A 126,267-nucleotide genomic window follows, 5' to 3' on the forward strand; every position below is an offset into this window, starting at 1 on the left:
GCTGTATATGCCAGCCTGAGAGTTTCAGATGACACCAGGGCAAAGCCATCTCTTAGGAGGCTCACAGTGTGTCCAAAGAAAGACCTTACAACCAGGAGACATCACATTGGCTTGAAATTACCTGCCTATTGAGTTAGTGCTGCAACCAAGCAAAAAACCCAACAAAATTGCCTGAAATGCACAGAATAAAATAAAAACTGGAATTTCAAAATATCATTTTAAATATTCACTGATCAAGTAAAATGGACTATAAAAATTTATTTAGAGTCGGTGTCTGGTTCACTGGGCAACTTAGAGCCCTGAGAGACCTTCATGGTGAGGAACATGGATTTAATTACTCCTTGCTCTGGCCCCCATCTCCCTGTGCCTTCTCTCCCTGCCTCTGTCTGTCTGTAGCAGGACTGCAAGTTCCTCAGGCCAGTGACTGTTTCTCCCTTGAGCTTTGCATATTCCCAGGGCAGTGAAGCTGTCTGGGTCGTTTCCCCATGCTGAGCAATGGCAGCAGGAGCAGCGGCAGCAAACCAAACCTTTGGGCATGCTCGACATTGACAAGTACTGTTGCTGTGTTGACGGAGCAGAGACTTTGTACTGCATCAGAACCCAGGCTGTTGTGTCTTTTCCAATTGTATTGTTTGGCTTTGGAAAAGAGGAGAAACACATGACTTACAAGGACATGGGAGATTCTCCCATGTTCCCACTGCATATTTCAGTCAAGCAAAATTAACCTCTTCACAGGAGGTGAAGATTTAGTGTGGGCAGAATTACGGTGAGCACGATGGATGAGGCAAGGAGGAGCGGAGCAGAAACAAATCAGTTCACAAACAGAGGAAACATAAAAAATTGCTGAGATAACCCAGTACAAAAAAATGTGGACCAGCTGCAGAGAGCTACCTGTGCTGGAAAAAAGCCTCAACTGCCTGTGCAGTACATGACAGATGAAAATCCAAACTGGTCTGAAGGATTAAAGAGCCACGTCCTTGTAGGTGCGTACAGCCAGATGTGATCATGGTGGTGACAGAAGTCACTTCAGCCTCTCAGAAAATATTTAAAGGAGGCCGGTGGTTTCCAGAGTGTGAGGGACAAGGGCATGGAGAACATATCGAGGGAAAGGGCTATGGATGAGCTGCACACGGGAGAGGAGCATTTAATAATACTTGTTTTTGTTGCAAAGATCTTGTTATCCATTTATTTTTCCTGAAAGAGCATTCAGCCTTAAAATACTGTAGGAAGCACCAATTAAGGCAAACGCCCACACTCCTGCAATGCAAGGAAACAGGCTGTCAGTAGTTAGAGTACCCCCGCTACATTTTCTCCCAAAGGCTGTTGTGTTAAACCATCCAGCTGAAAACCCAAACTCCTGCCCAAGAGTGGCGAGTGTTTTCCCACCTTCTCTTCCTGCCTGAGCATGCCCAGGTGCACGGCTGCCATCTGGGTCTTGCGGCGTGGGGAGAGGATATCAGCAGGCAGCCCAGGTGACAATCCTGGGGTGCTGCCGTAACACACCAAGAATTCAGCAAAATATCTGAACTCATTGTCAGTACTTTAGGGAATAAGCAATGCAAGAATTCGAGTTAAAAATGTCCCATCGGTCTTTCCTGTTTCTAGCCATATGTGGATGTGCTGAGATGTAGTACCTGACAGTGCCTATGTGAATGTCTGGTTTAATTTCTGCTGGAGTTCAGGCTGGAGCAACGACCCCAGCCACCTCAGGGGCAGAAATATCAGCAGAGTTTGACCAAAATTATGGCCTTAGAACCAAAAATACAGCTCTTTTCAACTGCTCATGTTCCCTCCGTTCCTTGCCAGCCCTGGCTCCGAAGTCAACTGCTGCAGAAAGTTGAAGAAAACCCTAACTCTAGTGCAAGTGGCAGTGGGAATTGGCACCCAGAATTAACCGGTTAATAATAATCTTTACATTTTTCCTAACTGCTGTGTTCTAGGGCACTTGAATTAACAATTCACCAGGCATGTTCTTTTTGAATGACTGCATTGAAATCAGCACAAACTCAAACAGAAGCCCTATAAAAAGCCAAAGCTTTATCGTGTGCTTGGTGGTGGCAGCAAGAAGGCCTGTGGGAAGGAAACAATACCCGTCTGAGCGGAGCAAGGGTTTATCTGCTTGCCATCAGAACAGGCCAGTCATGTTGTTTTTCCGTCCGTTCACCATGTGAGCGGGCTCCAGTGTACAGTACCAGGCTGTGCAAAAGCTTGCTCCTGGGTCCTTCTGTTTGTAGGGCTTGCTGACATAAGGTGGAGTTGAGGTTATTGTGGTGTGGGACATTTCCTGCCCCAGCTGCTGATAACCGCAAATCCCAGCAGCCTTACAGGCTCCCTTTGTCCACCGGTCCAGGACCTGAGCTATGTGTAGCCTATACCTGCCCAGCCCAGGGTGAGAACCCTCTCATCTCTGAGCCCGATGATGCTTCACTGCATACTGACCATTTCTCCAGCCAGTTGGGGATGCTGAAAACCTTTCCGCGTGCAGAGTCCTGATGAACTTTTTACCTCCAGAAGCAAAGGGTGAGACAGAGGAGGGGTCTGTGTGGGGCAGCCCCATAGTCTGAGCACACATTCCTTCACACCAGAAGTAAAAGGATTAAATTGACTGCTAAAACCTGGTGTCATTTATACCAGCTGAGGTGTAAATGAAGGCATTGCCATGAAAACAACATTAAGCTTACTTTCTGTTGTCTGTCTCAGTGTCAGTGTGGATGGTGGCAGGGTGATGCCTCCACATTAGCGTGTGTCCCCTGCCCAAGCGGTCAGTGCGGTCGTGCCAGCTGATGCATGTGACGACGTGACTCTGTGTGTGGCTCTCATGAGCAGAAAAGCAGTGCAGGGGATGTGTTTTCATAAAGAGGTGATACAAGAGTAGGTGTGGACAGTCAGCCAGGAGAAGGATGAAGTGTGCGGATGAAGGAGAGGGGAGCGCAGGAAGGTTTGAGCAGCAGCTCCGGGGACATGGGCAGCACAGAGGTGGGAGAAGGGAGAAGGATCACTCTGGGAAGACGATGGAGCAGCAAAGGGGTAATATCCAATGCAGCGTAAAACCAAAGGGTGTGGAGCCCTGAAAGAGTTTCCCTGAAACTCTCCCAAGCTTCTCTTCCAAGGCGTGCTGCCTACCTGCTGCAGGATCACCCCAGGGACTGAGCTCTGCCTAGTGCCGAGTGCACGCTGCAGCAGGGAGGTAAAGGGTGGTTACATCTCTGTAAGTAAATAAAATGTGCCAGGGCTGTCCCCTGGCCCCGAACCCTGCTAGCCCAGTGCTGTTCACTGCCGTGCAGCTAGTTCTTGTGCCTCTCAAAGGAGACTGGCCCCAACCAATGGGCTTGGTGGGCACAGCTGCTGCTGTGAAACGCTCTCATCTCATCTTGGAGGGGTAACTGGTCTGTGCCAAAACCATGGGTAGTGTTAACAGTTCAGTGATACAGAATGTCTATTTCCCAGCCTCATTTAATTTATTACCATAGATATTGCTGATGACCTGGAATCTTTACCTGCTAGCATGGAAAAATACCCTCTTTTCTTTTCTGATCCTTTGTTTGGGGGTGACAACCCAGACTGGATGCTCCCTGAGCTGCCCTGTACTGATGCTTTCCATGTCCAGACTCACCAGCCAAAGTACACAGACTGACACTCCCACTCAAACAGACTCTGCTGCCCTAACTCCTCTTACCAGTGGATTGTACTGGCCATGAGAGCCAAGGCTGATGTTAGAGAGATCACCTGGGTCTGGTTAACTGCTTTGGTGGAAGGCAGGGGGTCAGGGTCCCTCCCACCAGCTGGGCATTGGGACTGTGCTGCAGGAAGCACCAGGCTCAGAGTAAGCAGAGGAGCAGCACACACTCTTGAAGACTGGCAATGCCTTGCTTTCAGGGTTGGTGCTGATACTTGGCAGAGAGGTATTAACTAGCAGCAGTATTTTACCTGGATTCACATGAAACCCTGGCATACTGCGCCGTGTGGCTACACTGTGCTGCTGAATGGCAGTCTCCCCGAGCACCCTGAGGGGCTTATGAGGTGTCCCTGGTGCCATCCCTTCTCCCAGCATAGAGAGCCTCCAGCACTACGGCTGCTCACCAAAAACCGGCCATGCAATGGCTTTGGTGTGGGCCTGTGCACAGCAGAGCAGAGTGTGGTTCAGACAATTAATTCAAACCAGACATCACGGACCTTCGAGGCTAGACCTTACTATTCATGAGATATGCATCGCTCCTTGCCTCCACAAGGAGCTCAGCAGTTCCTGTTACTGCTGGTATGGAGCTACAAGCTGTGGGATGCTACATTCCTCCCTCAGCAAGCCAAAGTGGTGGAAGCACTGAAGACTTTTGCTTTTATAGAGTATTTGCTTTACTGCATTCACACCAGCCTGGGAAGGCAGCACTAATGCCAATGTCTGTCTCCATAATCAAATATCCTGCTCCCCATGAAACTCAGATGCTGGGAACCAATGCTGCTACTCCCATGGGGCTGCGAAGCAGGAAGATCCCCCATCTTCTGAGCAAATTCAAGTGAGAAAATAATCTGAATAACATGTCCTGCTTGCCTCTGCAGCCACAACGCCTCATACTCACAAATTACTCAGCCATGGGAATCAGACCAGATCTCATTTAACACAAATGTTAATTTATCAGGTGTTTCATCTCTTTTAAATGTTCATTTCACTGCCATTTGATCAGGTAACATCCACGTCTTCCATTTGGGTCAGTGTTTCCCTACCCCCTTGAATGCTCAGGTCTCCCATTCCTCTCCTTCCACTTTGTCAGTCAGAGTTCACCTGATCTGGGCACTGCCATCCTCTCTGAGCCATCTCCTTACCCCTTATGGGGACAGACCCCTCTGCCCAAGGGCGCTGCTTTGCACATGACAGTGAGCATGGCAACAGAGGTTGAAAAAGGCCACGGGAGAAGGATGTGGCAAATACAGGTAAGACAAAGCCACTCTTACATGAAGTCTGTAACTAATGGTGTTGTGAAATACTGCTGTGAACACCCGCGCTGCCTGGGCTCGACAGCCCCTTGCCACTGGCAGCTCCCTGGCATCGCCCCCAAACCTCAGAACTTGATGAGAATAATTTGCCTCCCTCTCTGCGGCTCACTTAAAACATTTATTTTGACAATAAAAGAGACTCAGAGAGTCCTTTTATCTGCGAGACTGTTCCCCATACCTCAGCAGTGGCCAAGCCATGTCATGGGCAGCGGTTTCTCTTCTCCCATCCCCATGGCCCTTCCATCAGCTGGAGGAGGTTCAGTGAGCATTTGGCATGGAGCAGAGACCCTTTGATTCCCACCTTGAAGGCAGTTTTTTGAGTGTTATCACACCAGTGAGGGGATGTCCTCCAGCCGCATTTCTGTCCCAGCTTTTCTAGAGTCCAGGAAGCTCCTCTGACCAGCCAGCCATGCTGACCTACTCACCAGCTGTAGAAGGTATAAACCAATCCGTAGAAAAGATGGGGAAATAAACAGGCAGAACACGCAGGGCTGCGAATGTATGGGCTGAGACGGGAGCAGATCCCTTGGCTGTGTGTGGTTTGGTTAGGCTCTGCCAGTAAGAGGGAGCACAGGTTCAACGCTGCAGAGCAATGAAGACTAGAAGGGAGGGAGAAGCCTTGGATTAAATCACATTGGAAGGGAGGGAGCATGGGTACAATAAGCGACCCAGGGTGACACCTCAATCAAGGCCAAACACTTCATCTGTCTCACTGCCCTAGTCAGTGCCTTTAACTTTTGCTCTCTGTGAATATTCTTCCCGGCTCCCCCAACTCGACCCAGATAATGGCATTTCTATTCAAGCTGTTTAAACTAACAGCAGCACAATTTGCAGCCAGTGGCTTCGGCCCTTTGTGTTCATTTGCTCAATCAACATTTGCCCCCTGGTAAGTGACTTGCAGAGAAAACTGTCACTGGCAGACAATGGGCTGGCAGTTAACAGCAGTAGTTTTGTGTTAAAATATTCGCAGACACTGGAGTAAAATATCTCAACCCAAATTTAAAAGGATAGACACCTCCCCTCAGTGCACGGGGCTGTAGAGGCAGCATGGAGATGAAGGTGGCTTTCCTTCATCCCTGTCCCTGTGCTGGGCAGGTTAGAGGAAGGCTTCTCACTGCTGGTGCGTGGCCTCCTGCCTTCTCTGCACACCACCAACAGGGAGCACTCTCTCTGAAGGACATGGTTTTGCTTTGAAATACTGCTGTGAACACCCGTGCTGCCTGGGCTCGACAGCCCCTTGCCACTGGCAGCTCCTTGGCATCGCCCCCAAACCTCAGAACTTGATGAGAATAATTTGCCTCCCTCTCTGCGGCTCACTTAAAACATTTATTTTGACAATAAAAGCGATCATTAATTCCACCCATTGATTTATTTTTCCTAAAGGCCCATTGTATCCCTTAAATGTGCATGATAACTTGCCATTTGAGATGCCAGCAAGTGGTTTATAGACTTGTCTACCAGAAAAAGCCATGTCAGTTTATAAACGGGCTGGTTAATGTGGCTCCCTTATGGCAGTGTCCTTATTTTGCTTTGACAGTAAAGCTTGATATTGTTTAAACTTTAGACAAATCATTACTGACTTAAATTGATACAATTTTCTTGTGTAGCTGAGACCTAATACCTTCTGGTTTTGATCATGCCATACAAGTACTATATATAAGCAGATAGCTGCTGTTGGATGACAGGTTTCTTGTCATCCTATCCAATGAGGATAAGGCCCCAAAATATTGTCAGGCATCCTGTGACCAAGATGGAGAACAGATCAAAAATTATGTAGCAATAAATGTTTTTGGTGTAACTGTTTCAGACATTTATGTGCCTATGTCTTTCCCTCTGGGCTGTGACTCTACCTAAGCTGAAAGAGTGATTCCTATCCTCAATGCAGCTTTTTGTGTACCTCGGTTCCCTCCCTCCTCTCATCTGGCACTCATATTAAAGCTTTGAGGACTACTTCTTCTCTCTAGATGGATGTGTGGGTCCTTTCATTTTCATCTTACCTTGCCAGCCTTCCTCTGAATCTGCCCAGGAACCCCCGTTCAAGAGGACCATCCCCAACAAGTGCAGAAGCCAAGAGAACAAGGTGGATGTCTAGGCTTTCACAGGACATTCACCATATACGTCACGGGACATCCACCACATACATATCTTCACTGTACTGTCCACTAAAATCATGATAATAATTGGAGAAAGCACTGTTGTTTGTAGCCAGCATGCCCCAACCAGAGTCCCAAGAAGAACTGTCCCTGGAGTACTGCAGTGAGGTTCGGTGCAGCTGGGCTTCTGCAGTGTTGCCAGTTGTCAACTCTTAGTGGACATTGGTATGTCTTCCCTAAAGATTTTATTTGAGTCTTTTCACCAAATATCTCTACTTTCACATTTTAGGAAAAACAAAACAACATTTGTAGCCTTCCTGTCTGCATAGCAAATCTTGACAGACAGATCCTCCAAAGATTCAAAAGTCAGAAGGAGAAAAATGAGGAGTGCCTTGGACTTTTTTCTGTTTTTTCAGATTTTCAAGAGTCTGCAGCTCTTTAAGCCAGACCTGACTGCTGCATGTGTGACGCTCTGGCAGTGCAATCTGGCAGCCTGGGCTCCTGTCAGGTGATGAAGCTCCAGGTTTTGCATAGCTTGAGAAAAACACGTCTGTTTTCTACCACCAGTGTTTCCCACATAGCGTACATTAAAATGAAAGCTAAGAGGCTATACCAACATAAATCACCTCATGCACCTTCTGCCTGCTCACAGATGCACAGAGACCTTGCCTACCCCAACAGCTATCGCCCTGCAGAGGCCCTCTCCCTCCCTCTCACCAGCCATGCCACCAAGACCCAGCTCTCCCGGGGGTCTTTCCCTGGGGATGTCCCAGGGATGTGCCCCACTCTGGGACCGGCTGGCAGATTGATCTCGGCTCTGCAACCTGGAACAGCGAGCCTTCCAACGCACAGTGCATTTTGGGAAGGTAAATACACAACCAAAATATCCAAGCTGCGGGGCGGCTTGACCTTCGAGCGACCCTTAGCCTGACCTAATGCTGGTCACTCTCACCAGCAGATTTGTTTATCTTGGGACCTCGAGCCTCCTAACCTGAAAGCACCGGGTTGTCTCCCAGCTCTGAGACCTGTTGGTGCTGGCTGCCAGCCCCTGTTAGGAAGGCCCCACGAGATGCAGATTTTAATTTTAGTCCCATCCCCAAGACCTCATGCTAGGCAAAAGGCAGCAATCCTGCCAGAAAAGCCCTGTTAAGTTAAATCAGAGCGTGAGCCCCTTCCCCAGCCTGCAGAGCAGCTGTGGGCATGCAGTCGGGAAATGGCTCTGAGAGGGGCTATTCCTTTCTTCAGAGCTTGGAGGAAATTTTCCCCAGGGGTTTCCCCTCTTTTGGCCAGAGAACTGCAGCGCGCAGGGGGAAGCAGTTAGAGTAGCAGATGCAGAAATGGGGGGAGACTTTCTTACCGTAAGAGAGCAGGATGCAAGGGGGTGGGGGGGCGGCAGCAGGATGCATCATTTCGGGAATGTCTGCTATCCCAGAAGTGAGTAGAAACAACCCATCTGAAATATGCAGAGCCATTATCAGGCCAGGGCTTAAATAAACTTTACTGTCCATTCAGTGATCAACCTCCCTGGGAGCCGCCGGCTCCATTCATCACTGTCACCTTTTCAAAGTGACTGTGATGACAGTTCATGATCATTAACTAGTAATGGTGTGCTTTGCATTAACAGGAGGGCACATCAAACAGGCAGGCTCGAAGCTCCAAAGTTAACTAAATTATATAATAAACATTCTCCAGCTAACCATGTACAGATGGTGACAAAAGGTGGGACAAAGTGGCAGGCAGGAGAAAGCGGGGATGGGGACTGGGGGGGGAGGGCATATCAGGAGAAGCAGCACTTCAGTACCATACCTATTGTGCCACTCGCCCACCCCTCCACTTGTTATTAATTAGGAATAACGAAACATGGCTCTCTGGCCGGAGTGACTGGAGCTGCTCGCTGAAGTTGCAGAAGTTTTACTGTCAGCAAAGTTGCCTTAAGACTTCAGAGATTTGCTGTGGCCGCAGGCTTTTCTTTGCGTTTTGTCTTTTTTTTTTTTTTCTCAAATGGCATTCATTGCAGGCAGAGCCGAGACACCCCCGGCAGAGTTTGGACTGGAAAGATTGAAAATTGAAAAGAAGAGGATGTGAGGAGGGAGAATTCAAACACGTCTTTCATCTCAGAGGACCAGGACAGCTCATCACCACTTCCTACTGGTACAGAGCAAAAGCTACAGGCCCCACGCATCCTTGGTGCATGCTTGGAGCCAGAAGGAACCATGCTTGAGCAGGCCCACCAGCTCAGCCAGCTCAGGGAAAACAGCCTTGTTTGGAGAATAGTTTGGGAGGCAAGACCTCCTAGCACAATTCTCAGTGCAATTCCTACTGACCGAGAAACATAAAAAAAAACACCCAACTTATTTTTTCCATCTATTCACTAGCAAAAAAGGCAAAAAAGCCATAAATCGTTTTAGTACAATTTATTATATTATACTTGTAACAAGATCTTTCACACAGATGAAAATGGTGCCTAGAGTCGGGTTCTTAAGTCCATAATTCAGCACTTTAGGGAAATGGAAAAATATTTTAACTGAGACTACAGCAGGAGCTGCCGGATGCTCAGGGTTTTTGCAAAAGTCCAACAAACCCACTGCAGCAAAGGGATATGCTGCCACAGGCTTCAGCATCCTCTCTACTTAAATGCTTAACTACAGACTTAAGGGATTTAGATTTAGGCATCCATTTTTTAACTGCTCATCTTAATGTTTTAGATTGTGACTGTGCACTAATCAGGCAGACTTTTGGGTTCTCATGACTTAGAAATTAAGACAAATCATCAGTCACTGACAATTTGTCTTCCTTCACTTCCCCACACCTCAGTTCCTTCAGCAATCTCTCAGATTACATACTTTTCCATCATTTACCCAACTTTTGTGTCAAAGTCTTCACAGAAAAAAAGTCTCAGAAAAGGTAACCTGGCCTCAGTTTTTATCCTAACCTAAACTGTTGCAGGGGGAAAGGAGAGGGAAAGAAGCTGGCCTGATATTTACAGTTCTTCTCCCCAGCAGTGCTTCAATCTGCACTTGAAGAGCTGACACCCCTGAAAGATGCAGGAAAAGTTTTTGGACGTGTGTTTTCAAAGACCATTGATTTCTCAATGCTCAGATTATCTATGGGGGGCACTGACTTTTCCTCTGCGCATGTAACCACCTGCCTCTGAGCACCATGGAGCAGGGTCACTTTCCCACTAGTTTGCTGTAACTGTGGGGCAAGTTAGAACTGAGATTTTCAAAAGAGTCTTTTAAATATGGGTCATTCACTCTTTGGGTGCATAATGTCGAAAGCCTGTGGCTTTACTTTCTGAAGTGCCCAGAGCTCCCACTTGTGTTAGGCAGGGACAAAATATACCAGGTCAGTGGGAATGCCATGGGGACTAAGTCACTTGTGCTCACAGGGAGCCAAGAGGCTTGCAAGCAGAAGGTCCTATCACAGCGTTTGAGCAGAGACACAGCAATTCAAAGCACACTCATCTGCTGCTGCCACCTCCCCTGCCCTGGAGGTCACTGGGTCCCTGCACCAGGGTGGCAGCAGAAGGACACGAACTCTCCCATCTCAGCAACATCCCTGTCAGCTCTGGCTTCTGGTAAAAGGAGGGCTGCTCCAATGCTGCAAACTGTGAACTGCTTCATGTGAGATACACCTCTACCCCTGCCACTGCCCCTGCACAAGGAAGCACCTCGGGGAAATGGGTAGAGCAGATGCCATTGACGGCTTCAGCCATCTGAGCTCTTTCCCTCCTGAGGCATAAGCTGGAGCCATTTGAACTCCCCTGCCGTTGTGGGGAGCACGTTCCACTTTGTCCCCAGCCTTCCTGGGTCTGTCCTGTGCTATAAATCCGGATTAAAGACTGTGCCTAGTCTGGGTCTTTTATAGCACTGCCTATCTGAGCACTCACATGCTCTATTCAAGGGTGACAGAAGACCAAAATAAACAGTTGTCAGACACTAAGGCGAAACATCATGTGAAGTTAACAATTTAAATAAGGAGGCACAGGTATGGCAACACCACCTTGTTCAAGGCTGAGGAAATGAGAGAGATTAACTTCCCATACACTTCCCTTCTCTCCTTTAAGCTGAAGGAAAAGAAATGCCAGTGTCCAAACACTAGCAAGCCAGCTAGGACACCCACTGTCTTTCATCCCCCTCCTCATGCCCTGCCAGGATGCCAGCTGGGCTCCGCTGCCTGCCCAGCACAGCCTTTCTCCTCGGGAACATGTTGGGACACAAAGTCTATACCATCCTACGAGGGATGAAAGGCTTTCAGGAATCAGATAGGATGAAGAAGCCACATTATTTTCTCAGGAGATTTATATTGCTCATGGGACATTGCTTAACGGATCTTTCTGTCCCTCTTCCTTGGTCCTAACACAATGCTTCTGACAACAGAAAGGAGTAAAACTGCAATTGGTTTATGATTTGTTCTTTTATACATGCAGATGTTTCACAAACATTTAAAATAACAATTCACCCTGGGAATGTAGTGGGTGAGAGAAGCAACATGGCCGAGGACTTCTGGGTCCTATTCCTGGTCCCGTCAGTCATCAGCTGTGTCATCTCACCCAAGTCACCACAGAATTAGTTTGTGCCTCCGCCTCCTGGCCCTTTCTCTGCTGCGTTTCTTTAGATGGTGAGCACGTAGAGGGGCAGTAACTGTTTCTTTTAAAATGTTTGCACAGTGCCCAAAATAATGAGAACCCTATGTGTGACTGTCTTGCAAATGAGATGCTTTGTATTGTAGTATCGACACAGTCTTTCAGGCAGCCCTAAAGCTGATACTGAATGGGAGCTTATGAACTCAGATGTAGTTAAAGCAAAAACAAACAAACAAACAAGACCTAAGCCATTGTGTAATATTAACCATATGCCCCATGCAGGATTGACAAAGATTTTGCACTTATTCCTGAAGGCCTGTGCTGGGCTAAAGGTTACCATATGCTGTAGGAATGCTCTGCAAACACCAACGAGTGGCCATGAAAGTTGAAAACTTGGAGTTACTATACAGTCAAAGGTGGTTAATTGCAGCTTCTACAATCTGTTTGCCAAGGTATATAGAGCATTCAACTGCTTGGTTACAAGGGATGTTAGCTTTTCTCCTCACACATGACTGACTAATTTTCTACATGCCATTTAGAAGAAAATGCAAATAGAAGTGGTTTTCAAAGAGAACAGGATTTCTTCTCCAGAGTGGCCTCTACAAACCTTTATGAGTTCTACAGTGACCGGTAAGGAAAAGATCAAGAGCCATAGCTGAGTGGCTTAGAAAGGAAACTCTTATATTGTCAGGTACTGTTTTTTGGTTATGCTGCGAGGTCTCCAGCTACTTTGCAAGCAGTTAACTCCTTCCTTACACCTCACGCATCAGGCAAGGTCCTTTGGCCTCTGATGTGGGCAAAGGTATGTGATAAAGACTGTACTTTCCAAAAATGATCAACTCTTTTAAGTGCTATGGACATTTCATCCTAAATAAAGAGCAAGAATGCAGATGGACATCAAGGAATATGGATCCACAGAGGCTACATTTATACTGACAAATGGTGTCTGTTGTTTTTCAAGGACAGTGAAAGCAGGGACAAGAAAAATGGGGCACGCAAACACATCAGAAGCATGAACAAGATCAGGTTCATATCACCATATTGTGGAACCCAACTATAACCAAGAGAAAAGTAAAGAAAACAGCTGTATTGGTCTGCCAACATCAACCAAATGGAGCAGCGTTCAAACTGAGTGATTGGTGTCCTTCTCCCAGGCATGACTCAAGCTGCAGGGGAGGATGTTCTTCTTCAGGGAAGTGCCTCATCGTTCACAGAAACTAAATGAAGGGAGATGAGGAATGGAATCATCATCCTGAGATGAGGAATGCCAAGCTAGAACGCAATAAGAAAGTGCCCCTAAGGCACATATGAGACTTCCTCTGCCATTGCTAAGTGTAAACTCAAGAACACAATTACAGAATATATGGAGGTGCAAAAACCACTGGACATCAGTCTGACATGGAGGTTTGAGGGATGGCACAGTGGGAATTAGAACTTCTGACAGTATAATCTAGCTATTCTCCTATGGTCTTGGTTCAAATGTTCAAAGGCAGGTGGTGACTTATGTTCTTTAATTGCACCAGAGTCCACTGAGGCACCTCTGTCCCCACCATCTAAGCAGCTGAATAATCTGTCATGAAAGGCCTGCCCTGGTATCTCAGCAAAGAGCTACTCCAAACCACTGGCTTCTTTGCTAACATTTGTCCCCACTCACACTTTATTCCTTCTTCACAAAATTTAAAAAAAAAAAACAAACAAACAAAAAAAAGCTAAAAACCTAGGAAAACAAAAAATGGCGAAGCCATTCCCACCTAGAAGATATGAGAGAGATTGCTAGTAAAGTGACTTGAGGAGGAAAGTGTGTCAAAAGTTATTTTATTAATCCAGACAGATAGGAGAAGACAGGGTACAGGATTCCAACACTAAGCTTTGCCCTAAAGGTATGGGAAGCATAGGCTGCGACTGAACAAAAGGGAAGACAGGAGAAACCCTAAATACTGATGGCTTAAAGGAAAGCATTATCCGCAACTGAGCAGACTAGATCCCTACAGCTGGATTACCACTTCCCACTTTCAGGAAAAGCACTCCAAAAAGACAAAATGGCAAGCTCAGTGCTGACTAGGAAGCAGGTCTGGTTAACATTATGAAAGGAACTGTATTTCCCTTCCCCCAGCCTCTTCAAGGGCCAGAGATTAGTGTGCAAAATAGCTCAAGTTTTTCCCTGTGGTCAAAGACTGGTGTTTTATTTATTTGTGGTCAGTAATGTTGGACGTCTGTCATATTTTGCTGTGGTACTCTATTATTTAATAAAGTCCCATGGACACTGGCCAATGCTTTTGCTTGACGGGGACTACTTTCTGACATTGCACCTGGCTAACAGAATCATTGTTTTATTGAGAGAGGAGGGGAATTAAGGTACAACGAGAAACTGGTTTATAGCCTGAAGGAAGGGGAGTTGTCAACCCTTGCAGCGCTTTTTTTCCTTAATGCGTTAGATGAATACAGCTGCTTATGCCACAGAGCACTTGTGTGTATATATCAAGCTGCTTTTAAGTCCTTCTAAACAGCGCATGCCTCCGTGATTTCCCACTGCAACCAAAGCAATAATGTGCCTGGCCACTGCTTAAGAAAGCATTGGGGTTTATCCTTTCTAAAAGTCTGGAGTGAGATCCCTCAAACAGCTCCGTATTCCCCTGTCCGAGGGAGCTAACTCAGATGTTGCAGTCCCCTGTGCTGATAGCCATCCACAATAATAAAATTTTATAGCATTTCCTCAAGGCGAGAACCCTTATCATTGCTCACCACTGGCCCAAAGCCTTTGTTCCCATGCTGCAGACCTGAATCTTGAACATTATTAGACTTTTGGGATAGAGGCATAACACGGTGACACCGTAATACCAGTCCTGCTACTGCAGGGATGAAGACAGTGTGAAAACAGGGATCTCTCTGGCTTCTCAGTGAGAAGATTTCAAGACAGCAGCTACTAGGCCTGGGAAAATAAACCAGACAAGTTAGACAAGAGAAAATTATAAACGAAGTTCTGGAGTACTTCCAGGTATTCAAACAGGTAATAGATTTGTTTAAATGAGTGGAAATAGTTTCAAAATGTCAACTTCACCACATTGTCTAGCTTCTCCTTTCTTGTCCAGCTCCAGTCCGGGAGGTTCCTTCACACATGAGCTCAGAGAAAAGCACTTACAGCAGAAATATATCAAAACCCCACAGCATTTCAGGGCAGGATTTTCAGCTGGCACATGTCTAATGCTTTCATGATTTCCTGTTGGGCAGATAGCTTTGGGGAAATGCTTACATGACCTACTGCCCAAACAGCATCAAGGAACTATCCACAGGACTAAATGAGCAAGGTAGATAAATGCAACACTTGTTACTCTCCTTGTTGCCAGAGTCCTTAAGGCTGTTGGGTTCATTATAATCCAAACACAAATTTCGGCCAAAACTTTACAGATAGTTTCAATTAAGTAGGTGACTCTACTGACTTCCAAAAGAGCAGAAAAGAGCAGTGACCCTACTAAAGACCACCAACTGAAATCAACAGGTATGTCAGAAATAAAAAAAATACAACGGTATTTCATCTAAGACACAGCACATAAGTATATTTGCTTCTCACAGGAATGATGGCATTTTGAATCAATGTCGATAACCCATTAAACTCCACACACAGTTTATTTAAAGACCTTTTTACCTTCTCTATCACAAATAAGTGTTGGATATCAAGACTGCTATTTGAATCTTTTAAAAACTGTTCTTTCTGTCTGCAGCCCTGGCTAGGACAATAATAATATATTTATGTAGTACAACTGTCTACCTATAAATATTTTATAAATATGAATGGACTATAACTTCAGCATCTTCTAGGTTCTGTAGATATTGTTCTTCATCCAGAGGTATGGGAAACAAGCAGATAGTGATTAGTGGTTACTCACGAGAACTGTTGCTCGTTAGGAGATGACACAGATTTTCCAATTCTCATCAACATTCACAGATTTCAAGACAATCCCCCTTATTTATGTTAATGAACACAAATTAGCTGCAAGATTTACACCATGTTGCATTTAGCTCAGCATCATACAGAACTGAAACTTGGGAAAACCAACTTTGACAAACTGAACTCAAAGCTACCAAGTACAATGAAGCTTGAGAAAATTATACAGCTGCATAAAAGGAAATAACAAGGGGGAGAGGAGGGCAGAGAGCAAGAGAGAGAGACCAGGAGAGACCAGCGTGGTTCACTCATGGAACAGCTGAAGCTCAGAGAATCCACTCCAGCGAAAGCTGATGAAAATCTGACTCAGTTCACTCCATTGCTCAGAGAGTGACTTGTTCCTCCATATGCTCCATAACAAAAGCACTCCCGATGTCAGTAACATGTGGAGAGAGCAAATATTTCTCAATTGCAAATGATTCATTGACTCAATAAGCATCTGGCCTAAACATCTGATATATATTTAAAATTCAATCTATTTCCTAAAAATTATTCCTTATTTTTTGAGTGATCAAAACCAAACGACAACAGTAAAAAGGTAACAGGATAGTCTTTTCTGATGCCATTTGCGATCAGAGGCAAAAGCTGTTTACCATTGGTGTGGACCAGATTGGGAGCAATTCTTTGCTAAAGCCCTTCAGCTGCTCCTTTCTCAAGCAGAAGAAACCGAACACGTGCACATAACTCTGGGCAGTTAGCGACCAATGATGCTACTGGGGTCTGTGGGGAGTAATTCGGCAGGAGAGGTGCTGATAACATTCCTGTGCAGAGGGCTCTTCCCAAAGGCAATCAGTGACTCAGGCTGCCATGCACACACCCGCCCCAGGAGGACAGGGCTCCTGCTCCAAGTCACACCCTGTACCCCTGGTCTCTATCAGATGACTTTTGACATGCACGGAAACCAGCAAAAGTTACAGATCAATTTATCACTTCAGAGTTGGATCAAATACTAGCCCTCCAGCACACTGCAGCTCCAGTGAATCAACATTTAATACGGCATTAAAATTCTCTTGTGATTGCTTTTAACTTCTGCACAGTGTGTGCCCAGGATTGCAGGGTGCACAGGGGGTTCTCCTGTGCAGCCAAACAACTGCATTTTGTAGGGTAACTTCAGCTGTGTGTCTGGAGTCACATTCCTCCTCTCCTGGATGATCCAGTGCAAGGCACTTCAGCTCCCTGCAAACATTTCCCTTCTCCATCTAGAAACAAAGCAACCCGGTCACAGGGATCACTGCACACAGCATCCCTCTGTGGTGTGCAGCATGATCGGGATTTGAAGGAGCATGACACAAAAGCAAATTATTATCATTCACTTCTCCAGTATTTTAATTTTTCTTCCCCATTTTTGCTGGGTTAAGGTTTTCTAACATAACAGGGCCGACTCTGGGTGTCTGGGCTAGATTTAAAGTTCAATAAGGTTCTTTATTTTCCAGGAAACATTCTTCCTTCCTCTCCTTCCGTGATTGTTCCCACAGGTTTTAAAGTTTCTTGTCGGGGTTTTTTTCCTCCCTTTCTGGGTTTGACCTTTGTTCAGTTGCTCTTTTAGCAAGAGTCCTGCAAGTCTCACAGGTTTCTCCACAGTTGTGGTCCCAGTCTAAAAGGGAATTTAGCTGGGTAGATTGCAAGTCTCAGAGCTTCAAGCATGGGCTCAACCTTGGTTCTCACCTTACTCCACATGGAGATTTACACTTCCCAACAGACTGCACAAGGGGTGTTGCTCTCATCAGCTCAAGAGTTCATTCCTGACCCTGCCTACTGCAAGAAAGGATGGCTACAAGAAAGGCAAGGTGTTTCACCTGTGCTTTGCAAAATTTAAGGCAGCATTTCTGGGAACTGAAGTCCCCTATTGAAGCAGGAATACATCCCTTGCCAGGCATAACAAGACTGTTCATGAAACCTTTATGTATGTGTGTGTGGGATGTGTCTAAAATAATGGAGAAATAATATAGAAATAAAATCTGCCATCTTCCTCCATCACTTCCCACAAGTGACTCTTCTCCACCACCAGGTAAGCACTTAACATCCTAGCAAACCTGACTACATTTATTCTGAGCTGCTTAATACCACTCTCCTGGCAGAGAAGACAGTTCTTCAGACGCGTCAACTGACCTAAAGCCTCCACATCTTTTCTGTCCTTCCAGCATAGTTCATTTGGCTCATGACTGCTCCTGCCCTTCTTTCCTAAGGATCCCTCTAACACAGGCCAGCATTACAATGAGCATTGCCCTGCCCACTGCCTGCTTGATGCCTGCTGTCTTTGCCAATCTAATAATGTATGTACTAAACACTTTAAACAATCATCAGGTTGTCTAAGCTGCTTATCTTGGAAGACTCGTCTAGAACCTCACTGCTCAAATGATGGGAATTTTCTCTTAAATATACAGTTCAGGGCGCTCTATACTAATTTATACTCATGTACACCTTATACTAACTTACATCAATTTTTTCTTATACTCCCTGTCCTTCAGTTCCAGTTACTCTTTGCATCTTTCCCCTTCTGTAGTTACTGAGTGCCAGTGAAGCTGGTTTAGCCTCTCACAAGACAGGTTTTCCAGCCTCCTGGTTATTCTGTTAGCCCTATGCTACACCTACTTTCAGTGCAGACTGTTTCTTTTTTTTTTTTTTAATTCTTTCTGTGAAGGCAGCTGTTCAGAGCTATACACAGCATTTCACACAAGATCTCTCTTGACAGCACCTGGCTCGGCAGTACGACTACAACGCTCCCCTCTCCACTGGAAAGGGTTGCACCGATACTGCATCCAACTCAAACTTCCTATGACTCACTAAAGCACCCCAGTTTTCACCTCCTCTGAACCCTTCGGCTTCAGTTCATTGCCAAAATGTTTATTATTTCTCCCTAAATGCTGTGAGATCTTATCTTCTGCAGTATTACATTTCACGTCACTTCTGCTACTGTGATTATTTCATTCTCCTTGTGGAGATCCAAATCCCACTCTTTATGAATAATATTTCCCAACTCCAGGTCATCAGCATGCTCCTACATTGATGCTTCATGAAAATACTAATGCAACCTGGTCGCCAGATTTATTCTTATTAAGCTGTGGCAAGAAAAGTCCCTCAAATCTCTAATTTCTTTTTCCCACATAAGTCCCTGCTGTTACCTTATTAGCCAGTTCCTTAGCCATGTTCACTAATACTTTTAGAATAATTCAACCATTAAGAGAAATGAAAATGTTGTAAATACTTTAAAAAGTTGTGAAAGATGAAAAACCTGTGTATTTTTTATCTATAAATACAGTTACATTACAAAAGGAAATAACCCCGCTAGTCTGTCATGTTTTTGAGCTTTTTTTTTTTTTCTCTTGGTCACTTTCCTGCACATATTTAATAATTCCTTCCCTTAAAATATTTTGAGGGAAATACTGAATATTTTTTAGTATTTGAGGCTGAGTTGACAAGGGGCTAATCATTAAAATCTCCTAACACTGACTTCTTAAATAGAGGTACTTATATTTGCTGTTCATTAACCACACACGGAACTACCAAATTCAATAGTTTGAACCAAAGTACTAATAAAAATCACGACCAATAATTTAATATGTTAATTTTTGATTTTGTGAGATAGAAATGGAGATGAAACAGCTTCTTTCTATAACTCTTCTATTGGTGCTACGTGTCCCAGCTCTGCCTTCATTAATCAAAGCAAAAGGAATAGGCACTCCTAATTTGAGCTAGCTGAGGTAAAAACTTGTGTTTAAAAAATAATCAAACTTGAAAGTCTTTATGAGCTAGTAGGTTTTAAGTTCTAATAACCCATTTCCCACATTCTTTAATTCAATCTGCCAACAATACAAAAACTACAGGGTCCTTTACTTGGCTAGACTTTACTTTGAGCTGATGCTGCATGAACACTCCTCTCCTGGTAGTGAGAAGACCTCAGACCAGCAATATCTAACCAAGGCCCTCCAAGTCTTCCTCAGTGTCTTTCTGGCACATTTGGCACGTGACTGTTCCTGTCTCCCTCTCCAAAGAATCCCTTAAATACAAGCTGTATTAATTGCTTTGCCAGATGCCAGTTGCAATTTCTCCTGGGAAACACACAGGTTGATGTTAATCTCCCATGACACTGGGAGATTACAAATATAATCCCTCTGGTGATGACAAAAATAGAAAATACCCTGATTTTCCTCTTCTATCCTCATATAAAGGCAGTTACACGGAAGAGAGCACCCCAGAGATCTGTTGCCTACTGAGTAAGTCTGTTCAATCCTCCTTCTGTATCAAATTGCCCTAAATTTATGACTAAACAGCTAAGGATTGTCCATGTTTCCTTCATTCCCAAAGAGGTTTATGGGTTTGGAGACAACTTACTGCCCAAACACAGCAAGAAAAATCTTATTTCCATTTCTTCGATCAGATCTAATGCTGGAGACTAAATTCAAAGAAAAGGGAAAAAAAAAAAAAAAAAAAAAGGTAGGAAAGAAAGAGAAGCTGTGGCAGCTGAGGACAGAACTCCAAGCCAGGATTTATCCAGTATTACCACACGCAATTCTGCTAAACTAATAAAATCTGCATGAATGCTAGGTAAGGCAAAGACTCACACAACCTATCAATCAACCCGCTGGCACCAATCCACCTTTCTGGTAACCCACCACACAGCCTCCCCTTCAAGCTCCCGGTTCCCTGTCAGGACAAGGTGGTGGACAAGGGCACTCAGACCTTTCTCCTTTCCTGCTGTTTTTCCATGATGGCCTCATCACCCAGGAGCAGGCTGTTAAAGACAGGCACACACATGCTCTGCTGCCAATATTCATTAGCAAGGACTCAACACACTTGCAAAGTGAGGAAAACCAGGGTCTCAAAGTCAGAGAGCTCAGCATCCCTTTCTGGGGGTGCCCAGTGCCTCTGAAGATCAGGCCCTCGGGTACTCGCTATGTGAAGACATGAATAGACCTTTCTCTCTGCTCTTACTGGAGACACTGGCAGCATTGTTAAAGCACAACCGAGTCTAACGTGGCTGAAAATTTGGCAGCGCTGGGCTGGCCTTTTTTGCTTCAGCGTGATCAAATGGCAGCACTGCTCACCGAGTGTGCAGGGCATGAAAGGATTAGCCGCCCTCCCCCAGTAAGCAGGTGAGCCGAAACCCTTTTCCAATTCACTACATGTCAGTTTACAAGTAAAACATAAGGTATAAATGCAGCTATTGTTAAGGTGAAGCAGCCATCCTGGCTGGGGAGTTAGATTAGCAATTTACCCTTTGTAAAAGGATTAGCAGAGCCCTATTGTTTCAGTGTTTATTTATCAATTTGCATTTTTAAAAGGGGTGATGTAGCTGACAAGGGCCCACGTTCTCCATGTACCCTGGGCCACACCGTTTTCTTCCAACTACCCATTGCCAGAACCTACCAGAGCATTTTATAGACCAGAAATTGAGGAGAAACCAAATCTTTGGCACTGATGCTGCTCACAACGTTCTGTTGGGCTGGTTGGCATTCGTGAGTCTTTAGCTGAGAGCAACTGCTGAGTTGCTGCTAGCCCTGGAGATTAAACACCAGAACTGGTTTCCCACTTCTCCTCAGATAGCTGAGCTGAATGCACAGATGTTTACAGCCCATTCACTGTAGTGTCTCTAAGCACAAGGGCTGCAGCACCCAGTCTGTGGCAGGTCACTCCCTTACATGAATCACTGGCTCCAAAGCAATGAAGCCTTAGGCTGAAGCATCTCCCTAATTATCACTGATTCCACACTTGAAGTCTTCAAAGCCCCTCAAATAATTCATACAGCCTTCACTGGCCTCACAAAAGCTTTTTTTTTTTTCTTTTTTTTTTTCTTTCCACTGACTAGGGTGGTGGTGAAGAAATTACTTGGCCCATTAAGCACAGAGGTTAGCACCAAGGCAGCAGTTCTTGGCATCCCAACATCTCCAACGGGTTCTCAGCTTAGGTTGTGTTGGGCGCTTACACGGTCTTTGGGCGCCTTGTAAATGAGTATTTATTGCTGCAACGACCATTTTAGTCTCCACACACCGCAGGGACTCCTCGCCGGAGTTCAAGTTGAGGGAAGCAGTTTCACACCAAGCTGTTCGCAGCATGGGAGAGGGGGAGCACTGCTCGCCCCGGCAAACTCCACTAGGAGTGCAGGCTGGCCATTTGGCAGACAACAGCTGCTTGCTCGGATTAGGTAAAAATTCCTTCATTGGAGGGAATGGGGATGTTTTGGAAGGTAAGTGAGAGAGCAGATTTCTTAATTAAAGTGACGCCGGTGTGCATTTGTGCTCTGGCGCAGCCCCACACCCCACTTTTTCATAAGACAGCAATTTAGGAAGCTATTCTTTTAAACCATAAAAACAGTTCAGAAGACGAACAAGCAACCAGCTGTGCTAAATTACTTTCCTACTCCCCCAGGACCCAGCAGCAAACTACAACATGTATTTTACAGGCATATGATTTATTTATATGGAATAACATACAGGTATTGGTTTTGACCCGTAAAACCCCTGTATGGCCAAGACCCTACACATCCAAAAGCCTTCTCCCAGCTTGGGCTTCACCGCCACAGCTGTGCTGGAGCAGGATCTCCGTTCATGAGAGGGGGAGAAGCAACTGCAGGGTGTTCTCTTGGCTTTTTGTAGCTCCCTCGGCCCACCCTTTTTTTTTTTTTTTTTTTCTTTTCCCAAACAATTCTAGTTTGTTGATCATCAGGCATCTCACACAGCCAATTCATTTTTTCCTGGTCGTGGGGGAAATGAGGAGGCTCTGGTGGGACACACTGTAAAGATCTTAAAATATGTTCTGCGCTGCTGGTTTATTGCAGATACTCTGATTCATGGTTGAAGAGGGAGGCCAGGAGTGGTCTCGATTAAGGACATGAATTTTACAAATGATCAAGGAGCACACAGGGCAAGCGATTGACATTCTGCTCTGACGATGGTGTGCAAACATTTAATAGGAAAAAACCCCACACAAAAGGGAGAGCGGCATTTCAAATGCAAGGGACAGACCCTGTCCCACAGAGCTTACAATTTACATTTAGATTAGCACAAGTAGCAGTAACATTACAGGGGAGGCAGATAAGGGTTACAACAACAAAACTTTGTGGCTGGCCTGCATTGTAATTTCACTAATTAGAAAAAATGAAATGTTTCTAGTTAATAAATCAGTGCTATTGACATTTCCATAAATTTGAGGGAGGTACACAAATACCTGTGGGAAAAACTCTGATTGGATTTAGCCATTCTACTCTCTAGAGTAATAGTTTTCAATCAACAGTCTTCGAGGTCTGCTTTAAAGATATGTGAAAGGTACCTTAAGAAGAAACAAGCCTATTCCCTAAACTTATATTCCCTGTATATCCCTGAATATTTCTGGGGGGCAGGAAAGAACAAATCATGTAATACTGCAAGCAATTCCTCTAGAATGACAGATAGGGAGAAAATTTCTTCCTATTCTTTCTCAACCGAGAAAATCAATTACCACATCCTCACAGACACGGGCTGGCAATCTCCCAGTGCATGGAGCTACTAACCTCTCTATAGGAGATGGACTAACATGGCTGGCCATTGGAGAGCCTTCAAGTGCCTGTAAACACCAACCTACATATGAATGCCACAACTTGCAAGCAAGTCTTCTCAACAGATCTGCAGAGGCCTCAGTCATCTTTTAGACTGGATTAGCATAGCTGTTACCAATAAATATCTAATCATAACATGGCAACCACCCACACTGATCTACAACCAGGTGCCATGGCTACAACACACCACAGCAAAGCAATGGCACCACCACCACTGTGCTTTCATCAGTGTTGCATGCTCCTGTCTTCACAAAGCTGTGGTAAGCTCTGGGAAGGCAGTGGTGGTGCTGGCACACACAATTACTCAGAGCTCTTCCCGTAATAGGGCCCGTCTTCCTTCTGGTTTGCCAAGGTTTCCCCTCTGAATATGTAAGGGAAAAAAGATTGCAACCCTCCAGTACCTCTTGACACTCCTCCACAGGATAGTGTTAGCAGCCTAAGATCCCTCTGTGAAGACAACTGCCAATGCCAAGAACTGCAGTGAAGTATAATTTCTGTCTGGCTCAGTGTTCAAGGTTTGATACTGTAGGTGGAACAACTACCAGGCATGGCTGAAACGAGAGCTGTATGAACATGACTGAATATATTGCCTGCCCAGAAAAGAGTAGAAGGAAAAAGTCAATTAGCACTGAGAATGCCTTCCCATTTGGCTAGCTAGAAACAGACCAGGGATCTCTCGGTATTGTTAATATTAAGCCAGTTTATTTTTCTATACTGGATTATCACCAGATTCTCAGACTAATACTCTGCTCTCATAAACTTCCTGGATTTAAATGAGGAAATAGAAATCAATATACATTCAAAGCCAGATGAGCTTTTGGATGGCAACCACGTTCTGGCAATTTAGCAGAATTTGAGTAAGCACATGTGTCTGGGGCGGGACTTCAGCACAGAAACTGGACACCCTTCCAAAGGTATCTTTCACTGCCGTACTTCAGATTCCCCTTCCACACCCTGCCAAAATTGTTCGCTGAGTGAATGAGGCTTCCTGAACACAGCAATTGGCTGGAATCAAGACTCTTCCTATTTTAACTCCAAAAACACCAAAAGGCAAATCAATTATGGTTTTAAAATGCCCACAGTTGCCTGTTTTAAGCAAAACAAGAGATTGAGAATCACTTTGTTTAGTTTTAAGGCAAGCAGAGGGAAGATATATTGTTAGAAGAAACAAACAAACAAAGAAAAAAATATAGAAAATCTTAAATATGAATAAAGGTTTCTTAGCGATACCCAAATCAGAAGATGGAGTTATCCAAGTACTGTTCCTCCAGAAAAGCAGGCAGGTAGATAGCGCTGATGTGTAGAGTCTTCAGCAAAAGCTGTATTTTTGCTATTTGTCTGCACAATACATTAGTAAAGTGGACTCTTAATCTCCTTCTGGAGCCCACAGATGCTCTGCATAAAGAACAAAACACAGAAAGCAGTGTTGTGTTTATGAAGCACTAAGGTGCAACACCTAAGGGTCACACCAGACTCTTCTCTGCTATATTCCAGAGATCCTATTGGCACAAATCAGCAATTCTGCTTCAAAAAATATCATACTACTGGATGACCAGAGAGTATTTCATGGTTAAGACTAAACAGACACCAGTGCACCAGGTAAAAATAGCTTCATCCCAGGCAAATATTCTGGAGAGTACTGTAACTACTGTTTAAAGGCAAACAGTGAATTGATAAGGCAGGGGTCAACAATAGGTTCTGATATAAAACATTTCACAAAAAGCAGACCAGATCATGCTACAGTAATTTTTATTGCAGAGATCAGTAGGCCAGCACAGCTATTCATAAGTATTATATATACACACAAGTGCCTCATGCTTAGGCCAGCCAGCATAGCACTAAAATGGAAACATATAACAAATCAGTGTTAATAAGCAAACAGTCATTAGAAGTGTTAACAAGTGATGGTGGAGAGGCTGTGTTTTTCATTTTATTACTGATCTCTAGTAAGTGTTATTATCCTCATAGAATAACATTTTATTATGAAATGCACATGCACAGCGTTAAAACCTTTGATAGTCCAACGCTTGCCAGCAGCAGCAAAATGGTAAGCAAAGTGAAAGAATAACTTCTGAAATGCCAACAGCCATTAGTATTCAATAAGTTTATAGGATGCAGAGAGGGCCAATATGCTGCAGCGTAAATAACAGGAATTTACTATGACCTGGGGATCTAAGGAATCAATTGAATATTCAGTTTCTTCTCATTTTTCAAAAGATCCTAAACATGCATGCTTCATCTCAATTGATTTGTGCCTGAACTGGGGTCTTGAGTCTGTCAGATATTTTCAATTCTTTTTAGCTAATAGATTCCTTTGACATTTCCCTCTTTTATAATGCAGCAAACAGCTGCAGCTAATAATTTTTCACTACGGTTTTGTATACCTGTTTTGTTTTATGACAAAGTTTACTTAACAAAAATGCAACTAACTTCCTTCTGCTCACTGTAGAAATGAGATTTTTCTAAAGGTTGGCAGAACTGTATGTATTAGATACAATTAGGACAATGTGTTTATTTCAAACTATAGCTGAGAAAAGGACATGGATCAAGAAAAAACCCACTTTGAAATAAAGGAACTTACAGGACAAGATAAAGAAAGACTTAATCTTTAACTCCCTTGTATCACTGTTCATCACAACCAGATAACCTGAAAAGTATTGATGCATTTTATATGACTACCTATTTATTGCAATTTCTTCAACTTTGACATACAACCAAAACAACAGGTCAGTGAGGCTTACATTTCTGTGCTGCAAATACAGTCTCCATTGATCAGGAAGAATGGCAACGGGAGCTGAGCCTACAACATACTGTATCACAAACGAGTAGCACCAAGCCCCTCCTGAGGAAGCTTCAGCAGCAACACAGCACAGCAAAGTGCACACAAGTCACTTTACTGCCATGTGTAAGCTAAACTTTGGAAAGTTTACCGAATTATTAAGTAAGCAATTATGATAACATAAGATATTAAATACAGATAGGGTTGTGTCAACCAAGCTACTAATTTTGGTTGGTTTTTTAATTCTTCCCCACAGAAGTATTAGAAATACTAAAGTAAGCACGATGCTTCCCCCTGCTACATGTACCTCTTTCCAGAAGATAGCCAAAAATCGGTGAAGAAAAAAAAAAAAGAACATAATACAGCAAAGTCCTACTGGGGAATAGAGTTTTAATGAACACAGAAAGCAACTAGGTGACATCTTTATCAGCCCTCATAAACCTTGATTGAATACACAGCGATAAGGCCTGTTTAAACTGTCATCCTCATGATAACATAGGCAGAGACAACGCGGGCCTTAGCAACGACCTGTGTAAGAGAGGCCCTTCCAAAAGTGCAGGCACCGTTAGGTAATGTATATCATGTAAACAGTTCAAAGCTTGCGCAGCTGGTTTGTTTGTGCGAGGGTGGGAGGTGGAGGGCTGGCCGAGAGGGTATATGCACATCTTCTCGCGGCAACTGCTTGAAAGGGCATTTGCTTCAGAGCTAGTCTGGTTTTGGGGATGGTGAGCTGTCTGGGGAAGATGGGTGCTTTGAGTCAGAGTGACCTTTAGCATTTAGACCTGCAAACACCAAGAATTTCATATAAGTGGTTTTAAAGGATTTAAGGAAAGCCTGCTCTGTTGTTACAGTTTGGTTTTTATTTGGGGGGGGGGGGGGGGGGGGGGGGGGGTGTTGGGGTGGGAGGGTAGTGTTGGTTGTTTTTTTGTGGTTTTGTTGTTTGTTTGTTTTTTTTTTAAAACCAACATCATCAATAAGGTGCATAATATTCAGCACTAGGAAGCAAGTGGGCATTTGGGACCCGCATGACTATGCAAAGTTGGCAGTGACACGACTTCTGTAAGAGGATCTGGCCATGGCCATCAGGGATACTTATTTTAAAAAAAAAAAATTTAAGCATTTCAAACCCTTTTTAAGCATCTTCAAAAAACATCTTGGTCACTGTACAGTTAGTAAGCAATGATTTAATTTATCTATTTTTCTGTATTTACTTCTAGCTTTAAAAAAAAAAAAAATTTACACTTGAACTTTTATTCTTTCTCCCCAAAATTGATATTCCCTCACTCCAATGCTTGCAGTGACACCCACTGGCTGTGGCAGGTCGAGTTTCAGTAATTACTAAAATGATTCAGTGCACTAACAAGATGACCACGAGACAGAAACTCAGAAAAACATTGCCACCAAAAAGCTGCATTCTATCAGCTCGCTTAATGTTATAACTCAGTACCTGTATTCAATACAGCTTTTTTCCATTAACAGATTTAATAATAATGATCAATGGTTACTTGTTAAGTATAATAAAACATACATTTGTATATAATGACTAGTTTATTACCTAACTCCCACTGCTTGGGTAGTGGAAGATGTTAGTTCATTTTTTGCCGATTCATTTTTTGGCAAGACTATGAAGTAACACAAGTACTAGGTTTTGGTTTTTCATCAGATAAACACTAAAATGACCTGGTACACCACTGTGTGCCTGCTGGCAGGGAAGGCATTTCAGTTACTTAGGAACTCATTTATGCCTTTGTAGGCTTCTTTGCATATACCAACAGATTTCTTTTAGTACCCCCAAACAGTATTTTTCCCATTTCACATACAGGAAAGAGGGGAAACACAGAACTAAGTGACTTAAGACTCACAGGAAACCCATGGAAACCAAATTAACAAATCTGAGTCTAATGGCCTCAGTTAGAAGACGGCTTTTTTCTCCAACTCTGTTAGAGCAATTTCTCTGTAATACATGTAAGTTCTTAATGTTTAAACAAAATTATCCAAGTTTAAAGCTGGAACACAAACAAATAGATCTTGCTACACAAAGTGTTCACCAAAAGAAAAGGCTAGGTTTTAATTCAACTGAAACCTCATGGCTTGGAAAGGATCAAGGCAAACTCCAGAAATACTTGGAATTAAAAATTAGAAGAATAAAAGAAAGAGAACCACTTTTTGCTTGCCCTATGGTATGAGCCAAGAGCAAATGGCTCCTGGCTGTGAGCATGCAAGGTGTGTTTGCTGACTTACTCGGACTAAAAGCATTTTAGTCAACTTTACGTTATTTCCCACATCTACAGCCACAAACGTTCTCTCCAGAGGAGGGTGAGGAGCAGAACTATTATATTCATGGAAAACACATTTATACAGGACTTCCCGCAGAGCTGAAGAAGTTATCCAATGCCTTCCCAGCCAAACTTCCTCCTGAAGTGAAAAACCCTTCCCTTTGATAAGCAAGCTGTGTCAGACCACATTTCTGTCCCTGACAAAAGAACTGCTTTCCTTTGGCTTGCTCCAGTTTTGGCAGCTGTGCTGAGCAGAACCATGCTGCTCTTCCCAGCTAGTCACCACATTTAACAAAGCCACCAGCTTATCTTTGACCTGAACAATAAAATAAAAAATGAACTATGCAGAAACAAGCAGTAACTGTGGGCAACACTACCCACCTCAGCTCCAAGGCAGGCAGTTCTCCTCTGAGTTAGAAATTCCATCAATAATCTAACACGTCATTAAAGACCTTTCTCTCCTCCCCCCCTTCTCCCCCTTTTTTTGCCTGTCCAGACTCACAGCTATCTACAGAGGTCTTCAGTGCTGCATGTATAGTTCACAGCAAAATAAGCTAGGCTAGTTAGCTTCTCTTCCTCCCTCAGATGTTCTTTCCATATCAGGAGGAAATAAATTAATAAAGTGTGGGGACGGACACTTTCCCTCAAACATTGAAAGTTGGAGTATTTTAAATATCCTTGTTTCTAATCCACTGACAACCAATCCAAGGATACACACAGCTTCTTAGCAGCCTTGTTTTAGAGTTTTGGGGTAAGTGTACCAAGCACCATGCAGTGGTCTATGTCCAGGTTCCCCATGGTATTATTGACCTCCTCTCAGGCTAGCTAGCCTTCAAGACAGCCAGATGTACTAGCTTATGAAGATTATGTTATCATGGATGCCCTGTACTTCTGCTCTCACTGCTAGCTACCACTGACACGGTATTTGTGTCACAAAGATATCTTAAGTTATACCTACCCTTCAAGCAGAGGTGTAACACTGCAGTTCACGGAGCATTGCCCAACTTAGCACTTGGCCATGACAGGGAAGAGCTTAACCTAGAATGAGCTAAGCCCTTACCTATATTCCCTAGAAATCCTGCCAGCCCGAGGCCACCTCTATTAATATTGCTATGAGCATTCCAGTTCGCAACTTAATGGTTAGAACACCTGATAAAAAAATCAGGCCTCATTTTGTAAGAAAGGATGGTCCAAATCCAAGAACTCCAGGGACAGTACTGATGCCACCATTCATTTCCTCTCAAAATTATATGCCATCCGAAAAAAGTAAGGCAGCCCCTACATTTGATAATTGAAGATGGACAAGACGAAAGAGAAGAACCAAATCAACATTAGAGAATAAAGTCCTTTCCTCAGCCTGGAGAGTTATTGAGGATAACACTAGTTCTCCTATAAGCCCAAAAGAGTATCCTCACACCCTGCGGAAGGGTGCTCTGGGGAGAGGTAGGGTGGTGGTCAGGAACAGATGCGACAGACACAGGGGATATATGTTTGATTTCAAACAATCCAGACAACAAGAAGCAATTATGGCAACAGTCTGAGCTAAATGAAATGGAAATGAAAACTAGGCAGTTCCCATCCAGAAGAGGCGGAAAGAAAGAAGAAAAATTTAAATACTTCCCTTGTTAAATCCTCCTGTCTAGATGCCTCCCCCCCCCCCCCCCCCCCTTTTCTGAAGACTATTTAGCTACCTCCTCAAAGTTGAGAAACTCACAAAAGAAAAACTATGAAATCAGCCAATGACTAACTTTTCCTGGAGGGCTCAAAAACAGCTTGCCAAACTCAGCATAGCAGATAGAGCCTAAAATTAAATGTCTACTATCCCAATCTTGTAATTGAAGATATGCTTTTCCTATCTAATTCATTTCCATGTTACTTACCAATAAAGCAATGTCAGCTCAGGACAAGTACATGCCCAGAGGGCTTGGCCCACTCAATCCTACTTGGCTGCAACATTTTAAAAGTGTAAGTGGCCCCCAACCACTGGCTGCTGCAGGGCAAGCACCTCACACAGCTAATTACTAAGCAGCTGATCTGCAGTAGCTTTTTGTACACTGCTGCCTGTTTGAGGACAGTCGCAGTTCACAGTAAAATCCAAGTCAAGATCATCCACTCCTTTACATCCTGTGTGCGTGTCGTGGGAAAAGAGTTGTACTAGGAAGAACAACAGATCCATAACTTCTGCATCAGAGACTGTTTTTTACCTCCCACACCTTCCTTCTCCACATGTGGAAAAGTTCCAGTTTAACTATAGGACATAATACTCCAGGGAAATTTGGTGTGGAGGGACCTATCCAGGGTGGTGGCGCATGCAACACAAAGGAGATGGCAGGGTTAAAAGCAGGATTCAATGTATACATGACACAAGCTCTCAGGAGAGGGAACAGAAGAATCTAGAACTTTTCAAGAGATAACGCCACTCTTAGTCAAATTTGCCAACTGAGTTTCTCACCTCACAAAATTCCTAAGAACTAGGCCTATGACCGTAGTTTAGTTTTAGGTTTCCCATGCCCTTATTCAAACACATTCTATCCCAAAAAGGTGTGAAGTACTTCCAGACTCTATGCCCCCCACATGAAGTGGTGGGAGGATATTTTAAGAGGACAGCAGTTACATGAACACTGGCTCAGCCTTACACAGAATCAGAATCACCTGACTAAAACCCAGTCATATTATGATTAGGTTCTTTAAGTGCCATGTGTTATAGATAAGACAAATAGAGTCAAAAACCCTGGGTGTTATGCTTTGAATTGTAAGGCTATACCAGAAAGAGCTTAACTAAGGGCTTTGTGTTCAGAAAAGCAGCTGTGTCTATAAAGATTTGAAGTAGTCTTTATTTTACAGGTCTCATCACAAAGAAGGAAGAAGAGAGGAAGAATGATACCATTGTATTTCAAAGCCAACAAACTATATAACATGCCCAGTGGGAAATAAATGCTGTATAATTGCTATTTATTTTATATAGCTTTCATACAGAATATCACAAGATAACTTATGATCATATACACAGTAGGGATTACGAAATCTTACTAGAAGAGTATTTCTTGGAATGTGGTTTCAGATATACTTTATTCAGGGGTAGAACTTTTTCATGCTTCTCTACAGAGGCAGCAAGAAGCCCAATAACAGAACCTTTCTCTTCGCAAACAACCTCTTCTCTTGCAAGTGATCCTACTGAACAGACTTCCTCCAAGCAACTTAAGTGCGCAAGATACACACAACTGGGAGACAGTAACTTCCACCCCGAGTGAGTTTCTCTGAGAAGCACTTAAATTGTCACTAAAAAACAAACCCGAGATACAATAACAATGAAAACTTCAGGCAGCCTATGTGAGGAAAACAACCCCAAAACAAACCACAAAACCAAACAATCCCAAAACATTTACTTGTTTCTGATTTTCCTCATATGGTTGAGAACAGTTGTAGCTAGAGCAAAAGAAGTGCCCCATCCCTTTCCTCAGGAGGTAGTCAAAAACCTCTTTCTTATACTGCCAACACAGAGAAATAAGGGATGTTGATAAGTTACTGTAAAATTTTGCTAAGACTAAATTTAGGAATTCCTCCTGTCAGTACATGCAACTAAGAGTGGAGTCAGACACAAGGACAGGGCCCCACTGCGCTTATGGCAAAGCCCTGTGTCAACCTCAGTGTAACAGAGGAAACAACTACACTGAGAAGGGATTTTTATCAGGAAAGAAGGGACACACTTCTGCTATCAAAAAAAAAAGATGCAGAAAGAATCAAAATGGAGGACTTGAGTAGTGGGGGACGGAAGCACTGAAGATATAGAATGCAAAAACCGTAACAGATGCAAAACGGAGAATGAGTTGCAAACATGAAGGTTAAGGACGGTCCTTTGTTAGTTCAGCAAGCATGAGAACTTGTGCCAACCTGAACAACACTGACCATCTTGGATTACTACTTGTGAAATACGACTTTTGTACAAGGGTTGGAAATTTTTGTCTAGGGAATAGCTGTCTGGTCTGTTCAGCCTCTTGGTAGAAAGATAATGAGTTACTTCAAACTTCTGTCTCCGAGTAACTTGCATACTCAGGGAAGCCTTGAGAAGCTGGACATTCCTTCCACTGAGCAGACTGATAGGCTTCAAAGCATATTTAACTATAAGCTGTGCTACTACAGGGTGGAAAATTAATCAGCTCTAGCCATCTAGGGAGACTGTAGTTATCACTAAGAATATGTGGGACACTCATACAAGAATTCTTTTCTCCTGCCCACTGGACAAGCTCTCTCATGTAGTTTATCTGCTCCAACTGCATGCTTTTGAAAAAAGTTAGACTAAATGAATACTTTCAACTAGAGCTAAAGGTAAACACTCCACTGGAACTTTGCCCTAATCAATAGTAGCTATGTTCATGTCACATGAGAGTCAGAGGATAGAATATGGTGCTTACTGAAGTCAGCAAATAAGCTAATTATACTTAGCCTGCTTGAAGAAGGGGACAAGTGAGGTCTGGTCCACCCACATATTAATGCAATCATCACTATCCTTATCCCCTGTTTGCTTTGTGCTTATATTACAAAAAACCCCAACTTATCACAGAGGGTGCTACTGACCCCTTGTGGAAGAAATACATTTTAAGATGCACAAGTGTCACGGGAAATTTGAGGCTCAGATTTCAGTTTGTCTGCTTACCTCCCTCAGATTTATTTTTAAGGAAAATTCAGTGAAATGGTGTTAGCGTTGCAAAGGGTCTGTACAGTCTCACAAGAGAACTTTGCGGATTTTATGCAATTTTGCAGGCACTGAGTTTTGTATTAACTTCTTTAGGGCAGGCAAGTAAGCATCAACAAATCCTGAGAAATAGATTTTGCACTAAATTTCCTATAACGAAGTCTTACACTGTTACAGAATAAACCTTATACATTACCAGCTGGCACAGTTCTTTATTTCTAATGTAATTTAAACTACTTCAGTCCATCATAGCATCACTCTCCAAAGACTGCGCTTTTTTAAAAAAAGAAAACCCAACTTCTTATCTCCTGAAGAGCCTGGACATACTACCATCATAACTCCAAAGGGAACAAAGTATTTAGAACCCTAAAGTATTTTTCAGCCAAAATCTTTTCATAAAGTATCAAGAACAGTTGATAGGCTTCATTCTTTAAGGTATAAGCTTTCCAGTGCACGCTACTTTGTTGACTTGAACAGGGCTGCACAAAGCATAAGAACAAGATCTTCAGTGATACTGTTTCTAACTCAAATTACCCTTCCATTTTGTGGAAAACTAAGTCAAAAAGGAAGGTTATTGCTTTTTATTCAAATACTGCTGCTAATTTTTCTGCCCTAAATAAAACAGAGTTTACTCATGAAGAAGCACCCTCTGCATTCAATCAAATGTCAAATCCAAAGGAAATTTCCATGGAGTTCCATCATCCCTGTCACAAACGGATGGCTCCATACTAGATAGAGCTGGAATTAGAACATCAAACTGCATTATACAGAGAATAATTATATTATACAGTAATTATAAAGTATATTATATTGTACAGTATGAAGCAGCCTTCTCAATCTAAAAACGTTTGTATTAAACACCAACAAAACCAGCAGCTTCCATTGTAACCAACATTAGCGGCTAAAACCCTAGAGACCAGAGACCAAGTCAAACCTATGCCAACGCTGTTCCCATCACTTTCAATTAACAGGTATGGAGAAGTACATGAACAGTTTCTAAGTTCCAAAGCAAAGAACAAGTGGCTATTTTGTCAATTTGCATCGTTTTCAAATAAAAAGTTTCAAAGAACATCTCTGAAAATACTGTTTTTCATACAAAGTGGTTATATAAACCAAAGTTCAAGTCTTGAAAAAATGAAAAGAAACTGAGAAAGAGACCAACAGCCTTTTATTCTGTCTATCCGTTTTTTACCTGTACACTATGATAAATTAAAACACTAAGCCATTGAATTTTGTTACTTTTGTTGCCTTTCATTACATGTATTTTTGAATGCATTCATTAAATTGAATCCTGAAAGTATAAACTATGATGCAGCAACTGTTGTGTCAGAATATGGAGTTACTGTATCTGGAAGGAGATTATTAAATGATGACATTCATGTAGCCAGATCTGTAAAGGCTATTCAATTATAAGTACACTCAGAGTCTAACATAAATTTAAGAGCAGCTCTGATTGGTAATATGAACTACGAATTTACAGAAAAAATCTGCACATATGCCATAGATAGAAATTTTAACTCAATCTTTTTGTTGTTACAACATGATTCACCCTTCATACTTCCACTGTGCTACTTAAAGAACATTCGAGTATGGGGGAGATTCAGAGGCAAGTAGCGTTTCTGATACAAACTCACTCTTCAGAGACACTTTGTAAAGAATCAGAATTTTTGAAGTTTGGATTGCTAAGTTTCTCAACAAAGTCTGGTGTGCTTCTAAACATTGTATGTCAACAACTAACAGTTACCAAACATTTGTTCAGGTATACAATTTTCTAATTCCATGGTGACATCTAGCATCATTACAACTAAGGAGGAAGTCAAATAAGCCACCAGTCCCTTCCCAACGATGCGTGCATAAAAATCAGTATTAATTCAGTCCAATTACACTTTTAAATCAAAGCTTTTGCAAAAGTCAATATATCTTTATATACGTTTTATTAACCATACAGTACATTAGCATTTCCTTTGAAAAGCTTAGACCTTGCTAAGCAGTTTTAATGAAAGCAATTATATAGTGCTATCTGCATACAGAAATCCACTACATTCACACAGACAACCTTAAATTTCTCCAATAAACAGTCATATCAAAATCTACAATTTACTGAAGATACAAAGTTGGTTTCAACAAAAGCAAAAATGTTCCTGTGGTTGAGTAAAACCTGTTTTCTAACATGAATAGTTTAGTTTGAAGTCATGAAGACACTAAGCTTGGGACAAAGAAAGTATTTCCTAGAAGCTCAAAATGAGACTTAAATTTTTGTAACTATGAAATGGCATGCAAACATACAGATTTGTTGCCGATTATTCCTCCCTCTCTCTCTTATAAAAGACTTACTGGGCCAGAGTGAAGCAGGTATTTTTACATGTTTGTTTATACAATGACCTCTCCCCTCACACTAAAAATGTCACATACAGAACATTTTATCAGCTGTTTTTGCCACAAATGCTGCTTCTTTAAACTTGAATACTATACCCTTCAGACCCCCATGACAGGTGCAACAATCAAACAACTTTCAGAAAGCTTAACAATACCTATATTTGCTGGTTTTCCTTTACAGAAAGTATATACAAGTTTATAAGTCCACGGCAGGGATATTACAATTATATTAACATCAACTCATTAATTGGATTCAAAAGGTACTTGCATTCTGTAAGGACTCTATGGCTGCTGCCCATTCAACAGTTCTATCAAGGCACTGTACAGTCATTAAATCTCTACTATTCTCCAAGATGTGCTGAAGAATATTGTGAACATGTTAAGTTGTTAAAAAGCCCTGAGTCAGAACTTTCATATTTACCACAGGCTTAGGTATAAAAATGGCACATACTAAAACTTCTGCAGATAACAGTTTTGCTTTGTCAACACAAAAAGTTATGAAATGCATGAAAAGACAATAGTATGAATTCCAGCAACTTATGCAAGGATGATATACAATGTACACTGTGGCAAATCACACACTTCTATTGTATGTAATTTATACAGTCAGTAAAAAAACCTTTTGCAATGCATTCAGACATCAAAATTGATGAAGCAAAACAAAACTGATGTGTTCCCCATCCCTTCCCAAAGACAAAGAACAGCTAGAGAAGAATTCAGTACTTTGACAGAAAGGAGGTAGCACTGCTAAAAGTTAGATTGTAGTGTTGTTGTGTTTTTTTGTTGTGTTTTTTTTGGAAGTGAAAACTTGACCCATGTAGCACAAAGAACAGGATAGGCTCTTCAGTTCACCAGCTGCTACTGGAAGAGTAAAATTAAGTTTCTGACATTTTGTAGAGGAAGCTTAGATCACTAGCTCAAAGCAGCTGCTTCAAACAATTTAGTGTTTACACAAACTGCAATTAATACTGCTAAAAATAATTAGGCATACATAAAACTTCATCTCTAGAAAACATCTACACAATAAGTACTTAAATCAGATTGTTTTTGAAAGACCATTTCATGTATTTAAAAGAAGCTAAAATACCGATTGTAAGACTATGCTAACAAGGCACAAGTACTTGTGCAAATCTGCTATATCCTCACCCAGTCCAAGTTAAGAACAACACCTCCGAATCAAACTTTGACATTTACAAAGTAACTTGTTTAACATCTTGCCAGTGTAAGTTTCAGTATCCACTTCAGCAAAAAAGGGGTTCCTCCAAACCACGACAGACAAGTACACAGTGTTTCAACAAATGGAAAGTAGGTAGTAATAGCCCAAATTTTGAGAAGTGCCATAGAGCTCAGGGTAAGTGATAGACAGTAGGTTTTGGAGAAAAAAAGTCAAACATACTTATACAGAAGTTAAGAAGCTACAACTACTTAGCATATTCTGTTAGCCTCTTAGCCTGTCTTTATACTTTAAATCACTGTGTACTGATGTGACCATTTATATATTTTACTAAATAGAAAAAAATGAAAAGTATTTTACTTATAAACATCTGGGCATGCCTCACACCTGAACAATACACATTATTAGGTGCCTCCTTGATTGTTTCAAGGAACAAACTGAGATACTTCATTCAATTTAATTTCAAAATGGCTATTAAATACTGGGGGATACTCATAATCAAAGATTGCAACTCTAATATTTTATGGTTTTACAGTATATTAAGAGATAAATGCCTTACTAACTTTTTTCTAATTTTCACTTTGCTTCCTAATAATAGTAATGAGATTTACACTTTCATCTTTTGCTGAAGACAGAGGCACAATGACATATCCTGAACTCTCCTACTTGTTACAATCCCTTTGACTTCCAACTGAGCTTCTGTTTTTCATCCTTCGATTACTTGTTATCCAATTAAAATTCACACTCTGTGCACACTGCACAGATGATACCAGACTAAATGGAGTGAATGAATTTACTAGCTACCTCAGCAACACTAGTCCACCTTCTACATCAGAATCCAAAGACAGTGTGTGAATCTAAGTATTTCCATAAATGATACTGGATTCGCAAACATTTTTCCTCGTTAAGTTTTTTGAAAGGCAAGCACTGTATAGCCTTTCCAATATAAGACATAGCTCTTTTACCTGTTAATAAGTGGACCATATTAATAATTCAAGCATGTTGGTTAGCTTACTTCGTTTTTCCAATTCAGCTGTTTCTTGTGGCATCATAATAGCATCAAGTTGACATACTTTAATTTCAACTGGCACACAGCAATGCTGAACAAATCCAATCACAAACTTGTATACAGTCACATGCATGTGGCATAACTACAGTATAGATGACTACAGCTTCTCCTGAACACCACCTTCAGTTATTGTCTCTATTTCCATAGGACTGTGAAGTCATCCAAACACTGAGTGTTACAGAGCAACTTGCAGCAGTGTTGAAAAGCACAAGCCTAACAGAGCACTTACCTATCTATACTACCATATGCAGCTCTTGCAGACAAGGACTATTTAACATTCAACTCCAGTTTCCCACCCAGGATGCTTTAGGTCAGTTTTTACCCAGCTGAATTATTCAATTGATGCTAAGCTGGAATACTTTCAAGTATTTCTGGCTTGTTCCAGCAAAGAATTAGGAAAATGCCAACTGCTATACTGAGGTTTCAGTTCTGAGCTGCATTATCAACAAGAAATCTGCCCTGCCTTTGTGCTGACAGCAGTTTATAGAGGTCCCCTTAAAAAATAAATAGGACACAATATTCAAAATGTCTACCAGAGCCAGAGGAAACCAAGGTACAGATCTGATACATTACAGGCTAAAACCTAGAATGGATTTCCAAATGGCACATCCTATTACAAAATTATTTTTCGAGGAAGACTGACAGGAAACTGAAGCCTACTATAGAAAGTTCAGCTGTCAAACACACTACAAAAAAATAATCAGACCTAGTGACATGCATATTGGCCAAATAAAAATTGCAATGAACACTCAGGTGCACTCAGAGTTTAAGTGGAGATAGTGAAGTGCTGAACTGAAAAAAAGCCTTACAACACAAACTTTCCAAAGCTCCTCATAATTTTGGTATTTTAGAACAGGGACCCAAGAATTAAGACAAGGGAGGAGTATTTCATGTGGCGAAGGCAGACACACAGATTACCTGAGAACAGATGACTACTAGTATATAAATAAAACAGACTACTATATCGACTCCGGATTGAGATTGTATCCAATGAAAAATTACTGAAAAGAATGACGAACATTTGCAATTCTGGATCAGGATTAAAGATGGCTACAGAAAGGCTGTGTATTACATCACTTTGCTATGTTAAAAGCCACTCTACATACATTTTTCCCATATAACACTGTAGTTGTTTCCTGGAAAACTCTATTCAGCATTTAAACCTTACCGGTTAAAAGTTCACCTATCTTTACATTTTACTAGTAACATTCTTCTGAGATTTCTGCCAATGTTTGCACAATTCTGGAATATCAACATAAGCTTCAAAAGACTGAGAACATTTTATCTGAAGAGATCACAATTTTATACCATTATCCTTACTTGGATCTTCCTCTGAACTATCTCTTTTTCCACATTTTTGGCATACACAATGAGAATTAAATGATAAATTAATCTTAGCTGCAAGTAAGGCACCTAAGTGACTCCAGCATGGATTTTTTTTATAGTTCTGCAAGGAGCACATCCAAATGAAGTCTGTACAATGGCAAAAGGCTACATAAACTATGCACTCAGAAAACTGTCAAATCACTTAGGAGTGAGCACACATTCCTTTTAGCTACAGGAGATCCTTCTATCAGCGTAATTTCTTCCATGCAAAAAGAGGGAAGGATGTACTTGTTATCAAAATTTTAATAGCTTGCAGTTCTTGACAGCAGCATTTCTGAAGTCAGGAACACCTCTTTGTCACATCAGTGACAGCTAACTCCTTCAGCCAACTTCAACTCACCCAGGCATGGCTTACAAGATTCACTGCTCTGTCAGCAATATCTTCATTTGCAGTATTACCCAGTAATGTTCACAGATAAGTCCTAGTGTTAACATCCAACTTAGATGAATGAGCAATATTAAATCTTCTCTTTTGCTGTTGATACTGTTTGCGTGGAGACAATAAAACTAATTTAAGAGAGGAAATCTTGCAAAATCTCTAGTTTTTCCTAAGCCACAGACCCAGAATTTTTAAAATAGCCCCACATATATATATGTTCCTCTACAAATGATCAAATTCACTCATCTGAAATGGATAACTGACCCACTGCTCAAATGTTTTCCTTTCCTTTCCAGTCAAGTTAAAAGCAATTCCATACAAAATTATGTGGCTAGCAGAATGAAGAAGTTCACTATTTAAGTTGGCTTGAACCTGTTAGACTAAAGTGCAGTTTGGGGAACACAATGTTTCTAAACTAGATTTTTCTTTTTGTCGTTTCTTTCCCAATCCATCTTCAGCAAAGGGCATGATAAAGTTAGAATTACCATAACATCGTATTTTGAGGTCCAATCTTATGGGAATAGTATATTTATTACTACTATGTATACACTTTGTATTGGTTTTGCATTACTGTATATTTCAAGACAGAAGTTATTGTGAATCATAACTGTCACAGGAAATTTCAATATTCTCCAGAAAAGCATAAACCAAAAAAATCCTAAATATTTATATTTTATATTAACTGACAATATAAAAAAACCCCTTACATCACTTGACACCTGATACATACACTAAAAAACATGAACAAAACCAAAATAAGATTGTCCCTTTAAACTTTAAGGGGAAGAAGAAGACAGAAAGAAAAGGAAAAAGACTTCTTTAATAGCTTCAGGCTTAGATGTTTTCCGGTAAAGCTAAAAGCTGACTGTTCCAATACTGTTCTCTTATTTGGTGTGTTCACAGTCTTTAAACAATTATCATGTAATGAACCTATGCTACAGTATTAGAAATGTTTTCATTAGAACCCTTTACTGCCTTTCAAACCAATGGAGATTTAAATCATCAAAATGTCCTTACTATTTCATAAGCTAATAAAAGACACTGGTTCCACTACTTAATACAAAAGGATCCTTCGTTCAATTGCTTTGCGGCATATAGGGCATTCACTCATTCGGTCTCCACAGAGTTGACATGTTCCATGGCCACAAAGAAAGATCATATTCTTCAGACGGTCCAAACAGACAGGACACATAGTCTGTAAAAGAGTTTGACAGGTTACACAGTCAATGGCAGTAGCAATACAGTATCAAATATGCAATATATAAATTACTGAAATTTAACAACAAATATGCCTTCTTAAGCGTAGCAGATCGTTGCCATAGCATAACCCTGCCACTAACCTGAAAGCTAAGTATTTTTTTTTTTTTAAATCACATTTTTACTTCACATTGACTTAAAATATTTGGGCTTCTCCTACACCATCATGATGAAAGAAACCCTATGTATCTTTTTTTCCTAATATGATCCCTTTAAGAAAGGCAATCCAGTAGTAGGTTGACATCACATTCTCAATATCATTACCCAAGTTTGCAACATTAAGACATTCTTCAGCAACATTCCTCTTTATGTCATGTAATCTTCCAGGGAACAAACACCACAGTGTACAATGCTTGGGTAATGATTTACCAATTTCTTCTCAGGCTACCTAATAATTCATATACTTACCTTTAAACACCAAGCACTAAACACATACAGAAGTAATAAAAATGCTGCATAATCAATATTATATGCAAAGATTCAATGCTGGTAATTCCAGCCTTTGTTCATGGGAGTTATCCAGATTTTCAACCAAAAGAACACCTCAAGTTTCAAATGAAGAACAATGTAATAGATCTGTGACCTTCAGTCATAACACTAGCACAGCAAACTTTTAAAATCAGTTTTAATTGCTGAGCATTAAAGTGACAGCCAATGCCCCAAAAAGATCTCCTAAAAGTTCTTCAATAGCAAAGTTCATTTTGTACCAATCCACTAAGGAACAATGTCCTTCACCTTTTGTCACATGCAGAAATTGAAGTTTTGGTAAGGCATGTTCCTTCACCATAAACATACTGCAGCCACATTAGGATTTCATTTATAACAGTTTGTCAAAGGTTAGTAAATGAATAGATGTTATAACAGATAACTGTTAAGACCATTCTGTAGTCCAACAAATAAAATCTAAGATGCCCTCAGATCTGAGACACACTACTTACATCTAACACTTATAAATGTTGATCTCACATATAATATGAAATACTGACAGGGTTTAGATTTCAAATGCAAATTCATTTTATCACCACCTTGCACCTGTGACTTGTTTCCATACTCATGATCAGGGGTTTACTTCAGTTTGTTCATCTCATGACAAAGAGAATCCATAGCAGGAACCCTATTCAGTATAACCTTAGAGCATCAATCAATAGGTATTAACTCCTAGGGTAGATAGCTTAGTTGAGGACCAAAAAAATTCACCAGCAGTCTGCTTATACAGAGTTTAAATTGGCATGGAATCTGGCCAAACGTCTATTTTAATCTCCAGGATATCAGTATAATGGACTAGCAGGAATGTAAAACTTTCAGATAAAACCCTATGTCCATTTATATTTAAAAAAACCCCTTCACTCTTCCCAAAAATGCTGTGCTCCAGCTTTGCCAGAATTCCCACAGTAAGAAAACACTCAAACTAAAAATTTGCAAAAGATCAACTGTCTCTCAGTCAGCTGAGCTCATTTTTCCATTCACACCAAGTCATCAACTTCACATCCCACTGGGACAATCAGAGCATTATTCCTTCAGTAACCTACAGTCCTCAAATATCAAACAGCCATTTCCAATTAATATATAGCTGTCCTGCGACAAGTGTCTATAACCTGGTAGTACTGACATGACACCCTTTGACAAAGGATTGACAAAGCAAACTCGAACCTTACCTTTGGAGAAAAAAATTTGTAGCCTTTATTCTATGTTTTTAGCGTAACTATTTGCTTTTTGTGCCTAAATATAATGTCAGAATTACTGAAGTTACAAGGGTCTGTTTCTCTCCAAATGCCACACCATCATTTGAAAATGAAAACATCCATCAAGGGACTCAGAACTAATAAAAAAATAAAATCTGTTCAAGCATCATTACTTTTGATTATTTCATTCAGTGAAGCACAGAAAACCTAACATTTTCAATTTTTACAGATCTTTTCTGCAATTGCATGCAGCATTAGTGAATTGCTAAATTTTTCCTGCTTAGTACAAATGCAGAGCATATAAAATACATCAGCTATTTAATTTCTTAATATGATACTATTTTAACATTTAAGTTACTTCATACAGTAGGAGAGTTCAGCTGGCAGGAACAACCAGACTTCCTGTTTGCTATGCAATTCTATTCTGACAAGGATTTTCTCGATTAGTTCAGCAGCTTCCCAGGGGGATAGAAGCCCAAATAACTGAGTTTTACCCAACTTTTAAGGAGCTTTCATTACTTAAGCCCCAGCTTATGCGCACTTCTACAGTGGAAGAAAGTTCACTGCATGTCTTATACCCAGTTTGTGCCAGAGCAGCCAGAAATAAGCAATGTCTGTTTCTATTGTACTATTAGTTCATGAGAACATTCTCTGCATAAAACCACACTCTACTTTTCTTACCCACATGAAACATTGACTCCCATCTTTTGAATGAAAGCAAATGGCATAAAAAGGCACTATACTTGTTCTTTGCAAGAATTACTACTTTGGATAAGTAAAAGTAGTCTGAAAAAGTGCTCATTATACCTTTAAGTATAACTAGGTTTGCAATTCAAATCAATTTTTACCACTAACAAGGCATTTTAAACTGCTTGAAACAGCATATCCATATTACTAAAAACAGTTTTTCCAACAATATACAGGTGCACAGTGACAAAATAAATTTATTTTTAAGGGGAAAGAGTGATCTAAGTATGGTGAAGGAACATACGTAAGATATCAGACAGATGATGGTGATTATGTATGAAATGGAATGAAGGTATTGCAATTACAGTCAAAAGGGTTCACATTCAGGGAATCCCTGAAGAATGGTGTGGTCATCAGATGTGGGAGATTCTGTTGACATCAGCATCACTTCTGCTTGGCACCAGAAATGGTTTTAAAAGCTTGCTGCACTAACATATTAGATTATCATTGAAGGTATGAGTTGAAACATAGGATTATACCTGCTGAAAGAGAACAAATTTTAAGTACAAAAATATCAATGTAACATGAAGATTGAACTGTTAAAACACAAATCAAAAGAATATACAATTATAGCGGAATGCTGTGCATCATTTCCAGCACAAATTTAAATGATTTGTAACTTGCCCTGTCACAAGACTAATCAGAAAAGACACTAAGGAAAACATGAAAGACCCGCAAATGAAGATGCACACAATGACCAGAATCACCTCATCGTAGTCAGAGGCATTGAACAATCTTCAGTTTTATACCAATTTAAAATAAATTACTGGACAAAAGGGTATTTCAAAGCAAAAGAGTGCACTTGAATTCTCAAAGAATTCCAGTATTAGATCTTTCTTACTACTGCAAATATGAAAACCAAATATGAAAATACAAGTAGAAAGTGACATGTATAAAGTAGTCCCTTCTCCCTAATACAGCATAACTTCCTGATATTAGAAAGCTTCTGGCTAGCAAAACCCCAGGGTTTTTTCTCAGTTTTCCTTAATCAGGAAGAAAAACTGTAACAAAGTACTTTTCCTTTCACATCCCTATACATAAAAGCATTAGCTTTTTACATGCCAAAGAAGTAGCCTTATTCTTTCTATCCTTTCATCCAGTGTTAAAAAGTGAACCAGTAGATTAAGAAGGCAGAGATATCTAGAAACTCCCAACGTTATCATCAAGACAGACATGCATTTTTCAAATGACAATTTTTAATCTGCATGTTCTTTTGCAGACAAAAGAATCTGCTTTGAATTGTATATTTGAATTTCTGTTACTGGGGTGTTGGCCAAGTTCCCATACAACAGGAACAGTTCTTCACAGACATGCCACTGAGGTTAGAATTTGGCAGCATATCAGTTCACAAATTTAAGGCATTTAGAGATATGGGCTGTAAAACTGGTGATCTACACGCTTGAGTCTTAGCTTTCACACACATGAACAGCTGAGAACAACAACTACCAGGACTAAATGTGATGCTGGCATCACTGAAGTATTACTGACTGCTGTAAGCTACAAGAGGAAAAGACAAGTACCACAATAAGAACACTACTCTGTTTCCCGTATCCATGAAAAGTCTCTTCCAATTGTGTTATACATAAGGAAGCCAAAAATCACACTATCGGGGTTCTAAGAGAGTGAGTTCATACAATAGTCAGATACCCAGGTCCTTTACTGCTGAAAAAAATCTCAAAATCAAGTTTTTCTTTGTGCAGGTGGAAAAGCAAGGAAACAGTTTAGTAATTTAACATAGGAAAGTTCTGCATGTAGACAACTGCTTGAGCACTTCTAATGGAACTAGACTTACAGATGCAACAAAATCAAACAGGTAACTGTCAGTTATCCAAAACATTAATTTTTCGTTTTTGTTAGGTTTCTAAATTGCATGTAACTCAACCACGAATAATCAATACAATCTACAGTCAACTTGTATAAATTCCCTCCTGCAAACACTATGCATAATTCCAAAAGACAAACCTTACCATTTACATTCCAAATATCCAATTACATGTACAGTAGTTTCAAAGGTTTTAATTTTGCAACCACAAAATTTTTTGAAGAGTACATAAACCATAGCCTTCATACGACAGGTAACTGCCAGCCATTATTCAAAGGCAGTTCATGAAAGTCAAGTAAAGATTCAGGTAGATACAGAATAGTGAAGAATATCTACTTTTATTACTGTTCTGCGAAAACAGCTTCTGCTGTACCTGTACACTCAGGTCAGCTGAGCAGGCAGAGAACATACTGAGCAGAGTACCCTTTTTTAGTCACACCAACACAGATGCTCTAATAGGTGGATTATCAAATATGGCCACTTTTTTTTTTTTTTTTTAAACCTGTACATAGAAGATGTACAAGCCACATCACACACACAAGATATTGGTAATTTAAACTGAAATTTAAGAACTGAAGCACTTTGCCGTGTCATTTTGTTTTAAGTAACAGAAGATGCATTGGCTTTTTCAATTTTAGTGGTCCATAAAATTTTTATCCAGCACTTTTACCTGTTCCTTGATGTCTTGTAACTGTTGCTGCAGCTTCTGTACGTCCGCATTGACATTGGTGTTGTCTTTGTCTTTCTGCAAAACTGGAATGTTTCCACTTGCTGTAATTTGGAGAAAATAAAGATATGTGATTATGCATCAATCTAACGAAACATGAATGATTATTTCCAGTGTACTAACTACATTTTTCAGTTATCTGAAATGTTAGTCAAACATATTTGATAGTCTCATTACATTCACTATGACAGCACTGTAGCTCAAGTCATAAGGAACTTGAGTTCTTTCACTTCTCTGAGCAGCAATGCTGCTTTGACAAATACTTCCTCAATAATGATGCTCAAAATGCCTGCAGCCCCTTAATGTTCTCAGAGTTCTTACTTGGCAGTGAAGTTCCTGCAGTCAATTTTTTTGCACATGTAAAAAGCAAAGTCAAATTATTTCACATTGAAAAGACTTATTTATATAGCCAATTCTATTTGGTGTTCAAAACTGCACAAGCATCTTGGAAGTTCTTTGTGCAAAATTTGAACAAACTCAGATTAACATTCCTGTATTTGACTGACCCAGGAAGCAATGTTACTGTAAGAAACAGAAAAATTGAGAAGTATTTCAGGGTATTAAAAACCTGATTTTAAGGATTATTCTTGTATTTATCTATTTAACAACAGTATGACAAGAATGACCTAAATGCCAATTCATATAAACTCAATTCAAAGACTGCATACACATACACACATAGAGTAAATGCAAATAATAGAAATTATTCAGAGAAGTCACAAGAAGTTTAAAAACTAGTCAAAGCAAGAGAAGTCAAACCAAACAATCTACCATTAAAGTTGTTTGTACCTAGAAGCAAAATATTTACTATTCCTTCATCAGTCAGAGAGTTTCAGGCAGGGAAAGAAAAAAAAAAGCAAAGCAAAAAACCCAAAACATTTATTTGCTCATGTGCACAGTTACAGACAAACTTCAGCTTTTGCTTCAAAGGACATTATTAAGTGGCTGAGAAGTCGTATACGTTTCAGCTTCTGCTCTGGATTCTGGAAGCAATCCTTTAGTGAAGTAACTGGTGTTACCATTGCTGCTGCTACCAATGCAGAAACAGAAAATGGACACTTGGCTCAACACTGTTTTTATTAAACCTTTCTTTAAAAAGGAGAGGAAAGATTTAGGTCATTCAAAAGAATGAGAATAAGAAGTTGGTGGGGGAAGGTGAAAGAGTACAGGTTTTGGAGTCACTCACAAATATCGTCAGTGGTATCTTCTGTACCTTTCCCTCCGCAGCACATTATGAAAGGCACTCTTCGCTCAACCACTGCCCGACACTGTACACACTTCTTCATCAAGCTTGCACAATCTGAGAGGACAGAGAAATAAATCAACTCTGAATCCTGATATTTCATTTTTCTTCTTTCCTATCCATGAACTTGTTTATTTACAGCAATGCCATTAACAGATACTTGTAATACAAATAACTACTTGCATTCATCTTTGCATCGTTTTCTGCAAATCACACCTATACACAGCACCTTGGTTGGGAACTGAAGTAAACATGTTTATCTTCTTTTAATGTATTTCAAGTGAGCAAGTTCCTCCTTCTCCAAATGGATATACATTCCACAAAAATTAGAGAAGTTAAAAAAGTAAAATCACACGTATTTCAGACCAGAGCTTCCAAGAATGTCTTGACTACCTGTTTTTAACTTTAGAACAAAGATCGCTCTTACTGTGCTAATGCTCCAGAGGCAAACAAGTGTGGCTCCTTGCCATTAAGAGTAAATCTGTATCTTTTGACATAATCCTAGAAAGGAGGCTGTAATTTTTCTACAAAAGGCAAATTATGTCTCATAAATGCTGAATGTTACTGTGAATCAACAGAGTGAGTCCTATAAACTATACAGACTTGAAGACTCTCATCCTGCTTGAACAAGACATTCAGAGAATAATCTGGAAAGAAATCATCTACATCTCTGTTAAACCTTTTGCTGTCCTTGTTACAGCTTAGACCTGGTGATGTGTATTGCACTGCTGAAATCCTTCACCACAGCAATCAATCTTTTTGCTGTCTTCTTCCTGGGAAACTAATCAAAAAAACTTCTCTCATCATCTTTCAACTGCAGACAGTGAAAGAGGCCAGATCAGGATAAAGTCAGTGATTCAATGTCAGGTCTCTCAGCCAGAACAGAGGAAGAAACCAGACTTCTTTAGTGAGACCAAGCAATCAGCTGCTTATGGAAATGATTACCGTACCTCTTATGTAGATTCTCAGCAACAAGGACTGCTCTTCTCTAGGCAAATGACCCTTCAACAAAGCCCTGAAATGCCTGTTGACAGGGTAATGGCTGCATTCTCACCCATATATTCTCAAAAAAAAAAAAATATCTGGAGATCTATGTCTTTTTTTGCTACATAAGATAAATCAGAGTGAATCATAACCAGTGCTATTTGCAAAGATGTATGATGTGTGTTTTAGGGAAAAATATAGCCCATGTGTAAATCTGTACATTAGTAATGAAGATTATCAAAGATTTATTTACAATATTCTTTCAGAACACCTTCTGCACACCTGAATCCGAAAAACTCCACAAAGCAGCAATAAAATTAATTCTAATTACCTTCAGAAGTTTTAATGATATACAGCAGGCTTCTATAAACTATGCAAGCCTACTCACAATTAAACAATTCAGACAGAAGAGCGCTTGCTTTCTGAATGTTTGAAAATCTCCAGTTTGTCCCCCAATTATTTCATTACCAACATGCCAATAACGCCAAAATTCTGACCAGTGCACCAGACTATCAAGTAAATTGGACCCGAAGTCAGATTACTGATGAGCTTTTAGCAATCTGATTAAAAATATTCTGTTTCAGGATTACTTCAAAAAGAACTTCTGTCAATTTTACTTACTCTCACAGGCACACATATGACCACAAGGCTGGAAAAGCACTGCTGCCTTTTTGTCTGAACATACTACACATTCTTCAATCTGTAAAGAACAATAAGCACACATGAGATAAAATTTTATCTCCTGCTCTCTACATTAATTTGCCTTTACACTCTCTTTGGCAAGGTATGTGAACTTCAAGTAGCTCCATCTAGTGTTATTTTAACTAACTCAGCACCTCAAAATGCAACTTAAATGAGTTATCACGCTGACTTCTAAGAATAGATATTTCCTGGCAATATTTATACGTTCAGTACACTGACAAGCACAGAGAAGTAGCTAAGACAGTATATGTTCCTTTATTCTTTTCCCCTCCTTTGCTCTACCATATATACTTGAATTGAGACTGTTCAGCCTGGAGAGGAGAAGGCTCCAGGGACACCTTATTGCAGACTGTCAGTACTTAGAGGAGGCCTATAAGAAAGATGGGGACACACATTTTGAAGGGCCTGTTGTGATAGGGCAACGGGTAATGGTTTTAAACTAAAAGAGGGTAGATTTGGACTAAATATAAGGGAGAAATATTTTACAATGAAGGTGGTGAAACACTAGAACAAGTTGTGCCCAGCAAGGTGGTAAATGTCCCATCCGTGGAAACATTGAAGGTCAGACTGGACAGGCTCTGAGCAACCTGATCTAGTGGAAGGCGCCCCTGCTCACTGCAGGGGTGTTCGACTAGATAACTAACTTTAAGGGTCCCTTCCAATTCAAACTATTATATGGTTCTATGAAATTCACTTATAAGAGGCTTTTACAGTAATCTGTTTTAATATTCTGTGTTAGGGTTTCTCAAGTCCTTTAATGTGATGAACTGTATACATAGTGTGACCGGAGATACCACATACCACTCCATTCAGACTGGCCTGGACCACCTCTTCCAGTTCATAGAACTGTTGTCCAGGTTCATTCATTTCTCAGCCTTGCAGATATTACCGTAAGTTTTTATATAAAAAAGTGTAAGAGAAGTATTGAACAGATATTCCACACTCTCATTTTAATTTACCAGAAGAAATCAAAGAAAGGCTATCCATAAAGGTTAACTTTCATATGGGAAAGCTGATTTCCATAGATTAGCTTCTTTAGATGCATGAGTGGAAGTAGAAGTGCTCTGAATCACCCAGTGGCAGAACCTTTCCACTGACTATGAAGAAAGTCTGGAGAAGAGGAGCTTACACTGTATGTTAACATTCAGCCTTTGAAAATACGCACTGCACAACAGTGAACAGTATAAGAATTAAGAATAAGAGAGTGAATAGTAGAAACAGTAAAAATTAATATTTACAATTCCTATATTTGCTCGCAGGTAGAGGAAAAAACCATACCACAAAAGCAGACTAGTCAAAGATGGCTTGGAAGAGATAAAAAGATTAGAGTGGGTTTTCTACAGATCAGAAAAATCTGTGTGTGGAACACTGTATTTTTATTTTTCTTTTTTTTTTTTTAAAAAACAGCCAAAAGGCAACAGAAGGGCAGAAGGACTTGGTGGTTATGGGACTAAAAGAATACTCAAATAAAAAAGCAACAGGGGTGCACCCATACAGTCACAAATACTTGGGATCAACCATTTGAGAAATCTGAGGACCCTACTGGGATTAGGTCTCCAAAACAGGGCACAACTGGTTGATACTCTGAAGGAGTAAGACAGCACGAGATTCATGATTCCAAAGAAAGAGAAGGTGGAAGCCAAAAGTAATTATTATCTTAAAAAAAGCAAGCACATATTGACTAACTCAGTTTACAGACAAATCATCTTTCCAAGCTGCCTTGAGGAATAAACGAACACTGAATAAATGAATATTGCTGAAAGAAATTATACTTCATGAAAAGCAGGAATTTATTTTAACAGAAAAAAAAATACCAGGGGGCGGGGAAGGGAAAGGGGAATAGCATCTATTTAAATAAAGCATCCTCAGATGACTGTATTAGGAACTCTGAGAACCTGAACAATAAAGACACTGCAAGGTGGGGAGAGAACGAGGGGAAGGTGGGACATGAGTACAGGCAAACAGAAGAGAGTAACATACAATGTTGGGACAAGATATCATTACAATGCAAAATGAATTCCATCCAGTGAGACACCTGTAGGACAAAGTACCACTTAAAATACACTACACTTTTCCTTGATCTCCGTTTTTACTTTTCCATTAAAACCACAGAGAACCAATAAACATTGGAAGTTTTTACCTTTGTCCTAGACTGAACTTGTTCTTTACAGATGAGGCATTTTTTCACCCGTGGAGAGCACAGAGAACATGTGGCAATGTGTCCACATGGGCCAAACAGAGTATCTCTCTTCATGTCTGAACACACCATACATTCTTCTAAGGTTTCAGAATCATTGTTGATCATAGATGGACTTCGGGAACCAACCTGACCACTACAAAGAAATCTTGTAGTCAAACTTTAAAAAAATTTTAAAATTCTTAATTTAAAATGCACATCAATTGGCTGTTTATCTATATACTCCTATGCATTCAAGCACCATAAAGCAGCCTGAACTGCATTTTCCCAAACACACAGTTGATACCAGTGTGCAAGGTCACATGCTCAGATAAGACATTGTACTGAAACAGGCCACACAGAATAGTATCTTGTGAACGTAAAAAACCCTTTCCTCCCATCCTAAGAGTTTATTAATAGAGACATACCCTGTAGATTCAGAACTGCACAGCTTAACACCTTAGTCTTCAATATACTTCCAATGCTTAGCAAATGACAGGCTTGTAAAAGAACCCCCAAACTCCCGCAGTGAATTCACCTCGGATCTTCGTCCTATGCTGCTGCTCACCCGGCAGAGGGAGTGCGCGTTGAACCTAACCAGCTCATTCCTACAGCCCTCACAAGCCCATAAAAGGCGGCAAGACAGAACAGCCATAGGCATGAGGCTGAGACAGATGGACAGACACAGACAGAAAGACACTGAAGAAAATAAGCCCCTTACACACCAGGGCAGCATCAACAAAAATAGTCTCTCAGTGATATTTTGAAAGTATATTTTTGATTTCCATACAGGAATTAAGGAGGAGAATAGTAGCAAGCTGAAACTTCCTATACTGCATGCACTTGATAGCAAGACATTTAACTGAAATCGTAATTCCTAGAGAAGTGCTTCTGAGACATCAGGCCTACCCCCTCCTCTTTTTACAGAATCATACAATCATTCAGATAGACAGGTACTCAGGAGGTCACCTGCTCAAAGCAGTGTCAACACTGAATTCACACCAGGTTATATTGGGCTTTGCCCATTCCAGTTTTCAAAACTCACATGGACAGAGATCTCACAATCTCCCCGGGCAACCTGTCGCAATGCTTAGTTATTCTTTCAGTGACTTCCCCCTCCCCATTTTTTCTGGGACGGTTTGAACTTCTACCAAACTCCACTTGCACACTGCCACCTTCCCATGCTCCTCCCTCCTGTATTAACATGTATGACAGCCCTATAAGACTTGTGTAAGTTTCTACTAATGTATTTGTAAATAGCATTCAACGTACCACAGAAAATAAAGAACTGAAAGTCAAGAAAAAGCTTGTATGTGTTAACACTATTGCTAATAAATGCAGAATGTTTTAAATACATCAGTTAATCTACAGAAAGCAGAGATTTGGGAATTGTGTACTTTATGAATATACAAACCTGACTTTTTCTTTGTGACACTTAGCCAGCGCTTTGCAGAGACTAGGATCAGGGCAGAGATCGAGAGGAGACTGACCCTTCTTATTACGAATGCTGAGGTCAGCTCCGTTGGCTGCCAGGAAGCAGGCAATTGATGCTGCACTCTTCTTCTCTGCTCCCTGAGTGCCAAGTCCCATTATTAACTGAAAGAAAACAAATACGTCAGCAACTTGAGAGACTCTCTAAACAGTTAGGAACAGTCTGGCTAAAGGAAAACTACTTGACATGCACATACAGACACACATACATACAGATCCGTAAGCCCAAGGAGGCATGTGTAGAAAATCAAAACAATCATATGGTTGCTTAATTTTGAGTCAACTATACTCCACTCCCCTTTAAAGGAACTAAAATTCAGCGAGGAATAGTTCAACTATTGAAGCATTCAATCTCCTGCACACTCCTACTCACTTGTGTAGTGGCTTTCCTTCTATATAAGCACTGTAAGGGGCAAAGTCCCAGTGGGTATATTCAGAATACACTTAAAGTATACAGAAATTGCTGGGTTCAGACAAAATACTACCATCACCACACTGGACTGAAAACATAGCTAAGCAGAGAAATGAATGCACACTTACTTTTTGTCTAGTGAGTAAAGGATTTGCCTAAGAAAGACACGATTTCAGTTGCCTTCTCAGCCTGGAGGGATTTAAACTCACGTACTGTCCTAGTCATCTAGTGCTCCTTTGCCCTTTTACAAGTATTACTGTATTTCTGAATTAATGTACCTGTTATGCACAATTCACAGGGGCAGGTACAAAAACAAAGAGAAAAGGCTTGCTACCATAGCCCAGCAAGGAGAGGATTCACCTACTCTGGAGCATTCTGGGCCTGCTCCCAACATCTTTTCGTATTAAAAGTTGAGCAGGTAAAATGCATAAGTGTAATGCAGACTACATATAACATGAAACTGCTGGCACCACTAAAAATCCCTCAGCAAACTACACCAGACTATATTCAAAGAACAGCTTTGGCACATCTGGGTCAGCTCCAATTCAAGAAGTGTTAAGTGCTGAATTCCAGAATTACAAAGGCTTCAACACTAGGATAAAGGCAGGATTTTGTATGCACCTTTTATATTAATCGATTTAAGTGCCCAAATTGACTGGTGTACATCTTTCTATGCCACTTTCAGTTTGTACAATGTATCCCTGCAGCTGGTCTTTTAAAAGCTGGGTGTGGTATCATTCCTAAAAACTGGATGAACTACCATTCTGTATTTAAAGAAGCAGATAAGCTATTTTAGACAAAAAAGCATGGAATTATTTTAAAATACCAGGTAAGTGTCACTGCAGCCCTAAATGCTGCATATCTTGAAGTCTGAACTGCAAAGAAAACTGTTTTCAAAAACCATCTAGTTATTTCCCCCACCCCTCAGAGGTGACTTGTCAAGAAAAAGGCTTGGTTTGGGTCCATGACTTGCAGCACATAAAGTATATATTAGATGTCTTTACCCTGCTTTGATAACTGTAAGATTATCCTTTTCATTGTACAGCTACCCAGTTCCCTAGGGAAGCAATTTTTTAAACTTCAGTCTATACATTTGTTTCTAGCTAGGAGTTCTTATATAAGTAAGTATTGCTGAGCTGGTACAAGACTCTTGAAGGTCACTTCACGAATTCACAGATACTCATGGTCCTGCATTCTTTCCTATGATCAGGTACAAACAGCACCAGTTTGAAAGACTTCATACCAGGAAAACCAGTAAGTTATGGAGAGAAATTGCTTTGTGGCATTCAGATCACAGAATGCTTTTGTTTATAAATTCAGACTTTTTCTGCACTGCAATTACAGCACTGGCTCAAGTGAAGCAGAGATTTTATCTAGCTTCAGTCTGGGTACCTTAGGCCATGTCAGTAATCCAGCCAAGTAGCATAACACCCAGTGAAAGCTGGTTTGCTCTGAGGTAGGCAGAGTAGACATTGTTTGAAAACACCTACACCAAGCAATTTGCTGTAGTTCTTTCTTATTTGCTGGGACAAGAGTTCTCTTGCCACCCACACTCGCACCTTATGGGCTCTAACCTGTTCCTGTAAAAAACAGCTATTGTGTCTCCAAGAAGAAAAATCAAACACAGATCATTTGCTTTGCTTGGTGTGAACACTATGCCTAGACTGGCTCCTCCACCTGAAGGAGTTGTCAAGATTATTCAAGAAAATCTTGAGTTCTAAAACTTGAAAACACCAGGACAATACTGCATGTCATGACACTTTTTTGGTAGTCTGCAATATTTTAGACACATAGAATGAAAAAAAAAAACAACCTCCAAACAACAACCCAGGCACAAAATCCCCATTATGTTTTAGTGCCTAGTATGGTTCCAACGAGCCCCTTCCAGAGGGTGCCACCCCTGAGGTGCATCAACACAAGCCAGTCCTAGTCAATTCACCTGTGAGGAAGAAGTCTCGGTGTAATCCACACAAACAGTAACTATCTACTGAGCTATCTTTGAACCTGTAAACACCTAAGTGGCTTCCATCAGAGCTTCTTTCAAGTCAGGATTTAGATAGCAGCATCATTTTGAATCCTAAAAGCATTTTACGGGTCTGAAAGATACCTGTTTTAAAAAAAATTACACTAGATGAGCATGGTGAATAATACATTTATTCAGGATAAAAAGTATCCTAGACCAAGGAACACTGTGTCTATAATAAAACAACTGAAATGACCTTTTTGTGGTGGTGGGGACTGTACTTCATAAAATTCCTCCTCCTCCCAGCTGTACAATCATCACAATGTGTTGGATGAAAAACTTAAATTTACAGAAATAGGGTTCACCACTCATAGCATTTGAACACAGGAAGTTTTTCAGATGGATACCTAAAATATGTAGGGCTTTGTGTACTATCAAGATTGTTCCCTACACGCATTTTAAACAGTCTATCAAAAAAACAACTTGAAGAAACAGAATTTAGATACTGCAACAATATCTAAACAAAAATTGGTTTAGATATTACAACAGCTTAATTCAGCATTCGGAAGGAACTACTAAAAATCAATGCTAAAGAATTCATTCCATATAATTCCACTTATGAAGTTCACAATACTAGTAAAAACTATTGCTTAAAAAGTTGTTTAAACTGTGCTCAAAGCAAAAACTAAAAAATCGTTGGTCCCACCAACTTCATCAAAATAAGAAACATCTAAAATCCTGCAAGAGAAACTTTTGTTCTTTTTCAGTTTATTAAACTGAAAAAAACAGAAATCGTTATTTGTTGAAATGCTAGAGGCACCCTACAGGGCTCAGTAGGTTGGTATCTTCAAGACAGTAGTCCAAGTTAACATTTAGCCAAGGAAAAACGAGCTCTAAAATACTTATCAGATTTTCTATCACATCACCTAATATGACACATTTCCCTATCTTTAAAGTAATTAACAAAAATTAATAAACCCCCCCCATATTCCATCAATTTAACTTCAGTCATCATATTCACAAAAAAGAAGCCTTACTGTTTCCCACACTAAAGTATTAATCCTACTTGTCTTGTATTATCCATCACCTGTTTTGCAGTTCTACACAACATAAATTACAAATGTGTCCGTGGATAGCTTTAAAGGTCCAGATGCCTGCATGTATTTTAGCAGCCTAGATCCTGTCTTTTTTTGTGGTATGTTTTGGGCCAAAGGTGGCTTACTATTAAAACTGTTTACCAGCACAATCTAGTTTACAGCATTTTTACATTACCCTTATTTAAATAACAGTAGATAGGTTCAGGTATTTTTCTTATTTGCTGTTTTCCACAAAACAAGATTTTCTAGATAGTTTGATCTGCTGATCATCTTAAAGAATTTTAAGGTATATTTTAGCCGGGCTTTACGCCATCTTTTATATTTCAGTTGCATCTTATGTTGCTGCCACATAAAATTAAAATAAGCAAGTTTTCACCTCTTCTCTGAAGGCACATATCTTCTCCACACTACTTAAACCTCCAAAATTTTTTGTTAGGCGAAAATTTTCCCTGCAGCTAAACAAAGTGCAAAAAATGACTGATAGCTTGATCAAGCTTAATATAGGAGGTACTGGTTGGTCGTGATTTTTTTAAACATTAGAACATTTTTAGGTGATCAGAGATACAATCATAGAGGATTTTTTGGTTTTGTTTGTTGCAGTGTCCTCCCCCTCGCCTTTTAAAAATTATTAATAAAAATAAACTAGAAGTGTAATTAATTTTTTTTTAAACCAAGGATACAACTCAATTGTATCTCAATTGTAACTCAAAGAATTCTTTAAAACATAAAATCCCCCCCACTAATATTTAAAAAGGTGGTAGAAAAAAAACTCACTTCTTGTGTTTAAAAAGTCAAAACACAACATCTCTAGTTTCATTGTGGATACCACTAATAAGATAAGCAACAGAGAAACCTGTCATGAATGGTGAATCAGAGAAAAAGTATTTATCTCCTGTTCATTCGTTTCACAATTAAATACATGCACACAAAGTATTTTGGCCACCTCTCACAGAGTCCATTTCAGATCATGGAAACAACTGAGCTGTAATTGCTTTCCTCCTCTCACTTAAAAGGACACAAGCATTTTCCTACATATGCCAGTCATTATTTTAAATCTCTTTTCAAAGCTTATTCCAGTGTATTTCAGTGAGCTTAAGTAACCAGTCTGAAAAACATTTGCTGAATTACATTTTGAACAAAGGCTTTTTAATAAACTTTGTGGGGGGTTTTTTGAATGAAGTGCAAAAAAACTTACCACCCACAGTTAAAATTAGAAAAATATGATGACACTAGTAAGTAGTGATTTGGCAAAACATTATGTTATGCATCATTAATACTTGAAGAAAACGCTGTTATTTGTTTTTCTCAATCCCAATCACTCCAGAATTGTATTTCTCCTTTGCCTATCAGCAAAACTATAAACTTCATCTTTGCACATGGGGTTCACACAGCTTTCTGGGTGTGAACATTAATTTATTCAATAAAACATTTTGATCTTTATTACCTTGACTCTTTCCCTACTACAGCACAATTTCTGAAGTGAACTCTGTCAGAAAGATACATAAGAAAATTAAAAATGCCTTGTTCTAGCAGAACAAACTTTCAGGTGGTTATAGAAACAGCTAAACAATTAAAGCTAAAGACATGCAAGATGCTGAATCACAGAAAACAATTCTAGTCTTATTCTGTACTGTAATACCATTTATTTCTCTTTCCTGAAGAGCTACTTTTGATTTTTTGGCAGCCATACAGATTCACTATGAAGGTAGATTTGCAGAAATATTTTGAACTAAATAACGCTATTTTTCTTTACCAAGGATAATGGTAACTACATATGAAAAGCCACATATAACAATATGATTTCTGCCTACACTGCAGTTTAATACAGAATGTCTACATAAACTTAAGCTGCCAAAACTAAGTTCAACAGTACAGAACTAGACAAACTAGACAAATAAAGAGACAAATGTACAGGAAAAAAAAGGAATAAATAAATGCATTTTATTTACTGTGTTCTTTGATGGCTCCCAAGCAGTATCTACCTTGCCCACATCTTGCATGTCTTGGAGTTGGCGGAGCTGTGACAGGGTGTGGTGTCTCAGGGCTTCATGCAGGGGAGTATCCCCATCTTTATCCTGAATATCCAGCTTAGCACCTGCACGGACCAAGAGCTGAAAAGAGAGAGAACCCAATTTAAAACTCAAAAAAAGCCATTTATTCCTTTTTAAACTAATTTCAGGAAACTGTGGTTTAGGATGCTCTAGGAGGTCCAGAAAGGTTATTCTTTTATCTTGTTACAATTCACAGTTGAGTTTATTTTCCATACTTGGAGCTGAGCCCTCATCTGAAGCATTTATTTCTTTCAAATATCAATCTTATTTCAGCAGAAGCCTAATGCTTGCCTGTATTCTGAGGGAGTGCTGCAAGAGATGCTATTTTAGAGGATTCCTTTTATTAACGAAAATCTTTAATTCTTACAAGATAGCCTCCAAACAATATATTACAGCAAAATAGTAGAAAGAGAACAAGTGGGCAATACTTTACATATGCATATATTCTTCAATATTAGGTTTTAATGATGTCAAAAACTACCACTTTCACACCATGCTAAACTTTACAACTTAATTTGCAGTATCTTCCCATTTGCAAAGTAGTTAAGCATGTACTTAGGTCTACCCTTATTCAGAAGAAGACATAAAAAATAATGACACTCATCTCAGAACACTTTGGAAAGCAATGAACTATAAGACTCATCTCTAATGCTAATTTTAGGCATGGGTTTGTTGTGGTTTAAGCCCAGGTCACATGACATGAAAGCAAGCATAAGGCTGCATAGGCCAACCTATTCATACTGCCTTTGCATACAGCCCTCCCATAATTCAATGCACTAGAAGTTTCTTAAATACACTGTTAAACAAAAAAATTCAACACATGCTGACAAATAACAATCGCCCCTAAAAATTAAACCCTGTCACTGTTGTTATTCAGAAACCTGTAGATAGCAGCTGAGGTTTTAACTTTAGTTTTGAGCTTTTGCTACTCTGCAAAATCCGGATTAGCAGCAGAGACAAAAGGCATAGCCTAGAAACAGGAATACATGAAGGGGGATCTCCCTCTTCAGAACCCACATGCTTGCAAGGATTTCAGCCTCTTGGAATAAAAGAATCTCAGATTCTAGAAAAGTCTAAAAGGAAAAGCTTAAAAGCTTAAAAGCAATCCAGAACTTAATTTTCAAAGAAATCTCTGCCTGTAATTGGCTGCAGCTTACCATTTTCCTCCACCTTTTCTTCCATAAGTGAAACCAAGAAAACCAGCTAATAGTTGCAACAGTCTCCCCCCAACTTCTTACATGCTCTAAATAGACTTACTCTGGCCTATTTTTTTTTCCTCATACTTGTATCTCATGTCTGCCACTATTTACTGCTTAAGTTTCTGCTGGAAGAAAATCTGTAAGAACTCTTTTCAGAGCAACCTGGAATCCTTGGCTACCATGGAATTTCAAGGACTCTGCCGAAATTAAAAAAAAAAAAAAAAAAGGAAGGGGGGGAGGGAAAGCAAACCACCACCCTCTGTCATGGCAGCAGAGCTTTTAAAAGAACCCTGCTACCTTTGACCACTATTCCACAGATGCCTGAGGGTACAATCCAGTCCTGGAAGATACCCAATAGGAATTAATTTTGAAATACGCAGCCAACATGTTCTTTGCATGGCTGCATGAGTTATTTTAGGATTTCTCAAAGTTAATCCAACTCTGAAGTATGGATACTCTACAGGGTCATTCACTTAAACATTCTCAGATATAAGCATGACAGTCCAATACACATGCCGGTTCTTCTACATGCCTACCTTCCTGCTCATCTGCTACATTAGTATTGTATTCCCAGGTACCGTGTCAGTTCACAAGGGCACAAGAGCTCACCAAATATAGCTGCCAAACAGCTTGCAGGATGCAAGTGACACTGACTCTAGGAAACCATTCTTTTGGTAGCAAGCAGTTCCAGTCATAGAGCCGTATCACATGTTTCACTGTAATGGGATCACATCCATCAACCCCATGAGATGGGAAAACCTTACAGTAAAATAATGCTAAACAGAAACACAGATATAGATCTGCATAGGGGGGACAATTCTCTGTAGGCCTGAGTAAGAGACAGATTTTAATGTAAGGTGCCTCTCTCTCCACAAAGACAAATGAAAAAAATTTAAGCAGAGGGCCAAGGCCAGGTGGATGTAGTCACTCAGGGAACATCACCTACAGCAGTTAGTGCACTCTCTGAGCCTCAAGAGCCCACACCAGCAATCCAAACACTAAATCACATAGGTCCCGTACGGACAGTACGCACAGCCAGAAAGGGCAAGCTCTGCCAGACTCCTGTTTCCTGTGCCAGTAACAAAGTTGTGTTAAACTGAAGTATTAGCTGTTGCAACCATGCAAGGAAAAACCAGAAACAGCATTACTTTTACTGGCAGGGTTCTTCTGTTATGCTTATAGCTCTCCCAAGCTAAGAACAGGGAAAGTTACACGCTCAGGAGACTGAAAAGTAGTTAAACTCATAAAAATATGTATCAGCTACCACTTGCAAAAGCTATGAGCAAGAATAATTACTTATACAGCAAGAGGCATCAAAAAATGCAATCTGAAGGTCCCATTACAGGACTGCAAGACTCAGACAAGTAACAGAGGAACACAGGCTCCCTTATTCAACAAGGAGGAATGCTGGAATTGGCAACCACAGAGATACGCGTACAAAAATTTAGCATTCCTGAAATGTCCTTCATATTGCTGACTGACCTTCTGAGCAAATTGGCAGGTTCCTGAATTGATCAAAATTTATCATACAAACATTCAACGGCTCCGTATTGCTAAATCGTTTTTCAAATGTTCTTGAAGTACCCATGTCTTAACAACTACAATCAGCTTGAGCCACGTACCATTAACCATATGGCTTATTGCAAATGAGATACTTACCCTAACAATTTGTGTATGTTGTCGTTCAACGGCAAGGTGCAGAGCAGTTTGCTGGTTAACATTCTGGATATCCAGGTTAGCATTGCCCTGAAAAATATTCAAAGCATTAGAGCATTATCATCACAGTAACTGGCAGTAATTACAACCTAACTAGGACTCCCTGTTTGGAGATAAGACAGCAGAAGTGATTAAATAATTCATTCGCTGTACAGATGTTGATCTCTTGAATCAAACTAGGTATCGGATTTTTCAGTCCCTCTACACCATCAGGCCATTGTAACAATCTCAAAGGCAAGTTTGACCTTTAGAGCTCACCACACGTCCTTCCCTGCTCCATTGCTTTTACATTGCCATTGCAGGCATAAGGCAGCAAACTATTTTCACATCAGACGTTTAACTGAAGTGTGACATTTAAATCCTCCTGAGAAAAGAGTCCTTACCTGATGCACCAAAAGCTCCGCCACTTCCACATGATTATTGAGAGCTGCCAGATGCAAGGCAGTGTAACCATCATCTTTTTTCTCGTCAACAATCCATGGTCGTGGTAACTTGGACAACAGTACACGCATTGCACTGAAATAAACATGCGGAGATGGCATAAATGTATTTCTTGAATGACAACAGGGCAACAGTAGAACAATATTCATTCTCGAAACTACAAAGCAGTAGCAGCTGAAGTAACATTAGTACTTTTTCAAAAGGAGAAAGTGGGTAAAAAGCTATACCAAAAGTTCCAAAGCATAATAATTTCATGTTCAGTTCGTTCTAGTTAAAGCATACAAACTAATCAGACAATACCCAAGAGTGTGGGAATCAGATTTTTTCAGAAGAATGTTTTCTAGCAGTAAAAATTACCTTAAAAAAAGAAGTATTCACACAAATTCTGAAACAGAGGTGACAGAATTGTTCTCCCTCAAAATCCTTATAGCATCCTTTACTTAATTATTTAATGAGCAAGTTCCACTACATTACATTTCTTTAAAATCATCACTTTATAAACTAATGCCATGAGCTGTAACAGTGAAGACTTTCAATTTCTAAGATAAAACTGGAGTAAAGCAAATATTAGTGGAATATTTTCATAACAGATAGCGGCTGAGCATAATATACCAAGTCCAGTACTCCATCCCACTTCTGTATGTGCTTACCAAGATGCCTACCAAAGGGGATTTGTCATCTTACACCTCAAATTCAAGGGTGGAGAAAAGCAACTGGATTACTAGAGTATTAAAGTAGACTAAAATTCATTAAGTCCAAAGACTGCTGTATTAAGGGTATTAATACCACAATGCTAGATTGCTCAAATTGCTCAATCTTGTATTCTCTTAGGAACAGACTTTTCTGAAGTTCACATGTCTTCACTTAGCTTTTGGAATAGGTAAGCAATCAAACTTAATTCCCTTATTGTCTTATTCTTATAAACAACACATGCAGCTCCCTTGCAACAGCTCCTCAGAGACATCAGAAAACCAGAAACTGCTATAACCTTGTGTCAGTGAACCTCTTCTGTCAATTGATCTTCCTCTACTGTTGAAGTAGCATGCTATTTACAGGAGAAACAGAGATTCTTCACAAAATTCAAACTTTAAAATCCAAGTAACATTAGGTAATGCAAGTCGAACTACTCAGTCACAGAATGCCCTGCAAGGCATATACTATAACTGAATGAAACAGTTCTTTGTTAGCCACCTGATATTGAAAACGTGGGATCTCATTAAGCCTCAGAAATACCTTCATAAAATAAGTCTCTCAGCTTTTACTTAAATATGTTCTCAGTAGACAGCAATAAGATGACTGTGCTGTCAAGTAATAACTGAGCTCCTAATTCATTCCAATAATCTGTTACCTTGAACATCCACACTGTGTAAGTGCTATCCACTCCTAAGCTCTCCTTTAAGTCAAGCTTCGTACAAAACAAACAAAAAGCTGTGGTTCTGGGGATAGCTCACTCCAGTAAGTCCTCTGAAAAGCAGAAGTAAGAGTCCATGAGGTAGACTACCAGTAAGAACATGCACTCCTTCCTACACACTGCTTGGACACTACCCTAACGGACCTTGACTTCTTAAGCATCTCCTCATGTTCTCCTGCTACCGCACTGAGTACGCAACATAAATCCTCAGTTTCACACTTAACGCACCATCCTGACAGTTGCAAGATAACAGTCCCTTTTTTCCTCAGATGCAGAGTGTGGGAAGGAATCACAACTAAGTGACTGCATCTGCAGGCCGCAGGATCACAACAGGCCCACAAAAGACCCACAACCAACCACTACGTGAATCGTCCACAGCCAGGCTGCTCTGGAGGTTTGCCCTCCACAGAGTGGACATAAGCACCTGGCCAGGAACTGAATGCATTTTGCAGTCTGTGGGTTATCTCTCTCTTTTTAGACTCCCACCATAATCATAGCTTGCTTAAGATAAGCAAATAAATAAGAAACCATTCTCAACCTCTTAGGATTTTGTTTTCCTGGCAGGACTGAACTTCTCACTTCCTCACAGTCGAAATCACTTATAACACGGCAAAATAAGAAGGCACACTTAACAGATTGTACATTGCTCATTGTGAACCATTGCTCAGCTTCTATTCATAACGCCTTCTACAGCTCTGTCACATGCTAGGAAAAAAAGACTAGAATATCTGGAGGAAAAAACCCACCAACACTAATTCTTTGAGAGATTCACTTACATAGGAGTTTCCAAAATTAAGGATATAATTTAGTAAAACACAAGTTACCAAAGCTTTATGAAACGTGGCAAAACAAATTAGTATTAGTTGCGTTGATAAACATAATTTATTTTGTGATTAAATTATGTATTTTCAAACCTAGGACATAAATATGTCTCCGGTCTGCAACACCAGAACTGGTTCTAGCTGCCGTAGAGAGGGAGCAAGTCTGGAGCACTGTGGTTCACATCATATCTGGACTGTACCAGAATTCTGAAGAATTCTTTTCTCTTCAGAAAGCTGGGCTGATACAGAACACATCTCAGGAGCACAAGGTAACAGCAGCACAACAAACCAGTCTACTTCCTACAGTGGCTTCCCACAGGGTATCATGTCATGTAAGCTCTTTACCTTCACCTGCCAGGCTCAGTGCCTAAAGATCCCATAAAGCTCTAGAGTATTTACTGTGGATCATCTAAAAAGCACAACAAAAGTTACCTGAAAACTCCTTATGACTGACAAACACTACAACCACTGTGAGTGACCAGTAAAAGGTGGGGCAACACTAACCTAAGAAAAAACCCAAGGTCAAGATTTTTTTTTTTTTTTTAACAACTGCAACTACAACTTGATGAATGCTATGGGAAGGCACCAACCTTCAAATCTCTATAATCAGATTGTCTCCAAAGTAGCTCTAGTCACTAAACAAGGAACAATCCTAACCAGATGATACTTTATATCCTTTTCTTCAGTAAGGAAGTAAGGAAGCTGCTAACTCCACAGATAAATAAAATAAAATGTAAAGCACATTCACACACTTTGGCAGATGCATCGAGAATGAATGTACTTCAGAAATATTATTGTTGTTGCTTCTTTAACACCTCTCATCTCTGAAAGAGAAGTAAGAAATTGACGTTATTTTGTATGCTACAAAAAAATGTACTCATCCTAATGTTTTCAAGAGCACTAGGCTTACCAGATCCTCTTTCTAACCTTTTCCTATTTAGTTTACTGTCAAATACTAGGAAAATTTTCATCTGAAGTTGAACTGTAAAATATTTGGGGCCATCGTGCATTCATATAAATGAGATGCCTGCTACGCTTTCAGATACTTTTAAAATGCGTTGATCCTACTGAAAGAACAGAAGGACCAACCAAACGAACAGCTTCTGTGTCTAATAGACTTTTATCCTAATTTTAACAGCAAAGCACCAGAGGGCCAGTAACTATTCCTCAGTTGCTTCTGCCTATGCAAGCTGAGACCACATCCCCCTCTCTTCCAGGCTGGGCTAAATTACTAGACAGCAGGATGGAAGGATGGTTTTACAGACATGACACCTTAAAATTCTCATATTAATATGGTACAAGTGGCAATTTTTTGTGATGCTCAGTGGTTGCATCCTCCTTCTCATTAGCAGAGTAGTTTCTTTCAATGCGCAAGATCCTGTTCCTTCACACTGCAGCCTTCCTTCCTACAGCTATTCTATTTTGCAGGATTTTCTAGAGCTGCTGCCAAAATTCTGACAGCGAAGTGGCTACCATTCAGAACAGCACTCTCTGGAACAGGCATGCGTTGTACCACAAAAAGTCGTGTTAGTGAATTAATGTTGCATGCCAATTACACAGTAATTCTTGATTCACTTTTCCACACGGAAGTATTAAAGAAGCAGCTGAGTTGTAGTGTTCCGTTTTCAGGACCACAACACAGATGTCGTTCTGAAAACTTGCTTTCATCTTGTATACATTAAAACAGACCACAGACTGACTACTTTCTCTGTAATTGTATTGAGAAGATTAAGGAATCAGCAAATCTAATGGTAACCACAACCATGAAATCAGCTGAAAAACTCTTCGGGCTATCATCGTCAGTGTATTCAACTATACAGACTACGTGGTTAATTGAGTAGCTTCAAAGATTATTGATAAGATACTTAAAATCTTTACAAAAACACTAAAATTATGCCCTTGCTATGTAATTTAAAGATCATTACAGTAAAGCATTACTAACAAACAAACAAAAAAAAAGAGTTAACAGGTAAGCTTTGGCATTTGCTGGCCAGCAGTTTTTCAGATTAGCAGGAATCTGATGAAGATTTGGGTCTTTTTTAGTTAGACGATCCTCTGCAAGTTCTGAAATTTTCTAGATGGGACAATGGAAAAAAAACTTCTGTGAAGATTTGAGGAAGTTGTCTGTAAAGCTTTGAAGAAGGTAAGGAAACTAGTTCTTCTTTCATATGAGCTAAATACCTGCCTAGTGAAAAAGCACATGTGTATAGGGGGCTAAGATCAAGGCATCTGTTGCTTTCCCAGACCCAGCTGTTGGGGGTACAGTGACTTATAAAACCCACCATAATTCACGTAATGTGTCCCCATAAAACGACAGTCCAGGCTCTAATAGTTAGAAGTGATTTGGTAGAAGGAACACCCATTTATACTGTGTCACATTTAATTTGAGATGTAGAAGAATAACAGCAAATACTGCTGCTGAATGTACTTTTAATTTGACCTTGCCGTGTGAGCTTTTTCTTTAATTCAGGTTTCTAGAGAGTCTGGAACCACGACTTAAAATATATATGATGTATTTAAGTTATAAATAATAGCAGAATGCAAATTCAACAGCATTAATTTTGTATTTGCAACATAAACTGTATCACAGATCTGAACAATACACTAATTCATTATAGAGCAGTTGTTTCAACAGCAGTTACAAACATTAGACATACAGAAAAAAAATCATTGTTATGACCAAATTTTAACAGATGGTATATTATTACCAACCTACATACAAAATATTTTTCCTTGCGCAGTATTTTACTCAAAATTTTTACAGATGCTCATCAGCATTACCTGAGAATGCTACACACAATAATGAATTTATCTGAAAAATCTAGTAGATAAAAGTACTCGTAGCAAGATGAAACCAGCACCTCATTGTATAGAAAAGATTCCAGATTTAGCATTCTTAACTGCAAAGGCACCCTTCCACCCTAGTTAAAAAAACATATAAAGAAAAACTACAGAAGATTCTATGGTACCAACTGCAATTTGACTGCAGAATGATTCAAATGGGTCAGGTAGGGGGGTTGTGGGATTGTGGTAGAGTGGTTTTATTTGACCTTTTGGTTTTGTTTGTTTTTGTGTTTTTTAAATAGGCATAAAAAAACCACAGAGGCTACTTCACAATCAGCATAAACACATTTTAACTTAAATGGCTACTGAAAGACACAATTCCACTTTTCCCTGCACTTCAATTCCTGCATTATGTTGGCTCTACAGACACATTGCTGTCTAGCAAGTGAAGCAACTTGCCAGACTCTTGATTTGGCAAGTTTGCTTTCAGACAGATCAATGAGATAATCCAACTAACCCTGAGACTTGACAATCACTAGAAGCAATAGGAAGAAGGAAATGATGAAGCTAGAATTACAGGGAGGGCAGACTGAGCTTTCCAGAAGCAAAGGCTTAGATCAGCATAAATTTATCAGGAATCGTATCTCCGGGGATTGTAATGATTCACTGCACTTTCTACTGCAAGTTTCTCTACTCCTCCCTCAGGTCAGCTTTCCACTGTCTCAGTGTGACATGGTTTCATACTAGAAAATATTTTACAGCAATCCTGGCTTGAAGTATTTCCCCCCAACACACACCCCTCTTGTCCACTTATTCCCACCCCTGGCTCAGCTACACTTCTTGACCTGTTTCCTGTTACATCCTCAAACAAGTTGAAGGAACAGATCAAATTTAAAGAGAGTTTCCATGGCACAGTTTCCTTTAAGGCTACGTAGTCTGAAATGCATTTTACCACACACTAGAAGCAAGACTACTTTTTACTAATCCTATTCTTCCCAGCTGACTAGCACCTCTGCTCACCCTCCGTGCCCCTCCCCCCCCCCCCAGTAGTCCCAACAGTGCATCTAAAAAGTCACCCCTTCACTCTGCGTCTGCTCACCGCGAGGCCAAAGAAATGTTTGTACCAACATAGTGCAAAAGTAACACAGGAGCAGGACAGTGCTATTTTTGGCAACGATATGATATTAAGTGCACGTCAGCACACAACTTCAAGCCAAATCAGTTCCCTGATCTGGTTCACACTACGCTCGCTGTGCAGTACAGGGAGTTACGCTGGAAGAAAGAAGAAGGAAGTATCCCTCAGGAATAGATTAATACCTTAGACTAGTATTACTGAGCAGGCTGTATCTTGAAATTAGGATGTAATACTTCATATTTGCCTGATGGCTCAGTTGGCACAAGTTTAAGTAGGCAGGCTGTTTCCTTTTTGTCTCTCAGTATTTGCAAAATCAATTTCAATATGCATGAAACTAAAGAAACAATGAAGTATAGAAATTCACATGGAATTCACAAAAACTAATATTCTACTCATATTCTGTGTTAGCCTAGGTCTTACACAAGAATTTTGTCTTCAGTGTATGATTGTGAAATTGAAGAAAGATAAATTTTAAAATGTTGACTTTTACCAGAAAGCTACACTGCAACAGAAGTTACTGGGTAAGCAGCTGTCAAGCACAGGACAAGTCACACAAAAAGAGACAGCAAGGAGAGTACAAATCCTAGACAGTGGTCAGTTCAGGACTCTGCAATTCACACTCTACTCTAGAGTACCGAACTTTAATAAATTAGTAGCTTTGAATAACATCAATATTAATTGAGATTACGTTTTTATTTAAGAAGTTTGTTTAATTTTAGATTGAGATATTTTCAGCATTTTCACTCTTGCTCCTGAACATCGTAAAGAATTTTGCTCAAAAAATACAAAGTCTTTAAGTATTTGTGTTCATGAGTGCTGCATTTAAATGGCTACATTTCGGCTACTTTATTATTTTCTGAAGGAAACATTACATATAGTCCCTACGAATAAGAGAATCCCCTATTGTGAATGTGTAGTTATCGGTCTTTTTATAAGCCAATTGTGTGCACTGAGCTGTTCACTCGATTTCTTTATTTTTTTTCTAAAACATTTGAGTTTTTTCGAAGAACATCACCTAATTTACACGTGCATTTATTTTTTAAAAGTAATTTTATAGCTAAGCACTATAAACAAAATACTATGGAATTATTAAACTTAATAGTGTGGAATTATATGAATTTACTAATTAAAGCAAAGATATCTTTTTCAAATAATTTATAACTTGAAGATGGAAATGTGGGGCCACGAATCAACACCAACTTATTTACAAAACAACATTGTGATTTGGAGTTGAACTTAAAACTAGATGTACACAAGGCCGCTTAGACCGCAGGTTAAATAGCTTGTTGTTATTCGTGACATTTTTCAGTGATCAAGCAGCCAGGTTACACAACCTGGGGTGGCAGCGCAGGATATTTATTGTTCTGTATCTGAGCGAAGTCCTTGCCTTGCTACTAGCAGGGCTGCCTTTTTTTCCTCTCTCCTTCCTCCCCCCAACCTCTCTCCTCCCCCCGCCCCCCCCAATGTTTCTAAGTATAGTGACAATCTCATCAGGGTTTACTAGTAGCAGCGCAAGCTCAGTGAAAACCTGGGAAATCTAACTGGAAACACGAGAGAGCGCTTTATTTGGCAGTGCTAAAAAAACCTGGGGACAAATGGCTAAAGCGGCGGTGGAAGTGCAGGCTGCACAATCAATAGGCAGAGAGCCGGATAGAGGCTCCCTCCGCCACCGGATCGACAATCGACAGCTGAGAGACTATTTTTTGCAATGGTTGACTAAATATGGTCAGGGAAGAGAGAGGCACAAGAGAGCCTGTTTGCCTGGGAGTGCATGTTTCAAATGCTTAGCTGCCTATAAAGCCGTAACAGTTTTGCTCGTGCCCTCTAAGTGGGAAATACGGTTAGCGTCTTCTGTAGGGTGCGTGCGGGAGCCCTGACCTCGCTAGCAGACTTGACCTCTGAAGATGGAAAGTAGCCTCAACACAGACCTGCCTACAATTAAGCCTGGAAACATAACCTCAAGCAAGAAAAGATGCAGTGCAATATCTAAGGAACTAGAAGAAACCAATATTTGCCGGGGGAGGGGGGAGACGATCGCGCTTTTTTTTTTTTGTGCTATTTTTTTTTTTGGAAGCGACTCCAACTTTCGGGTGCTTGGTTTTGGTTTTTTGTTGGGTTTTTATTTTTCTTTTTGCCTGTGATTATTTTCATCTGACAGTGGGCTAAGTTCACCTTCCCTTGGCTTCCTAGCATCTATCCTTGGAGTCTTAACTCTCAGTCCAGCAGACATAAGGTATAATTTCTATACAACATCATCCATATTTTAGCATTCCAAGAAAGGCAGCAGGTGCCAATTAGGCACCCGTCTTCATGCTTTTTTTTTCTTTTAAGTTTTATCTATTTAAGGTGGTGAGGTACTGTATGCACCGACATTCGCCCCCCCTTGCCTCCCCCTCCCATGTAATGAAGAGCTGAATCAGCGAATAGAGTGAGAGAGCACTCAGGATGAGATGGCTGCTGCTGATGTGTCTCTAGGTCATTACCTCTCTTCCAACTGCAAATGCTGCATGATACTAAGCTTACAGGTAATAGAACATCAGAAGACCTGCATTATTCTGCACGTTTAAAGGATGCCTATGACTTTCTGCATGTATATCTTATTTACTAGAATGTTTTTTATTGTTATATTAAACCCTCTACTCTGGGAACAGCTTAATATTGAGTGTGTTAAAGTATCAAGCATTTGTAGTGTAAAGAGCAGGTTGAAAGAGAACAACATTAGTCCAAATTTCATAGCAAAAACAAAAACCCAACTTGCTTGGTAGACATAATTCTTTTTAAAGAAGATAAACTCAAAAATTGCAATGACATTAACCGGTTGTTCATTTCGGTGAAATATATTCTTATCTTCCTATGCACAACTAAAAATTACCAACTTTAAAAAGAAAATCTAATAAACAGTGTGGTAGTGCAATGCTGAGTTGTGAAGTAGGTCTAAGCAAAATTTTCAAGGTGCTTTATCTCAGATGTACATGAAAACAACCTACTTAAAAACTAGAATGTGACTGCTGTGATTCTAATGCTGCATTGCTGTTTCTCCTTGTAGTACTGTGCTAGCTACTGCTACACTCTGATTTGCTCTCTATCAGCTGCACTAGGTTTTTGTCATGAGCTGCAGAAATTCTTACTTCCTCTGCTCTCAGCTTTCCTTACAACTATTACACTTACTGATTGCTAAGCTTATGTCAAATTTACCTTCTAATGCTGTAAAGACAAAGCTTCCTCTTTACTGTAACCCCAATCAAGTCCTGAAATACAAATTAAGCAACTGTAAGCTGTATCTGACAGCCCCTTAGAAGTCAAAACCATACTGTACATCAAATATTTAACTACTGTTCTAAATCAAGGTGCACAGAGTTTGACAAAACAGGGTTAAATCTGGGGTCTGTTTCTTTGAGGTTGGTTTTTTTTTTAGTTGTCAAAAATATTTCAAGTGTGGACAAGATTTTGACTGAAGCAGGTGAGTGCCAAATTTAAAAAATGCGAAAAACTGCTTGTAGAAGTGTTGAATAGGTATTAGCTTTCATATGTGACCTTTGGCCTAACAATCCAAGTCCTGTCACAGCAGTTAGAGGTTGTTTCTTAATTCAGTGTCATCATCTTTACAACAAGCAGGATCACTAGCGGAAGGTGCTGCTGCTGTTTTGTTTTGGTTTTTTTAAAAAAACCACTCTGAACTAGAGTGGAAATAAGTATAAACTCTGCAAAGAGTGCAGAGCACTGGATGGGATGCAAAAAACATGGAAGTGGGATTGGGGAGGGCAGGAATATAAGCTTATGACTGCCGTATTAGATGAGTCTCTACTTCCCTTCAGGACACTAGATGCAAACTGTACACCAGCATGGAAATCAGCTAGAAGACCTGGGAGGAAGCTGAAGTTTTTACAGTGGAATACAACTACGAATTCCAAGACAACACATTGCAAAGCTGCCAGCGATTCAACTCTCCACTCAAACGGGGTTACTCAGAATGAACAGCAAGAGGCTGCAAAAATCTCGAAAAGCACCTCTAATCTCTATACCATCCCAGAACAATGAGCTATAACCGGCTTTAAGCCACTGTGCAGGTAAATTGCATTGCAAAGTTCAGTTAGAATAGTAAGTTTACTTTCTACCATCCATTAATCATAGCATTGTTCTTCCAAAGAATTGTCAGCCTGAGTTTTACCTAATGACAGCAACAGAAATCAGCAAACTACTTTTCAGGCTCATCTGACAGGTAGTCAAGCAACTCTGTGTGTACCTGCTCAGAGTACATACTTCTTTATGTACCCATATGAACATACAATGCTATGGAATGTAAAGAAGTATGTATTTTTGGCAGGCACCGAACGACCAGTAAGAGGAAACTAAACAGCTGTTGGAAGAAACAGGTTTCCCTCTTGTTTGAATGACATTCATGTGATAAATTAGCTTGCTAAGGGTCAGCTGGTATTGCCAAAATAACTCATACTTGTTAGTAACAATCACAAAACATTTAAGTAAGTGACTATAAAAGTGGGTAGGAAGAATTGTTAACAGCTGATAAGCAGAACATTAGTTGTAAACAAAGAGTTCAAAACAAGGCTGGAAATGAACCCTTGAAATGCACTGATTGAGACTGTGGCAAAATTTATCATTAGTGCTCCTCACTTAATAGATTCTAAACTAATCTTAAAAGCCGCATTATCAGAATGTATCTCATTAAAAACAAGCCATTGTTCTATTAATCACAGCCCGTTCTGTGTACTTCAGATAGTAGTATTAAGATTTACATCTATTATAGAATATTTAATCTACAGGTTGCAACTAAGACACAAGTAGACACAGCTCAGAAATTAAGGCTGTGATTTAAAGAACAGCCAAAATATGAGCATGATAACTTCTGTAATTCAGCATATGAGACTTAAGTTAGCATTTTCTCCAAATCAGCACTTATTATGCTCACTGAGCTCTTCGATACAAAGTGCGGTGTCAGGTTTATGCACAGAAAGTGACAATACAGAGATTTCTAGGCCACAGTTGCTAGTCAGCAGATTAGTTATTGACAGATTCCTAAATGAAAACACAAATGACAACTACAACCTAAAAGGTAAGTTATCTTAAATACTATTTTTAAATAAATTTGGATTTTAAATTAATTCATCTTAAGAAAATTGGCCATGAGAATATGACTTTGTAGCATCCAGAAAATTCTAGGAACTACATAAGAAATAGTTCTGCAACAGTTTCAAGTTCTAAAAGTGGCATTAATTAAAATATCTGGGTGCATACCATCCCTAAGACACTCAACATCAAATTCAGGAACAAAGAAAAGTAAGAGGAGAGACCTCCCAGCTCATCACTCCAGCCACTCCTATTCGTGACAGCAGCCTTCTAAAAGCAGTTATTAAATAGGATACATCCATGCTAAGTAGGCACATTTGGCCCAGATTAAAGATTCTAACTGTAGCCCTGCGCTTACTAAAATGTGCTTACAAAAAAATCAAGAAAAATAAAAAATGGCATTGCAAGATTTTTAGATGGAGAATCTTAGTTTTAAATACTCACATAATTCTCAAATAGCTAATACTATATATAGCCTGCTATTTTTATTATCTGAAACTACAGAATAACATATATACAAGAAGAAACATTATCTTACCAGAACCATTTTCTTAAGTAAAATATTAATATTTGGTTTATAGCTATTTCTCTTATAAGCAGATATTTCGGCATGAAGACTACAGTATCTTAACATCTAAATTAAAACCTGGCTTATAGTGGAAAACAAATCAAATTGTAGTAGCTTTTCTAAATGGAGCAATGCTACTGAACTCAATCATGCTCACATAAGCAATTTAGTATTACCAACAGCTTTACATAGGGGTTAATTGCTATATGTTTACTTCTTTTCCTGAAGAGTTCCTGTCCTCACCACCAATTCATTTGGCTTCCACTACGTAATGAGACCAACTTTTTAACAGCTTAAATTTATTTTGAAAGGTTTCTGGTAACAATTCATCATGTTGTGTTCCTTCTTGTCTTCTTTGTATAACATTGCAATGCTATTCCAAAACAAAATGACAGTTCAGAATGATACAAAAGTTAAAATTATATATTGACATTGCTTCCTGCTAGTTCATGTTAGCATATCTCTAAGAATACATATCCAGTCACTCTAAAATGTCACATCCATCACTTAGATCAGCTGTTCAATTTTAACCAAGCACACGTTGAACTTTGGGCATCTGCTGACACAGTTGTAACTCAAACATTTCAACTGTGTGACTGACAGGGATAACAGATGCTGACATTATCAAATGCTACACGGCTTTTTTTCCATGGCCGTTTTTTGTCCCGATATGGCCAGTACATGAAACTGTATTGCCATCCAAAAGCGCACTTGAGCAGCTGTATCTGTAAAACAGTTCCTGTATAACTGGTAAAAATAGAAACTAATTTTATAGCCATCTTAATGCTTAAGTCCAAGTGACACACCTGCTATGTTTCTATTAGGATACATGGTGTTGGGAATATATTTACAAAAATCTTCTCACCAGTATCAGACTATGCAACAAACAGATGTAGACTATACTTGACATACTCATTACTAGTGAATGGCTTGAACTAAGGTTGCCCCCTACTTCCCACTGCAGTCAAAGCTCAAAGAGTTCAGCATACAACATATAAAAGCTATGTGAGCATGCACAAATGTAACAAGGACCTTAATTTAGAAGAAATCAGATGCAACCCCAGATAATAATCTCCTGGGTATTTAAAGTTTTTATGTATGCTATCAGGGTAAAAAAAAAATCTACCCTGCTATATTATATAATCATTCCTAAAAAGTTAATACTAACCAGAGATATAGTAATGGAATTGAAAGCACTTGACATTTCTACTTGTGCTAACCAACGACAGCATTAAAGCAGCTGCAAAAGGGAACCTGCCAGAAAATGAATGGGGGGGGTGGGGGGGGAGGGTGGCAGGGGGAAAACCAAAACCACCTTCCCCAGAAGAGTTTAAGAGGCAAGGGAGCTTTACATGAATAGAAATTGTAAGACTACAGTTTCTGGTCACTACTCTAGAATTTCATTAGTGCAGAGAGAAAAAAGTTAAAACCGTAACTGTAAATTGATTTGAGATTCATTCAAAGATCCTCAAGGAAGTACTCAAGGAAGGAACAAACCTGGACACTGTACAGGCCTTCTTGGTATACAGCTTTCTACTTTGCTGTCTCCAAATTAGTGAAGGAATTTAAATTTGCACTGACTAGAAACAAAACGCGTAACATGGAAGAAAGCCACATGTTCTTTGTGAATTGTTCATGTACTTAAAAATGTGTTACTGAATTATAACCTTCCCGCACTCCAATGCTTTGCTAAAGCTGGTAAAATGGAACCAAATCACCTCTTCAATGGATTTGGTCCCCTTCAACCAGCTGTAGCTATGCATTGATCACTACAGGATTTCTTATGGGTTTAAAACTGGACATTAAGTCTGCTCAGAGTAATTATGCAGTCCTCTCTGCAGTTGAGTTCAATTATTCCAGACAGCTTGAAGATGGAAGGTAACAAGGAGTGTAGCAAATTCTGTATTCCAAAATTTCAAGGTTTTACTTGTAAATAAACAGCTGTTTAATGTTCTGTCCACATTCAGTGAAAATCGATCTCTTACAACATTAATAAAGAAGACAGGTAAACAGTGAAATAAACACATGTTCCAACCATATAGTGTCTCCTGTATTTTTCCTCAAGTCTGTTGCCCTTTGTAACAGAACTGACCAAAACCCAAACTTGGTCAAAAGGAAGCAATCATGAACTGCATTGGCTATGGAAGGAAAGTCTGCTTTCTGGGCACCTGTCTTCCCATGCTGCCCCCCCCCCCCCTCTTTTTTTTTTTTTTTTTTTTTTTTTTGTTGCACAAGGGAGGAAACTCCCCTGTATTTACCATCTTGCACATGCTGGGCATATTATTTACTATTTAAAGATAACAAATTTGTCACTGACCTCAACAGCTACAGGCTAATCTGCTATCTAATTATAGGTCTGCTCACAGAGATTATATTTCTTCTCCAAATCAGCTTGAACAAAAGTCTTCTTTCAAAGCATTTTCTGACATAATACTTTAATAAGAGGTTTTAGGAGCATGCTTTTTTTTCACTCAGCTTCAACTAAGCTTCAACCTACACTTACTGTCAGAACTGCAAATACGAAAGCAACAAAAAAGTAATTGTACAACTCTATTACCTCACAACTTGTCCCTGAGAGCCTCAACAACAATACAAGCACTGAAGTCCTTGAAACACTCCTTAGCACTGAGTACAGGTGAGAAAACCCACCTTTCAAATACATGCTTAAAACATGTAAAAATTTAAATGCCAACCAGGTCAAACCATCTGCAAGTCTAAAAACAAGGGAAGATCTACCAGTTAAAGACAACCATGGGGAAAAAGTGTAATTCCATTTTAAAACAGTCTCCTATTTGCTAGTTTAAGGACATAAAGATGACTTACTCCTTGCTATTGGACAGCAATATACAAAAATCTGCATCTTACCCCAATTATGTTAATTTTTTGATTTAAAGTCCAGCAGAATTTATTGCTGTGAAAAACTAGTCCTACGCATGTGCAAAGTCAGGTCAGCTCTAAAAGCAGCCTCTATTTAAGATGCTAGATGCAGTGTGAATAAAGCTCTCTTCACAAGATACAATGCAAAGCTAAAACTAACTGGGGCAACGGATATAAAATACGCCTACACTTCACAGTCATGTCTTCAGCTCAAAAATCTGAAGTCACAGGTATGAGAGTAGATCAAACATAACCAAGAGTTGATAACATGGAAAATAACCAATCTGTACAGTATTTTCAAATTTTACTCTCCTTTTTTCTGTCTGAAAAAATCTCATTAACACTGAAAAGGCAAAGTCTGCCAAGCTTTGAAGTTCACAGTACTTTGAAAAAACTCAAAAATAAATGCACTTTTAATACAACCAACTCAGTTAATCATGAAGAAGCGTTCGATGTATTAAACACAGCCTTAACTTCCCCACACATAATTTCAAATTTCTTTTTAGCTCTCCCATGTACAAGTTTAAAGCTACCTACAACATAAACTGAGTAATATCCAATCCACATTTCAACATTACACATCAACATGAAAAACGAAAGTTCCGTTTCTATACCAATTCACAAGGTGCAAACAGAAGCAAATTATTAAAAGGAAAAATATTCCACTAATAATAGTGAATAATAGGATGCTCTCCAAAACACACTATACCTTAGCTTCTGAAAAATACTACCAAACTGTCATGAAAGGTTAAGTGCTGAGAAATATCTAAGGTATCTGACATAAATATTATAAGAAAGATAGCAGTTTATCTAATATTCACATCTTTAAAATAGAATACAAGTATTAATTTTCATATGAAAAATTTAAAACTTCCAAATGTTCTCCTCAACACAGTTTGTGTGGGTTTTTTTCTTAAAGATCTATCTCCCTATTGTTAGTAAAGGCCAGAACTGAAGCAAGAAGCAGAATAGGTTTTTCACTGAAAATGAAATTAGTTTCAAACACCTATTTGATATCAACTATAAAAAATTCTATAGAAATCTAGTTCACTTTATTGTGGTATCCATGCTCTTAGCACAGGCATTTATTTTATCGGTAACTAGAAAGATGGATGTGGACTTTAACAATGCTTACATACATAGTAAGTATTTTATTTTTATAAATGTAGATACACTACACAGATGCATACACGCTTACATACATATATGAATATATGTTTAACTTCTATAAAATAACATTTCTGTATATATTTCTGTATTTGGCCTTAAGGAGAATTTAGTGCACTATATTCCATATAAGGCACCAACAACTTGAAGCCACAAAAACTCCAGTTTAGGTGCAACAGGGAAACTGAGATTATGAAAGATAGGTCCTTAAGTAAGGGTTCAAGCAGAATATATTATGTACTGCTTGTGACCCACACTAGCTACAAGCTAAAGTTCAAGCGGTTATTTTTAACAGTGTTTTAAATAGCTTGTGCTTAGTGCATTTGACAGATTAGTAATATCCATCATTCTGTATCAGATTAGAAAAATGAAGCAGCAAATACGAATTCTTTGGTTTCATTCAAAAAGAGGTCAGTGGTAGAACTACAGAATCAAGAATGAAATAAATGACCATCACTAAAATCTTAAAGAAAATAAAACTTAACTCCTAAATGAATCAAATTATTATCATTTTTTTTGTCCTGGCCAGAAAAAAAAGTTGAAAATTTTTCAAAATAATTTTGCTTTTATTTTAATTCATTTTTTCCCAGGTCGATGTGTAAAATATCTAATTCGGAGAACAATGAAACTACTACTTCTCAATGAACAAATAAAATGATACAAGATTCTCTCTCTCTTTTTACATGCTTCAGAAGCGCTCACAGTTTTAGATGCAAGTGAAAACACATGTATGGGGTCAGGGACCTACACAGGGTTCAAATCACTAATACTAGAAAATATTTTCCTGTTCTTCCAGTAAAAGATTTTGTAAAGGAGAGGGGACTTTGGGAAAAATTGCACTATACCTCACATTCTGCCAGCTGTCAAACTGACCCAGTCTGAAATACAACTTGTATCCCTCCATCAAATAAAAAACTTCCAGCTTCTAAAGCATTCACCCACAGAAAAATCTTCAGCATCCCAATTAAGAGCTTTTTTTCTCTATACATTTTTCCTGCATCTCACAACAGCCTGATGAAAGCATTGCAGAAAAAAAACTAACAAAAACCCCAACCCTATTTCAGTAACTGGAAACAGTACTCCTGGCAAATGCAGTTATGTAAATATGGAGAATTTGCATGAATTGAATAAGTTACCAAGTCAGACTTCAAAGAATTGCCTCCTGAATTACAAAAATAAGCTCCCTTCACTAGGTCCTCGACAAGTTCTCCTACAGACCTTTTATGAACACTGTAGAAAACTGTAAACATTTATTGTTCCTATCAACACTTCCAATCCATGCTTCTACTTTGTGAAGTGTGCTTCCATTGCATAAACATATATAAAAGCTTATGTTTACATTTTAACTATCAGTCTTGATGGCCATATTCTAAAAAACTTACCCAGATTTTATTCCCATATATTAATACATTAATATATAGCCTTATTTTCAGTTTCTCTCAACTGAAAAGTAGCAGAATTTAGTGAAGTTAAACAAGTTAACACACACATCTCTTCTTTCATGGAAGCTATCCCAAATTCTCCACCACACAATTAACATATCGAAATCTTGCTAGACTGACAGCTCTGAAGAATACCATTTATCCACAACATAATAAGCAACCAGCAATACAGCAAGTTTTCCATCAAGTTCTATCTATGCAATATAGTTTTTGAAAGCTGTCTTAACTGAAAATTGAATGTAGATGTATAGCATGCAGCTAGCACAACAAAAACATACCTTAAAACTAACTTCTTCAGATAAACTGATATATAAAAGCCAAAATAAGAAGTTCCTTCTACACATACTTTTAAGAAAACAAAAATTAAATGTTTCTTATACTGACAAATACAATTTAATACAACAATCCTAAAATCACTTTATTACTGCATGGTTTCTTTATTATTCACAAATATTTTTTTCTTTAAAACTCAAATCCCTTACCCAATTCCAGTATCTGAAAAGGGAAACGGTTTTACAAATCCTATCTTAAGATCTTACTTAATAATTTACTTATAAAAACATTTTTTGGCAAAATTTTACAGCCACCATATGATATTTCCCAGGGATTTGGAGTTACCTGAATACAGCATTAAACTAAGAGGACTAATAGCATCATTGTAATGAGAGCTTCCCAGGTATTAGAAAGACGCACATCTGAGCAACGTCAAAATTTAAGAAGTAACCGCATGTAGGTTTAAGGATGTTTTGGAAGAACGCCGTAATTCTACCCTCCCATGCACTTGTTTTCCTTTTATGGTAATAAAATAATCTTTAAAAACAATTTTTTACCTAGGGTTTCCTCTTAGTGCAGCATGGTGAAGAGCATTAAACCCATTGTTGTTGGTGATAGTAACATCTGCTCCAGCTTCTAACAACACAGCAAGGATGTCATCACGCTTTTTACTTATTGCATCATGAAGTGGAGTGTCACCTTCAGAATCCTAAAGCCAGAAACAGCTTTCATCAATTTTTACATTAAAGAAAAAAGATGCTACAATATTACTAGGAAAACTGACTACACAAACACAAAACAGCTCTTCAGACCTAAATGCACTGCTGTAATGTAGAGTTCAGAGCAAGTTACTTTCTGATCTTGCTCTGGGTTTTGCAAACCCTTCAGTGGATTATCCCACCCAGGGCTCCAGTCTTCTGTAACTACGTTGCTACCAGAACTCAAGCATGCCTTGCATCTGACTGTACTGAAGGCACTGGTGCAGACATCAACTTCTCTAAGCCTCGTATCCAGAGGGAGTTGATGTCTAAGTTACAATTTGTGAGTAATAGAAGGACATCAACAAAAATTAACATGAGTTTGAGTGATGAAAGCTAAGACTGAACCAGCAATTAACCATATAAAAGACAATACCAAAAAGACAGTGTGAAATAAAAGCATAGCAAATCAAAATAAAATGCAGTCCAAGTAATAAACTTAGGCACATCTGTTGTTTTAACTGAAGCAGATCATTTTCCATGAAGCAAAGGCTAATGTCATAAACAGTACTAAGCTTTTAAACTTGTTATGGCCAATACCAGATTACATTACACAAGGTACGTGAAAATATTTCATAATTGAACAGGCAAAGAATTTATATTTTTAGCTTGACATTTTTCAAATATCCCAAATAAGGGAAAAATACTTTTTATTCCTAGAAACATTTTGTACATTACTTATTCAAGGACCCAAATGGTTGGACTGAAAAGGAATGCCCTAGACTAACAATGAGAAAACACATCCATTTAAGCTTATTTGCTGCTATATAGGCAAACTCTAGATTTATGCTTCCAGTAAAATTCTAACACCATATAAGTCAGGAAGTCTTTTGTCCCTGACACCAACTCAACTGCAAACTAACACAGGAACTGAACATTCTAGCAGTACACTAGTATGAAAATGAATCTTTACAGTGAGAATCCAAAACTGCTAAACAAAAAGTGCCAGAACACAGAAACACTTGAACCAGTGTGAACCACTTTGCCAAAACTAAATTATGTAGCTCTTATTTAGTTTAATTGATCATATTTCCTGAATTTACAATTTAGAGACTAACATATGTTTCTGTTTACACAGTAAAATGGCTTGAGTAGCAGAGGGCTGGCCAGTTAAATTCCAGTCATGCCTCAGTCTGACTCTCCTGTGCTCTCATCCACCAAATCAATCACCTACTGACATTTGCACATTGGGGTTCCTCAGCACAAATGCAGGATCTGAAAGTTCATTATCTTCAATGACAATTATATTTTCCAGATGGAGTTTCATGCACCATTCTACTGAATTTTTCAATCCAAAAAGACTTCTATAATTTCAAGTCAGACAAATCCATTTTGGCTACCCATGTATCATTATACGCTACACAGTCAACCTTTATTGGGCTCAACACATCAGACCCCTTATTATATCTACTGCTCAACAGATACTATACTGGATGGATGTTACCTGGCTAACAGCTCAACCTTGGCGAGATAACACAGTACCTAAAAAGCCAAGTGGAAGCCAATAAAGAAACAATCGCTGTATTGACTAATTTCAAGTCTGCTCTTTTTTTTTTATATGGATATACAGCCTGGAAAACAAAATAAAAATCACTGATTACTGACACGGCAAAACAAGGAGGTAAATGTGTTACTACTGCATATCTTGATTTGCCAAGGAGATTACAGATTTTATTTTCTGTTGCAAGCCTCTTCAAACTTAGACGTTCTGACTTGCTTTACTAATGCACTGCATGCGACTGCATTCAGCTCATGCAGAATGTGGATGTCTGCTTATTTGATAGCAGGTTTCTACTTTACCTTCTCAACAGGAGGTTGCACTCACATATCACAACTTCCACCACGTTCATTATAGATAAAACTCCCTGTGAAATTATGGTACTTGAGGTCCTATGCATGAGGGCTTTTTTAAAATGTTCTGCCTTTTATCTAAAAGAGAATCTGGCTAAATAGTTCTAACAATATTAGGTCAATTCTGAAAAATGGTCTCTTTTAACAAAACATTCCACAGTATCACCAAGCAAAAAATGCAAAGCTGTGCCTTACAGAAGGAGCAAACAGCTGAGGATTCAATAGAGGAGTTAATCTGGAGAGAAAGTTAAAAATTACAGGTAACTAAAGTCTGAAAATACTTATTAATATTGACTGGCTAGAATAAATCAGGTGCCTATCTAGTTGTCAAGAAAACGAGATTCAATAACATTTTTTTACAGCTGATCACATGTTGGTGTAGATGCTGAGACAGATAACCTCACAAGGTCCATTCCTTTCAAATCCTGTTTTCCATTATTCTTCTGTCATCTACACACAGCATCTATATACAGCAAATCATAAGATTCAGCAGCTAAAAAGTGAATCTACATTCATATTTACTTTACCTGGAGACTAGGATGGCAGCCAAAGTCCAGTAAAGTCTTCACAACTTGCAGATGACCTTTGTTGACAGCGATATGAAGTGGAGTCTGCCTGCGTTTGTTGCGAGCATTCAAATCTGCACTGCCTCGGTGCAAAACCTCTATCACAGCGCCTTCATCACCGAAGGCTGCATGATGGACGGCCCTGTCTCCATCTTTGTCCTAAAGTAGAAACATTAATTTGACCCAGGATGTCACACATTTCCTTTGCATTTAAAAAAGATTAAAAAACTGAAAAATTGTGCATATTTGATTTCTTTAAAGAGAAAGAAAAATTAGACAACTATGGTACCATTCAAATATCTAATTAGAACAATTGCTTAAACCACAGTAATAGAGGATGAAGAATCTGTTCATAAACATCTATGACCTATTATATTCTATACCATATATAACTATCGCCCTGAATCTTTGTGTGATGTGTTCATCAGAAATTCAAATAGATTCAAGTGAGTTTTTACTACAAAATAACTACTGTCAAAAAAAAAGCCACAACAAAAAAACCCCGACAAACAAAACACAACTCCCAGAAACCCAAAAAATTACACTCAGTAACTGAGGGTAATGCTTCCTTGTAACCCAGAAAGCACGACAGATTCCAAATCACAGTGTAAGACAAGAGAATTTTCATGTTCATACAATTAAGCAAGTATTTATTAGGTTTTATTATATGTGTCTTAGTTTTCTGTTAATAAAACTTTTCCAAAGGAAATTTTTGATTGAAATTGAAATTAATTAGAAGTTCTGGTTCTATGATGATGATTTACAGCATTAAAGCTCTGATTACATTCAATTTGTTTCAGTTTCATCCAAACTGAAGGTATGAAAGTCATAAATTTGTCGGTCTGGATTATTTTAACATCCATAAAAGTGGACTGTACTACATGAAAAATTTTAAAATATTAATCAAATATTTCAACATTAATGACAGTAAACAAATCTCAAAGTAGAATGGGAGGTATAGAACAGGTTTTGATGAAACAACAACTTCTGCAAGCTATTTTCTAACTAAATTTTTGTGCACAGGGAAATATGTATTTGTAGGAAGTTTTTTTGACAATAGAGAAATACTAAATCTGTACGGAGAAAATCATGACTGATCAAGGGTGAACTGGACGTCTCTTGTATAAACTTAGTCTCATCAATTTGCTTCCCCTTCAGCAATGTCTTTCAAAAGCTACTTTTATGTGTAACAATTCTAATATACTTTACATCAATGCAAAAATGAAAAGTTCTTAGAATAAATTGTATTTACATAATTACAAGATAACAATGAGACTATTTACAGCATTTAAAAAAACCCTGTAAGGATACTTATCTGCTAATTATGAAATATATCTTTTTGGAAATACGAATTACGATTTTCAAGACGGCCAGTGCAGTAAACATCAGTTTCAATAGCTTTTAAAAACAGTATCCTTTTTATGCCTTCCAAACCAACTCATGCTACAAAATTATTTTCTAAGAGAGCAGGATGCCTTCTCAGGCTCATCAACACAAACAGTCAAAAGAAGTCAAAGTTTGCCCATTTGGAAGGGGAAAGGATCAGAAAGGGGAACTTCTCTGAATGTCTCATCTGGTTAGAAGGATCATCATGATGTAAAGCTTATCAAGAGCATGACAGTAGTGTTATACTCCTACAACATTTATATTCAGAGAGCACTTTGTTTCACAGGTATGTGGTAATCTGTCTTTTCATATTTGCAGTCTGCAATGTACATGGAAATACTTGCCGATCAAACCCCATATAATTTATTAAATATTTTACAGTCTTGACATATTCCAATTTTGGGACACAAACCCCTGATTTTATAAAATATTAAGGTATAGAACTCCTGCTTTAATGAGCAGAGGTCCAAGAAAGTGTGCCTTTTTTTTAGCTCAGCATCAAACCAAGTAATCTCAGGAGCTAAATCCTACTGTGTAGTTTCTACACAATGGCATATTAATATACTTAGAAAAAGCTAGCAACTAATTAAGCGTCTGTACTAAGACTTAGATACACATCTAAATATCAAAAGCACTATATTTCTATACATGCCAACAATATAAGTCAGTACTGTCAACGTAGTAACTGATACCCATTAATTTCTGCAGACTAGAAGACTACACATTTTACCATGTAGTATCTACATCAGGCTTTTTGAGCTCCATCAGTAACAAATTGTCTTCCTACTAAACAGAGGCCCCTTGTACTCTACATTAAGCTGACAGACACATAAGCACAGAGGAGACAACAATGAGAGCATCCCCAGAATATGTGATCATGAATGTATAGGCTCTGCAGCAGAAACTATAGGTGTAAATATATCCAATTTAACTATAAAGCAAGCAAAGTCAGAATTTTTTATCCATTGCTTCCACAATATGGACCACAACGGTGAAGTAAACGGACTAATTGTTTTGCTCTCTGCTTAATGGGATGGCTCTGCTGGGTCTTCACATCATTAATTCACAGACAGCTGGCATTTTTTAAAGCCCAGAACATATAATCATTACTCTAATCATATTATATATGATTAATATTATAATAATGAATGCAATTATACAATTGAGTAGGAATATCATCTTCACAAGCAACTCAAAGTAACATGAAGGCGGCTTGAAAAATCAAGCAAAAATCCCCGAAAATTTGTAATGCTAGTGTTATGATCCTTCTGAAGCCCGAGCAAACATCAACTCCTAACAATTCTACTGCTAGCAGATTACCCTGAAGCTGTTTAAGCAGTGTTTCTACTTCCCTGATGCTTCTAACCCTACCTTATACCAGAAAAGAAAGTATTAATCTACCGCTTAACACGGCAGCTTTGATGCTGTAGTACAGATGAGAAGTAGCTTAGTCTAGTTTAACAGTATATGCTATGTATTGCAGTGAAAGCACTACTTCTAAAATTAAGCTACTTCACAGAAACCAGACCACAGCAAGTATGTACTCCATAAAATCTAAGCCATCTGCACAATTTAGCAGAAAACCGTTATATAAAAGTAATGGTGTATCCATGAATATTTTGGTTCCAAGAACTGCACCACTGCCTCTTTAATGTTTTAATGTAACTTCTGTGTACCAAATACAATAGAACACTAAATGCCCAAGCATGTAAAGGTATTTTTCTGTTATGTAAACAACAACTAGGCACACTATTAACTTCTAAGAATTCTATTAGGCTTAAATTTATATTCTTAAAAGAAATTTGACAGATCCTTCTTGTGCTTCACAGTATGATCAAAGGCTGTGATATCAGTGCATTCTGTGTAAGCACACAGGCACAGAGGCAAAAATCTATTCAAAATGCAAATATCACAGTATGCTAATAGATAATTTTCTCAAACAGGACTACTAAAAAGCTTAAATTAAATCCTTCCACTTGGGGTGAAGTTAAAAAAAAAAAAACAACAAACCCTGAAAAACTGGAAGCAGAGTTGGCAATTCCTACTCAAAGATAGTGTTACTACTTCCTGCTCAAACTTGCTTTAGTTAAGAATGGAAAACTTTCTCCTAACTGAACACTGTATGTAAGAAACATGTCAAGTATCTGAAGTCGGAGATGCAGAATCCAGCAACATCTTTTTCTCTGAATGCCAGAGGCAGTGTGCTAGCCTACTGCATTCTGCTGTTGAAATGAAATAAAGGAAATTAAGAATGGGCTTCATCCACCACAATCACACACTAGCTTCCATAGCTCTATTATATTACCATTATATTTCACTTAATCAAAGGTGCTAAACAATTAGATAATGACCGTTTGTAATACTGTTAGTAGGAGGCTAATTTGGGAACATAATCACAGTAAGAGAAGCAGTTTTTCACTGACATTTAAGAAGGCAACTGCAATAGAAATGTGATTTCCGTATGTAGCAAAGTTTAAAACTTCAGGAAACACAAAGTGTATTTTGAAATATTTAGGCTACCTCTGCTTCCACATCCACATTCTGTTTCAGAAGCAACTTCAAGATGTCGACATGGCCATTCTGACTAGCGGCTTGCATAGCTGTGTGTCCAGCACACTGTCCATTCACCTGGAAGCACATCAACACTGAGGTAAATTGCAAGATACACACACATACCTATGAGACCCCGTAGCAGTACACAGTCAAGTGTGTTAGAAAACTTAAAGCAACAGCATGCATATGAATGTATCAAAATGAACAAATTTTTAGACAGCTGTCTTTCTAGCACATACAGATCATGTCCTAGGTCTTCTCTATTTCATTTGTATAGCATTAGGTAGACTGAAGGAAAGAAGCAAGAAATACATTTATTTCAACCATTAAGACCTTAACAGTAGTTGGATTAAAAACGTTCATCTTTGGGCTACTGTAAAGGCAAGATTTTGAGAACAGGTCTCAGAGTTATCAGTCCTCTACAGTACATTTAACTTCATTTTCTAATTTACGGCAACAGCAAGAGTCAGTCTGAACAAAGAATCATGTACTGTGTAATCCTGAGCTACACATCAATCCTCACAACTGAAGTTTATCTGCAAGAATTACTACTGCTGTTGTGAGAAAAATCATCTGATTGTGTTTTTAAAACATGTTCCCTGAATGAAGTCCTATAATTCTTAAGCATTTTCTTTTAGACTTTTCCGTACTAGGTGATTAAACAAGTTAGTAAAAGGAATCTGACAGAGTACAGATTAAATGACATACCTTGTGAGTTAAAAAAACAAAGCCCACAACAACAGCAGCAAAAAAATCCCCTCAATCTATGCTCCTTCCCTCTATTCCCTTCAAAACAAAAGAAGTTGAAGACCCTTACTAATTGGGACTGTTTGGTTCTTTGCCCTGACTCAGGCAGAGAGAGGATGGAAGGTATTTTAATTCATGGCAGTCAACAGAACACAAAATCTGTGCAGCTAAAAAGGGTGCAAAGCACTATATTCACACTCCCCTAACACATTTCATAGGACAACAAATAGGAGAAGAGACACTGGAATGAGCAATACTACTTCTATGCAGATACTGACTGGAGTATCTAGGACAGTTTTACTTCCTTTGATATTTCAGGTCCCCAGAACAGGTCCTCCCAAAAGAGAACACTCACATCTACATCTGGTCTCTTCAGCAAGTCTTCCACTTTAGCAACATCTCCATTGGCAGCAGCTTTAACCAATTCTTCATTGAGATCTCCAGATTCTTGGGTTTCAAATAATTTCTTCAATAGCTGGGACAATCTCTCTGCAATTATTAAACAAAGAACAATTAAGATTACAACTCTAATTACACAATAACAGAAAAATAACAGCTAAATTTGTCATGTTCCTAAAGGCATGTACAACATAATACACAAACCACCATAAAATGCAGCTGTAGGTTATTACTCAGTTCTGAGTAAGCGCTGCACTCCAGTACCTGTTAGACAGTTGAGACTGTCACATTAGATGCTTCAAGCCAAAGCTGACTGAACCACAAATAGCTTGGCTACCACAAAATATAGAAGGGTGGGGATGAGGTAAAAACATGAGTTTACATATTGATATAACAGGCTTTTTATTATAGTCTTCTAGGGTATATCCTGCCCTCTGTGATTTGAAACACCAGGTTGTATTACTCTTCTAGCTAGTTTTATGACCACTGTGACTTAGTCTTTATTGCAGAAAAATTACTGTATCTACATCTCTATGGGAAAAAGTCTAGAAAGCTACATAGGAAGGTTTCTTGGTATTAAAGCAAGTATATGAATAGGAAAAAACAACTAGCTATGACCAAAACAAGGAAAACATTCTAGTTTAACTGATCTGTGAAAAAGCCAACAACATAACACACACGGGATAGTCTTTCTACCTCGTTATTACATGAATGAGAGCATGTTCAACAGAACTGAAATGTGATTACATAAGACGGAAAATTACAGATCCCACTGTAATTAGTCAAAGGATGTCTGACAATTTTAAGACAGAAATTTTAAGGAAAGAATATTATCCTGACTAACTGCTTGCAACAGATCCCTTGCTTATGCTTGCTATCCCACACCACCTATCAAACAAGGAGTCGCTTGCTACAACCAGTGACACTCTCTTCATGCCTTAGTTCCTATTCCAATCTAATGTTCCTTCCAATCATTTAAATTTTAAAGGTCCTTAGAGCAGACCTCCAGAGACATACCTGCACTGTGGCCAAAGAGAAACCTACATTCAATTTGGAGTTGTTGCACCTTATCAAGATAACAATCACCAACATTCCCATGCTGACCTCCAAGCTTTTTCTTGGGTCTTTTTCAATGGTATAGTATCAGTTAGCCAAATGACAAGACGAACCTTGCACACAAACTATGCCCTTATTAACATTTTTTTAATTAACACAAATACTTGCCATACATATATTACTGGTTATTTTTCAAACTTACCACCAGATGCATTACTTATAGCCGATCCTGCTGATGCCACCTTCGAGACAGCTGCTGGATTATATGTCCAAGATGTCCCACAAACCTCTACCTTTAAGTCGCTGTCTGAATAGATCTGCTGGACCCGACCAACTTTACCTAAAGTCTGCATTAAAGAAAATGTCAAATGCAAATAATACTAAAAATATTTAGAAATATGAATGGTTTATACTAAGTAAAAAAATTTATGAAATCCATTGTTTAATAGCACAGTCACTAATACCTTTAGCTAAGTTTCATCAGGCTAAGCAGACTACACCTGAGCAAGTGTTACACTGCATTTGATGAAATACACCTTCTCTAACTTAGAAGAAAATCACTTTGACTCTCACAACCTCCAGGTATTATTACCAATCATAACTGGAAATATTATACAAGTTTTATCATTTTATGAATCCAAACATACAACTACTCACTGGAAGCATTGCTTCAGCCCACTCTCCATGACCTCTCTGAAGAAGCTTGATCCGCTCTAAGTCATAACATACTTGAACAAGGTCACCCACTTGAAATTGAGAGGTACCTCCTTCTGCACCTTGAGCAGCATCTCCACTTCGGACAACGTTGGCTTTGGTGAGAACAGCTGGATTAAACGTCCACCTAGACGAATCATTTAAAGTAGGTTTTAAACATGCAAAGTGAAATAGATGTTTAAAAATTATCTGTTGGACAAGATTCTGCTTGTATGCCTACAAACTGTCTGCAGTTGGACACTATCATGTATTTGTTGTTAACCATTTTTTGTCCATAAACTTGTCTGTGGCTCATTAGTTGAATATTTCCAGGGTAATCTTCAGAGATGTACCTTTGTAAAAGCAATGAAGAAATGCCCTGCCTAAGGGGAACCAAGCTGACAGCAGTATAATAGTCCTGAAAGCAGCTATACAGTTCATTTATTTTTCCAGGAAGAGAAGGTGATGACTGGCTGAAAGAGGGGAAGATCCAAGCTGTCTCACAAAGGACTAGTCTCTCAGGCAACAACATGGGAAGAACACAGAATTTTGCCCCCTCCCCCCTAAATCAAAAGCGGCAACATTCAGTTATAAAAATACTCTTCAATTAAATGGACATCCTAAATACACCTCAATTTTTGACCAAACGATCCTAATTTGTACTATAAATTTTACTGGTTTAGAGGCATTTAACTGGTTTTATGCTGAGTTATTCTAATATATATAAAATTGTGATCTCTCCTTTATGTGCCATTTGGTCTGGGGTCAACTTTCATTCAGCTATCTGATCTAGTTCAGAAGCATCAGATAATCTCTGTAACGGGCAAAGTCAGGGAGGAAACCACAAGACAGAGAAGCTCCTCTCACTGGCTTTGCAGCTATGACTGTCAGAAGAAAAGCCACTTGCATCCCTTCAGCTTGTGTCAGCTGGGAAGACAGCTTTGCTTTGTATTACTTCACAATATTAACAAACAATATCTTGAGGGAAAGCCTGAATGAATAATGCACTGTTAATCCTTTCTGGACAAAACGAGCAGGTCCGTCTCCAAATATAAAACTGAAATGATATTCCATTCATCAGCTGTTTTTTAAAGGTAAACCAAATACTTGAGAGCAAGACAACACAAAACCATGTGGCCATATCAGCTCAGATCCAGCTGTAGAGCTGGGTTTGAGTCCTGTTAGCATGGATGCAACTCAAACTTCAAATCTAAACTACTTTCAGGGAGTGTTTTTTGGCAACAGCTTCCCCAACACTTCTCATTCTTGGTCCCTATTTACATAAACTAACCTTCCTTTGAATAATAACAGTACAGATCTAGATCTTGACAATTTCACTCTATATTAGACAAGATACCCTACATAAAAAGTTTGTCACTTGTTCTCTTAACCCATTTTTCTGAAAACATGCAATGTATTGCTACTACCATTCTTCTTGGAATCATGAGATGCTTTGTAATTAAAAAAGAAACTACTGCTTAAAACATTACATGCTGGAAATGATAGTTGACAACATCATTACTTATTTTGGACTCAAATTTTTACCAAATGAGAGAATCAACAAACATCCTTTTCCCACTAAAATCATCTTTAAAGGTAAGTCCTCATTACACATTGTAAAGGAATACAAAAATTCTCAAGGAAATCTTTATAGACACAAAAGGAGAACAGAATGTTTCAGGCACCAAGTGGTCACAAATGCTGACGGCAAAGGAGGTTTGTGAGAATCAATGACAGAGGCTATATAACAAACCTGTTGCCACTTGGATACTGTACTACAATGTCATGATCCTCATCAATGCCACAAACTGTTCCAGTTGTTGTTAAAGTTTCAAACATGCCATCAGTCCATCCTCCATGACCATGCTGCAAAGACTGTACAATTTCCAAATCAAGGTCAATGTTCACAAGGTCACCTATTTGCAGCCCACCAGGGTTTCTGTTACCATTTTGCTCACCTGAAATGGAATAAGAAAATGTTCACATGACTACACTAATTTTCCATGCAATTTAAAGAGCAGAAGTTAATTTCTGAGACTTAATGTCTCTGCAACTGTAGTGGCCAATAGCAAAAGGGATTGAACAGCTAAAAAAGAATTCTGAACCTCTGGCTATGCAATTGGGTGTTTCTTGTTGAGTTTTCAAGGCAAATAACAATGACACTGCCAAATGCTAAATACTTGTGACAAGCTCCACTGTGGGCTCTAACTGGGATGGTAACAGCTATCATATAGTGTTAAGACATCCAGATACATAAATGCTCTGATAATTTTGAGAGTCATACACAAAGTGCCATCTATCCACTGACAGGCTGAAAGATAAGCAGAAGTCCCACAGAAAGTGGTTTTGAATTGGGTCAGTCCTTGAATGTAGAGAAAGCACTGGCAAAGGAATACCTCCAAAATGACCAACAATGAAAATCTTTAATCTTCTAAGTGGGGAGATGACTACAGACCAAAAAACAACCTGCAAATTTAAAATTAAAACGTTCTACCTGGACAATGCCTGCTTTCAAAAGATGTGTCATAGCAAAAATTCATTAGCTGGAGGGAAATGGCATACATGTGTTAACTGATGAGAGAACACACTTGTGGACCTCCTCACTGCCAGAACTAGAGGATGGTATATGGTGCCATCCATCCACGGAACAGTAGAACTGCAGAAGTCACGCAGATTGAGTTCCATAGCCAACATCAGTGGCAAAACACAGGGTGTGCAGAGTTCCTTTAGTAATGTTGATGTCTCTAAGGGGGGCGGGGGGTGGGAGTGTTTTTCTTCTTCCAAGCAAGAGGTAATAATGGAGAAAGGGTCCTTGCACTCTATTAATAAGTACAAACAGCCTGCCACAGAGACAAAACACATTATTTGGAGGGAGACTGACTCCAGAGCCTGAAATCCACACCAGATGTTGGCAGCACTAGTTGCAGCACTAAAATTCTCTAGAGGACAGAATGTGAAGAAAAGAATCTGATGCTACTGAAGAAAAAACTGCTGAGAAAGGAGACACAGCCATGAATAAATGTTCATAGTCAATGGACTTTGACTTCTCTGACCACCCAATGACTTCTTTCTGTCCTGGTCTTAGTTTAAAGGACCTACAGATGGAACAGTATTTTCAGTCTGCACCCTTCACCTTCACAGCAAAACACACACAACATGGGAAACAGACACTTCTGCAGAGGACAAAGTCAAAGATTAATTCTTCAGAAAAAGCTACTGATATGGAATTCACTAGATAGAAGACTTAGACAGCAAACATCCCAGAGACAGCCCAGATGAGACAGGGAACTCTAAGGAAGATATATAAACCAGCAAAGAATTATAGAAGCATTAGTTGGAGAAAAGGATCTCTAGGGGTCATCCGGTGTGATATCCCACAAAAAGCTGGACTAACTACCAGCTAAGGTCAGTTGTTTTGCATGAGTGCTGAAAGCACTCAAGGATTGAGGTTCCACCTCCACCACCTCTTCAAGTGACTTTTTCCAGTGTTGCAATTAGAGCTGTAAGTGTAACAGAGAACTTCTTCAATATCTGATTCGAACCTCTCAAGTCACTTAAGGTAGCCTTAAGGCCACTACCATTTGGTTTTATGCCATTTGCCACTACTGAAATTTTGGTGTCATTATTTTCAGTCACCATTCAAGTGATTGTAGGTGGCTAGTCAGTTACCTCTTAACCTTCTTCTTACCAGACTAAACAAGTTCAGCTCCTCCTCCTTGCAAATCATGTCCTCTCAGTCTCTTAACCACTCTAGCAGGCCACCATCAGACCCTCTACATATTCTCAAAACTGGGAGGGGAGATGAACAAATAATGACACAAGCAGGACATAAAATTCTAGACACAGCTTCATCACCACTGAGAAGAGTGGGATAATACCTTTTCCCGCTCTGTTGCCCACCACCCTCCTAATATGAATTTTCCCTTATTTGCAATGACAGCACGCTGCTGTCTCATTCAATTTGGTATTCAGTGCGACACCCAGGTCTTCCTCAGCAAGGCTCCTCACTCAGGCATTCACAATTCCCAGTCTGGGAATTCCTGCTACATAGGCTTATTTCAAGCAGAGTGTAAAACTGCACTTCTAATTGAACTCTGTGAGTTCTCCATTCACCAAATTCTTCACTTTCTTGAGGCTCTTCTGAATGAAGCTTTCAACCACAACCCTCTGCCAACTTGCAGTCACCTGCAAATTGTCTGGGATTGTATTCAGCCTCATCAAGGTCACTAATGTGGCATTGAACAAAATCAGTCCCAGTATTCTGCCCCAACTACATACTACCCTATATTGGGACCCTGCTGGAGTATTATTCACACTCTACTTCAAATATCACCAAGCTTCAAAATTAACCTTCTAGTTTTTAATGCAAGCATACATCTAAATTCACAGCATGAACATACCTGTGAACTATGTTCAGAAGACAAATAAAAGGGATAGATGTTCTAACAAAGAGTAAGATTGAGAAAGTGGAGCGTAATATGGCAAAAAAGATTAAATGAGTTCATCATCATCCATTAAGAGCAACTTAATACAGTGGAAGGGAAAGAAGTTAAAGAATAGTCTCCTACTATCTTTAGTGATTAATATTCACACATCACCCTAAAAATAAGGACCATGCAGAAAACAAACTGTATTTTTAAAGCAAGAACCAAAATGAATAAAGGGCATGCATAAGAACCTAAGTTTACCTCTGTAACAGCCAGTAAGACCCCATTACTACTTTTTAACTTTTATTCATGTCAGACTAAAATGACAAAATTAATTTTAAGTACAGAAGCAAGATACAAAGGTCAGAGTGCCTTGGCCTTTTATACAATTCATCTACTTGACAGTCAATTGCTAAGTAACTTCTTGGACAACTGTTTTTTTTTTTTTTTTCCTGAACAAAACAGTTACTGTTTTCACATTTTCACCAGTGCTGGGAATAAAAGAACAGTACTTGTGGGTCATACTTCAAGTACTTGTGCAAGGAATTAGATTAAGACTAGTAAACAGAGAATTCTCATTACTTTAGAAAAGCCAGTATTATCAGCTGAGCTTTTTCTGCATTAAAGTATAGTAAGAAACCCAAGAATAAAAGCAAAATTTTCTGTAGTGTCCAGTTTTATTACCAGGTGTTTTACCAAGTAAATACACATTATTAAGAAATTTGTGCCCCCTAATCTATAAACTTTATCTCAGCTTGCCCATATTTCAACAACTAAAACACCTGGCAATTATTTTTCATATTCTGCACATGTCTACAGCCCAGCTAAGACACTAGAAGAGTAAGTCAGTGCAGTAGCTGATATAGAAAACGTCAACCAAGATTACACAACGTAACAGGTTAAATTATATGTTTGAGTAAGTCCTGTTTATGGCCAGGTACATCCTACTTCACTGAATACCTCTGAACATTTACAACAGTCTAATATGAATGCACATCTGTGTTTGACTCTTTTAGAAGTATAGAGCACAAGACATGTGACTCAATTTATTACTTAGTCAACACTTCAGAGCTCTGTTGCCATTTACTTGGCACACTGACACCAAATACATTTAGATAAGTGTTACAATTTATCATTAAAGCATAGAAATGCTACCATTTACATTTCACTAATAACGACAGTCCTTTTATATGACATTTAAGAAGGAAAGAGAAATCTAGACTAAGTGCAATTTACATACATCAAGATAATTTTACTTTTTCTCCAACTCACCTAACACAGGACAATGGTCTCTGTAGAAAGAGCCTCCTTTTGCATCTTGGACACATTTCAGGTCAGACTATGGAGAGAGATTGAGACAACTTTAGCCCTCACTGAGGCTCCAGTTTAACATAAATCAGTGAAACTACAACTGAAATACACTCAATTAAGAAAGGCTGAAAATTATCATGCCACATTAATTCATTACTTGATGCATATAATCTCAAACACTTTCCCATCTAATCAGCCCTGACATTCTGAACTTTTTAATGACCTTTACCAATATAAAAGGCTATAAGGATGAGACATTTTTAACTTGGAGAAAGGTATTCAAACAACACAAAGCTCCTTTCCTTTGCTCTATAAAGTTATCTTTCCTTTTTTAAAAAGAAGTCTGTGCACACAAGCAAGGAAACAAACAAAACAGTATCTGCAGACAGTGCTCAAGACCACAGCCTTCCTGTACTGATTATTTAATGCCTATCAGTGCTGTTCCCTCTTCTCAACCCTTTTTGACAGATTTAACTTAGAGAAGAAAACCTAGGACACAATTAATTTCCAATTAAGAATACACAGAACACAAGGATATTACTTTAAAAAAAAAAAACCAAAACTAACCCTTAAAGCCAAACGGCTACCATCTGCCATTGTTCCTTATGGAACAATTCTCATGAAACAAAGGATATTTTGTGTACATGATGAGTTGGGAAGGAGATAGGAAACTGTTTGCAAAATGTGTCAGAATATTCTATCTGATGGGGGAGGAAAGAGAGGACAGGTGGTGGTTATGATATAATCAACCAGAATTAAACAAATGCTTAACAATTATTTTTCCCACACCTGAAGTGTATTGACAGTCTGCACTCCTACAAAAGGATTAAAATGAAAACTCAAGTCTTCCAAATCATCAAGGCACTGATGAACACAATACTACCCCCAGCAACCTGTAACCACTAAGCAGCCAGAAACAATACAAAATTCATCATATATCCTGATCTATAAAGAATGTACTGCCACTTTTTGCAAAAGTGAAGAAAAAAGTCAAATGAAAATAATGAGATTTAGCCGCTCTTCAAATCCTACAAGAAATCAGAGAAAGATTTTGCTCAGCCCAGCAGCAGCAGGCCTGCCACAAAATGCTGCTACCCAGTGGGCAGGTGCTGGGTTTAACTCAGCCAGAGACAAAGGGGCTGTGCTGACCATCCCAGATGGCAAACTCAATTTCCCTAGACCAACAGAGATTTAATGTGCCCGGGACCACTTGGTCTCACTCACTGAATACAGACTCTTCGTGCCATGCAACAACCAGCTGTCTGTGAAGGAGTCAAGAAGGAGTATACATGCAAGAGCTGTTTTCACATTCTTCAGAGCATTAAGAAGAGTGCAAGAGCATCCTAAAGAGTCTTCACCTCAGGCAAGCAAAATCTGAGTGAAAGACTGCTTGTGTTACAGCAGGTGTTGATGTACAGAGCAGACTGATGGCTAAAAGCTAGCAGAATAAATAAAATACTTAGTAAAAAGCTGATTACTATCTTGCGGCAGAAATTATTAGGAAGCAGGTTAAGACACCCTAAATTTTACAGAAAACAAACCAACCCAGAAACCTACAAATCTGCACTGTCTTTTTACCCTGCCTGTACTGTACCCCATGCATAGTCTATTTCTGGAATATAATGATACACTTGGTTGTAAAACTAAGTAGTAGTTTGATGCTTAACCTCAGCTTCCTATCTGCCTTCCTTTCACTTACATGATGAAGTCAATGTTCGATCGTTAAGGAATAAAAAGAGTCTGATGTAAGTATCACAGAAAAGCAAGGCAACATGTTTACTTTTTTTGCATAAGCCTTCACCAAAAAACTGACAACTCAAACCACACAGAAACATGAGGCACTGACAGAGATTAAGGCAAAGAGTTATATACAGATATACAGCAGAGTTCCTACAGCAACTCCGCAAACAGCACTGCTAATAAAAGTAACATCAACATGATAAAGGCCTGAAAATGTCTTAAAAACGTTAACCAACCCCAAAAAAGATCTTGGAGTTTTAAGAGAGGAAACTGTACTTGACTGTACTTCGGTACAAAAGCTCGGTAGGCAACTAGTAATTGTACTTCTAGCACTCAGCTACTGTATTTATCAGAAAATGAAAACAAGCTTTCTTCTGCCCAAGTAGTTTAAGTAAAAAATGAGAGGTGGTGTTAAGGTCCTGGCTATCCTCCTCTGGGGACTGTGTGGCAAGGGGCCCCCCTAGTGAGGATGGAGCACAAACACAGCCGAAGCCCGGCCACGCCAGGCTGCCAGCACATTGCTGTTGCCAACTCTCATGCTCGCTCAGCCAGCTCTGCTGTACTGCACTTCGGAGAATCCCACTGGGATTTTTACAAGTTATACAAGTCTCCCTGAGTCTTGTAAATGGATTGAAATAGCAGATCATTTGGAGACGAGACGTACAAGTGCAAAAGGAAATGTACAAAAACACGAGGGATGTTAAAATGCAAGTTTTAGACGCATAATGACACCATGTACAGAAGCAGTAGTAGCAGCTGTGAGGCTGGCTCTAAATCCATGGTGGAGATAAATGTGTAATTTATATACTAAAACATGCAGTGTTATACACATATAAACGTGCAGTTTTATACACTGATTTGATGGAGAAATCATTCAATGAACCCTGAATAGTATTCTTTCAAGAAAAACAAGCTATAGACTTTGTGGAATTTGTGTATAGTTAGAGAAGAGATGGAAGCCCCAGTTAAGCAGGAAAGCATTACAATAAAAACTCAAGGAACAGCATGAGCACAAAAAGTTGCACAGCAGGATTTTCAGATCAGTAGTAACAGCTGTTGCACAGGACTGGCGGGTAATAATAGTTTTTTTGCCTACGGTGGAGAACTTTGGTCTTCTAGCATCTACCTTCTGACTTGCTGAAAAATTCTTTGCATTCCAGCTGTATGTGACTGGATTACATAAAGATCATGATCTGCTCAGCCAAATGAGAAGTATGGAAAACATGACAGTTTACTTTGACTTACCATCCAATTATACCATTGAAAAAACCAGCAGCAATTTCATCATCATAAAAGCTTCAGCGAACAAAAAAAAAATGTACAGCAATGTCAGCAGTGTTGGCAGATGGTGTAAAAGGACCATCAGCCCTGACCTTGAAGGGTGAAACAATGCTGAATGAGCAGCTGCCTACTGGAATAACTATTCATAGAATCACAGAATGGTTTGGGTTGGAAGCGACCTTAAAGACCATCTAGTTCCAACCCCCCCCCCCGCCATCAGCAGGGACACCTTCCACCAGACCAGGCTGCTCAAAGCCCCGTCCAACCTGGACTTGAACACTGCCAGGGAGGGGGCAGCCACAGCTTCTCTGGGCAGCCTGTTCCAGTGTCTCACCACCCTCAAAGTGAAGAATTTTTTCCTTATATCTAATCTAAATCTACACTCTTTCAGTTTAAAGCCATTAGCCCTTGTCCTATCACTACATGCCCTTGAAAAAGTTTTTAAGTTATTCTAATCAATATGGAATGCCATCCATCAAAACCAGGGAGGGGAGTCTACAAACTTGATAAGAAAACTAGACATGCTGCTAAGAAAAAGAAGAATGTTTGATTCCAGATGCACTGAAATAGCATCTAACAGCAGCAGCAAACACGAGGAGAGAAATGAATACTGATCTTACAGATATACCAGCAGGAATGGTGCCACAGCTGCAGGTATCTGAGGTAGCAATGAATACAACTATTAAAGGTCATTTTAAGTCTTTAAACTCACAACAGCTTTTGGCAAGAAAGTAAGACCTTACAGAGCAAAGGGGCAAAGCCCACTGCATGCTGCTTTGTCACCTGCAGAAGACAGAGTGGATAAATCCATAAGTTTTAACTAAAGGTTTATAAGAAACGCTCTATTTCAAATTTAATGAATTTTCAGTTTCAAGAAGCTGAGAAAAGTGAAGGCAATAAAAGGAGAAAGTAGAAGATGGTGGAGAAGGTGACTGAAATGACAAAGAGGTGTGAGGTATAAAAACAATAGCAACAGCTTCTTACAGAAGAAATCAGAAAACTTATACAAATCCTGAGTCTTACTGTCTATTGATTATAGGCACTTATAAAAACTTCCCATGTGTAACTTTTTTTTTTTTTAAGAAGGATCATTTTAAAGTCTTCCTTGTGGGTTAATACTGTAAATAACAAAACTGGAAAAGGATCAGTAAGTACATTTCTGCTTAACGGAAATATGTTTCTAAGCAACTCAGTTACAGAGAGATGAAAAACTTGGCTTGGTTGAGACTACAAGAGAAATGTAGAGAAATGAGACTATGTAAACAAGAAGTGAAAGAAAGTCTGCTGATAAATGCAAATAAAAGCACAAGGTATACATAAAAACCTCCTTCCTCTCCGGATTCCAAAACAAGTAACCACCTAACTTTGGCTACATTATGAGCAATGTAATAAAAAACACGCGCTGCATGTGTAAAGGTGGCCAAAATTCATGTTTCTGTATTTTAAATCAGTTTTGAACAGCACCTAGAAGCAACAGAAGGACACTAAACTACCAAAATAATGGAAAGTTCTTGTTGCTTCTTTCTAAACTCCTCATTTTGAATGTACTGGGGATAAAAGATTAGAGAGCTGAAGATTTTACACCCCTGTCTGACAGTTGTAACTGCATCAGAAGGCATATTTCTATATATTTTATAACACTCACCTGCAGTGCACCTAGTATGCTGAGACATCTACCTTGTTTCTTTCTTTTTTTTTAAAAAAAAGTGTTAATAAGTCATTCTTAAAATCTTCTAGAGTAATTTCATGGATTATATTTAGGGGTAATGCAGATAAATGTTGATGAACAGACATTAGGTATTAATCAGGATAAGAAAGTTTAAAGTAACGTCAAAAACACAAGGGCAAGGAATCTTCTCTATTTCCTTTATGCACTCAACTATTCAGAATTTGTGGACTAAAGTACACAAACACAGATGGCTTACAGATTACTGTGACAATGATGGATGATAACTACAGTTACTTCTTTCAGAGGCTACACAGATGAAAGCAAGATCCTCCATAATGAAAAACAAGAAGAGGAGGTTAATCACAACAAAAAAGGCAAGCAGTACAAAGCAGAGACATTTAGTAGCACAAACAGATTCCTAAATAATGAAATTGATTTAGGGCATTCCAGCTGATGGAACTATTTTCTTAAGTTTTCATAATAACAGAATGATTTTGCTAAGTAGTGGAATATAACGCTTATTGACAACCAATGGCAGTTACCAGCTTTACATCCTCAGCTGTGTGATAAGAAATAAAAAACAGAAACAAGTCCAAAAAGCTACATCACAATATTCTCATTAACTCTCTAATTTCACATAGGGTATCTTTTTATCGCAAAAGGCTATATGTTCACATATTTCTAAAGCAGGTAATGTGGTTATAACAGCTCTGGCTCTAGAATCAGAATACATATAAATATAAAATACAGTGTCAATAACCCTATTTAGCCAACAGTACTTTAGTCCTACTATGGATCTAGCAAACATTATTCAACCTAACAATCATAAAAAAAGATTTCAGTTTGGGAATTTGTGGCCTGTGGCAGCAGAAACTCCCAGATTTAAATGCCAGGCTTCACAAGGCATGATGCACCTCTATCAACCATTTCATATGTAAACACAGCAAGAGCAAACTCAAATAAAAACCCTAAGGTTCTGAGCACAAATAAATGCAAGTTTTCAGCCAGCACCTGCTGTCCCACCAGCCAATCCTCATCTCTCCCGAGGAAAAGCTGGCAGGCCAGATAGATTAATTTTGAGGACCAGATGCAGCCTGTCAGCTATCAAACAAGCAACCCTGACTTACAATAATAAGCTGTTTCTTTAATCAGCTCCATTTGCATCTGAGTCAAGTGTTACTCATTTGCAAGCAGGGGTCTCTTCCCAGCTGTATTTACATGGGCACACACTCTCCAGTATTGTTGATTCCACATTCTCTGGACATTCTTAGCCAATTTTCAAGTCCCAGAACAAGTTTGCTCCAACTTTATATGAACTTTCTGACAGTCTATTAGTCAGTGTTACATAACAGCACATAAATAGTAGTAAATAATCATAATGAATTGTACACTTAGAAAGCAATTAATCAGTTATAAAATTTAGCATTACATTCAAATGATTGTCACAGATATCCAAGAACCCATTCTGTCTGAAGTGAAAGTTGTGGTTGATAAAAGTATCTGACAAAGATAAAATTACTGTAGGAATGTATTGCAATCAGGTAAGCACTACATATAAAGCCTCAAATTAACCTTTTTATACATATGTATGTACATATTTATATATAATCCTATATATAATACATAGATATATGCACTTACACATTTTAACAGGGTTTTTGTTGTTAATTAAATCACTGACCAATTATTTTTATTTGGACAAATCTTGTAGGGTCAGCCTTATCCATTCAAATTTACAGCTGCCATAGTTAAGTATTCTAGAAATATTTAACACTTCCTTATGTGGCAATTGTTTGGCAACAGAATATAGCTGATTTATGATTAATATATTTTTATTATTAAGGGAATAACTATTTCAGAACAGAATACTGCTTATATTAAATGTATTTTTTCTGAGGCCAGAAGGAATCTATAATGATTCCACAGAACTCCTACTATGCAGCCCACAAATTTTAACAAAGTAACTGAAACTGCAGGAAAAAAAACCTTAAAAAAAAATATAAATCAGTTGATCTGTATCTCACACTATCCAGGTTTTGTAATTGTGTTCCTTTTCCACGCAACACAGCCAAACATAAGAGGGAAGATACCAACCATTGGTTTAATAATATTATACTACAAAATACTACGTAGAATTTTCTTTCTATTTTACTAGTATATAAGGAATTTCTTTAGAACTGGGGAGGACCACAAAGCGCATAATTAAATACCGAGTTATAGTCTATCCTGAGCATCTTCATGCATCAGAAAAGCTGACCTGCACTAAAGATGTTTACCCTTTTTAAACTTGACAGTGGAATATGAATTTACTGCAAAAGTGGTATTTAGTCTTTATTTTTTACTGTAAACTTTATTTCAAGTGAGGCTGTAAGGCAAAATATTTTACTTTCAAAAAAAAGGAGACTAGTCATTGTTTAACATGTTATTACTGATACACATCTGACAAGATGACAGTTCAATGTTAAGTTAACATGGTTTTCCTCTGCAGTATCAAACAAAAAATCATGCAAAGAAATGCTAATTAAGATGTTATAAGCAGCTGATAATCAAAGTAACCTTTCCCTGACCCACATTAGGATAAGAAAACACAGCAACAGAAGGCACTTAGGCTAGAGTCTGACCCATTTTCTCTCTAAAGCTGTAGAAGTAGCTGTAGAAGCTAGGAAGTGAAAAATTTAGTGCTAAAGCAAATTAAGGTTGTAACTTAATTCAACACCTTTCCATTGACAAAAAAATTGCTCGAGAGGATTCTGAGTGTTGCCAGTAACTTTAAAAACTGCAAATCTTGCAGTAATCACACCAAAATTCGAAGTGAACTGAGGAATTCAGGAGTTAAAGAAATAGGGTCTTTAAGAAGTTCGTAACTAAGGCTCTTCTGAATTTTAATTTAAGCACAATAGTAGCACAGTAAGACAGTCATGTACGGGATGTAAACATTTACCATCCTCTAGCAGAAACCAGCCCTTAAATTATTCACGTGTTTTATAAATACCCAGATCAGACTTTCTTACTAATACATATGCATGATCCATACAGCTGTGTTCACAATGGCCTGACTAACAGCATGCAAACTGACAAAGGGTATTACAAAAGCAGGGGTAATAAAGCACAACAAGTTATTCTTACTACCCTTCCCCCACCATGCATTCTACCCTTTGTGTTCTTTTATACTTACCATGCCTTCAAAGCCAACTCTGTAAAGGTTTTTAGCACCATTGTCCCAAAGAACATATGCTGCACTATGTGGACTTGACGCACTCCAATCTTGGATCTCAGTTACCTATTCAGTTTTAAAAATAAGAAAACTGTTTCTAAAACAAAGACTTCGATGCACAATTTGAACTTAAAACCTTATTCATCTCTTCAGAATTATTCAAAATACAGCAGTTTTACTGAATTTAATCAAATTTATTCTGAAACTGTTTGATACAAGTGTTCCCTAGGTGTCCTAATAAGATGGCAGCCTGAATACATACTTTGTAGGCCTATTTTTCTTACATCTATTTGGTAGGTAATGTAACTGCTTAAGTAGAGAACAAAATCTGAACTGCAAAAATTTATTTTATGATGCTTTGACATGTTCTCACTAGAAGCAACATTTAACTAAGAAAAACAGGACGAAAACTATTTTAATTGCTTCAATTTGTCTGGTTTAACCTGTATTAGCCTGGTGGCAGTGCACTCTTTGCATGAGACAAAGTTTTATTTCCAGAGCCAATCTGTTTAACAACAGTACAAAAGAAGAGCAGCGAAAAGGCCTTTCCCTGACACTTCTGAAATCATGAGGCCATGCACCAAATTGTGAAAACACTTCTGTTATTCAAAAGACTCCATTTCCAGAATTTGTCTTCATTCTTATTTGTATTTAAGAGCCATTTCTGCTATCTACCATCTGCTCTTCCTCGTTAAAAACATTCATATGCATTTATTCATATTTTCAGATTGCAAATAATCCTACTAATTCAAGTTTAGTACATAAAGACAATGCAGAGTAAGATTCTTGATTTGTGAAGTTTCAGAGATTTCAAAGTATCTTACCAAATTCACAGCAAGGGGTAAATAATCAGATTAAAAAATGCATCTGATCATCATTCGCTTTGAGATGCAATTTTATTATTTCCTCCCAATAAAATCCAAAATTAAATCCCTAAAAGTCCTAAAGCTTCTATAAATGTCTAGGATATAAAATAGGATAAATATTCAGGAATTTTTCACTTTCTTTTAAATGCTGCTTAAGCCTATTAAAAATAAATGCTGCAAAACCCACCAGTTCACCAAGATAGTAAGGGCATCCAATTCTCTTTCTAGAATATCTCATATTTGGTGATTAAAGTCATAATATTTTTACACTCCCTGCTGTATGTTCATACTTGTAACAAACCTTCGTAAGTTCTCAAGGTAAATGCAAAATTTGCAAAGGTTATGATTAGCAACATATCATTCCATACAATTTTCAATAAATCCAAGTATTTTTATTATGCAACCATATAAAGAAACCACTTGTATCACACCCTAAGCCAATAATATAATATCCACATCCAAAATCTGCAAATTTTTTCATTTTAAACTGAAAAAGTTCATATAATTGTTAGATGAAAAACAAAAGTCCAGGGTACAAGCAGTGAAAACCAAGAACAAGAGTTACACAAATGTGCTGACCCACAAGCAATAAGACTACAGAATGCAGTGATGACCAGAAATGGCTATACTTGAGAGCTCTGGTTTTACACCAGCTCTATAGTAATGCTGAAATATGCCCAAGATCTTAATGTTGTTACAAGCCAGTCTTAAACAGACTAACTAAGACAAAAATGTAGCATTTTTTATTAAAGATTCTGTGCTGGTATTGTAAAAATGTAAATTTAAATTTAAAATAACTAGTCATAGTATACATCCCCCTCCTCTTTCTAAATTTTTGAGCATTACAGAATAAGATTAAATAATGTCCAGCAAATTAAAAAAGTAACTTTTATGATGGTATTTTTACATACAATTAGAAAGGCCACTGAAGCCATTACATGAGCATGCAAAAATGCATCTTCTTACTTAAACCATTTTATTTTTACCTTCCCTCTACGCCCATTGCCACCATCTTGATCTTCCCATTGCCAGTCAACTCCTCGCACCACCCTGGCACCTGCAAAGATTCCTCTTGCTGTAATTTTCTTTGATTTACGGCGAGACTCCAACAATACCCTGAAGTTATTAAAAGAAGAACCCACAAATGTCAAGACAATAAAGTCCAAAATTAATCTTTGGGGATGGGAAAGGAGAAGAGCATCTTGAAACAAAAATAACCCCATAAGCACAGATTTCAGTGCATGAATCCTATCCATTCAATTCTCAACTCAAACGGGCGCCATCAAAATAAAACCCATGATATTCCTAAATCTGATTTACTTTATCTTTATAATCAGTTTTTAATTATGAGAATTTAATGATAATTCTCCAAACTTCCTACTACCAGCAATAATATTGTAACCACTTACATATAGATCTGTATTCATATTATTAAAATCTTTAAAGAAACATACAGAGTCATATAAACAACACATTTCTGTTTCTCTTAGATGCACCCTAGACCAATATTACTGTCCTGCAATTGCCCTGCCGTTTTTATTCAGAATTGTGCTGTTAAGTAAGAGCTACATCTCTTTTCCCTCCATGTCCAATTTCTACATGCTTATTACAGCATATCTTGGCAAGTTTAATTTATCACCATCCATTTATTTTAGTCATGTTATTCTTCTAAAGCAAACCTCTTCATTCCCTCTGACTTCAACAGAACTGAAGTAGGTTAAGTCCAAACAGAACAGTTCAGGAGTATTTAACTTGCAGCTAGATACAAAGAGACAAACATTTTCCTGCCTTTTCAGTCATCTCAAAAGCCACCGGCTTGTATGCAACAAGATTTCTTACTTCATGCCAGGAAAATGTTGCCAGACAAAAGTATTTTTCAACTGAAATACTGAACATTTCCTGACCTTTTCAGGAATTTATCACCCTCCTGCTAAACTTTTAACAGCCAGCAGATGGCAGACAAGGAAAAAGTTAAACTGTTAGAATCACTGCAAAGAGCACATGAAAATATTAGCCATTTTTATCTAAGTAATATAAAATGTCATAGAAAAAACAAAGTTATGTTATTTATAGCAGCATTTTAGAAAGTCCTCAACACCTACAGAACTGAGACAAAACCCAGCCATACATCACTTTGGTATGCTGCCCATATGATATACCAACTCAAGAAGAAAACAGGTAGAGCTTATGCTTTCCTTCATCCAAACATCATTAGATGCCTCTTGCCATTTTTTCTAGAGATACCCATCAAATTTAATAGCCCTGCTTTGCCCTTTTCTCCTCCCTCAAACAGTTAACTTTTAACAAATTTTTCTCAGCTAAGCTTGATCCAATAGAAACAGCTCCTTGGCAGATGAAGCTGCCTTTTAAATAAGAGCTGCGAAACAACTCAATGGGAGTAAACAAAGATAGGCAGAAAGCGACAAGATGCAAAAGATTTCCTGCAATTCTATACATTGCACTTATGTTTTATACACTCTAACAGACCACTTAAAACTACAAAGTAAACATCAGCTAGAAAAAAAAAGTAGAAGAAAAAAAAGTCTGGCAAGCATTCTCAAAAGCAGTGAGATTTTTTTAAAAAGAAATAAACAGAAAAACATATTTGTATTTTGTTACCCATTCTCTTATTAATTACACTAAGCCAGTACTTTCTACTCTTGGATCTAAGTCTTGTTCTGCATTAAACATTTTATTTGAGACACTAAGCTTATGATATCTATTTGGTACCTATATCTGCTGGCATGAATCTCAACAAAACAGAAGCTATTTTTTGATTAACCCACTGACCTGAGCATTTAAGCTATAGTTAAACTTCAAGACAAACACTTGAGAAAATAAACACAGTCCCTAACAAGATACCGTATGAGAACTCAGACTGTGCGCTCCAACCACTTTCCTTAACTGTAAAAGCACTGATAAAAACACACTACTGAAAACCAACATATTTGTAAATCTTACATGTTCAAGAAGACGAAATAAATGTTGTCTCATGTGTTGCGTTTAACTGAATATCATATCTAACACAAAAAGCTTCCAAAGATGTAAAAAAAAAAAAAAAGAACATTCTGGAGAGTTATCACAGACGTGATATCGCAGCATGTAGTCTTTAAACAATGCTTTACCATAACTCTCCCAGCAAATATCACTGTTCTCACTTAACCAGTAGATAAATCATGACAGAGGGGGGCTTTGGATTCAGACAAGTTATTTAAAGTAAAGAACACAAGAGCAGCTACAGAAGAACACTAAATGCCAATTTTGCTCAGTTCTTCGCTCGGAGACAATAATAGATTCTTAAGAAAAGAACATGAAAAATAAGGCAAGGGTAGAACAATCCCTCACATCATCTTCTCTCCACTTTCTGTAGTGAGCAGTTTAAGCAGATCAAGTCAAAGGCTTTGTCTCCAAGGTCATTCTGTTTTTCATAGCCCAGAAGGAGGGTATTTTGCCCTCAATCCGTCTACACAATTTTTGAACCTAATAGAACTTCCACATTCAGAAATTCATTGACAAATCATTTTGTGGTTATACATTATGTAAAGACAATTGCCTTTGTTTTAAAGCTGCTATATGATAACACAAGACATAGGAAGATTGGAATGAGAAAAGAAACTCTTCTCTCTACTCCATTCTTCCTGAAATTTCCATGTTTTCCAAGCTCCAAAGAGCTGTCCTAGCTATGTTCCCTCACAAAGAGGTAGAGCCAGTAAAGAATCTACACCTCAAGCCACTATCTTTCTTAATCCAAGTTTCAGTAACCAAATCTGCAGTTCAAAAGTTAACCACAAGTAACTGTTCCCATTTAATTTAATGGGAAAAAAAATAATTTACCTTTCACTTCCTGGTGTGGTAATTCTGTAAAAACGATGCCTCAAGTGATGTTTGTCCCCATGATAGCAAACTGTGCACAAGTCATAATTTGTGCACTCAGCACATTTCCATCGGATGCCAATGATGGGTTGCTGTCGACAAGTATCACACATAGTCCCATCATGCTTGATACCTGTGGGGACAAAAAGAAAAAACTTAACTTTGCCACATCACTACATAGATTTCTGTTGTGCACTGCTATAACTTGAAACCATATAGTAGAAAGTTAACAATAAAGAAAGGCTGCTAGTCATACCCTATCAGCCTATACAACTGAGGGGAAAGTATTATGGACTTTGCCTCTTATGTCCAGTTCTCAGTCTGTTCCTGAGAAGTTCTATCTTTTCTCAGCTCAAAGAGCTTTTTCTCAGCTCTGAGAAAGCCATGTTTGGTTTTTTTCCATCTATACAAATCAGAGAAAGAAAATGAAAAATCCTTTAACTACAAGTTAAAGGGTCAGAAATGTGTATATCAAAATATACAGGCAATTTGGAATTTATCTCTGGATTAAGACTATCAACAGATGTTATACCATGAAAGCCACTCTGTTCAACTGTTCATGACAGTTTGAAAATCGTGACAATTTGATTTACACATTTTGTACAGTGGAAAAGGTAAGTATTTACCTCTATTCTTCTTTATATAGGAAAAAAATAAGCTCTCTTGGATAGATGTCATTAGCTTCATAAAAATTTGGTACCTCTTTTGAAGCATTTTGCTGCTTTATATGTTGGGTTTTTTGAAAAAGATGGGGCAGAGACAGACCAGATATAATCCACTAGCCTGTGCTCTACCCAGCCTTCCACAAAAACTGAGTTGTCAAGACTTACTCCTACAGTTTTGTCAAGCTACAGTAGAGTGGAAGTGATCAGTCACAGTTTCCATCCATGCATCCTGAATACCATGAACAGTCACAAGTTTATATAAAAAAATTTTTAAAAAATCTGCTGCTGTTTGGAAAAAAATGAGCAATAGAAGGGAGAAGCACTGGCATTCAGTCTGTAGTACAAGATGAAAATGAGCACTTAAAGGTCAGAGTAACACAGATTTTTCCCAGTCATTCACCTTCCAAAAAACCAGCCAAAAAACCAGATCACTCTCGAACTATTGGGGAAGAACAGGTTTTGTCCCCTCCAGAAGGGATGGTTTTAGAAATGACTGCCAAATTCACTATAAACCTATTAGTCACTTGTGTCCAAGAGCTGAGCTATCCACAGTAAAGAAAAGCAACAGTTGGAGAGGCAAAACTGAAGGAAATGCCTTCTTGTCTGATCGTTTCACAGAATCACATAATAGCTCAGGTTGGAAGTGATTTCTGGAGATTGTCTACTGCAACCACTACTGCTCAAAGCAAGGTAAACTAAAGTTGGCTGCCCAGGACCATATCCAGTCAGGTTTTGAGCACCTCCAAGAATGCAGACTCCACAACACAGCCTGTTCCAGTGTTCCATCATCCCTATAGCAAAAATGTTTCTTCTTATGCTTAAGTGAAAATTCCTGTGTTTCAATTAGTGCCCATTGCCTCTTGTCATGTCACCTGACACTACTGAAAAGAGCCTGTTTCCATTCTCTTTACAACCTCTACCAGGTATTTATACTCTTAAGATCCTTCTGAGCCTTCTCTTCTCCAGACTAAATACCACCAGATCTCTCAGCCTCTCCTCATACCAGATGCCTTAAGATCCTTTCAAACACATTTGCAGCCCCTTCACTTGACACAGTATGTCCACCTCTCTCCCGCACTGGGGAGCCCAGAACTGAACCCAGTACTCCAGGTGTGGTCTCACTAGCACGGAGTAGAGGGGAAGGATCACCTCCCTCAATCTGCTGGCAATGCTCCTCATGCAGCCCAGGATACCACTGGCCTTCACTGCCACAAGGGCACATTGCTGGCTCACGGTCACTCAGTTGTCCATTGGGACCCCCCCCCCCATGTCCTTTACGGCACAGCTGTTTTCCAGACAGCTGTTCACAGCCTGTACTGCTGCAGAGGTTACTCCTCCTCAGGTGCAGGGTTCAGCTGTTCCCTTTATTACATGAGAATCCCGCTGGCCCATTTCTTTAGCTGTCAATGTCCCTCTGGATGCCATCAAAATCATCTTGTGTTCATTTCTCTTAAAGAAGGCTTCTCACTCCACGCTCTTCCAGCCCTGATTATAAATTTAGGGAGTTTTCTGGCCTCATGATAAAAAAATGTCCTGATGCACAAACACTGGAATAAATATTTAGGTAAGGCTGAAAAAGGCAACGCATTTGGAGCAAAGACTGCACACAGCAGCACAGAAATCTGAGCAGCTCTTCAGGGCAGTCAAAGATAGCCTTCAGTGACAAAAAAAACCCTGAAACTGCTGATGTTATACCAAGTGATCACTGTAATTCCTGGTGCGTTTCATGACTAAGGTGGCATCCATACTTCGACCACAAAGTTTGTGCTGAAATTCTGAAGGTCCGGCAAAGACAAGTCCTATAACCCACATTATTTGCCAATTCCAACTGCTAGACAACACACCTTGTACACCATAATCGTTCTTTTTAACTAGCCTTCTAGATTTAAAAAGTATTTGCTGCCTGGTAACAACAACTGAAAAGGCTATTTTTCTACAGAACAAGAACTTGGAAAACACCCATACATTTTCTCCCCACACACAACTCTGTCAATGACCTTCTTCCCAACACGGTGGGTTAACGTCAAGCAGAACACTAGCTATCTTATTATGCACACACTGAGAGTTTGATTTCTGGTATCGGCTGATTATCTGTAACAATAAGATAGTATTAGCTACGATCTCACAGTAGAGCTATGATCTCACTGCTATGAATTGTGTTGAACCATTTCACTGTTTTTTCGGTTGTCTTAAAGAGAAGGTACATTAAAGTGACTCCGATAACCAGTTAGTGTTTTGCTGTCTTGCTTAAAAAGTCTAACTAGTTATGGTGCTTAAGGGTTGAGAGATGGGTTTTGTTTTGTTGTGGTTTTTTTTTTTTTAATGATTGCTAAATTGGCATTTCACATAGAAACAGAGAACTTGTACATCTTTGAATTTTTTTTCTTAACAGTTGCTGAACTTCAAGGAAGACAGTTTGCCAAAGATCACATTTATTCTGGACGTAGAAGGACCAAGGAATTGAGTGCTGCAGGATTCTTCAATTTGTCCAAACAGCAGGAAAATGGGCAAGAGAGGGGTATAATCAGGAGTCATGTAATACAGAACTAGGTCATCTCACAGCAAACTTAAATAAAACCTAAACATTTCTAGACAGTGAGGCAAAACCTGCTGTGAAAAAACTCAGATAAACTTCCTTAGAAGAGATGAAGAAAAAACCATACGAAGATACTTGACTCAAAAGTCACTTTACTGATTATAGCATCTGGGACTTAAAAGAGAACAGTGCATATCTGTATTTGAAGTCTCTGATCAAGAGAGTCACATCTCTATCTCACAGATCCCTACATACCACCCTGAGAGATACACAGCCTTTCTTCATCCATTCCCTGACACATGATTCCAGCAGCAACACCCACTTAAGTGCTGCCTCACCTGACCATGCTGCTCCATTCTTTCCATTATGCCAACAAAAAGTTTTTGCAGAGCTGAGCTGTAAACTGGATCAAGAAATATACCCAGCTGGAAAACAAGCCAGGAGGAAAAATATTCAACTGGATTGGTTTCCCAATCCCGTTCTTTGTGGTGCTGTACAACACTGCTGGCACAACAAACAAAGCATTGCAGGGCAGGAGCGGGCAAGTAATCCTGTTAACAGAATTTTTAACCACTGCACTAGAGATCTGGAGAAAGAAGTAGAATTATATGCCTCTGGTGACAGTGGGCTAAGTTTTAATTTCATCTGCTAAAAAAAAAAAAATAAGACGACAGCAAAAGAACGTGTACTACTGGATCACAAAATGTGATAGCTAAACTCTTATTTATGTTCATAATACAAAAAAAACCTGTTTAAAGCAATAGTAAGTTTTAAAGAAGGTTGAAATATTTTTTTTTCCCCCTTAAATTGAGCTAGATATTATAGGTACAGAAGTGTGGTGGGTTAACCTTGGCTGGCTGCCAGATGCCCGCCCAGCCGTGTTCTCATTCTCTCAACAGGATAGAGTGAAAATAAAACGAAAAAGCTTGCAGGTCAAGATAAAGTGAGATCATTTACCAATTACCATCACAGGCAAAGCAGACTTGGGGAAAAATAAATGTACAGCCCACTAAAAAAGAGGATGGCGAGAAAGACAAAAACTAAAACACCTCCTCCCTATACTCCCCCTTCTTCCCAGATGCAACTTCACTCCTTCTTTCCCAACTCTATCTCCCTGCTTCTCCCCAGGGGAGATAATCATAGAACCATTTCTGTTGGAAGACCTTTAAGATCATTGAGTCCAACCATTAACCTAACGCTACCAAGTACCTCACTGAACCACATCCCTAAGTGCCACATTTACAAGTCTTTTAAATACCTGCAGGGACGGTAACTCAATCACTTCCCTGAGTAGCCTGTTCCAATGCCTGACAACCCTATCCGCAAAGAAATTTCAGTGAAGATGTGGACTGACAATAACTCCCCCCCATTCCTCAATTGCTCCTCGCGCTTTTCCCCTGTCCCTGTCCCTGCATCAGTCCTCTCCACAGGCTGCAATCCTTCAGGAAAACACTGCTCAAGCGTGGGCACTCCATGGGCTGCAGCTTCCTTCAGGGCATGTCCACCTGCTCCAGCACAGGGTCCCCCACTAGCTGCAGCATGGATACCTCCTCCATTGTGGCCCTCCACTGGCTGTAAAGGGATAACCTACATCGCCGTGGTCTCATCTACTCACCAAAATGCAGCCCTGAGGACCTGATGGTGGCACGCATTTGTGGGGAGGGAAGGAGACATTATTTCTGATGTTTCAGACTAGCTCTGCTCTAGCCCAGTGAACCGAATGCTCACCGGCTTTGAGATCCTATCTTTCAACTTATTTTCACCAAAAAGTAAACCAGTGTCTGCTGCGAAACCACCTCATGATGTAAACTGTGGCACACTACACAGGGAAAACCAGGAGACTGGGTCAAGCATAGGCTCTGGAGACAAACTGAAATCCTGATGCAAATGCAACTTTACAAAGTTTGTATTAGGAAAGAGTGCCTTAATTAAACCACCGGAATACATTAAAGTGCCACAAAAACTTCAGAATTCAAACATCAGCCCTGCAGCTGGCCAGCTGTAAACCAGAAGAACACTTTAGCTCTCAAATGAGATAATGCAAAAATGACATCTCTAAAGATTCTTAAGATTTCCTATGAGCAGGCTATTTCAAAATGAAACAAATTTTGTATCATCCTCCATACTATACTGAAACAAACAAAAGAAACCAGGTAATGAGAATGGTACTTTCGCCATGCCCAATTACTTTTAAATAGCTGCCATTTCCTAATGTCCCTCCAAACCTTAGTACACCATAAAATCCAGTATTCCTGATGTCCACTTGTCATTAATGTTTTTACTGTTTGCATTTCATATTAGTTTCCTACCTTTATGTCTCTGCCATGGTCATTTTCACTTCTGTCATCTATTCCCAAATCTTCCCTGGATTACCTAGCCCACCATTCCTCAGTCACCACTCATCCATATTTTACAGCCTTTGCCTACCAGTTTTTAAAACCCATGCTCGCTCTTAAAGCTGTGAAAGGAAGTAGAATCAGTGTTGCTCAAAATGCTATTTGAATTTGTTAAGAACCTCTCTTTTGTGCTAATTAGGTGACAATATACAGCTATCCAATAAAAGAACATTTTAACAGTACAATAAGATGTAGAAGAGATATCAATACCACTCACTCTTAAGCACATCTTAAGTCAATAGTGATTTCAATTACTTCTCAGAACCAACAAAATCTGGTTTACAATGGACTTGTTATTCTCTACAGAACTCATATGACAATACTACCATCAGGCAAGGGATACCATAAACTAAATCCGAAAACCGATTCATTTACACCCCAATTTAAAAAACCAATAGCAATGTTTTGTTCTTCTCATTCTTTCACTCCAGATAATTTTACACTATGGCCAGATTCCAGGCAAACTGAAAACAAAGAATTTTTTGAGATTAACCAGATTCTAACAAATTGTGTCAAAACTCAAATTGGTGTCCCCACAAACGTTACTCATCTATTAAATACCCTGCTTGGCAGCAGCCACCTGACCAATTATTACAGACAAGAGATGCCCAAATTGCCAAAGCATGTGTCCTATCTGGTAAGAGTATCACAAGATACATGAGGAGGGAGAGGATTATTGTGTAGGAGACATGGGGGAAGGGCAGGAAGAACAAAGGACATGTTTATTAAAAAAACCCAGGCTTCCCAAGTACCACTGCTCATGAAGCTATTAGATTTTTTTACTTGTGAGGGGTTCTGTAAGTATTTGCAAATGGCCACTAAAAAAATCTTGACTATTTGCCTTAAATTACACTTGATGTGCTAAAAGTTTTTTTCTATGTATTTGTTTATTTGGTTTTACATCTGAGGTGGTCTACCTTTTAAAATTTTCTAATATGTATGACTTAATGATGACCTATGCAACTCTTCAGGTTACAGAAATTAATATAAATAAAGACACTCAGATCTTCAAAAGATAACACCTACATTATCAGTATTAGCACAATACAACACACAGAGCTGTCCACACTGCACAGATGCTTGCTCTAGCTGCGGGATAATTCCAACTCAAGATTCCATTTCCTAACTCCAGACCCTCAGCCACCTCCCCTTACTCAAACATAATATTTTCAGCAGGAAAATAACATTGTTACTTTGAACCAACCATATATATATAAGAGGAAACGGATGACAAACGAATTTTAGCCTAAGCTTTGTAGAAAGCAAATCTTCAGAAAGAGAATAAACACAGAAAGTTTCTGTAATGAGTCAGGAGTGCCCTCTACAAACATGCTACTGTACAGCCTTTACCCTTGGCAAAAGGCTGCCTTCCCTTCTAAATATAAAGCTTGGGTTTATATACTTATAGTTTCTGTACAGCAGCTCAGAAAACCACTCCTTTCAGGTTTTTTTCCACAACACTATCAGAAAAAGGGAACTCTCAAGACTCCTAGATCCAGGCAAAAAGCTACTTTACAGAAAGACCAGGAATTATTCACAAGTAATCATGTAACCACACTGCACTGCTCGTATATCACATCCCACCACTTACTCCATTTAGAAGGCCACTACACAGGACGTAACTGAAGTTTCCTTTCTTCTAACTAAAATTTAGGTTCTTTTCAGATTCTTAATTTACTAATCCCTCTCAATCGCTCTGTCTTGCTTAAAGAAATGCTGGCCAAAGTACATATGATCACCAACGGGTACCTAATACACCTAGCCTGAGAGACATAACTGAAAAATAAAACTTCATATCACCAATCATTCATTACCCAGATGACTACATTTGAAGCGAAGAGCTTACAAGAGATATTTCATGTAAATCACGGATGAGTTTTTATTTTAAAGACCATTATCTGAAAATCTTAGTAATGGAATTTAAGTTTTAGAAAAAGTTAACAGTCTCACAATGCTGGTAATAGCCTACAACCATTACAATACAAGAACAGTACATCATTAAGTCTATGAAACATTGTTCTGGCATCAAAGGGAAAGTATATACATATATATGCTCATACATTTCTCCTATGTAAGTAGGTTGTTGTTGTTGGTTGGTGTTTTTTTTTATAAGAATGAACTTCAAACATTACTTCTATAACACAATGGGTTCCTGATGCATCACTCCTGTTTCTTGCTGCACAGGCCTCAAACTCATCAAAGCAGCAACTCTGGCTGCAAGCACTACTTTTAAGAGCTTATAGCAAGTCTGGTTTTGAATACCTAATAAAAAGAACTCCCAGCAATAAATAATTTAATTTTGCTTTCTACTGCTGTACTTTTATATTTATTCTCACTATAAACTTATAGTCACGTTATGACTGTAAATTTATGAATCAGAGAAATTTTCTTCATTTTGAGCCATGATTTTACACTGTGCTAAGTATCATCAAAAAACACTCCATGTTTTATAACATTTCCTTGCTCAACAGCATCATTAATACTACCATTACAAATTCCTGTCACCTACTCCCACTTTTCCTGTAACTACTTATATCTAAATTATCTAAATGTCCCTAGAGATAGTATCAAACTACCACCCAAAGTCAGAGTCTTATTCTAAACAATGGATAATCAATACCATGGAGAAAAATAAGTAATTGCAAAAAGGTGGAAAACTGAAGGAGGGAAGTGATTTACCTGAGACACAAAGTGAATCAGTAAACCCAGGATTTCAGTCCAAATTGACAGCATCCTAATTCCATGAACGTTACCCTTTTGCTGCTACTACTTCACAGATCTTTACTCTTCCTAGCTCCAGGGAACCATGACCTCAAAAGTAACTCCCTCTAGCAAAAAGCAACCCTGGCTAGTTCCATGCAGCAGTTCTGTGGGCATGATGCATAAGTTGGCCAAAAACCTCAGTAAGAGAAATATTTTGCAAAGCCTGAAAACAGTAATGATTATGAAATTTTCCCACAGCAATATACGGAGTCCTACCTCAAACAGAAATTAAAAATCTAATACAAAAGAATAAACATAACTAAAAATTTGAAGGAATAAAGCAGCAAAAAAACCACCCCAAAAACCCCCCAAGGAATTAAAACTGAGTATTACATCTAGACTTCCAGATGCAGTTAACAGGATACCCTCAGCTTGCAAATACACCAAGCAGAGCTAGAATAATGAGCATTCAAGGCTTATATTCAACACTTATGCATACACTTCAGTTTTGAGCAGAAGCAGTCCCACTGGTTTCTACAGGACATCAAATGCAGGTAAAGTTTCAAAGCATAAACATCTGCAAGACAAGGATCGACAACTTGAAAGACTACTCTTAACTTCTTGTTCCAAGGTCCATTTCAAAAAGCTTTTCAGCTCATTTTAATGGCATCTACCCTCCAAAACAACAACAAAAAAGCGCCATGAAGTCAGGGAAGAGGAAGATACCCAGACACAGAAAAAATAAATCCATCTCAAAGGCTCACAATGCAACGTGTGGTGGTTGGATTTTTTTCCTTAGCAACATTTTCTTAATTAATTAGAACGAATTCCATCATGGTGTCTCTTCAGAAGTCTGTTAGCTTCAACCCACTGCTGTTTTCCTTTCTGTAACACTACACATAGGTGGCTCAAAGATGGTCTCTCCATCATATTCTAATTGAAAGACACATTACAAAAACAGTACATCTAAGTACCCCAACAAGTCGGTCTGATTACCTCGTTATTGAGGCAATCCTGCCCGGCCCAAAACCAATTCACTATATTTCTGATTAAACTAAACAATGTATTTTTCTTTGTGAATTTTCACTGTAAAAACAGGTGCTAAAAGGAACACTTCCCTGCAGTGTATGCAACACTAACACTGCCGCATAATGTCAGTGCAGATCTAAACCCATTGTCCAAACTGACTGAATTTAAAGCATAAATATCAAGCAGTCAGGTAATTACAATAATGAACGAATACATTTTTTTCCCCCAACAGCTTCACTATTTTACAGCAGGTCTGGCAATACAGATAAAAGGCAACGTGCAGATTACCAGACAAAACGGTATTTCAACCACTTAATCTTTAGCAAAAAAGGTGCTACACCTCTTTTCTGCAATCCCTCCAAAAAGTGACTCAAAATGTCACCATTTTACAAAAGAGCTCTGAGATATAAATTCACAGAGGGTGGGGGCATAAAAAACAAAACAAAACCTTGAGGTACCATGCTCCCGGTTCCCTCCCTCCACTGACACCCCCACCCCAACACACCAGGTGCCTGGTCTCTACAGCAGATCACTTTGTCTACCCCAATTTAAAAGTCCCAGGACAACTCCTCCCTCTCCCCACGACCACACGCTACATATTTATTCTAAGTTAGCTTGTATATGTACATATGCACGCGCACGTACGGACACCCACGCGCAGCCCTACGAAAGGAGGGGGGAGGATGGCTGCCTTTCCCCCCCAAAACCGAGAGGAAACGGCGCAGCCCGAAAAGGGAAAGGAGGGGAGCAATCCGCCCGCAGGGACGGGCCCCCGACTCTCACCCCGCTGCGGGGACCCTGGGGTGCTGCCCCTCGCAACCACCACAGCCCCAAGGGGGTCGTGCAGGCTCGCCGTTTCGCCCCCCCCCACCCCCCCGCTGCCGCTCACCGGTGGGCGCGCTGTCGAGGATGCGGAGGTCGTAGGCCCCGGAGCAGCGGTAGTTGGCGGCCGTGCCGTTGTCCCACACCACGACCACCTCCTCGGGGCTTTCGAAGCTGCGGACGGTGCCCACATGGCCCTCGCCGCCATCCTGCTTCCCCCACTTCCAGTCCGGGCCTCGGACCACCCGGGCCCCGACTCCCTCCACCATCACCCGGTTGTTCCGCGAGCTGCTCATCCCGGCGACGCCCCGCAGGCCCGGGCCCCGGGGCGGCTGGAGGGGCCGCGCAGCCCGCAGGCGACGAAGGGGGACCTCGATGGGGACGGCCGCCTGGGGCGCGGGGAGGGAGGACGCGGGCCGCGAGTGACGGCGCGGCGACGGAGGGAGGGGGGCGGGAGGGAGAGGGGCAATCCTGGCGCGACGGCGAGCGGCGGAGGGAGGGAGGGACCCTTCCGACGGGCCGGGGGACGCGACCGGGGCGGCGGGAGCCTCCGGCCCACTCCTCCTCGCTTCCTTCCTTCCTACCTTCCTAGGCACCCCTACCCCGCGCCCCCCCCCCGGCCCGCGGCGCCCGCCCGCGCCCCACAGCCCCAAGCCACCGCCGGCCCCGCGCGCCCGCCGCTACATCCGGGAACTGCGGCGACGGCGCCGGCGGCAGCACCACGGCGACCGCCGGCGGCCCCAGCGCCCGCCTCCCCGCCCTGCGCATGCGCGCGGGCCCGGCGCCTCCGCGCAGCCGCGGCGCGGCCCAGACGAGGGCGGGGCTCGGGCGCCCCCTGCGGGACCGCGGCGGGCACTGACGGGCGCTGCGGGGCCGCCATCGCACCCCCGCCCTTTAGAACCCGTGGCGGGCCTTTGCCGGTGGAAATGGGGGGCAGCAGAGGAGGGGACAGGGATTTATTTACTCCTGCCGGCAGAGCTGCCCGCGGCTCCCGCACGTCGCCAGCTTGGCGGTTCCCTCTGCGGGCGCCGTTGGATCCCCCGAGGCCAGCGGCCCCGCCCCGCCCGGCGCTGAGGCGATTTTGGCGGCAGCAAGGGGAGGGCGCTCCTACCGCCGCCCCCCGCGGAGCCAGCCTTCCCAAATCAAATTGTTTCAGTTAAGTCTTGCCCGGCATAGCCTAGGTAAATGTGTAGTGTGTTTTCCCCGTTTTTTAGTTACTTCTGTGCCCTGAAATCTTTTTTTTTTTTTTTTCTTTTTTCTTTTTTCAAACCGTGGACAGGAGTCTTTCACGCTATTGAGGTGAGACTGGTGGGTCTGTACTCACCTAGAAAGCACCGGTATATGTACAATGCGAAATAAACTTCTGTAGCGCAGGAGCTTTTTCAGCTGGTATTCAGGTGCTCCAGTCGACAAAGGGAGGGAATCTACCTCCACCTGCCCTTCCCACACGGGGTTATTCCTCATGGAGGACATAACTAAATACAGTTCTGCATAAAGCACCCTCTCTGTAAGCAAGATTGAAGGACATTCACCTTCACAATATTCAAGGATTTCCTACACGTTCTCGGTAATCTTGTACAGAATACACTTCTTCCTTTTAAAAATCGTCCTCCGGTTGCGTCGACTTTTTTAAAGCATCTGTCTTAAAGGACAGACAAGTCTGAACGACGGAAAAGAATACCGTTTCTTATTCAACAGGGAAATGGCTGATAAAAGGCAGCCTGGCTACCCTTGTGTCCTGGCTGTTTTTACTGTTTCTATGCTTCCTTCCACCTTCGTGGCTAGAAGAGTCTATGAGATCATTTCCTGACTTCTTCTGTGTAGTTTTCTCACAATATGTATAGTGGAGCAGAATAACATGAACATGTAACCCCCACTCTACCACCACATTCCTCACATAATTCATTCCTTCCTAATCCATGCTAAGGCTAAAAACCATCGCCTTAAACACGATATTGTGTCCTGACAATAGGCACTCCCAAGCAGTGTCTGATTTCAAACCTCTGCAGTGAAAACCTCAAAACGCTAACAGATACCACCCTAGGAAAGCATGCAATTGCCAGGCAGTTTAGATTTTCTTACAGATGTTTCTCCCCACACAAAAGCTTATGGTAGCTAATTACATTTCATACATGTAATTGAAATTAAATGTATAACACATGGCAGAATTTCCCTTTCTATCAAAGGATCTAGCTTGGCTCTATCTATGGTCATAATGTTCCCACCTGCCTCATTCTACTTTTTCATGCTTCCATCGTTACGGGCAAGTATAAGGTTCATGTATATCTAAGGATAACCCAGAGCACATTTTCCTATTACTCCTTGACAGGGTTGGAAAAAAGCTTTTTGCAACCAGGAAATGTGTGCCAGGAAAACCAACAAAGACTGAGATCAGATTTGGTTCTGGAGAGAAGCAGAAGAGCTCATCCCTTACATTTATTTTTCAAAGAAATTCTAAATTATAGACATTCAGAGAGTCTGTGGCTGCAGTTCAGCAGCAGCGCATGTGGGCAGATACTATACTGGAGCTTCTTCTCTCCTGATGATCCTTCTCCTGACCACTCCTGCTCTATCTATCCCAATATCCCCTGCCTCTCCCACTCACCTGCTTTTGCTATTAGACGATTTTCTTGCAAAAACCAGCAATATTAGCATTTAGCTTGCAGAGGGAAACTGAACACTGTAATACCTTAAGGAAAGAGCTTGTATTCATTTTCCAACTGAAAAAAAACTCTTGTTTTTGCAGGTAGAGGGGGTTAATTTGTTGGCTGGTTGGTTTTGCAGAGTATAAACGCATGCGGCATTTTCCATTGTCTCTAACAAGTCTTTGGTCCCTCAGCAGGACTGTTCTCCTGATGAAGGCTGAGAGTTTATCACATCTTCTAAACTTTCACTTGCCTCTCTGACTTTATAGCACAGAATGACTTTTACAGCCTTAGAACCAATGTGTGCTCACTCTCCAGGTAGTTTATCAGGCCTCAAATCGTGAGAAAAATGCCATCTAAAACCTTGCTAATGGAGTTAGTAGAAGTTTTATTTCCTTGCTTTTTGGGTCTGCAGTCTAGAAATCATAGTCATAACCCTCCTCAAACCTAGCACCAGTAGAGGCACAGGACCTGTTTTCTGCCACCCCTGTTAGGGGAGGAGACCACCAGGGCAGACTGGCAGAGCAGTAATGCCTTAAACTGCTGCAGCAGAAGCAATCAAAGCTCACCTGCCAAAAGCCTTATTTACCTGAACACTGCTGCTGTAACTTACCACTGCTGTCTGCCTTGTGAGGCAGCACTGGCTTGCAGTACCCCAGGTAGTCATGACAGAGCAGTTAAATCACAGGCTGGAGGAAGGGAACCCACAATGCTTTAGGCATAATCACCTGTAATTGCAAAGACTCATTATTAAAATGCATTCAGTGCAGGAATCTGGATGCACAAAAAGAACTACAGAACGAGTTCCCTTCTGGGTACCCAGAATTATGTATACTGCTGAGTCACGCTACCCTCCAGCTGGTGATTATGGTCTTCCTCACTACTTCCCGCCATATTAGAGCAACCCGGTGAGGGGCTGTCAGAGACCTCTGGTTTATGCAGAATTCAGCGCTGTGCATAACCTAATGACATCCCTTTAAACTCCTTGTTATTGTTGGAGACTGTATTGGCTTTTTGTAGGAGCACCTGCTACTCTCCAAGAGGGTAGGAGAACCCTCACAGAGACACAAAAAATAGGACTTCAGAAGTCATCCAGCCTTTGCCCCTGTTCATCTAAGCCATTCCAGAGAGCTACTTGCCTAAACTCAGCCTGGTTGTCTTTCAGTCAGGCTCCAGCAGGGAATCCTAATGTAAGTATTTGCATGGATGGGAGAGAGACTTTGATAGATGTTTTTCTGGACTGTCTTGTTTGATTAAAGCTGAACTTGCAATGTAAAATGTAGAACACACAATGCAGAAGGGGGACTGTGCCTCTTTCAGGAGAGAATCCCATCTGAAAAGGCTGCTTTTATATGGTTTAGAAGAAAAAAAATCCCAAATTTTTTGAAAGACAGTTATTAACTCATGGAGTTTAGAGGTTTTGTTTACTATCTTGCACAAATCCTGAGTTCTCAGAATTTGTCGTATGAAGAATATATATAAATAGCTTCCTAGGAGTTGAGAAAAAGCATCTAGTTTACATATAATGAGCAGACTGTAGTTTTTCAAATACAAAGGTAGACCTTATTAATTTGTACCAATCTGAGTGCAAAATTTCTGCCTCCACAGTTCAAGACTCTATTAGAACAAGCAGTTTTCTTAGTCTTCCTCTTAAAAATTGAAGGCATTCTAGATTTTCAATTTCTGTTTTTTTCCCCAAAGGTAATAATGCAGTTCTTTCCTGTGGACAAAAGTATCAGGAAAAGGAAATAGGAAAAATAAGCAACTGCCTTGGTTTTATCGAAACATGCCTACTCTTCTGGGTGGGACTAACTCAACTAATTGTGGAAGAAAGATGGAAATATTGGCACATGAGATAAAAGCTACTGTTTTACAAAAAAAAAAAAAAAAAAATCCCGAAATGTAATTTTTGTAAAAAATCTGAAAAGTATGTAATCACTGAACACAGAAACTTCTGGTCTGATGAACATAATGTATATTTTCTAGAACCTGAAGAACCAGTTAGGAACTTTAGCCATATCCTGTTTAGCCATAGTTTAATGTAGGAAAAAAACCTTAATTCTTCAGGCTCTGCTGCCATCACGTGGCCAAGTACCATCTCGCAGTAATGCTAAAACACACCTATCCTGTTAACTTGCTGTACTGTATTTCCATTGCTTTATTTACAAGACTCACTATCCATAACACAATCCAGTTTCTTCCTCAGTTTTCAGAAATGTCATGAATAATTGGCAATGATTTTTTTCCTAGTTTCAGCAGATTAAAATATTTTTTAATGCCAGATCATGAGCAAGTTGTCATGCAACACAACAGATTTCTTTGGCAGGTTTGGTTTTTGCTTTGCTATTGGCATCCTCTATGAAACCATTAATTAAAACACATATATTAACCCACAGTGTTCACGCTACTGTTTGTTTCCCTAAGGAGTTCTATCTGCTACCTTTTTCCTAGGAAGGAAAAACAGGTGAGCAGAGCAGATTATAAATTTGTCAGTTCATTTTCCTGCTGTGAAACAAAACTAGTCCCATGAAGATCCGCTAAAAAGAAGGATTTTTTTCTGTACCCAGCTAAAAACCTCAACATAATGAAAAATGCATTTTATTTTAGGATAAAGAAGATTATCTTTCCCTAGCAGGAGCATCCTGGAATCTTCTCCCTTGGTTAAGGTTTTAAGTTTTACTAGGCTGAACTATTTTGAGTGAAGCAAAAAGAACATACTTGTGAAGTTATGCTTGAGGTTTTAAATATTCAAAGACAAAATAAGGAAAAATTCTGTAGTAATCTGGGGCATACACGCTACAATACCATGTATTCATGTATCTATACAAATTCTCCTACTTCAGCATACCCGAAGATTAAAGAATGTATGCTTATCTGATATTTCCAAATGTTTAGCCACATATTGATGTTTTATTCATAGCTGATTTTTAAATTAGATGATGCATTGGAAGGAGGGATTAATTTCTTCCTGGTATTAAATTTCCTGATTGTAAAGACTGCAAAGAAAGTACTTTAAATTCTCAGATGTAGTCAGAACCAGCTAGGTCATAGTTTTAGACTGACAGGAAAATGAGTCTGCATGGCTCATCGAGATATTATAAGAATGTTCCTAATTCATGTGCATGATAATTTTTGTGGTGCTCCGTGGGACTAATCAGGCTTACCATCAAGTACAGGTCTTTCTTGTATTACAAAGGCACTAATTAAAGTCTGAAAGGTGACTTAAGCACTGAAAAATATCTACACTTAATAATCTGCTAAAATAGTAACAAACATTGAGTAACTCAAGCAGAATTGTCTGTTTTGTCATAAGAAGATAGTCCCAGTCCCAGAATTATGTGATCCTAAATTCTAAGAAGTAAGATTTCCAGTACATTCTAATAGACTGGTTGAAATCTGTGTTTATTAAAGACACAGCTAGAAATTTTCAAAAATAACAAAAAAAAATCAGTTGATAACCAGGCTATATGATTTGCATAAAGTAAACACTTTTAATGTACATCTCATTTAAGATTGTCTAATGCTTATAAATATTTTTCACTATTAATATGCTAAAGAAAATCTAAGAAATTGCCTAAACAAAAAAGATTCATTGGACATATTTCTGACTTCACTGAATTCAGCTAGAGCCACACTATTTATGTAGACAGAACAATAGTTCACCGAATGTATACGGAAGTTGTTGTGGGGTTTTTTTTTTCCATTATTATAAAACATTCTAAAATGCTTTGAATTTGTGTTTGAAATAAAAGATGCACATTTTTATCCACTTTGAAGTGTTTATAAAGGTATGCAAATAGGTAAATAAAAATGAAAATGTTTCACTTTAAGCTACAATAAAGATTCCTTGGAGCCAGGAGGAAATTTAACCTAGATTCAACATCCAGTTCTACTGTACTCTTATGAAAATTCTTCATGTTCTGTAGTGGCTTCTGATAACATTTTAAATGAAAAAATTAAAAGTGTCCTCAATGTATTTGTGTGCTTTCAATTTATTTTATACCGTACTGTCTCATATTCTCAGTTTTCAGCATGCCATGGATTGCCATCTTTGGTTTCTGAACAAAACTATCAATTTTAAGTTAATTCACACTTCTGAGAATGACACTCTGCTATATATCACAGAATTTTAGCTTTCATTGTAACTCTTCTCTGAACATTTTAAAAGATACTAAATAAAGTTTCATCACCATTATTGAACATGGCGGCGCATCAAATTGGTTTGATCCTCTACTCACCACAATTTTGTATTTAGCAGTTTGCCAGCTGTCTTCAAATGCAGGGAACTGGTTTCACTAGATCCTGCAAGAGTCCTTTGAAGGGAGACAAATATCGGGCAGACTTCATGTTGCAACAGCTCTTGAAGGCATCTTTGGCCACCTAAACAGAGAGTGAAGCAATACTGGATTATGTGCTTGCATTTGTAATCAGGATACCTGCTCACGTGCTGAAGAGAAATACATTTAATTAAAGCAAACATAGTTAAAGTTAAATCCACTGATAGAAAACATTCCTTTTGAATCCTTGGTTCCTTCCAACTTTACCATGGGAAAGGGCTGAGAAATACTTCCTGAGGGAGTGAAGAGAAGCAGCATGGAAGAAAAAGATAGGGATGCATGGAGGCACGAGAATATGGAGGTAAGAGTAGCAAAGCTCAAGAAGTGGACAAACAGAAGCAGCTATTCCTAACGCTGCAATCATTGATTTTTTCATGAGCACTTGGAGTGCAAACATAAACACAGCTTGGCTTTTTCCTCTGAAATCTGAAAGGCCTCCAACATACGACATGTATGGTGACTTCATTAATTCCCTGCCTCACACTTTAAGGAAAGAAAAATCTATAATATGCATGAGGAAGGCTTGAGAAATGCTGACTTGAATTTTTCAGATGCACTTTTTTTTCTCCCATTCCCCAGCTGATAACAAATATCAGGAACAGTGAGTGCCCTCTCCCCTGAATTGATGGAAAACTTTTCAGATGTTTTATATGTGGACTTGGAGCTTTTTAGGTATTCCCAAGATAGGTCAGGCTGACACAAAGATATTTTCCCCATTTTGTTAGATGAATGCTAAAGTTAAACAAATGTTAAAAGAACATAAAAAAATAAGAACCTAGAATTTAAAACTCTGAGTTTAAAAGTTACTTTGCCCCTCCTTAGAGATGCTGCAGCACCTATTGAAATCAGTTCCAAGAGTGGGGCTACAGAGAACTGTGCTGGGACCAGTTTGCAGTTGTCTACTGGAACATCAGTAAAAACGCAGTAACTGCCCCCCAAGTCCCAAATGGCCACAGAACCACCTCCCCTAACAAATAATTTTAAAAAAGACAATATGGCACTAGTGTAGCCTCCTAGTTAAAAATGTGAATCAATTTGTGACTAACTGCTTGCTTCTGTAAATTATTATCTATTGCTTAAGCAAAATAAATTAGGAGACAATATGAAAGAACAATCCTGTGCCCTTTCCTTTCTGCCTAATCTATAATCCATTAGAGCTGGGTTGATGCAATCATTTTACGAAGCACTTAGAGAGCAGAAGGCATAGTGCAAATAGCAAGTCTCTCTGGGAATGTAGGACTGTCTTCATCTGAAAAAAATGCGGTAAGAGTTCAAAACACCATAGTGACCAGATTGTTCCCCCCACCCCTCCAACTTGCAATCACTAAATCACTTGAAAGTGATTGTAATATGAGCAGAATACAGCCTTTTCTTTTTCAGCTCTGCAAAATGTGTTGTAGGCCAAGGGAGAACCTTTTAAAGACTTCAAAATCCCCAACACTGAAACCAGAGGATCTGGTGGGAATTGCTTAAAACAGAAGCAAGTTACTAACATTATTGCTATTGACAGTGTAGCAACATGCTTACACAGTAACAGAAACCCCCCAGCCCTTCTCACTACATGTAATTTGTTTCAGTTTGCATATGGCATGTCATATATGCCTGACATTGTTAATATTCCCATGAGAAACCAACACAAGGTAGCAGTCAAAGACCAGATAAACCTCATCAACCTTTGCGTCCGGATATTTTTTCATGCATTCAACCTCTTTAGGCTGTTGATCAAGTCATTAAGCTGCTGGGTTTGTGTGCCTCAGAAGGGTTTCTCTAACCACCAGCAGCCATGCCTTCCGCTTTTTGGTCAAATGTGTGTATATGCATTTATAAGCTTTCTAGCCCTGTGGCCACACGCTGTGTCCTCTTCTTCCCCAGCCATTTGGTATTTTTTTTCTTTAGTTTTTGGGTGGCTCAAGGATTCTTCAGCTTAATGGGGATAGGACTTGAATGAAGAAGAATGGTCTGCTGCAAGCAACAACCAGTTTCCTTCTTCAGAAGTAGCAGGTTCCTCTGCACACTGAAGTCTAGTCCTCAGTTCAGCCAAATGTCTCTGAGGATTCCTAAGTTCCCGTTGTTGAAGCCTACGTGTTCTCAGAACTAAGCTATCTACTCCAGCTGCTCGCACTGGCATGGTGCTTCATGATAAATCCTTTTATCTGGGGTGTACAACACACGTTCCCAGCAAGTCAGGACCAAGACCT

General features: G+C 39.3%; 1 protein-coding gene and 1 long non-coding RNA gene across 5 annotated transcripts; one reads left to right on the forward strand and one right to left on the reverse strand.

The window, feature by feature from the left end:
• Positions 1–34,847: 34,847 nt before the first annotated feature.
• On the reverse strand, positions 34,848–117,791 carry MIB1 (MIB E3 ubiquitin protein ligase 1). Of its 3 annotated transcripts, none has more exons than XM_074899097.1 (21): positions 117,155–117,791; positions 106,898–107,069; positions 104,050–104,179; positions 102,159–102,263; positions 94,255–94,321; positions 90,309–90,513; positions 88,520–88,703; positions 88,065–88,209; positions 86,763–86,896; positions 85,628–85,735; positions 81,683–81,880; positions 79,104–79,255; positions 60,926–61,058; positions 60,486–60,572; positions 57,559–57,687; positions 52,028–52,209; positions 50,578–50,794; positions 48,357–48,435; positions 46,695–46,808; positions 45,452–45,552; positions 34,848–40,468 (listed from the first exon to the last, which is right to left on the reverse strand). In XM_074899097.1, exons 1-21 carry the CDS (start codon positions 117,381–117,383, stop codon positions 40,328–40,330), a joined length of 3,012 nt encoding a protein of 1,003 aa, XP_074755198.1. In that variant the 5' UTR covers positions 117,384–117,791; the 3' UTR covers positions 34,848–40,327. The 3 variants fall into 3 exon arrangements, with proteins under 3 accessions (XP_074755198.1, XP_074755196.1, XP_074755197.1); XM_074899095.1 differs by having other exon boundaries at positions 57,526–57,687; positions 117,155–117,786; XM_074899096.1 differs by having other exon boundaries at positions 50,578–50,770; positions 57,526–57,687; positions 117,155–117,782.
• LOC141957503 (uncharacterized) lies at positions 68,946–74,826 on the forward strand. 2 transcript variants are annotated; one of them, XR_012633120.1, is made up of 3 exons: positions 68,946–69,367; positions 69,466–69,659; positions 70,950–74,826. It is a non-coding gene; the product is annotated as an uncharacterized LOC141957503 (long non-coding RNA). The 2 variants fall into 2 exon arrangements; XR_012633119.1 differs by having other exon boundaries at positions 68,946–69,659.
• Positions 117,792–126,267: the final 8,476 nt, after the last annotated feature.

Source organism: Athene noctua, chromosome 2 (assembly GCF_965140245.1).
Source record: "Athene noctua chromosome 2, bAthNoc1.hap1.1, whole genome shotgun sequence".
NCBI lineage: Eukaryota > Metazoa > Chordata > Aves > Strigiformes > Strigidae > Athene > Athene noctua.

What these genes read in the sequence shown, in the direction of transcription:
- MIB1 (XM_074899095.1), bottom strand. Translation starts at nt 117,383, where the DNA reads ATGAGCAGCTCGCGGAACAACCGGGTGATGGTGGAGGGAGTCGGGGCC. An exon ending in GCTGCCATCCTAGTCTCCAG is followed by an intron (nt 79,256 to 81,682) that starts GTAAAGTAAATA and finishes TTCTGGCTTTAG; the next exon opens with GATTCTGAAGGTGACACTCC. An exon ending in AGATACCACTGACGATATTT is followed by an intron (nt 45,553 to 46,694) that starts GTGAGTGACTCC and finishes TCCAAATTACAG; the next exon opens with CAAGTGGAAACATTCCAGTT.